Source organism: Sciurus vulgaris, assembly GCF_902686455.1.
Source record: "Sciurus vulgaris genome assembly, chromosome: 15".
NCBI classification, from domain to species: domain Eukaryota; kingdom Metazoa; phylum Chordata; class Mammalia; order Rodentia; family Sciuridae; genus Sciurus; species Sciurus vulgaris.
The window spans coordinates 87,239,211-87,374,999 of NC_136476.1; the positions used below are offsets into that span (position 1 = coordinate 87,239,211).

Consider the following 135,789-nt stretch of genomic DNA (forward strand, 5'->3'; position numbering starts at 1 on the left):
CGAATTCTCTTTCACCCTCTCTGATCCCCACACCAAGAGTTTTTTTTGTTTGCTTGTTTTGTTTGTTTGTTTGTACCAGTGACTGAACTCCGGGGCACTTAACCACTGGGCCACATCCCCAGCCCTTCTATTTTATTTTTTGAGACAGGAGCTCGCTAAGTTTGCTGAGGCTGGCTCTGAACTTGTGCTCCTCCTGCCTCAGGCCTCCCGAGCCTGTGGGATTACAGGCGTGCGCCACGCAAGAGGTCTTTTAAATGCGAAAGCTCATTAGTGTTCCCGACAGAAAGCCCTTCACGGGCTCCGGGTCGCACTCAGGCCGAGCCGCCACGCACGTCCTCTCCGGGCCCGCCTCCGCTGGGGCTCCGCGGCTCCGCGCCAGCCGTGGACCCTCGCCTGCCGTCCTCGCCGCATCCTGAGCGTGCCAGCCAGCACACAGCAGGCGCTTAGCCGCCTAACAGGCGGACGCCGGCGCCCGGTCCCGCGCTCTGGTTCCGCGTGCCGGAGGTGGGGCGAGCGCCGCTCCATAACCGCCCGGCGGCCTCAGGGTCTGCACAGACGCCGGCCAGCGGCGGCGGAGGCACCGCGCGGCTGGGACGCCTCCCCACGCCGGAGGAGCGCCGGACGCCCAAGGCCCGCCCCCAAGCCCTTATTGGGTGGGATCTGCGGAAAAGGGCAAGTCCAGGTTCCGTATTGGCTAGTGCGGAGGAGTGAGGGAAGGGGTGGAACCTGGCTTCTCCCGGACTCCTCATTGGCTAAGAGCTCGGTTCGGCCCCCGGCTTCTCATTGGCTAAAGTCGAGGGCCGGTGGTGGTGTCTTAAAATCCTCCGGGTCCCTGCTGGCTGCTGGTAGAGACAAGCCTTTGCCCCGCCCCTCGGAACAACCCTCTTCGTTTTAAACAAAAAGTCCAAGGCGCTGCTGTGGTTCACTCCGAATTCCCCGTGGCCAACCCTGAGGCATTTGCTCTTCGAGGCCTGGGAGTCTTGCTGAACCTGAGGATTTAGGAGACGCGAGCGGTGAGAGAGGCCGGAACGATTCCTTCACGGAATATTGAGGAGAGGCCTGTGGGAGTACTTTGAGAGACGGACCGTGACGGGCCCGGCCAGGCGTGCAGGGATGGCGGCAGAGACGGCCGACGCGGGGCCGAGGGCTGCGGTCCCTGTGGAGCTGCGGCGCGAGCGGCGCTTGGTGTGCGTGGAGTACCCGGGAGTGGTGCGCGACGTGGCCAAGATGCTGTCGACTCTGGGCGGCGAGGAGGGCGTCTCCCGAGTAAGGAGCGGGGACTCGCCTGGACAGCGGGGGAGGGACCGAGTCGAGGGTCTGTGGCCGAGGGGGCGGGGCCTCGCGGGGAAGTGTGGTTTCCCTGGCAACGGAGGTGGTGCTGCACCCAGTGGGCGGGGCTTCGCTACTCGCGCCCAGGGCGCTCCCTGCACCCAGAAAACGCAGCGGGGAGGGGGCTGTCTAGTGGAGACCCTGGGCCTTCTTCTGTCCTGTCCCTGGGGATGAGTGGCACCCTCAGCATCCGCACCGCGAATGCGGCCAAGTTGCAGCCTGGAGGGTGTGCTGTGCCGCTTGGTCCTCTTGGCTCCGAGTAGAGAGCAAGCACCCGGAGATTGAGAACTGCCGACCTGCCTGCTCTGGGGCTCAGAGGTGCATTAGTTGACTTCTTATTTTGTGGCAGGCATGTTCTACTACTTTGCTTACATTCCACCCTCCTTAGAGCCCACTAGGGTCAGACCTGCGCTATGTAATGTATTTATTTTGTTTTGTTTTGGTGATAATTGGGGATTGAACCCAGGACCTCAAGCATGGTAGGCAAGCACTCTACCACTGAGTTACATCCCTGGCCCTTTAAAATTTTTATTTTCAGCGAGGGTTTCTGCCCAGGCTGGCCTTACCTTTCCCTCCTCCTACCTTTGCCTTCCACGCAGCAAACTTATATACCTAGTAGCTTCCAGGTATAGCCATACTGCGCTGTGCATGGCTAGTGTCTGCATTTTACAAGAGAACACACACAACTTATTCAGGGTCATAAGCAGGGGAGCTGAGCTGAGGGGAGGCTTTCTGTATACTTTACATGTACCATATCTTGAAATGACTCTTCTTTAGAGAGGTTTTCTCTGAACACTGTAACCAAGTGTCTTCCTCATCCTTTAATTCCAATCTGAAATTTTATATTGACATTTATTGTCTGTCTCAGTTCCTTGGCTGTGAGGTGGTGAACTTCCTAAGAGCAGGAATCTCTCTTCTTGGCTTCTGTACTTCTAATATTTATAAGTATGCCTGATTCTTCTTAATCTATGACTGAATCTTCACAACAATCTTATGAGTTAGATACTATTTTTAAAATTCTCGTTTCTTAAAGATAGGCAAGAAAGGTTAGGTCCAGTATCTCTTACATGATACAACAGGGACTTAACTCCTGCATGCCTTACTCTAGAGCCCAAGTTCTGCTTCCTCATCTTTTGTGAACACTGAAAAGTCTTGAACTCATCATTGAGCACAGGGTGCTAGTAGGTTCTATGCTGATTTACTCAAGTGCCTGTGGCCTTGATCGAACCCTTAATCTCACACTCCCAGGGATGATCTCTACCCAACTGTAGTGTGAGCCCTTTGGGAAGGAACCTTTACTAGTCATTCATTCTACTTTTGTTTCTTGATCACCTCCTGTGTCCAGGCCCATGTCTGGATGATCGAGGCTCCTTGTAACCTTCATTCTTTCCTTAGATAGTTCCTGAGCATTTCCTGAGGGTCACATCCTATCTGGAGTGCTGGACAGCCAGCAGACCAGCTTGCAGATGGTCTCATCTCAGGGCGTGTTGTGGGTGCTTCCAAATTCACCTGAATCCCTCTTACCCAGCATGGGGCAAGCTCTCATTCATATGTAACTGACAGTCGTTTATCCTGAGGGCAGCAGGACAAGTGCTTTACACCTACATTCACTTAATTATTGCAATAGTTCTAGGAGGTGGGTACTGGCCTTATGTTTGAGGAGAAGGAACTGTGACTTTGAAAGCTGAAGGTGACAGCTCCTCAGAGCCAAGTGCTAATTTAATCTCCTTTGGACCTAGAAACATCTACATATGAGACTGAAAACCATAATCAGTCCTGGCATGGTGTATGATTCCTGGAGTAGGTAGCCCTAGACAGATCGCTCCACCCCACTAGCCTCAGTTACCTCAAAGGCAAACCCAGGGTGGTTATGTTGCTAGGAGAGTCACATCATGCCTCTCAGTGAACAGGCACTTGATGGATGGCAGCTTTTATTAATTGGAAGTTGTCTTCAACTTTATAAGGCCTTAGAAGGAAGGACACCATTCACCCTCCTTTTCTCCACTAGATAAAACATTGAGACGCTTGGGTTTAGAACATGAGCCTGTGGGGAACTAAGAGCTCAGCTTGGAACACAGCCTCCTGGTCTTCCTGGGTTACCAGCAGGCTTGGGAGGAGCAGCTTCCTGCTGGCTGCTCAGCGGCCCTCTGCTTCCCTGACTCCCTCACCTTGCTGCAGATCTATACAGACCCCACCAAGAGACTGGAGCTGTACTACCGACCCAAGGACCCGTACTGCCACCCAGTGTGTGCCAATCGCTTCAGTACCAGCAGCCTGCTGCTCCGGATCAGGAAGAGGACGAGGTGGCAGAGAGGAGTGCCTGGAGTTGAGGCCCACTCCAAGGTTGAGTTTGACATGGAGATCCTTGGCATCGTCTCCACCATTTACAAATTTCAGGGTAACTGAAGTCTCTTGTGGCATTGGGTTATCTGGACCTGCTGTGGAGCCATGTGGGTCATCTGCCCAGTGAAATGCACAAGGCAAATTACCGATTAGCCTTAGACTTGTCCGTAGTTATAGCTTCCAGCATGTGTCTGACCGGGGCTGTGTTGTGTGGAACAGCAGAGCACAGGCACCGTCCTGAAGGCAGTCCTTCCTTCCTCCAGCCAGCCCTGCCTTGGGGGTGGGGGCATGTCACTGCCCAGCCCTCTGTGTTCTCAAGAGAAACCAGGACTCTGGAGTCCTGTGAGTGTTGGTGAAGCCACCGTGTGGGCCAGGTCAGGCTGGCGGGCAGGCCTCCAGTCTGCGCCCCAGTGTTGTGGATCAGCGTCTTGGTCTTGATGGTATTGCTCTTGTCTCCCCTCTGGAGTCAGGCTGGTAATCACAGGGAGCCCCTGGAGGGTCTCTGAGGTGGGTCTGGGGAGGTGGGGTAAGAAAGAGCACAGGTCTTGGAGTTGGGCCTGCCTGGGCTCTTCTGTGTTCTTTGGGCAGGTGGCTTGCTTCCCTCAGCCTCCACCTCCTTGCCTGTCCAACGGGGGCTGTGGCACCCTGAGTTCCTTAGGCCTTGAGAAGATTCTGGAGATGGTACTTGTTGAAGGACTGGGCCAGGCACACAAGAGGCATGTGGCAGATTACCACCAGGCCTTATAAATGCCAGTAATTACAACTGCTGTTCTAAGGCAGAATTTAATGAGGTTAAATATTAAGGAGGGAAAAGGGAAATCAAAGGAGAAAACGGGGAAGAGGAGAGAAGTCAGGAGGAGAGCAGGAGGAGTTGCAGTCTGTTGGCTCTACTGGGATGCCAGTCACCCTGTGGGCCGTGTTCCCCAGAGGGGGCTGTCCTCCTTGGGACAAGGTGCTCCTGGTGGTCCCTGAGATACCACACTTGACATTTCTCTAATCGAGCCAGCCTGTGCTACTTGTGGCCCTGGACTGGCAGTATCAGCCCCCAGAGCTTGGTAGAAGGTGGGTCCCAAATGCTCCATCTGCATGTTGTGTTAGGAGGCACCGCCCTGGGCTTTACCCCCAACACCTGCACCGTCTCCATCATAGATGTGATTTAGTTGCACAGAAGCAGCGGGAGGATGCAGCTTTATCTCCCACCTCCGTCCTCACAGGACTTGCCTAGTACTTCCCTGGGGCATATGGGTGATGCTGTGGCAGCTACCAGGTCAGGGTGAGTGTCCCTAGCCATGGTATCTGCCATCTGTCCCCATCTTTCTAGGAATGTCTGACTTCCAGTACTTGGCGGTGCACACGAAAGCCGGTGGCAGGCACATGTCAATGTATGACAAAGTGCTCATGCTCAGGCCGGAGAAGGAGGCCTTCTTCCACCAGGAGCTGCCGCTCTACATCCCGCCACCCATCTTCTCCCGCCTGGACACCCCAGTGGACTACTTCTATCGACCAGAGACCCAGCACCGGTAAGGACCCTTCCCCACTGCGGGGCTGGGATCAGAGCCAGGGCCCTGCGGCCAGAGGGTGTGGGTCCAGGACTGGATGCCGCACTCATGGCAGGAGGCCTCAGGCGTGCCTCTCAGCCTCAGATCCCATCGCCGGTGGTATTGCTCAGTAGAGCTGTTGGGTTCAATTCCTTCCTTTGTTTCTTGTTTCTTTTTTCTATTTTGCAGTATTGGGGATGGAACCCAAGGTCTCGTGTGTTAGGCAAGTGCTCTGCCACTGAGCTACATCCATAGCCCTTATTATATGTTGGGATAGGGTCTCACTAAGTTGCCCAGGCTGGCCTTGAACTTTTGATCCTCCTTCCTCAACCTCTGCAGTTGCTGGGATTTTCCGTGTGTCCTCCATTCCAGGAGGAGGATTAAATTTTAAAAGCATGTTTTCTTAGCTCGGTGCTGAATATAGCACAAGCCTGGTGATTGCTTAGCTGGCTTCATTCCTGAGGACCTCTGAAGTACAGAGAACTTGGCTGTGGGAATTGAGGGTTCCTGCTGAGAAATGTTCTTTGTGGTCCTGCCCCGATCATAGCTGACTAGCTACTCTGGACTCATGGTCAGCAGCAGTAACACTACCTGTGATATGCCACCTGTGAGCCCTGACTCCGACCCAGCCCGTTGTGCCTCTTCTGCCCTCCCCATGGCCTTGACCACTTCCATCCTGGGCAGACTTCACTGCTGTTCTTGTGACCGATCCTGCCTCTGTCACTTCCCTTTGCCACGTTCTTCCTGCAGGACCTCGGCCCCGTTCACCCTTGATGTTGGCCACTCCAGGTCCACCCCCGAGGCCAGAGATTGCTTCTGAGCCTGCCCAGCCCACCCATCTCCTTGTGCTGTCCCAAGTTGGCTGTGCCTGTGCTGTATGTGGCTCACTGTGCACTTGACTGTGGTCTGTGTCCTGTCCCCCCGTGGAGTGTGAGCTCCTGAGTACAGGTGCTGGGTGGGCTTCTGCACTGAGGAAAGCCCAGGTGGGATGACTCCCAACCCTCCCCCAGGTGCACATCCCTAACTGATGAACCACAAGCCACTCAAACAGTGAGCTCAGTGAGCTCTCTGACTGAGACGGTCTTGACATAATTAGAGACCCAGGCGTTAGAAAGGCAGGCCTGGGCATTTTCAAAGGCTGGTTTTTCCCTAGAGTCCAGCCACATACTGACAGGAAGAAGTAGAATTTGCTTTGTAGAAAAGCCAGAGCTGAATAGAGTAGGAAAAAGAAAAAACAAAGAAAATGCATTTGAAAATACCCAGCTTGAGATTAATGACATTCGCCTGTTCTGCTGTGGTCCCTAGTATCCCTGTGGGGGTGCTGGGTCTGTGTGACTCACCAGGATGTCACCCTGTTTTGCTAATGAGGAGGCTGAGACCCAGGATCCCTGGGCTGTGTGGGAAGCACCCAGTCCTGGTCTTGCCCCGACTCAGGCTCAGCACCACACTCTATTTTTGTGAACTTTCCTTTTAAAATTACACATGGACAAATTTTTTAAAAAAATTTTTGCTTATAATGTGAGCTCCCCAAAGGAACAATTTGTCCTGCTTTGTTCTCTGCTGCGACTTTGGTGCCTGGACAGAGCCTGGCCTGAGCGAGGCACTCCCTGAGTGTCTGTGGGCCTTGCAGGGGAGTAAGATGGGTGCCAGCAGATGAGCAAAGGAGAAGCACAGTGTGCACGGTGGCCTCTGGTGGTGCTGTCTGCCACCCACGCAGCCTCTGGAGAGCGGACTGTGGGTAACGTGGCACCTTGCTCACAAACAGGGCAGGTACCAGAATGTGTCCTGTGGCATGAAAAGAAATCGTGGTTGTTGAAGCCTAGAAAGTAGAGAAGTCTGAAAGGTGGGCCCAGAAAGGTCATCTCTGGAGGGTGGAGGAAGGGAGCTTCCCCTTCCTAATTAAACATGTCCTTCAACAAGTCCTGGGCAGGCGCTTGCTGCGGACGCCCTGGGGCCCCGTGGCAGTGAGGCTCCATTCTGGGTGGGGACTGTGGAACTCGAGCAAATGAATGGGTACCTTCCGGGGGTAACGGGTGGGTGGGTTGAGGACTCAGGAGGAGCTGGTGTTGGGAACCAAAGCCTGGGTACCAGCCAGGTAGCTGAAGATCCCGGAGAACATTCCAGATCAGGGAGTCGCATGTGCAGAGGAAGGACCAGGGGCTTGTGCTCCCAGAGCCAAGGGCTTGTGGGGCAGGGTCTCCTAGACTGTGGCAGTGGCTTTGATGATGACTCAGAGGGGCATTATTCTCTGCCTGTAAGGAAATAGGAGCCAGGCGCAGTGGTGCATGCCGGAGGTCCCAGCTACTCATAAGGCTGAGGTGGGAGGATTGCTTGAGTCCAGGAGTTCAGGGCAGCCTGGGCAACATTGAAAGAGAGAGAGAAAGGAATGATGGGTGGGAGGGAGGGAGGAGGGAGAGAGAGAGAGAAAGAGATTAAAAAGTACCGTGGAAAGTTAGCGGAGTTGTTTAGCTGGAGCTACATCCTGCTGCCCTCATTCCCTTGCTTCTGGTCCCCATCCCTGCCGGTGGCCAGCCCGCCTGAAGAAACAACGGTGTGCACCTCTAAACACCTGCACCAGAGCCTCCCACCATGCAGATTTCGGGTGCTCCTGCAACAAACGCCCCACGTCAGGCCTCCTTCAGCTTCCCCAGTTGTCGCTGAAGAGACTCAGGAGCCAGAGGAGGGCTCCACACGCCCTTTCGATTGCTGACTCCCAGGTCTATTTACTCTCTCAGTCCCCTGTCCCCTCCCCAGCTGTTTTTCTGATTGTGACAGTAAACCATGCTCATTAGGGGAAATTACAGAAACATACAACCAAAAAGACAGGCGACCCCAGCTCCCTGCTGAAGACCCAGTCTGGAGTGATAAGTGTCCTGCACGCATCGTGAGCCCAGCGGGGGTTAAGTGTTGGGGGGTGGTACAGTGAGCACCTTTTTAAAGTAACACATTTCTGAAATGTTTTGTTCCCCCCACCAACCCAGGCTATTTACTCTTATAGTCAGAAACAAACAAATGTACAAAAGAAGGAGGTGAACAACTTCCGTGCAGCACTCGTAGGCACTGGGTACAGCCCAAGTTCCAGTCCTGCCCTGGAAGGCCAAGGGTGGGGGCCAGTGCCCTTGGGCCAACAGGCCTGTGTTCTCTCCCGTGTGATTTATTAGTTTTCCACCTATGGAAAGAACCTGCTCATATTCCCAGGCTGCTATTGATTATTCTGCACTGTTGGCCTTCCTGGGTACACAGGGCCTGGCCACTGCCTTACAGGCCCCTAACAGTTCTGTGGAGGCTGGAGGGCTAGCCTGACAGGCCCCTCCATCTCAGGGATGTTGAACCCCTCCTGCTTCTCTGGGGAGCCTTCCAGGCTAGCTAGTCCTGCTGATTTTGCAGTCAACAACCCATGACCCCTAACCCAATTAGAATCACGGTGACCCATGGCCCCAGCTGGAAGCCACCATAGGAGGCAGGGGGTGGATAGCAGAAGTAGCAATGGGGCCTTGCCTGCCTGACAGGCCTGCGCCAGGACAGTCCTAAGGGCTTCTGCCCTCAACTGCTCTCTGCCCCTAGGGAAGGCTACAACAACCCCCCACTCTCGGGTGAGAACCTGATCGGCCTGAGCAGGGCCCGGCGCCCCCACAATGCCATCTTTGTCAACTTCGAGGATGCGGAGGTGCCCATGCAGCCGCTGGAGGCCGCGGCACAGACGTGGAGGAAGAACTGCACTAACCCTGCAGACCGGGAGGTGGAGGAGGCACTGAGGAAGGTGGGCTGTGCCCTGCCCAGCCCGCGGGCCGCCTGGCCTTGACAGTTTACCAGCTACTTCTGTCCCGTGGTGCTGTGGGCTGGGCTACGCTCTTCGTTAGTACATGGGAGCTTTTCTCCGCCAGACGTAGCATCTCCAAGCCTCCCATAAGTCCTGCAGTCCCTAGGTTGGACGTACTCGGTGTTCTCTAGCGGTCCCTGGGGTAGTTGGGAGCTGGTGCCATGCTGGTGTGAGACTCACACGTGGACCTGGCTCCGGTGGCCTTCATGTAGCCCCATGTGTGTTGCAGCAAACCAAATGGAGCTAGCCCCATGCCAGGCCTGGGGCCTCTGCCCCAGATGGAGCTGGAGCCATCACTGGCCATTGTACCTGTCCTCTGGCTGTGGTGCTGTGGGGACAGGGGCCTCCCAGCCAGCCAGCTTCCTTGGTTAAGCTGAAGTCACCTGTCAGGGCGCAGTCTTAGAGACAGGGTGGCTCCCTAGCACTTCTGGGTGACACAGGGTGGCCTCCTCCCCACAGCAGCCTTCTGCAGGAATCACTGGGTCACTCCCGTGGTCCTCGTGGCGCTACAGCTCAGCACCCACCCTCCAGGTCAGGGCTGGGTGGAGTCCAGTTTGCCAGCGCAGCCCTGCGCCCGCTGCAGTGTGGACTGTGTAAGGACAGGGACTGCGTCTCTCTGTCCTTCCGGGATCCAGGCCACATAGTTGCACCTGGCTCGTGCTGTGCTAGGCTACGATCTGCCTCTGAGGGCGGGATGGACAGAGGAGGGAGGGGTGAGTGACTGGGCCCCATGGCCTCCCCCCTGGAAGGGTCTGCTTGAGCTGGGCAGGAGGGTGGGGCCCCTGGTACTTATTTGAAGGCTCTGCCATTGACCCCCTCAGCTATTCGACATCCGGCCCATCTGGTCACGAAATGCTGTCAAGGCCAACATCAGCGTCCACCCTGACAAGCTCAAGGTCTTGCTTCCCTTCGTGGCCTACTACATGGTGAGTGCCAGCACCCACCCCCTACTGTGGTTCCCACCGGTGTGGTCCTTGATCCCTGACACGATGTCCTAGAGCCACAGCCAGACCAGGGACCCTGTCTCCTGGGACCCTTTCCCCATCCTGCACCCCAGACGGCCTGTCAAAGCCAGCCAGAGAGGTTTCTAGCTCCCGCGTCCACATTCACTCCACAGTCCCTAGTAACGTTTGGCCCTGTTGGGGTGACTTAGGACAGAGTGACTGCCTGCCTCACGGGTGAAGATCATGTGCTGTCAGATGGCCATACAGTCAACTTGTAGGGACCAGGTGCTGCATGAGACTGGGTGCACATCATATCCTTTATCATCCCTGAGGAAAAGCCCAGGCTCAAAGAGGTGATATGACACATCAAGATTCTGGAGCCAGAGGGTGGCAGAGCCACCTGGGGCCCCAGCCTATCTAGCCACAGAACCTGGCCCCTAACTACAGTGCCATCTACCTCAAATCCTTGCTCCAGAGTGGGGCAGATTCATCCCAGGAAGGGGATGGAGATAGGGTGGCATTACTGAGGTTCCCAAAGGTGCCAGAAGGAGAGGGATCTTACCTTCCAGGGGTCCCATGTTTGGAGGAGCCACACAAGATGTGACCAGGAGCTTTGCAGCAGGTGTGAGAGCAGGAGAAAGGCCTGTCCTCTTGTTCTGTTGGAGGTTCTGGAGAGCCACCTTCTGTCACTTAGCATTGGTGTCTTAGGCACAAGTCCTTCGGGAGTACCACTCAGGGGCAGAAGATGACCTGTGTGCCAGGACAGTGCTAACACATGGCACTGTGCCAGTCTGTGGTAGGGGCTCCTGATCTCAGGTGACTCCCAGAATCCGGAGAAGGTGCTCTTGTGACCTCCATCTGGTGGGCAGACTGAGGCTTTGGGGGCCAGGTGGCCTGTCGAGGGGGCAGAGCAGAGTGAGTGTTCAGAGTCCTGTTCCCAGCTCTCAGGGTCTGCTGCCTCAGCATGGGGCTTGGCCCACCTCATGGGGCTTGGCCTTTCCTGTCTCCAGATAACCGGCCCCTGGAGGAGCCTGTGGATTAGATTTGGATATGACCCCCGTAAACACCCAGAGGCCAAGATTTACCAAGTCCTTGACTTCCGAATCCGCTGTGGGATGAAGTACGGTAAGCTGTGAAGAGCTCTGCTCTCTGCCTGCGAGCCTTCTCCTTTTGTAACGAGCCTGTTGGTGTGGAGAGGATAGACCCTCCCTGGGGAGAGTCTGTGGGACACAGAAGCAGAAGCACAGGTCCTAGCTTGTCCTTGTCCACCACTGACCCTCATTTTTGAGCCATTGTCCCTTGTTTGCAATTCCACAGTGCCCTGTGGTCATGTGACACGAGGCTGGCCCTGCTAAGTGTCTAACCTGGGACCACAGCAAGAGCACACAGGACATCAGTGCCCATTCCCCCGTGGTGTGGCAGCTTGGGTCTGCTTTCCCAGGAGCTGGCCCTGTGAGCCATAAAGTTGCAGCTGCCAGCCGGCTGACGGGGGGGCCCTGCCAGCTCCCAGCATGCCCACCCTCCTCTGCAGGGTATGGCTCCAGTGACATGCCTGTCAAAGCAAAACGCAGCACCTACAACTATAGCCTCCCCATCACCGTCAAGAAGACGCGTGAGTGCCTGGGCCCGTGCCACGCAGCCAGCAGGAGGGATGTGGGGGCGGCGGGCACCTGGATGGCGAGATGGGAAGTGCCACTGTGGGCTCACTCCAGGGCACTGCTGGCCCTTCTCTTGGTGGCACAGGAGGGTGCAGGAGGGTGCGGCTGGGTGGTCTCCACTTGTTTGCCTCAGCCCTGTCCTTGCCCTGTACAGCCACCCAGCTTGTCACCATGCATGACCTGAAGCAGGGCCTGGGCCCGTCAGGGGTAGCCGGCCCCCGGAAGTTGGCCTCCAACAAGTACAAACTCAAGGTAGGTGCCCCAAAGCCCAAGGAGGGTGGCCCTTAGCCTGGCTGGGGTGGAGGGTGCGGGTGGGGCTGGCGTCCTGGGTTACACTGGGAAGGGCTTGATTGAGGCCTTGGAACTTTCCAGAAACTGAGAGTGAGAACTCAGGGTATGAACCACCCAGGGCCATGGGGGTTGAGGGCCCCTCAGCAGAGAGGCATTGACAAGTCTCAGAGGGAAATCTGATCCAGCAGCTGTGTGGCTGGGTCTCGTGAGCCTGGGCCCCACGGAGGCTGGAGCTGCCGCCTGGGTGGTGCATCAGGCACGTGCTGTAGAGCCAAACCAGAGCATCTGGAGCCCTGCTGAGGCTGGCTGGGTGTTGGGAGGGGTGGGCCCACAGGCACACACTCTCACTGGTGTCACCCAGCAGCCCTTGGCACTTGCTGAGCCTTCCACACCGACTGTAGTGCTGCTGAGTGGCTTAGGGGAGCCAGCAGATGCCCCACCCTGGAAGCTTTGCCTGGGGGATGCCAAGTGAGAGACAGCAGGAGCTGTGCCCGGGCCCCTGCACCTGCCTGCTGTGTTTTCCAGACCTTGGCACTGTGCCAGGTGAGGGTGGCTTGTGCTAGCTGAGTGAGCCTCCTTCCCCCAAGGACTCTCAGGTGGCCGTCCCTGCCTCCAGAACCCATGAAGCCCTGCCTTCCTCCTGGGATGTCAGGCCAGTGTGCAGGGCACATGAGGTGACCAGCTAGCAGCCGTTGGTGAGGAATGGGTGGCCAGGTCCTGCAGGAAGGCACAGAGAGCAGAATCCAGCACAGGCTGGTGCCAGCCCCATGGCCTCCTCACTGCCCTCCCAGGACCTCCTGGGGAGTCAGAGCTGGCTTTGCTCCCCAGCTCTGCCTGTTTGCCCCCCTGGTCCTGGTGACCAGCCAGCCTCTTAGAGAGACCCGCCCCCCCGGGATCCTGCCACATGGTCCTAACACTGCCCACCCCCAGGGCTCTGGCTAACGTCCATTCTGTCCTTCTCCCCAGGACTCGGTCTACATTTTCCGGGAGGGGGCCCTGCCACCCTATCGACAGATGTTCTACCAGTTGTGTGATTTGAACGTGGAAGAGTACGTACCCGAGGGGCCTGCAGGGCTCTGGGCAGTGCTGGGCGCTGCTTGGGACAGCGTCTCTGCAGCTCTTTGACTTCATGCAGCATGCAGCTCTCAGGAGGAGACGCTGCCCTGGAGTTGGGTGCTGCTGAGGGTCCTGCTACAGGCTTGGGCTGTGCCACCCTTGGCGACCACGTGTGATGCCAGGGCTGGGCACTGGTGGTCGGATGCTCTGGCTGTGCACTCTTTGTCATTCCCCCACTGTTGCCCACCTAGGGTCCTGACATGGTTCCTAACCCTGAGGCCAAGCAGAATTCCAGGAACCTCTGGTCCACATACTCTTAGTAACGTCCAAAACGTCTGAGGAGTGGGGCCCTGGGATAGAGGTGACTGGCAGCAGTGGGGAACAGCTCCCACTCTGGGGAAACGGACTCCTGCCAGAAGGGCGTGTGACATCCACCCAGCTGGCCTGCAGCTGATGCCGGGGACTCTCCGGTGGGAGCCTGGCTGGAGCACACAGCCCACACCTCTCTGCCCATCACTCTGCAGACCATATGAGGGCTGTGCTTCCCAGCACAGTGCCACCTCTGCCAAGACCACCCATGGGCACCCTGACGGAGGCCCTGCCCAGGAGCCTCGTGTTCCACTCCTGCTTCTGCCTACAGGTTGCAGAAGATCATTCACCGCAACGACGGGGCGGAGGACTTGTGCACAGAACGGGATGGGTGGTGCCTTCCCAAGACCAGCGATGACCTGAGGGACACCATGTCCATCATGATCCGGCAGACCATCCGCTCCAAGAGGCCTGGTGAGAGCCTGTGGGGAGAGGGGAGGCCAGGGGAACCAGGACCCAGTCCCAGAGCCAGCATCCCAGCTGAAGCACCTGGGATGGGAATCATGGTGCTGGCCCGGGGGTCTGAGACAGGCAGGCAGAGGGTGGGGCTTTGATCCAAGGCCTCTGCTGGATGCCCTCACCCCTCCTCCGTCCTCCAGCCACAGATGGGCTGGCTCTGCCCTATCTTCTTCCACCGTGGGGAGCAGGGACAGGAGGAACCTGGGCCCATTGCTCTGCTCTGCCTTCCTGGGCTCCTTCCCCAGCCAGGGCCAGGACTGGCCACTGGGAAGCAGGACCAGCACTTGCTGGGCTGTGCTCTAAGGAGGTCGAGGAGACTGATGGGGGCCCTGTGGGTCTTCTCCTGGGATGGGGCCTGAGCAGAGGCTCATGGCCCTGCTTAGTCACACATGCAGCCCCTTTGCAAACCTTTCCCAGGGATAAAGGTGGGCCCTTGAGGCCACCTGGGGCTCTGCTGGGAGAGTGGTTTCAGACCTGCCTGCCTCCATGTCTCCTGGGGTGCTTGTTAGACCTCAGCTTCCTGGGCCACCATACTTCCCACAGTAGCCCAGTGGCCCCATCGAGGGCCACCTGCGAAGCCCATATGGGACACTGTCTGATTTCCTCTGGGCCCAGCACTCTTCTCTAGCCCAGCCAAAGCTGACCGTGCAAAAGGGCAGCTGATGTTTGAGTCTGGGGAGGATGAAGAGGAGGAAGAGGAAGAGGAGGAAGAGGAAGAAGACTTCAAGCCCTCAGATGGGAGTGAGAATGAGATGGAGACGGAGATTCTGGACTACGTGTGACAAGACCCTCATCCCCAAGCTGACCAGGTGACCCGTGTCCAGCCTGGTGTGGGTGCCATGGCAAGCTGTGGTCCCCATTGCCATCCACAGTAGCAAGACTGGCCCCAGAGGCCCCTGAGGAAAGCTGGAGTCCCAGAAGGACAGGCCCTGGCCCTGGTTGTGCCTGCTGCTCAGTGTCGCCCTTTTCCCTGGGCTTTTGGGGACCTTCCTGGCTTCACCCACCATAACCCAGCTCAGAGTCTGGCAGGCTGAACTGGCGCTCACAACCTGTGGTGGAAAGAAAGCCAGAGGTGGAGTTGGCGCAGTGCAGCTGGGTCCTAGCCCGTCCCAGCTGGGGCCTCGTGACTGGGGGCAGAGATAACTGCCACAGTCTCTGGTCACAGATGGACGAAAAAGGCCCTTGGTTTTGGATCCCATCCATTTGGGGTGGCTTTGCAAAGGCCAGGCCCAGGCAGAATCGTCCTGGTCAGTCAATTTCCTGAGAAGTCTGGGTGTCAGTGCAGGGGTTGGAGCCACAGGGAAGTTTTCTGGCCTTGGGGCCCCTGTAGCACATCTCTAGTTCCTTCACTCACTGGTGACATGCGGGTAGTGCTGGGACAGTTGACACAGGCCTGTGCCCCTCATTGGGGTGAGATGAGGACACTGGGAGTAGCCCAAGTCCGGACTTGTTCCTGACTTTCCCAAATGGATATGATCTTCAGAAGTTCCCAGAAACAGTTCTTTTTGTCTCACAGCTTCCCAGCGTGGACTCGTGTCCGGCAAAGCCCACTTCCCTGGAGTGCACTCCCACGTAGTGCTCTCCTGTGCCCACAGGGCGTCACCACCTCTTCCCTCAGGGCACCTGGGACAAATGGGCCATTGGCCTGCTTCTCTGTGTGACTGTAAGTCCCTTCAGCATACAAAATAAAGACACATTAATCTCAAAGCCAAAGGCCTCAGGCCAGCCACATCCTGCTGACCAAGTTCCTGGGAAATCCCGTCCCTTGGCAACATCAGGAACCCAGTGGCTCAGTCAGCCCAAAGTGGCTAGGCCTGGGCCAGGTGGCCTGCTCCCTCCTGCTGGGGAGAAGCTCAGCCCCGAGGCAGAGACAACTCTTGCCTAAAGACAGGCTGCCTGGGCCTGGCCGGGCTCCCCTCTGCACCGTCTCCCTTAGGAGCAGCACCTCTGCCAGGTCTCAACTTGGACTCTGTGCAAATCTGGGGAGGTGCTAGGTCAGGGACCCTCAACACAAGTAAGCCTTACCCTCCTCCCCCAGAGCCTAGGACAGTGCTGGTCTGGCCTTAGGTCTGCCGAACTGGAAGGACTTCCCAAGGTCTACTCAAATTGTAAAAGGCGTGGTGATTTCTCTCCCAGAATTCCCCCTTTTAAATAAAAGCTTTTATTACAAAAAATGTCAAACATACAGAGAAGTACTGAGTGACTCCAGAGCCTCATGATGCAGCAGCGACCGTCACACCAGCCTTGCTGTTGATTCCCCAGGGTCCGTCTTGTCTGTGTGTTTCTCGTTGTCTCCAGGAGCCCTGTGCTTCCTGTCTCCGGCACAGAACTCTCGGTTCTCTGAACAGCAGCACTTGTTCCATGTGTGCTGCTCAGGCTTTGCCAGGAGAGCAGACCTGTCCAGCCTTATGTGGACACAGATTTATATCAAGGAACTGGCTCATATGATGGCAGAGGTGCAAGTCCCACATCTGTATGGCGGCAGTGGATGGGGACCCAGGGGGCAGCCCAGTCCAGAGGCCATGTGCTGGCAGACGTGTGAGCCTTGCTCAGAGAGCCAGTTCTGTGCAGGTGAACTCTGCCTGGGTGAGGCCCACCCTTCACCTGCTGGGAGGGTAATCTGCTAAAGTCCCTGATTTAAATATCAATTTCATCCAAAAAACACCTTCACAGAAGCATCCAGAATAATATTTGACACCGTTATCTGGACACTGTAGTCCAACCAGGTTGACACATAAAGTTGACCATCATAGTACCTAACAAAAATTACAAAAAGTAATTTCTTAGTGTCTAATCCTATTCCATATTCCCATTTCCCTGAATGCCTTGAAAATGGCTTTTTGCTTTTGGGTCATGACTCAAACAAGTCTCCCAGTCCTATCTGCCGTCTGCCTTCACCACAAGGTGACAGCCCACGGCCCTGCCACAAGCTGAGGTATGCTGGCACTGTGCTCTGGGGCCTCCGGGCCACAGCCCATTCAGCTCTTTATGGACAGTGCAGTCCAGGCCTCCTGTTATTCCAGTGGAGAGCACAGGGCCATTGTCCTATGGAGAAGCCCTGCTCTGGCTTTGCCTAGCTGCTTTCTCATTGTGGTATTTGTCATGCTCTGCCATCCCTTTATGTCCTGAGTCCCGAGGGGAAATTGCCCAGGCGGTGCACCCATTTGGGAGACATGGGACGCCTTGTCCAGGTGTCAGCCTGAGCCATTGGTCTTTCACCTGGTGTTTTTTATCAGTCATTGATAAAATGGTCACCTGAATTGGATACCTTTTTTTTTTTTTCTTTTTGGTACCAGGGATTGAACCCAGTTGCCCTCAATCACTGAGCCACATCCCCAGTCCTATTTTTTATTTTTTATTTTGAGATAAGGTCTTGCTAAGCTGTTAATGGCCTCGCTAAGTTGCTGAGGCTGGCTTTGAACTCACAATCCTCCTGCCTCAGCCTCTGAGTCCCTGAGATTTCAGGTGTGTACCACCACACCTGGCTCGAATACTTCTTCAGGGGTTGCAAAATAGTTATTTTAAGAATCAGTTCCCTCTGCATTTACTAGCTGGAATGCCCTAAAGGATTCTTCCTCCTCATCCATTTGATTACCTTGAAATACTATTTGGGCAGGAAAGAGGTAAATACCTGGCTGTTTTCCCCTGGATCAGTTTCCAGAATCAGTGGCCTCTTGACTGATGACGTGGTCACACCTCTGTGACTAAGTCAGGGTTGAAATGCCTTAAGTGGGAAATGCCTCTTCCCAGCCTGCTCTCAGCACTGCAGCACACACCAGGGTAGCCTGTGGTCGGGCAGCCTGTTTGACAACCAAGCGGGACTGTGTAAGTGGCTGAACACCACACTGAGAGGGGAGAACGCTGGCTGGCTGGGCACTCTTCCCACCAGGGTGAAGTCACACCAGGCGAAGCCGGGTTGTCTAACGGTGCTGTAGCAACGCCAGTGGTCACGGGTCTGTTTCTCCTCGCCAAGCTTAGTGATGGACTCTCAGACTTTCAGGCAATTGCAGGTGCTTTTCAAGGCCCACCTTGTCTGTGGCCGAGGGGCTCAGAACTACTCCTGTAGGCCTGACGTCCACTTCAGGTCCTCGTTTTTTCTTGCCTTCTGGCCCGTGGGGCCCAGGCTCCTGCTGTGCACTTCCTTCCGAGGAAGGAGAGCAACTGGGGAGGAAGTGCACACAGCTTCAGAGGCTTAGTCTGGTCACTTGGCTCACTGGTCACCTTGTGCCTGTGGCACATGTGGCTGAGGAGGGCTGCCTGTGGCTTATGTCCAGGAAGCAAAGTGACAGGAAGGGGCTGGGGCCCCAGTGCCCTAACTTCCCTCCACTAGGGCCCGCCTCCTAAAGTTCCACCACCTCCCAGTGGCTCCACAGCTGGGGACCAAGCCTTCAACACTGGGGCCCTGGGGGACATTCAGAGTCAGATCATAACACTCGGTGTGAAGATGGTGTCAGAGACCACAGTGGGCTGTCGCTCCTGGATTTCTTTCCTGTCAAGACTTTGAATAGGGCAAGCAAAAACAAGAGTACAGGCATTCCCAATTGAAGTGTGAGATTGTAAGGTTTTGCCTCATTTTATAGCTGTGCCGAAGAATCTTGATTCCTGGCAATACCAGGGTTGCTTATTATTGTCCTCCTTTTCTAACGTACATGAATTAATTTTAAAATATAAAACATGAATCATATAATGATAAATCACATTTAGAGTATCAAAGTTTAATAAATGATCAGTTATATAAAGTAATGTGATTAAAAGTAAGAAGACTACTAAGGATTATTAAGATTGCTTTGCTCTTTTGACTTCAAGTGAGTTCTGGCACAGATACACAATTGTGTCTCCAGATTGCCTGAAGTAAAAGGAGCCCTCCTCAGGCTACCTGCTGATACACCTGGGTCTCCTGCAACTTTGGAACTGATGCTTCTCTACCTGAAAGCAAGCTTTAAGTTTCCTACCTGATCATTGAGAACCTAATATTTGCCGTGCCCAGAACTTCTCATTGTAGTCTCCCTGAGGGAAAGTACTGGTGGGGACATGTAGTCCAGAGAGACCAAACGGCCAGGCCACACAGCAGCAGTGGCAGCGGAGGACTGGTCCTGGTCTGATTTGTGCTTCTGTTTTGCATGACACCAACACGTGCATTTGCCCTTGTGGAGAAAGTTTCCCCAGTCCCTCCAAAAACTCTTTAAAAATTATGTGCAGGGGCTGGGGTCATGGCTCAGTGGTAGAGCACTTGCCTCACATGTGTGAGGCACTGGGTTCGATCCTCAGCACCACATAAAAATAAAATATTGTGTCCATCTACAACAAAAAAACATTTTTAAAAAATTATTTGCATAAGTTCTATGTGCCATTAAACCAACTGGGTTAGTTTTCTACTTTGTCAACTAGACCAGTCTAACACTTTGTTACTTCTAGCCTGGCTTTTCTGGGAGGCCAGAGACCCTCTGAGCATCTGAGGATGGCTGTGGAATCTTTCCATAGAAAAATATGCATGCCACAAACATGCAGGTCCAAGTTCAGCAGCAGCAGCTCTCTACAGCCTATGCTCGAGCTTCCCGACAGGGCTAGCGACAAGGATTTGGAGCTCCAAGCCCAAGCTTGGATTAGAGTTTATAGCCCAAATCACCACAGTGCAGCTGGTGGGGAGCCGCCCCACTGCCTCTGGTTTTGCCTGATTTTCCCATCCTGGCCTTTTGTGAGAACTGGGGAGTCGGAGGACAGCCTTAAGGAGGGAAAGCAGCAGTTGAGGCTGAGGTGGGCATCTCCTACAATTCCCCCGGGGCAGAGGGCTGCAGCTGATGGCAGCCCCAAGGAGGGGGCCCCAGGGATCCGGTGGCCCCAGACCTCACACACAGACCAGGTCTTCTTGCCTGTTCTCCAAGGCAGGCTTGGCTCATGGACACGTCCGACTGACATAGCCAGGAAGCCTACTGGTGAGTTTATTTTTGGATGGACAATGTTAGTCTCTTCTGGGCGTTTCTGGAAAGGCTCATTCGTTCTTCACTGGGTTTTGTGGATCACTACTCTGTGCGGGACCATGTGGGTCCTTGATGAATAAGTAAATGACCCCCCTTTTTGTTAAATATAGATCTCAATGGTCCTGGAACAACTGGACATCCACATGCAGAAAAATGAATCTAGACACAGAAAAATTAGCTCAGCATGGTCACAGACCTAAGTGTAAAACTATAGAGCACCTCGAAGATAACGGGAAAGATTCCCATGACCCTGGGTTTGGCAATAACTTTTTCGATGGAACACCAAAGTCAGGATACGTGAAAGAAATAATTGATAATTAGAATTAAACATTTCTGCTCTTTGAAAGAAACACTGAATTTAAAAACAAGCCATAGATTGGGAAAATATTTGCCAAAGACGTAGGTACATAAAGGAGCGCTGCCCTACACACGCAGAGTGCTTGAAACTCAGCAGTGAGGAAACGACCCAGTTACCACATGGGACACACCTCAGCACACACCTCTCCAGAGAAGATACACAGTCCCCTGAGGAGATGCTCCGTGTCGTATGTCACCAAGGAAGTGTCAACCAACCACGGCGACGTCACTGCACTCCTGCCAGAATGACCACGCTCGGTCACTGCTGCTGGGGCGCATATGGTGGAGCCGCCTCCGGAGGTGGCGTGGTAGCTCTGTGGAAGCACCGACCCACGTCAGGGTTTGCAGAGGCCGAAAGCTCGGGTTCACGCAGAGGCTCGCACGTGAGCATTCGAAGCAGCTTTGTCACGACTCCCTAAACCTGAGGCAACCATGGTGTCCACAAGCAGGCGAGTGGGTGAACAGACGGTGGCGCATCCAGACAATGAGTGCCATCCAGGGACACCAGGAAGAGAGGGCCACGCCCATGAAGGACGCGGAGGACCCAACGGCAGGAAGCCAACCCAGCGAGCGAAGCTACTCTGAAAAGGCGGTGCCGCCCGATTCCAACTGCCCCACATCCTGGAGAAGGCAAAACCAAGGCGGTCGCAGATCAGCATCGCAAGGGGGCGAGTTGGGGGACCCCCGGGGGCACGGAGGGGCTTAGGGAGGGCTGCGATTCTGGAAGATCCCGTGATGATGGAGACACGGCCTCACACGTTTGTCCAATCCCAGGGAACGTCCAACGCCAAGAATGCCCTCCCGTACAACGTGGACCTGATGTGACGACGTGTCCATATGCCCCACTCCGGCAGCTGTGGATTGTATGGAGGGCTATGGGTGTGTAGCAGGCAGGGGGATGTGGGAACTCTGTCCTTTTTGCTCAAATTTGCTAAACCGATAACTGCTCTAAAAAAGTAGGTATGAACCAGGTGAGGGGGTGCATGCTTGTAATCTCAGCTACGCTGGAGGCTGAGGCAGGAGGATCATAAGTTTGAGGCCAACCTGGGAAGTTAACAAGACCCTGTTTCAAAATAAGGGGTTGGAGCTGGGGATGTAGTTCAGTGCAGAGCGCTAGGGCCAAGAACTAGTTGGGTTCCACCCCCAAGCCCACAAAATGAATAAATGAAGACCCCTTTCCCTCCTCCCTGCCTCTCCTCTGCAGTCCTCCTTCCACCTTATGAATGACACCGCAGAAATATCCTTGAGTGTAACTGCCCCCCTGGGAGGTTACTTCCTTGAGCTTCTTGTTTCTCCGAATTAGAGTAGCAGGCAGATGACCTAGGTAACAAACCGTTTCCTGCTGGCTCCCTCCCAGGCCTCTTCCCAAAACCCCCACCCCTGCTTGCTGTCCTCCCCACCTCTGCCCACTGGCATCGCAAAGACCAGATGCACAGGCCTGGATTTGCAGATCCCTGCCAGGCCTGGCATCTGGCCACGGAGAGGCAGTGTGGCTGTGGCCAGAGTCGGAGGCACAGCTCCTGGGGGGGCTCTGGCCAGCCACGGTCCCCAATGCTGACTGAAGAGGGCTGTGCAGTACCCCAACGTCTTCAGGGCGAGGTGACCTCAGGTGCAGGCACACTCCTCAAAAGCGCCCTCTTGGGACTTGGCTCATGGCCATCTGTCACTTTGATAACCTTTTCTGGTTTCAGAGTGACATGTGTTCCCAGAAAAGCTAGCGGCTTCCTTGGTGATAAGTACCGCTGACCCTTCTTCTGTATTCAACTCCCCAACACCCGCCTTTCCCCTCCTGGCTCTGTCTCTCTCTGTTCGTGTGCCCAGGGTCCTGGCATGGACCATTTCCATGCCAGTTCTTCCTCAGGGATGCCTCCAGGCTGGGCTGGAGCCCCTGTCCCTGCCTCCCATCTACCCAGAGCCCCTTCTCATGCCCCCAGTACTCCTTGTCTTGTACTGCTCTGGTCCCTGCACCTAGCCCAGGCTGTGTGCCCAGAGGCCTTCAGTAAAAGCTTTTTGAGCCAACAAGGGTCAGCCATCTGATGCCCAGCAGCACATAGCCACCTCTACCCAGAAGTCATAAGCTAATCCCAGTCTACTTCTGCTGAGCTAGGGAGCAGGCCAGGCGTGTCTCTGTAGGGGACACCACATTCTGGTAGATGAACAGGAGTGCAGGGCAGCCAGCACCCTGCCTGGCCCTGGAAGCCCCCACTGTGTCACCTGCCTTTGCTCCCAGGAAGGCAGTAACTTACACAGGTGTACTATGGGCACCAGCCAGGCACGTGGGAGCTGCCTGCCCTGGGAGAGAGGGCCACCTCCTGCACCCGTGTCTCTGTTGTGCGTGTGCATTGGCGAGTGTGTGCGCATGCACCGACCTTGGCTCCAGTTCCATAAATACCCAAGGCGTGGAGGGAGGGCCACTCAGAGGCAGACACTCACCATGGGGCGCCTGGAGCTGGTCATCTTGGGCCTCACCTGTTGCTTGGCAGTGGTGGGTGCGGCAAAGGTAAGCAAGAGCCCAGCAGAGGGGCCAGGGCATGCAGGGAGCCCTCTCCTCTGCTGACCCAGATCAGGAAACCATGGGGACAGGGCCTATAGAATGGAGGACAGACAGAGTAGCCAGAACAAGAGACCCGGTGGTAACGCACCAGTTCCCCTGGGGCTGCGCCTGCTCAGGCCCGCCCTGCTCAGCTTGTCACGTGAAATGGAGCACAGGACACCGTGGGACACTGGGATTTCAGATCAGCCATGAGCAACTGTCGGGGAGGTGCATCGGTGTGACGGGTCCACTCCATCTGAGGTTCAGCGGCACCTGGGCCTCTGGAAGGTTACTAACCAAGTGGGGCGATTCTCCCTGTGGCCCTGCTGATGTCAGCCTCTCCCCATTTTATGGAAGGGAAGGCAGGGGCCCTGGGCAGAAGGCCACATGCCCAACATCAGACAGTGACCCCTTCTGTTCTCACACAGGACTGAATTCTGGGTTAGCTCAAGCCAGGGGTGGCTCCCAGTGCCACCTCCAGGTCCTCCTCCTCCTGAGGGGACTGAGCCCAGGTCACCGCGTGCAGGGCTCCCTTCTGAGGTCAGGGCTGCACCAGCCTTCTGGAGCATCTGCAAAATCTGCCCTCATACTGCCCTTCCCGAGGCCTGGGGAACAAGCCAGGAACCCCAACAGGCACAAAAGGTCAGAGGAGCCAGGCCTGTCCCTGTCCCCAGCAGGACTCACATAGGGGCCCCAGGCCCTACCACACTGCTCCCCTGTTCTCTCTCCACCCATCATCCTGCCCTCTCAGCCCTGGGACCCCTCTCCCAGGCTACCCCTTTCTCTACCTACTGCTGCCCTGGGGCCTGTCCTGGAACCTGGCAGTTGGGGAGCTGGCGCTGGGTTCCTCCTGCCGTTCTTTTTCTTGGGAGGGTTTTTGGGGTTCCTGTCACTGCTCCAGCCCCCCGCTGACAGTCATCGCCTCCCACACTGCCACTTTTCCCAGGGTCGCCGCACCTCAAAGCCCATGCCCTGAAGCCCTCAGACCAGTCTCAGCCACACACAGACACTTCTGAGAGGTGACTTCCCAGTCCCTGGAGTGCTGACTTGGCCCTCTGCCCCCTCCCAGTGGCCTGGGGGGCCGGAACGAGGAAGCTCAGAGGCCTGTGCTGCACTAGTGCCCAGCAGGTGTCAAGAGGCTCCTTCGGTCTCCAGTTCCTGCCCACCGCACCCTCCCACCCAGCGTGCAGGGGTCCAGCAGCCTAGACTTCAGTCTGGGCACAGGTCACCCTGCTCTTTGCCCCCTAGAATCTGGCTCAGGAGAGCCACTCCCCACACAGGGCAGCTGCTTCTGCCCAGGGGATGCTCCTGGATGGACAGGAGGGAGCAGGGAGAGGGTGCTGGCTGGACAGTCACTTCCCAGCAGGGTAACTGCAAGCAGGAAGGCCCCTGAGCCTTAGCTCCTCAGGGACGGTGGGCAGCAGAGCACCTGCCTCCAGGACCCTCGAGGATAGACATGTTAGCCCCTGGGACAGCTCAGCACTGACACCCAACAGCAGTTCTGCTGACTTGGGGGGGATGCAGAGCTCCCTGGTGGGGTCTTTCCCCCATCTGATGGCCAGCTGGCCCTGAGGGAGGCTCTGTGGTGTCCCATCTTACAGATAGGGAAACTGAGGCTCCAGGTTCAAATAGGCAGCCATGGCCCGAACCCAGACTCCATGCTGGTTGAGGAGCAACTCTAGATCTCCGTGGGTGGGGTGAAGGAACAGGAAGCCAGGCCCTCCAGCACCCTGGGCTGGGACCTGCTTGATTGGCCACTCTGGATTCAGGCAGCCAGGCCTGAGTCCGCCTGCCCCTGCTGTATCTCGCCCCCAGCTGGGTGCCGTGTACACAGAGGGAGGCTTCGTGGAAGGTGTCAACAAGAAGCTCAGCCTCCTGGGTGGCGACTCCGTAGACATCTTCAAAGGCATCCCCTATGCCACTGCCAAGACCTTGGAGAACCCCCAGCGTCACCCTGGCTGGCAAGGTGGGCACCATGGGTGCTGGGCCAGCCTCAGTGGGTGGTGAGGGTGGCTGCCCTCCTCACACCAGCCCCTCCCACTGCCTGCAGGGACCCTGAAGGCCACGAACTTCAAGAAGCGATGCCTGCAGGCCACCATCACCCAGGACGACAGCTACGGCGATGAGGACTGCCTCTACCTCAACATTTGGGTCCCCCAGGGCAAGAAGCAAGGTCTGGCTCCCACGATCCCCGAAGGAAACCCCAAATCAGAGTCCTGGCCCCACCCTGGGCTGTGTCTGGGCTGTGTCTGGGCTGTGTCTGGAGGGCTGAACTCCCTGGAAATCAACACAGAGGTGGGGACGGGGGCTTCCACCTCTGGTCCCCAGCCTGGGAACAGGTGCCTGCTGCACAAGGGCAGAGGGCTGGCTGAGGAGAGGGCAGGAGCAGCATCTGGGTCACCTGGCCTGTTCCTGCATCCCAGTCTCCCAGAACCTGCCCGTGATGATCTGGATCTACGGAGGCGCATTCCTCATGGGTGCTGGCCACGGGGCCAACTTCCTCAGCAACTACCTGTATGACGGGCAGGAGATAGCCACGCGTGGGAACGTCATCGTGGTCACCTTCAACTACCGCGTCGGCCCCCTGGGCTTCCTCAGCACAGGGGACGCCAACCTCCCAGGTCTGTGGGAGGCTCTGGGGTGGGTCCCGTGAGCTCTGAGGCCAGGAGGAGGATGCTCCTCACACCCCTGGACCCAGACGGTGAGAACCACACAGGAAGGCCTGGGATCCCATGCACAGAGGCTGAATCATGAGGCCCGGGAGCCCCTCTGCGTCTGTAGGGAAATAAGAGGATGCAGGGCAGACAGCGAAGCCGAGAGGCCATGGGCAGTGGGGCAGGGAGTCTAGTAAGACAGAATGATACACTAGAGCAGAGTCAGGAATGGACAGGCCACAGGACAGACGGACAACAGGAGGGACTGTGGCGGGGAGGGGGAGAGAGGAGCAGGCCTGGTGAATCGGCTGCCCTTTCCTGTCCCAAGCTCCACACTTCTTCGCCCAGTCTCCCAGGGGCCCTATTTGCCCCCAGGGTCTCCATGCCACTGAGGACAATTCCCCCCAACCCCCGCCACTGATTCTACCTGTTGTGGGCCAGCCCTGGGCACAGGCAGCACCCGCCAGCCCCAGTTCGGGTCTGGATGAAGACTCCTCCCCTCGCCCTGTCCCAGGTAACTATGGCCTTCGGGATCAGCACATGGCCATCGCCTGGGTGAAGAGGAACATCGCGGCCTTTGGGGGAGACCCCGACAACATCACCATCTTTGGAGAATCAGCGGGAGGGGCCAGCGTCTCTCTGCAGGTGGGCAGGCCCCTAAGAGGAGGCTTCCTGAGGGTGTGAAGGGTGGAAGGAGAGAGGTCTGCAGTGGTGCCCCCAGCCAGAGTGTGCCAGGTGACAGGGCTTCCGGTCTTGCAGACTCTCTCCCCCTACAACAAGGGCCTCATCCGGCGAGCCATTAGCCAAAGTGGAGTGGCCCTCAGCCCCTGGGTCATCCAGAACGATCCACTCTTCTGGGCCAAGAAGGTAAGCGGAGGCGGCCAGGGGATGTGCAGGGCTCAGGGTCCTGTTAGAGGCACCCTGGGGGCCTTCCTCATGTCCTCTGTCTGTCCTGGATCCTATCCTTGTCCCCAAACTGCTCCCTGCCCAATCACCAGCCTCCCCCACCTGCCTGCCTTGTCTCTGCTCCCAGGTTGCCAAAAAAGTGGGCTGCCCCTTGGACGATACCGCCAGGCTGGCCAGGTGTCTGAAGGTTACTGACCCCCGTGCCCTGACGATGGCCTTTAAGGTGCCCCTGGCAGACCTGGAGTGTGAGTGGGTGCTGCTGGGGAAAATGGGGGATCCAGGTGGCAGGAGGTCACTGCTGGGCAAGGCCAAGCTCCCGGAGAGGAGAGGAAGGTGCCGGGCCTGGGGCCAGGCCTGTCACTAACTGGCTAGTGTCCCTAGACAGCTCAGTGCCCCGAGGCGCCCCCTGCAGGCCTCAGGGGCTCCAGGAGGGGCTCCTCCTACTGTCTGTGAGTCACGGGTGCCCCCTTTGAGAAGCCGATGGTGTGGCCCATGCCCCTAGCCATGTGTGCGTCCAGACTCCGCACGTTTTAGGAGGTGCACAGGCCCACATCTCTGTGCGCTCGCCCACTTGCTTCCGTCCCCGCTCCTTCAGCAAACACTGGCTGAGCACCTAGGGCAGCGCTTGGCCCTTCAGAGGTCCCACCGGCAACTCCTACACTTGCCAGCTCCACAGTTGGAATCCCTTGCTCTCCCCCAAAGCAAATCTGTGAAGCCCTACATTTGCATCTTTTACTACTGTGAAAGAATATCACAGGGCTCAGATGCAAACCAACTCTATTTCTTTTTTGTTTTGGGTGCTGGGTTTCAAACCCAGGGCCTGTGCTTGCTAAGCATGTCTCTGCCACTGAGCTACACACTCAGGCCAATAAAACAACTATCTTATTTGGAGCTCAACCGAAGGAATGAAATGAAAGCCAAGGCCTCCCCTGCCCTGAGCCAGGTCCTCTAGGCATGGTCCGGGTTCTGGAAGGCTGCAGACCAACAGGCTAGAACCCAGCCCTGTCGTGGGCGCCTCCTCCCGCACTCCTCTCAGCTAACTCCAGATCTTCCTTTCCTGATTACGGTTGAGAGAGAAGAGATGGTGGGGAGGGAGGGGACTTGCTGCTGGAGCAGGAGGACAGACCTGGCCCCTAGAGCAGTGGGTTCTAAGGTGGGAACCTGTGGCAGCTGGCAGACATTTTGATTGACATGGCTGGAGAGGGGTGTCACTGGCATCGAGTGGTTGAGGCCGGGCATGCTGCTCCACCTCCCACCCTGCACAGGACAGTGCTACCCACCATGCAGGCTTGTCCAGTTAGTTCCAAACGTTCCTGGTCCTGGGGTTGAGAATCTCCAGTCTAGACCAGAGAAGGAAGGAGATGGACTCAAGCTGTACAAGGCCAAGGGGGGCAGGGGGACATTGTGAGGTCCAAGAGCCCCTTGTTTCTCCACCTAGACCCTGTGCTTCACTATCTGGCCTTTGTCCCGGTCATCGATGGAGACTTCATCCCCGATGACCCTGTCCACCTGTTCGCCAATGCTGCTGACATCGACTACTTAGCAGGCACCAACAACATGGACGGACACCTCTTTGCAGGTGTGGACTTGCCAGCTATCAACAAGGACAATCAGGACATCACAGAGTGAGCAGGGGCACAGGTCCCGGGGGTCATGTGCTGGAGGACAGCTGGGAAGGAAACTCCTCGGGAAGGCTGGCCAAGGCCTCAGCAGAGGTCGAGAGCAGGAAGTCGGCGCCAGGCTGGGGTGGTCCTAGGGGAAGGCGGTGCTAGGCGGAGAGTCCAGTGCCTGTTCATTCCCTTCAGGGAGGACTTCTACAGGCTGGTCAGCGGGCTCACTGTCACCAAGGGGCTCAGGGGTGCCCAGGCCACCTTCAACGTCTACACTGAGCCCTGGGCCCAGGACTCCTCCCAGGAGACCAGGAAAAAGACTGTGGTGGACCTGGAGACTGACATTCTTTTCCTGATGCCCACAGAGATCGCCCTGGCACAGCACAGAGCCAATGCCAGGTGAGGGTCTGGGAAGTGGGTGGCTCCCTGAGGGGAGGGGACATCTAAGATGCCTCACCTTGCTGCTGAGGCCTCTTGGCCAACTAAACAAATTCAGCTGAGCTTCCTGCCAATCAAGGCAAAAAGGGAGACACATGTGGACACATGCCCTACCTAGTCCAGTCAAGTGAGGAGTGCAAATTCCCATGCAGAGGAAGAAGTCCTTCATGGACAGTCACAGGAGGAAGGTGCCTCCAAACCTCTTATGGAGGCGAGGCACGAACACGATGGAACTGTAGACTCCATGAATTTGGGCTGCAGGTTTTCCTTCCCCAGGTGTGAACACCCCACTTTCTTCATGAGTTTGGGAGGGAAGTCCCCAGATCCTTCTCTGCTCCCCAATGACCGCCCCCCAGGGCCCACCCGCAGGGCCCCTTCCAACCCAGCTTTCTGTCCACCCCTCAGGAGCGCCCACACCTACTCCTACCTGTTCTCCCATCCCTCTCGGATGCCCATCTACCCCAAATGGGTGGGGGCGGACCACGCTGATGACCTGCAGTATATCTTTGGAAAGCCCTTTGCCACCCCACTGGGCTACCGGCCCCAAGACAGGACTGTCTCCAAGGCCATGATCGCCTACTGGACCAACTTTGCCAGAAGTGGGTAAGGTGTGGGGTTGAGCCCTGCAGGCCTGGGCTCTGTTCCTCCCTTGCTTGCCAGCGGGGAGACCTGGGGCAAGTCATTTAACCTGAGCCTCTGTGTCCCCTTCTGTACATGAGGTCAGTTCGGAGGGCAGAGGGCTGTGCAGGGTAGTGGACACGGACCTGCTGGAGTCCAGAGCTGCAGCTCCTAGGAGCCCTTGGCCCCTGCCCAGCCTCTTCTCACTCCGCAGGGACCCCAACATGGGCCACTCGGCTGTGCCCACACACTGGTACCCCTACACCCTGGAGGATGGCAACTACCTGGAGATCACCAAGAAAATGGACAGCAGTTCCATGAAGCAGCACCTGAGGACCCGCTACCTGAAGTACTGGACACAGACCTACCAGGCACTGCCCACTGTAGTGGGTGAGGGGACTGCTCCAGAGTCCCCTGCCAACGGGTCCCTGCCACCGCTAGCGCCCCCGGTCAACGGCTCCCTGCCACCGCTTGCGCCCCCGGTCAACGGCTCCCTGCCACCGCTAGCGCCCCCCGGTCAACGGGTCCCTGCCCCCCCTAGCGCCCCCGGTCAACGGGTCCCGGCCCCCGCTAGCGCCCCCGGTCAACGGCTCCCTGCCACCCCTAGCGCCCCCGGTCAACGGGTCCCGGCCCCCGCTAGCGCCCCCGGTCAACGGCTCCCTGCCACCGCTTGCGCCCCCGGTCAACGGCTCCCTGCCCCCCCTAGCGCCCCCGGTCAACGGGTCCCGGCCCCCGCTAGCGCCCCCGGTCAACGGCTCCCTGCCACCGCTTGCGCCCCCGGTCAACGGGTCCCTGCCACCCCTAGCGCCCCCGGTCAACGGGTCCCGGCCCCCCCTAGCGCCCCCGGTCAACGGCTCCCTGCCACCCCTAGCGCCCCCGGTCAACGGGTCCCGGCCCCCGCTAGCGCCCCGGTCAACGGCTCCCTGCCACCGCTTGCGCCCCGGTCAACGGCTCCCTGCCCCCCCCTAGCGCCCCCGGTCAACGGGTCCCGGCCCCCGCTTGCGCCCCCGGTCAACGGCTCCCTGCCACCGCTTGCGCCCCCGGTCAACGGCTCCCTGCCACCCCTAGCGCCCCCGGTCAACGGGTCCCGGCCCCCGCTAGCGCCCCCGGTCAACGGCTCCCTGCCACCGCTTGCGCCCCCGGTCAACGGGTCCCTGCCACCCCTAGCGCCCCCCGGTCAACGGGTCCCGGCCCCCGCTAGCGCCCCCGGTCAACGGGTCCCGGCCCCCGCTAGCGCCCCCGGTCAACGGCTCCCTGCCACCCCTAGCGCCCCCGGTCAACGGGTCCCGGCCCCCGCTAGCGCCCCCGGTCAACGGCTCCCTGCCACCGCTTGCGCCCCCGGTCAACGGCTCCCTGCCCCCCCTAGCGCCCCCGGTCAACGGCTCCCTGCCACCCCTAGGGCCCCCGGTCAACGGCTCCCTGCCACCCCTAGGGCCCCCGGTCAACGGCTCCCTGCCACCCCTAGCGCCCCCGGTCAACGGCTCCCTGCCACCGCTAGCGCCCCTCAGTAACCCCCACCAATGACTCTGCCCCCTCCTGCACTCCCTGCCAATGATTCCCTGGCCCCCCCAGTGACTCTCTGGTTCCCCCAGTGGCCCCTGCCAACAAGTCCCTGGACCCCCCACCCTGTGGACCAATCCCAGGGTCCCCGCACTCCCTGTGGATGACTCCCAGACTGTGCCGGTGCCTCAAGGGCAGTTCTGAGGTGCCCCTGGGCCTGTAGTCATTGACTTCTACTGTTTCAGGAGGGCACAAGGCGGGACCCCAGGGTCCACTTCCTCTCAAGCTCCTCTGAATAAAACCGCATCTCTCTCGGTCTGCAGTCTGTCTTCACTCCCAGGTCAGAGGAAGGAGGGCTGCCAGCCATCCTCAACAGCAGCAGGCCCGTGGCCTCATGCTGCCAGGTCGTCTCGGTCAGTCCCCAGGCTGCAGGATATTTAAAGTCCAGTCTTCATTTTAGAAAAGGGACGGGGCAGGGGGGTGAGTGTGGGGTCTTTTGCCGGCAGGAATCAGCACCCAGACCTGGCAAACCAGCACTCAGCATCTATGAGGCCCCAGCCAGCATAAGTGGCTGGAGGCACCTGGCAGAGGGCTCAGCTGTCTGGGGCCCTTTGGGTAGTCAGTGGTACATGGGGCAGCCAGGATGCGGGGCTGGCTCATGGGTGGCAGGGGTGCCTATGGAAGGGCACTATGGCCTTAGGCAGCGCATCACAAGGCTCCCCAAACACAAAACCAACAGGGATAGGAGATTGGGGGCCTGGAGCAAGGATTCCAGGAGGACTACAGTGAGGGAGAAGTGCCAGGGTCCTGAGGGCATCGAGGAGGCAAAGCCCCTCCACGGCTGACCCTCTTCCTCAGGGCTTTCCTCGACACCTTGCACGCCCGGTCGGTGCCGTTTCCCAACCTAGGGTTGAGTTCTGCAAGTTCCTAATTGGTGGTCAAAGAAACCCAACAGGACAAGTGTCAAATGTCCCGCTTCCTCCTGGCTGTAGAAAGGCAACCAGCATCCCGGGTCAGGAATGGTCCTTGCAAAGGTTGTTATTATTACTTTTTGAGCTGGGGTCTCACTACATTGCTCAGCCTGGTCTCAAAGTCCTGGGCTCCATAATCCTCCTACCTTAGCCTCCAGAGGGACTGAGGTGCATGCCATCACAACCTGCCTCAAACTTTATATTTTAAAAATTGTGAAAAAATACATTTAAAATAACTGAAGGCTAATTTTACTACTTTTAGGAGAAAGGTTACATGCATTAATTCTATTCTGTCAGCAACTGTTACCACTACTATCTTCAGAAATTATCATCCCCCCAATAGAAACTCTGCGGCCACTGAACACGAGCTCCCTGCAGCCTGGTAACTCTACGGCTTTCTGTCCCTATGGACTTGCCTGTTTGAGATGTTTCTTGCAGGGAAGTCCTGATGGTCCCAGGTTTGTCCTCGCTGTAGCACGTGGCCTGTGGGGCACTCTGTTCTGGGTGTGGCTGGGTCAGCATGCAAACATGCCCCAGCTCCCACGGGCCTTCCCATTTCTGCAAAGTTGGTAGTTACATTCCCACATTCCCGTTCAAGTTGAGTAATGTGAACCCTCTGTTTTACTTCTTCTTTTTTTTTTTTTTACCTAGTTAAAGGTTAGTCAATTGTATTGATCCTTTCAAAGAACCAACTTTTGGCTTTAGTGATGTTCTCTATGGCTCTTTCTTTTCTGTCTCTGCATTAATTTTTATTATTTCCCTCCTTTTGCTAGCTTTGGATTTAGGGTTCTTTGTTTTTGTTCCAAAGCACACTGTTTCACTGTTGGTTTGAGGTTACTGTTCTTTTTTTTTTTTTTTGTACCAAGGATTGAACCCAAGGGCGCTAGCCACTGAGCCACATCCCCAGCACCACCCCATCTTTTTTTGATAGTCTCAATTAAGTTGCTTAGGGTGGCCTCAAATTTTTGGTCCTCCTGCCTCAGCCTCCTGAGCTGCTTGGATTATAGGTGTGCACCCCTGCACCCAGCTTTTCTTTTCTTTTTTTTTTTGGTACCAGGGGTTGAACCCAAGATCACTTAACCACTGAGCCACATCCATAGCCCGCCCCCCTTTTTTTTTTGTATTTTATTTAGAGACAGGGTCTCACTAAGCTGCTGAGGCTGGCCTTGAATTTGAATTTGTAGTCCTCCTGTCTCAGCCTCCCAGGTCACTGGGATTACAGGTGTGTGCCTCTGCTCCCACTGTAGATGCTTTCCTTTTTTAATGTGGGTGTTTACCACTCTCCATTTCCCTATGAGCAATGCTTTTGTTTTCACTATGTCCTAAGTCTTGGTATGCTTTGTTTTCATTCTTACCGGACATCGTCTAATTCCCTATGCCCTCTTCTTTGACCCACTTGGCTTGTTTAGAAGTGCACTGTTTAATTTATATGTATTTATGAGCAGAACTGGCTTCCTTCTGCCCTTGACTTCCGGTTTCATTCCACTGTACTTGGAAAGATACTCTGGTATGCTTTCAGTCTCTTAAATGTACTGATTATCTCTGGCCTAACACACCGCAACTGTTCCACATGCAGTTGAGAGACACGCATATTCTGACGCTGTGTATGTGTGCTGCAGCTGAGGCTTACCGTCTTTCTCCAGCCCTCTGTTTCCTCGTCCATCTTCTTGCTGATGGTTCTAGTCAATATTGGGTTCAAAGTCTCCCACTTTTTTCCCTTCAATTCTGTCAATTTTTGTCTCATACATTTTGGGGATGTTATTAGATGTGCATCTTTCAACTTTATCTTCTCGTTGAAACTTCTTTCAATATATACAGAGCTTTCATGCCTACTGCTACCTTTTTGACATAAAATTTTGCCTGCTATTATAGTTGTTATTACACTAAACTATTTTCATGGAATATCTTTTCCTATCTTTCTGTATCTTTGTGTTTCAAATGAGTTTCTGTGAATACAGCATATTTTCAGGTTTTTTTCTTCAAACCAATCCTGCCCATCTCTGCCTTTTAGAGAATTTAACCCATTTATATTTATAGCAATTCTTGAGAGGGAAGGTCTTACTTCTGCCATTTAACTATTTTTTTCTGTATGTCTAATATGCTCTTTGCTCAAGTTCCTTAAGTATTGTTTTTTATGGGCCTAGTTTTTTTTTTTTTTTTTTTTTTTTTTGTGGTGCTAGGAATTGAACCCAGGGTCTCCCATGTACCAGGCTGAGTGCTCTACCACTGAACTACATCCCCAGTCCCTTTAGTTTTGGTTTTTGTAGTTAACATGCACAGTCTTTTAATGCATATGTATTTTGAATAGTTGAGTTTTCGGTAGTGTACCATTTTGATTCTCCTTTCTTTTAGTCCTTTTATCATTTTCTTAGTGGTTATCTTCAATTAATTAATTTCTAACCATCTTGTTGAATGCCAACTTAGTTTTGGTAGTATACAAATACTCTTATCTATTTCCATTCCTCCCCTTATATTGTTATTGTCACAGACTATAGATTTATACTCAGTAGTATGGATTTATAATTAGTTTGATGATTCTTACTTTTAAATCACATGTAAAAAAGAGGAGTGAAGCCCAAGTGCAACTCCACTCTCTTTTCTGATTACCTACTGGTTGCCTCTACCAGCTCTTTACGTCTTTACATGGCTTTGAGTCACATTCTAAGCCTTTCATTTCAGCCTGAAGGACTAAAAGCACTTCTTGTAGGGCATGTCTTCTAACAACAATCCCCTTACCTTTTTTTCATCTGGGAATGTCTTAATTTCTCTTTTACTCTTAAAGGAAGTTTTGCTTTTTCTTTCAGCACATCTTTGTTATGTTCTTCCACTGCCTCTAGACTCTATTTTTTAAAAAGAAAAATCAGTTGCTGACCTTACTGAGGATCCTTTGTATATGACAGATTGCTTTTTCCCGCGTTTTCAAGATTTTCTCTTTGTCTTTTGACAATCTGTCTGTAGTGTGTTTTGGTGTGGACCTCTTTGAAATTGAAGTTTGAGACTTATTGAACTTCTTAGGTATGTCTCTTTACATTCTTCATCAAAATTGTGATGTTTTTGACCATTATTTCTTCAAATAACTTCTCTACCCTTTTTCTTTTGGAATTTTCATTGTATATATGTTGGTACATTTGGTCATATCTGAACAGAACCTTGGACTTGTTTTTCTTCACTCTTTCCTTTCTGCTCTTCATACAGAATAATTTCAATGGTCTCATCTTCAAGTACACTGATTATTTCTTCTACCTCCTCAGATCTGCTGTTGAACCCCTCCAGCCAATTTTTTATTTTAGTTATTATTTAATGTTTGCAGTTCCAAACTGTTTTTTTAAAATCATTTCTAACTACTCATTGAATTGCCCATTGTTTATACATAATTTATATGGTTTTCTGTATTTCTTGGTCCATGATTTCATTGAGTTCATTGAATGTATTTAAGTCCAGTGATGAGCTATCTTTGGTTACTAATTCCAAGGTCTGGGCATCCTCAGGAATAGTTTCTATCAAAGCCTTTTTTCTTTCTGCAAGTGAACCATATTTTCATTTTCTTTGTATGTTTTGTGATTTGGGGATAACTGAACATTGAGCATTACCATGTGATCACTCTGAAAAGCAGATTTTCCCTCCCCAGGAATTGCTTTTGTTGCTTGTAGAAGGCTTGTCTTCTGTCTTTACTGTGACTTTTCTAAATTATGCTTGTGTAGACTGTATTCCTTGCTGTGTGCAGTCACTAAATTTCCTGTTCCCTTGTCTTGGGGATCACCTGTGATGGAGACTGAACTTCAGCAGCATCTTCCATGGTCAAGTGCTCCACAGGTTACTGTGTATGATCGTGTTCCAAAGTGGGTGATTTCAATAGTTCCCTCCCATCCCCAACTTGATGGCTGTTTCCCTGGAGAGACTGAACCCTGGAGCTTCCTACTCTGTCATTTTATGTTGTAAATATTATTTGTAAAAACACCGAAATTTCAGGGGTTGATTCATGCTCTGTGAAAGCACCTCCAATCTCGAGTTCCAGGAGTTCTGAGGGGCCCTCAGCACATTTCCCAGCTCACTGATGCTGAGGTCGACGTGTGCACGTGAGGTAGATGTTTCCTTTGGCATGCCCGAGAAGAGCGGCTGGCCCTTCTTACGTCTACAGAAAATAAAGTGAGAGTCCTGTGGGATGTCCTATTTCAACATGAAATGTGGAAGTCCGTCCCATTTATGCTACTACAGGCAATGAAAGAACAAAACCATAATGACCAGGCTATAGTAGAAACAGGATTTTAATATAATATTCAAGTCTAGCATTTTCTATTTACAACAAATAAATATTGCCCCAACCCAATCAGTAAACTTTTTTTTGTTTTGTTTTTTTATACAAATATTCAATCCCCTCCCCTCCCCCCAAGCCCTCCTTCCCTCAAGCCCCGTCTCGTGTGGTCTCGTAGAGCCCAGGATGCAGTGTGAATGGCACTTCCGGTGGCACAAGATCCGACACCGATGGGAATGTCCTCGCTTGCCAGGTGAAGAGCGTGGTTGACGCGGAGGCTTCTCTCTCCGCTCCCGAGGCGGCTGGGTGCGAGGCAGGTGACACCCTTACTCTCAGCTGGCCCTAGAGATGGACTCTTTGGTGCAGCCTGAGAAAGGCCAGAGTGGTGGGAGCAGGGGCTGGGACCCCAGGAGGGTCACAGGCTAATGCCCGTGGGCACCAGGAGAGAACTGCAGTGGTCAGACCCACTGGGCCAGGGGTGCCCTGGGGTCCCTGCGGGCACAGGTGGTGGTGACTTGCACCTGAGGTGTCAGGAACTGTACAGAGGGCAGTGTCCAGGGGCAGGCAGAGAGCCATGCCCGCTGGCAGAGCTTCTTAGCTAAGGTCAGCTAGTCCTCTGGTTGTAGAGAGCAGAAGGCACCGAAGGCAGCGAGTGGTCCACGGAGGCCAGGTCAGCCTGTCCAACGACAGGTGTCAATCCCGGCAGCAGAAGAGGTGCAGGTGACTGGAGTCTGGGGGTGGCCTGGGCTGGCAGTGGGGTGGAAGGGGGCTGCTTGGCCTGGGCCACTCCAGTCTCTAAGTGCTCAGCCACTGGCCAGGCTGGTCCTTAGAAGATGCCCTTGGCAATCCTGAGCCCTTTCTGCTTCATGCGAGGGAGGGTGGAGCTGGCTCCATGCTTGACCTTTGCCCCCTTGGAGAAGGTCCGCTTCTTCAGGACAAAGTCATAGTTGGCAGTAGAGTTCATGGCGTAGAACACATTGGCGTTTTCAGGGATCTTTAGTTCTGGTGGGAGAGGGGCAGGGGGTGGCCATGGTGTTTACAGGTCCCCACAGGATCAATACCTGAGACTCCTCTAGGACAGGCCTAAGCCACAGGCCTGAGATCCCTCCAGTCCGGCTCAGGACCACCAAGGACCCCGTGCTGCTTCCTGTCTGAAGACAGATAGACTGCAGAGGCCCTTATCAGATCTTGTGTAACAAGGGTCTTGATCTCCAGTGTCCCAGTTCAGCCTAGAGCTGGCCAGGGATCACCCCATGCTGCCCACATAGCTACATTTGCTGGTCCTGACTCTAACCGGAGCAGGCTTTGCAGAATCTGGACCACCTCCCCTGAATACTGCCCTACTAATGACAACGGCTCTGAGGACCCAAAATAGGCAGGCCTCACCCCAGGCCTCCTGTGCTGGGGTCAAGGATGCCTCTGCACCCCATGGGTCCCAGGTCACCAGCAAGTCCTTACTCTGGGTCAGTCTTGCATCTCCTCTGGCCTACAGCCTGCTGTCAACCCAAGCTGGCTGGGCTCCGGGGACTCTGATTGCACTTCCTCTGCCTCCCTGGCCTCAGTCTTTTCTGTAAGGCGGGGGTGCCACCAATCCTGCCCACCAAACCAAAGTGGTGCCAGATGCTGGGGGAGGGTCTAGAATGTGAACCGTAGGGCTGATGGGCGCCCTGGTCAGCGGGGCTAAGGCTGGCAGGATGTGTCCAGGGCCGCCTTGCGGCAGAGCTACCAGTCCCTCCGCCCTCACCCTGGCCACCCGACTCCCACTCACTGCGATCCCCGGAGATGATCTGCAGCAGCTCGTAGTCCTCGGGCTCATCCTCATCCAGGTTGTGTTTGTCCAGGGCCTTGCGGATGACGGTGGGAGCCTTATCCTGGCTGGTTACCTGGATAAAGCAGGGGACAGTCCTTTAGGCCCCAGAGTGGCTCCCCAGAGTGCAGTGGCCAGGGACCCTCCAGAGCCACCTGCGCTCTGAGCACAGGAGTGCACGCGTTCAGTGGCCTTCACTCCTTCTCTTGTTCCCTGAGGGGAGCCTCCGTGGAATGAAGGGGGGCTTTCCCCACTGTTCCTAGTCCCCTTCTCCCACAACAGAGCCCACCTCCTCCCATGTCACCCTGGGGAGCAGTGTGTTCCTCAGGGACAGCAGGATTGACGAGTCTAGGGAACAGACAGCCTCTAGTCCAAGCCTGGAGGCCGGGGGTGGGTGGCACAGGTCAGAGGCCTTGACCCTGAGGGCCAGAGCACAGGCAGGGTCTAGACACAGGGTCATGCAGCTGAGTGCTTGGTGGCAGCAGGAGGCTGGGTGCAGGCTGGTATGCAATGGAGCACCCGACCCGGTGGGGAAGGGGTGGCAAATGGCTCCCTGCAGCCAGAGACCTGGAGGATCTCTCCAGTCTTGCCCTCCATGTCTGTATGCATCCTGTGACCAGACCCCATTGGCTCTGTGTTCAAATGACATCCAGGCTCGCCCTGCTGGCTCCTCCATGGCTGCCATTATGGGGGAGAATGGGTGAGAGTGGCCCCACTCTCTTGGCCTGGATCACCACAGTGGCCTCCCTGCTCTCCAGCAGCCAATGCTCCGTGGAGGTACCGAAAGTCATTGCTGCCTCCTCTGCTCCAACCTCTGGAGCTGCATCTCCTTCCTTAGGAAAGTCAAAGTCAGACCCTGCTCCTGCGCCTCGGCCTCCTTGCTGCCCCCACCTCCCTGAGGTGAAGCCCTTGGCACTGACCACTGTCTTCTCTGTTCCTGCCTGCCCTTCCTGACCCACTAGAAAGTCAACTCCAGGAGGGCTTGGGATGGACCTTGGCGCTCAACGATCTCTGCCTCCTGGCTAAGCGAGGGCGCAAGGGGCTGCCCCGGCCACCGGGCTCACCAGGATGCTCTTGTACATGTTGCCGTTGTCCACGTCCAGGCTGACGCGGACGATGCAGCAGTCGCCCACCTGCTGGTTGTAGAGCGGCAGGGAGGAGCTGTAGCTGCAGACCCCTGAGACGGAGCGCTTGTGGGTACGGGTGGTGGCCACAGGCATGGTGCAGGCAGAGGATGAGGAGGTGCTGCTGGAGGCTGAGCTGATGCCGGAGGTCTCTGGGGAGGACTGGGAGGCCGACTCCCAGAACTGGGGGGGATGGCGACATCAGCAGAGGCCCAGACCCTCTGGAGCACCCCGCTGGCAGCCATCAGGGGGCTGCTAGAAGCGGGGTTTGTCAGATGGGGCTTCCCTGTGTGGAACGCTGGCACCAGGAGGGAGGGCTGGGGGGAGGGCAGGTGGTCACCTTCTTCTCCTGGCCATCAGGGGACTCTGGGACAAAGCTCATGTTGACCTCCTCCACGTCGGAGCTGGAGGAGCCAGCTGAGTGCACGCTGAGCGCGTCCGTGATGTCGCCGCTGCTGAGGTAGGAGCCACACCGGAGTTGGTCACAGGACTTGGAGTGGGAGCTGCTGCTGGTGCTGAGCTCTGTGCTGGGGGCCTGGCGGCTAGACGGCAGGGCCAGTTGACCGGAGGCCCCTCTGGAAGGACACACCCCACCCTGTCCCCGACCCTGCTGCCCTCTGTACCGGGCACTAGGCTGGAGGCCTGGTCAACACCAGGACCCGCCCCTCCCACCCCACAGCCGTCTGAGCTCATTTAGTAGTACTGGTCTCACGGGGGAGGAAACCGAGGCCCCGTTGCAGGGGCGGCTCGCGGGGGTGGCTGCCCAGCGCCAGCCTGAGAGGCTCCCCAGGCCCGCCCTGAGCCCTGCAGCTCCTCTGGGCCCTGCCCACTGGGGTCCAGGCACCTACTCGCTCCAGCGCTTCACAATGGCGGTGCTCTTCTTGGTCTTGAGGGTGTTGCTGGCAGACTCAGAGGGGGGCTCCAGCTCACAGGACAGGCTGTAGCTACGGGCAGGGGTGCCATGAGGCTAGCAGGAGCGGCAGGCAGGACTGCCAGGGCCTACCCTGTGGCTGCGCCAGGGTGCCCTGGCCCTCCTGGTCACCAGGCCACAGGTCTGACCCTGACCAGAGGCTCAGGTCCCAAGCTCTTTGGAGCCAGTCCAGGTACAGGCCACCCTCGATGTCCCCAACTCCTGCCCAGCCTCACCTCTCGGCCTCGCTGAGCCGCTCCAGGGCCCGGAACCAGGACCCGAAGTGCTCGGCAGGCGCGATGCTGTAGTTGTTGCAGGCGGACTGCAGCAGCTTGATCTGCGCGATGACTTCGAACTCCTGCAGAGTGGGGCGGGAGGGTGAGGCCTGGCCAGCCAGGGAGGGCTGCCCTCTGGGGCTTTGCTGGGCCCCCGTCGCCCCCGGGCTCCTCCACGTCCCACAGCCAGTCCAGAAGCCAGCTCAGCCCGACGCCTCCCGGCCCGCTCAGGCCACCAAGTGTGCAGCTGCTCACCTTCCTCCTCTTCTCGAAGTTGATCAGCCTCCCCTGCAAGACAGCAGCCATGTCCCTCACAGTGCCCTTCCTCCCTCAAGCCCCCACCTCCTCTGCACTACCACGAGAGCCGCCGGTCAGGGTACCCCACGGACAAGGCTCTGGGGCTTCCAGCTCAAGCCCCGCTGGGGACAAGAGAGAGACAGGCTTTGGTAAGGCGGCCCTGTGTGGCCACCACCTGTGGTCTGACCTGATTCAGGGCCTGCTTCACTCTCCTGCCCTGGCCACCACCTGAGGGCTCTCTGTCCTGCCTGCAAACTGGCCTCCAGCTCTCACCAGCACCGAGGGCTCAGGGTCAGCAGCTCTCGAATCCGGCCCCTAAGCCCAGTTCCCTGCCCCAGCCCCGGCCCCGGCCCCGGCCCTGGGCTCACTCACATACAGATAGTCCTTCATGGCAGTGTCCAGCATCACCAGGTCAGTGAGGAACGTGCCCAGGTAGGGGACGGTGCCCTGGATGACACCCTGTGGCGGGGGTGGGGTGATAAGCAAGGCCCAGGCCCTGCCCTGAAGGCTTCCTAGCCTGACCCTGACCGCACTTGGCCTCCCACTGGGAGCAGCCTGGGAACCTTCAGCCACCTCTGCCCAAGTTCCCCCTCCTGGACTCCATGGACCCCAATCTGCCTCTGGTCATGTCCCTCAGATCCCCAAGGTCATGTGATCCCTGATCACCCCCACCCCTAAGGACTCTGCCAGACCCTGGGTCTGGGGGCTTTAGCTCATCCTCCCACGATGCCCTGCCTGGGTCCAGAGGAGATCAGGTCTGAGGGGCATTTCAGGCTCTGGGGCAATGGGAAGGGCTGTGGGAGCCCCTTCCTCTGCAGCTCCCCCTGCACCCACATCCCGCCCTGGCGTGGGCATGGTCACTCACAGACTCCTTTGGCCGCCTCTGGGTTCTCTTGGGATTCATCTCCAGGGTGGCAAACTTGGAGGTGCCCTCCTGCCAGGGTGGAGGACGGGGTCAGAAGCCCCCCTCACCCTCCACCAGCGCCCGACCCTGGGCCCACCGGCTGGTGCCAGGGCTTCTGCTGCCGCTGGCCTTCGGCTGCACACCAGGCCCTGCTCCGGCAGTCACTGGTGGGGACCCTGGGCTGGCGGCCTGGCCTCCCTGTGCCAGTTTCCTCGACTACAAAGTAGGGACAGGACTGCACTGTGGGGGCAGAGGGGGCTCGGGACACGTTCCCGGCACTGTCGCTGTCCTGACTCGCCCTCTGCCACAGCTTGCCCAAGCTTCGTAGGTTCCTTTCCCACTGGAGCCTCATCACCTCGCAAATTGGCATGGATATTCTTCCATTTGCCAGATGAGAAAACTGAGGCCCACAGAGGCCTCCAGCCTCTCCCGGCTTCTAGAACCCTGACCAGGCTCCCACATGCTATAGGCATGGACTTCTAACGTGGGATACTTCTGCTCTCGGCAAGGCGGGTTCTTTCTGGAACCGAGCTAGAAAGCGTCCCTTCCAGTGGGCCCTGGGCCACCCTGTCCCACTGAACAAGCCTTTCTCTCCACTCGTCACTGACGTCAGCCTGTAAGCCCAGGGTCCCCAGCTGAGCTGAACCTCAGGGGGAGAGGGACAAGGTGTCTGGGCTCCTGCCTGCCCCAGCCCTGAGAAGGCTCCACCCGTGAGGTGGGTCCCAAGGTTGAGGCAAAGGCCCCCTTCTCCGTGGGGCCCTGGAAGTACCCCCTGCAGAGAACTCTGACTTCCTCCGCTCAGGTGTCCCTGGGGCCATCTCTAACCAGTCAGTGGGGGACTGAGGTGGAGACGCTGCTTGCTCCTTCACAGGAAGGCTTCTGAGGGGGGTCACCTAGCACCTGCCACTGTTCCAAGGAGCGTGTGGCCTCCTGAGGGTTCTGTGACCCGCCAGCAGCCTCTGCTCTAGGGGCAGAGCCCATTGCCACAAAGGGCAGTCAGATCTGCCTCCCCAGCCTGGAGGTCTGGACCCAAGCCTGGTGGCCCCTTTGGTTGGCTGGCCCCTGGACACCCCATGCAGCTCCCAATTCTTGGCAGGCGTCTCCCCTGGGATGTGCAGTTGCACAGAACTGGGGTCAGGGGCCTGGGTTCAGGCACAGGCTGGGTGGCTAGGGGGAGGCAGCCACACCCTCAGACCACCCTACAGACTGCAGGTTACATCCCAGTAGAGAGCTGCAGGTCGGCTGGCCCTGCCTACTCCTCTGTCCTCCGAACAGTGGTGTCCTCCTGTCCCAAAACAGATCCCTCTTCCCTTCATCCAGAGGAGACAGGACTGGAAGTTTTCAAGGAAACTTTCAACAAGGATCTGACACCCTGGCCTGTCTCCCTCTCCATCTACCCCAGGACCCTTCTGACCTTGATGAGCAGCTCTCTGCTCAGGGAGTAGTTGTTCTCATCAGAGAAGATCTCAGATAGCTTCTGGAATATTCGGAAGCTGTCCCTGTAGGAAGAGAGAACAGAAGGTGACACTTGGGAAGGGCGGGGAGGGACGTGAGGGCAAACCCGTTTTCTTTTAGAGCACAGCCTTCTCACTGCCTGGGAAATGGGCTGCAGACGGGTTCCAGAGCCTCGGGGCGTGGCCTGCGAAGGGGAGCTCTGTCTGGCGCAAGGGGGACCCCGTCCCTATTTCTTCTGAGAACTGTGTTCACCAGTTCTGACTCTGGTGGGACACAATCCTGGTCACAGGGGGAAGCATGAGAACTGCCCCGCTGGCTCCACCCAGGGCCTGGCAGGGAGGAAGCGGAGGCCGACTCAGACCTGCAGAGCAGCCCCACCAACACACCTCCAGGGGCCGGGCCTCAGGGCAGAGGCTCCCTGGGGGCGACGCCTGCCCTGGTTCACCCATACTCTTGGAGGGAGCACCCACCTGGAGACCTCTTCCCACGTCTTCTTCAGGCGGTGGATGGCGTTGCTCTGCAGGGCGGAGAGGATGGCATACAGAGAGGAGAAATTCTTCAGGACTCGGCACTCCTGGGGACAAGCACTCTGTGAGCCACCGCTGGGGCTCCTGCCGGCTCCTGCCTGGACCCCTGGGCCACCTCCTGAGATGGTGGCATGCCAGAGCCCTGGGGGAGTGAGTGTAGACTCGAGGCCAGCATGGTCTTGGGGAGGAGCAGCCTGGGGTCCGTGCAGGGGCTCAGACCACACACCACACATCACTGAGAACAAGCGAAGGTGAGGGGGGTCCTTGGGCTCCCCCCACAGCATACCCTGGCCACCTCAACCCAGTGCTCCACCACCCGGGCCCTGTCTGAGGCCTTCATGCTCCGGTCCCCGAGGCAGGTGGTGATGACGCAGTTGGCCACATTGTTGAACTGGGTGACGGTGGCACGGATGGTGGGCGCCAGGTGCTCCTTGCCCTTCTTGTCCCGCTGGGACCAGATGGAACCCAGGCAGTGGTAGGGCACCACCTTCTTGAACAGCTCCTGGGGAGGAGGTCAGTGTCATCCAGCCCTGCTATAAACCACTGTCCCCCAGGCCTACACTGGAGCCCTGAGGTCAGGGCTGGAGCTCAGGAAGCCGAGGATGTCGCTTGACCTTGTGGGAATCTCTGGGTTTTGTTCCCTGACCACCCAGGACACCCTGTACATGAGGGACCCAGGGTGAAATCACGGCAGGAAAGCAAGCGAGGCATTTTCTCTGCCAATCTCTGTCCAAGTACCAGGAAGCGGCTCCTGCCTGAGGCCCGGGGCACCTTCTGCCTTCTATGTGCATGTGCACACTCTCTACAACTCTGCCTGGAGTCTGCCAGGACGGTACACGGGGGGTGCCTAATAAGTGCTGAGGCTGCTGAGGCCTCCTGGGCAGATGCTGGGGGCCTGTAGGCCTGAGTGCACCTTGGTGAGCACCTGTCCTCCCTGGGTCAGGCCTGCCAAGCTGCGTCTGCACGGTCACTCTGTGGTGAAGCAGGGGTATCCCACATCCACGGGTTAAGGAATGTGCCCGGGGCATGTGTGCTGCACAGGTGGAGCTCGAAGTTGGATGGCAACATGGCTCTGGAGCAGGGAATGGCAGGTCTGCGTGGCTGACAGAGGGAGGCCACTCCCTCCTGCCCAAGCCCCACATAGCCACTCACCGCATCCATCAGCGTGAACTGCTCTGCCACCAGGTCGGGAGGGAACGCTAAGAGATGAGGCTTCTCCTCGCTCAGCCCGTCCTCCGTGGACACGGGGGAAGGCCAGCAAGGCTCTGCCGACAGAACCGGTGCTGAGGTGGGCTCTGATTCTAGAGTCTGTGGCAGAGCTGGGTCGGGCTCCAGAGCAGGTGCCGCAATGGGCTCAAGCTCTGGAGCAGGTGCTGGTGCTGGCTCTTGATCCAGAATGGGTGCTGGAGCCGGCTCTGGCTCTGAGGCTGGTGCTGCCACTGGACTGGGTGCCAGGGCTGGTGCTGGAGCTGGCTCTGGCTCTGAGGCTGGTGCTGCCACTGGACTGGGTGCCAGGGCTGGTGCTGGAGCCGGTTCTGGCTGCAGCTCTGCAGTTGGCTTCAGAGCCAGCACTGGAGATGGTGCCAGAGCTGCAGGGGCACAGACCCAATGTGACTGCCCTGCCCTAAGCCCACCCAGGATGCCTCCCAGACCACTGCATCCCGACCAGCAGGGCTCATCTCTGCTCCTGGCCAGCGCCAGTCCTGGCGCTTCTTCCCTACGGGCCCCAACTGACGCTCCCTCACGTGCCTCTAGACACTCACCCCAGGCCTCCTCGCCCTCGGGCTCAGCCTCGCTGGGCTCCAGGTCTTCCAGCTGGGCCAGAAGAAGGTGGGCACGGCGCTCCAGGTCCGAGCCAGGCATGTTGAGTTGCACATAAGCCACCAGCTGCTTGAGGCAGGGGAAGTCTGGAGGCTGGCAGAAATCCTCTGAGTACTGGTCCAGCCAGGTGCCCAGGATGGAGGAGATGGCACTGGGGACAGGAGGGTGGGCAGCAGTCAGAGGTCTGGCCTCTCCTACCCTACAGCCTCCCACAGCCCCCTGTGGGGATGGGCTCTTGTGCCTCCCCTATCCCTCTAGAGGCTAGTCCAACCCAGTCTAAGGCCCTCTGGCTGTTCAGGTCACCAGGCAGGGCTGCAAAGAACCTCCACTGGAGGGCGCCCTGGAGCAATGATGCGACAGCATGTGCCTTCTGCAGGGAGGCCTCCGCTCCTGCCTGCCTCCTAGGCCCCCTCTCCCTGGAGTGCAAACTCCACCAAGGTTTGTCTTCCTGTCTAGCATTCACAGGGCTGAGTACACCTCAACCTGGCTCATGCTGCCATGTGACCTCGTTTTCTGTGAGCTGGGCATGGCCTGTCCCCTGCATCACTGAGTTCCCCTGGGAACCAGCTGGGTACCCATGACCAAGGAGCTGAGCAGGAACTGCTGCTCCCACCCCTCCAGTCCAGCCTGGACACAGGACAGGTTGGTGGGCCCGGATGGTCACAGGCTGGCTCTGGGCCCTAGCCTCTCCTCTGGTCCCCAAAAGGCCTGGGGCCTCACACACAGCTCTGTCCTCCTCCTGCAGGTGAAGCCCCAGACCTGCCAGAGAGAACTGAAGGCCAGTGTCTGCCCACCCCTCCCTAAGCACAGCCCGATGTCCTCCTTTGGGGACAGAAGCCCGCCCTCAGCCCAAGGCTCACTTACTTTTTAAGTTGCTCCTGAGGCCCGCCGTTCTCACTGGAGTAGGGCAGGACGCAGCCGTATCTAGGGGAGGCCGTGAGGGCGTCACATCTACCGTACCTGCTTATGACGTCTAGGGTTACTGGCTGACCCCTGGCAGGAATGGGGCCCAGGACCGCAGGGAGCTTCCTGCCTTTTTCATCAAATCATGCTAGGTGCCTGGAATGTACCTGCACAAAGCAGGTGCTGCATACGTGCTGACTGAACGAATGAGCCCAATCGGCTGCTTCCCAGTACCTCAGTGGGCCTGGGGCCCTCGCTCACCTCAGGGGTCCCTGCTCTGGCTACGTCAGTCCCCCCACCAAATGGACTCTGCACCCTCCTTTACAGATGGGGAAACTGCTTTGCCTCAGGCAGCCCTGGGCAGCTCCTCCACAGCCCCAGGCTGGGCAGGCACCTCAGGACCCTGCCACCTGGTCCTTGCTGCTCATGAGGCTGGTGCTCTGAGCACCTGAATTTCCGAGTGAACTGGGGCTCAGAAGGGTACGGCACTCCCTGACCCTGCTGGAGGGGCGCGGCCTGGCTTGGGGGCGGGGCTCACCTTTTGAAGAGCAGGTCGAGCACCTGCTGGGTGGTGGTGAAGGCTCTGTAGGTGCACAGGAAGACGGTGACGTAGGAAAGGTCGCTGCTCTGGAAGGCGGGCACCAGGTGCTCCACCAGCTTCTCCAGCGTGCCTGCCTTGACGGTGCGCACCTTGCAGGTCTCGTAGAGGTTCGGGGCCGACTCATTCTCACACTGGGGCAGACAAGGGAGGGACAGGCTGCAGCAGCAGCAAGAGCCTCCCCAGGGCGCAGAGGCTGGAGCTTAGGCCAAACTCCAAGGCGAGTTGGGACAGAAGGGTCTCCAGTGGAAAAGGGTCTCAGCTTCGGGAGTAGAATTTGAAGCATGGGAGTGGTCACAACCAGACTCCTCTGGCCAGTGCACTGAAGCCATCATGGCCTCGGACTACTGCAGACCTCTCGGAGGGTCCTAAGGAGCCCCATCCAGAGGCGAGCAGACAGGGCTTGTCCTGGGGAGGGCGGGAGCAGCAACCAGGACGCACAGGCGGGTGGCCCCTGGGTGGACAGGACGAAGAGGGAGGTCGCCTCCCAGCACAGCAGCAGGGGGCTGAACAGCTGCAGGTCCTCTGCGGATGGCGACTTGCGCAGAAGCGTCCGTGATAGGGAGTTAACCCCAGGCAACCCGACGCGAAATGTGCAAATGCGGCCTGACGAGAAGCGAAGGCTTCCCCCACACTCAGCCGTGGGCAGCAGGGCCTCTGCACTTGACCTGGGGCTGCGGGACCACGGGGAGGGGGCGGGAGCACAGGCCCAGTCTTCTCAGGTAGGCATGGGACCCCGGTGCAGGGCAGCTCTGGGAAGGAGCCTGCCACAGTTGCCATTCGATCTCTGTGTCCTGGGCTTGAATGGAGACCCCTGCCCACACTCACCCCGAGCCAGCGCTGGCCCTTGCTGGCCCCGTGGTGCAGCTGCACCTTGCGCAGGGAGATGGAGTAGATGACCCCGTTGACCAGCTCCTCACCGATCTCCTGCGTAGAGCTCTACAAGACAGTGCCCGGCAGTGGGCCCAGACGTCAGGGGCCTTCCTGGCTGCTGCCACAGGGAGATGGCTGTGCAGCCTTCTGTCCCCAAGATGAGGTACAGATGGATGGCCACATAGACCTCAAGTCCCGGGTAAAAAGAGAACATTAGGGCAGGGGCTGCCGCTCTGCATTCTACTTCCCACTCAGTAACACCCTGCGGTGCAGATGCAATGGGCCCCTGGGCTCCCCAACTCCCAACCAGCTGCTCCTGCTCAGGACTGGCCCACCCCTCGCGCCATCCTCTCTCCAGGACGGGCACTGTGATCGGCCTCTTCACAGATGGGCAGTGCCACTGAGGGGCAGCTGATCCATCACCAAGCCACCAGGTGAATGGTGGCTAGGACCCCAGGACCCGCTTATCCCGCTCCCACGCGGCACCTCAGGACACGGGGCCTGCAGCCATCCCGCCCCACCTCTCCTCTGCCCCCAGGGTCTCCAGCGGACCCAGCTCAGGGGAAAGCTGCTCCTGGGTCAGCATCACGGGGCTGGGCAGGTGTGTGGTGCCTGAGCGCTACGTCAGGGCCACTTCCTTCCTTCTGCTCATTCATGCCCTTGTGCCCGCTTGGGCAACAGAGCTGTCCTACCTGTTCCTCCGCATGGGAGAGCAGCGGATATGAGTGGTGCCGCAGATGCGAAGAGCGGGTGCCGGGGTCCACAGAACCCCTTAAACACAAGGTGAGACTGTGGCAGAAAGGGGGCCCTCTGGCTGCTCCCAGACCCGGGGTAAGAAGGAAATGGGCTCCACCCACTGGGCAGGCTAGCTTGGGGGCTGCATCCTGATTAGCCATGGTCACCCTGGCTGCACAGTGAGCTCCCACCTCACTGTCCAGGGAAGGGATCTACTGCGGTGGGAACAGGGACCAGAGGCTGACCTCTGAGAGTTTAGGTAGGAGCTGGGAAGTGCAAGACTGGCACGTGGCCAGTGCGACCAAAGCCACTGCTCAGGTGGGTGTGGATCCCAGAAGGCCCAGGTGCAAGACGAGCTTAGCCTGGGCCTCTGTCGCCCTTCTCCAAGGTCCAGACAGGACTAGGCCCAGTGCTGCAGGCTGTAACCCAGGCCTGTGCCTCCTGCCTGCCCTCAGGGCCTCTGGAAGCCCAGGAGCCCCCTTCCAGAAGTCTACTTCCTCTGCCCTTCCCCTCTGGGCTCACTATCAATGGGACAGCTATCAATGTGGACATCACATGGGCTCCTGACCCTCTTCCCCCCTGGAGAGAGGGCCAGCATTGCTTCTTGGAAGACAGCTGGGAACCTGCGGGCGCACCCACACAGCCCAGGTGGCCGTGCCTGGGAGCTCCGGCCTCTGTGCTGGAGGCCTTCCTCTCAGTTTCAGGAAAATGAGACGGATGTTCTCCCTTCCCTGCACACAAAACGGCCTTGGAGGAGTTGAGTGTCAGAGGCCACGGAGACCTAGGCCCTGTCACCCTGTCTCCACAGGGTTCCTAAGAGTCCAAGGTTTGGCTGGGGAGTCTTCCTGGGCCAGAGTTTTGAGCTACACTGGGCCCGTCACGAGCAGCAGCTCGGGGATCTCGTGCAGGAGCCACGTGCCATGGTGCACTCAACTTGAACCCCTTGGGAGCCCAGCACAGTACCAGTCACAGCAGGGCTTCATCAGTGTCCAGTCAGGCCAACCCAGAGGAAGAGCCTGGGGCCAGGTGGCCTCGGCCATGCCGGAGCAAGTCTAAATAGCAGCTCCTCAGTGAGCCGCTGGCCTCGGCGGGCAGCCCAGCAGCTGGCCCTGGCCCTGTGCAGTGTCATGTGATCCTGAGCCCTTCCCCCACCCGAGGGCCCCTTCTGTCTGCTGGGTGTGGGTTGGGGGTGCAAACCAGCACCATGCATGCCTGCCATGGGGTGTCACCACCCGGGCCCACAGATGGGGAGCTGCTCCAGCTCCCTGGTTTCCTGGAGTAAGAGCAGCAGCAATAAAGCCGGATGCCCGAGCAGCGCTGGGCCCAGCACCCTCACCAGGGCAGAAGACAGCGGTGCGGGCCTACGTTCCTGTTCTGAGCCCCTTCCAGGGACAGAAAGAAAGCAGTCGACAGCCCTGAGATCTGTCCCCAGGACACTCTGGACCACCAGGCTCCCACAGGGCAGCCTCTGCTAGCAGATGCCCATGTGGGCAGCCCAGGCCCCCCGGGAGCTGGGAGCAGGCGGAGAGGAGTGGCCCGTAAACAGCTGAGGCAGAGAAAATGTCTCCCCAAGGGCAGCGACAGGCCGGCGACCAGGCGGCCGTGCTGAGCTCCTAGGAGGAAAGAATGCCACACGGCTGGCTGGCGTGTCCTCAGGGGAGGATCTTCCTGTCCTCCTCCCAGCACGCGCCAGGTCCTCAGGGCCCCAGGGCCCAGTCAGCAGCTGTGCCTCTGAATGGACTTGGGTCAGCAGACAGGGCAGCGGTGCCCTGGGGACCTAGAGACAGGGCCCCACACTTTCCTGTCTGCTGGGGCACAGACTAGGGCCCTCGGGACAGGGAGAAGTAAAAGGGTCTGGGTGTCAGTGTGTCACCTGACCAGCTACGTCTCCTCCAGCTGGAGCCATCACCGCTGAGCCCAGGTTCCCTTGAGGTGGAATAATGGCCACCACGGGCTACCTCAGCTCCGCCCTCTCCCCCACCAGTGGCTCCCACCCGCACACACCGAGGGCTGAGGCTCAGGGAGGAGGGCAGAGCCTGAACCACTGTCTCCTCCCTTCACATGGGTGGGGTGCCACTTGGGTGGGGTGCCACTAAACCCTCAGGGACCCCACTGCACCCCCTGAGCTGCTGCCCAGGGCTAGCGAGTCACCAGGGGCCATCATGGGGCCTTGGCCAGCCTCTTGTCAGCATCCTGAAGCTCTGGGCACCCAGGCCCTGCCCCAGGGCCCACCAGACCTGTGAACCATCCCTCACAAAGGGCCCTGAGTCCAACTGGCCTGGTGGGTGGAGAGGACAGCAGCTCTTCCACAGGTGTTGGTAGGGGGTGGAGTGTGCATGGCTGGGCAGCAGGGGGGCAGTACCTGACCGGCCAGAGCCCCAGGAGTGGCAATGAACCCTGGGCAGGAAAACCTCGAGGGAGCCTGTGTGAGGCCCATCGGAGGCTCTGAAAATCTGCAGGAGGGGCCTTGCCCACCTTGTGGTGGGGCAGCTCCCTGACTCAGCCTCTGACTGGAACGCAGAACCCAGAACCAGAACAGGGCAGGGGGGTCAGAACCCCAGGTTCTTCAGGTCCTTGGTGGCCAAGCACCCTCCCCATTTGATGGAGCTGGAGACTGAGGCCCAGGGGAGGGGACCAGTAGAGTATGTCCAGGGCCTGGTTCAGCTCTTAGGCCGTGAGCCCCAACAAGGGAGGGGGATGAAACACCAGCATCATGCCCCTCCACCCTGGCCTGCCCCCAACTCTGAGACCCAGGACATGGACAGGACCCCACCAGGAATGTGGGGCCAGCCCTGGGTGGGGTCACCTACACTTCTGGTCCCCAGCACAGCAGCCTCCACTGGGCTTGAAACAGGGTGCTTGGCTGTCACGGCAACGAGGCGAGCTGGGCCCATGACTGCAAAGGCACTGAGGAAGCTCCATGACCCCAGACAGTGAAGTGGGGTGACCAGCCTGCGCTGATTCCTAAAGAGACTCACCCACAGTCCCAGGACCCTCTTTGCCAGCCTGGGCCCTGTGACTTGTCATGTTAGCATCAAAGGAGGCGAAAGAGTGGGGAAAGGGAGACCTGGCCCTACAACTGGGTGGGCCACTGGCCTTGTCCACACTGTGCTTCTGTCTGCTCACAGCCAGCTCCTGACTGCCAGGCAAGCAAGCCACCAGAGCCAGAAGTGGGTAAGAAAGGGGACTGAAGGCCCAGACCCACCACCAGCACCACAGGCCACAGCGTGCGTGGGCACGTCTGGTGCCAGGTCCTTCCCCCACTCGTTGCATCTAATCCTCCCAGTACTCCACCTGACGGATGAGGAAACGGCTGGGCAGGGGTGCACCCAGGTCAGGAGCCAGGAAATGGCAGCCAGGACAGGGATTTGAACCCTGGCGTGTGTGGACACACCCAGGCCTGGCTGCTGTTCCTACCATGGTTACAACCTCAAAGCAGGGCCAGCCCCTGTCATGCCCTGGTAGAGGAGGGCAGAGACAGGAAGGGTTCCCTCAGGTCACTGCAGGTGGGTGTGGTTGGCCAGTGCTTGACACCTGCACCTCTGAGTGGAGAAGGGCTGATGGCACCACAGCCCCAGGCCGGCTCCAAGGACCAGGCCTGGGAGCCTCTTTGCTCACGGGCCAGATGGTGTGCCCCGGGAGTCCAGGGCACTTGGAAGGCTCGGGTGCTCGCCTGGCACCTGCTCAGAAAACCTAACTGTGGCCGCTGCTGCCTGTTCAGCTCCAGCACCACGCCAGGCCCATGCGGATGCCTGTCAGGCCTGCCAGCTCACTTGTCCACACCAAGACCCTAACGGGACGGACCAGCATCACGTCTGTAGACGAGGAAATCCTCCACCCAGACCCCAGGATCTTTGCCTTTCAGTTCAGAAGGACGAACATGCCTCTAGGCCAACTGCAAGGCAAGAGGCAAGACAGCAGAGGAGGAGGACCTCACTGACAACACCCCCAGTGCAGGGTCCCCCAGACCCCCACCCCCAGCCAGCCCTGCTCCATCCTCTCCCTCCTGAGAGGAACTGGGTCTGCTGGAGGCTCAGCTCCTTCCATGACAGCTGGCGGATTTCGACTTCTATCTCTTTAGAGTGGGGTTGGTGGGGTCGCCACCCTGGAGGTGCGTCTCCAGGAACACAGTGTTTCTGGGCCCGTGAGGCTGGAGGCCCAGCCCTGGGACAAGGTGGCCATGGCACAGGGGTGCCACGCTGTGGGAGCTGTCTGGGAAGCTGGCCAGGAGCCTCTGGGAGCCAGTCCTCGACTTCCTGGGTGAGCCTCCTGGACCTCCCCAGTGGCTCCTTCAGAGCCTGTCTGCCTGCGCCATTCATGGCAACACAGACAAGGCCTGTGAGCTGCTCAACCTCCGGGTTGGGGACCAGGCTCCGGCCTGCCTGCCTGCAGCCTGACACCTCCTGAGCTTGACAACCAGGCTGTCATCTCCAGGCTACCCTGAGCCTCCTGGGAAGAGCCTTGCATGCCTGAGTGTCCCCATCCTGGAGCGGGAAAGAGGATCCAGGCCAGCCAAACTGCTTCCCTCCTTCCTCTTTTCCTCAGTCCCCCAAGAAGCAAAGCAAAAGCCGGCAGGAGGGTCCTGGGGGCCTGAGGTCATGAACTTGCTGGGCGGCAAAGCTGGGCCTTTGGATCAGCTAAGAAGCCCTCTGGGAAGATCATGGTGCATGGGGCCCCTCAGGCTGTGCCCCTGGCTCTCCAGTGTCAAAGGTATTAAAGAGCCCTGGGGTTGAGCTGCAGAGCTGCCTGGTACCATCAGGAGCCCAGAGAGCAGGGGAAGGAGGCAGAGCGCTGGGGGAGAGGCCCCTGGGACGGGAGAAGCCTGGGCCTCTCAGGAAGGCTCCTGGGCCCGCCTGCCTCCACCAGCTTATTGCCTGCTGCAGTCTAATTAGTTGTTTCATCTGTCAAATGGGCTATTAATAGTCTTGACCCCACAGGACAAAATGCATGTAAATGACCTAGCACAGGGCCTCCCAGGAAGCATGCCTCCTGTCAGCTATTTTTTAAAAACTGGGTCTCCTGTGGCCTGCCTCCTCCTGGAAGCTGTCCCAGGGTCCTCTGGCCTGCAGCACCGCCACCTTCCTCTGGAATATGAACAACCCTCCCTGTCCCTCACTGCAGCCTTTGGGCTCGGTGCCCCCAGGTTGTGGTCCTCCAGCCAGCTGGCCCTACTGCGACCGGAGCCCCACCAGTGCCAGCACACGGCAGGCACCCACCGGAAGCACAGCCCACGTTCGAATCCTGGCCACCATCTTTGGCCGTGTGTGTCCAGGTCCAGGGCTTCACCTGTCTGCCTCTAGGCTCCTAGAAGTTGGGGTTGGCACCTCCTGAAGGCTGGTCTAGGCCAGGAGGACGAAGACAATGACCTCCCTTCTTTGAATCCTCCAAATCCCTACAGATTCAGGGTGTTGGCACATTTTCTAACCAGGCAGATGAATCCCATCCCTGGTCTGAAGGCCCTGTCCTCTCACTGCCTGGTCACCTGGCCCCATGTGCTGGAGACTGGCTATCCCACCTCCTCTGCTGCCCACAGATAGCAGGCACTGCAGACCCTCAAGCTCTGGGCCAGGCAGAGCAACCACTGACCCAAGGCAGGGGCTGGACCTGGTGGCCTTGGGAAAGCATGGAACAGCACAGGTCAGGCTGGGCTGGGCCACTGGTGGCTTGGCTAAAAGTCGAGGTGACAGGTGGGTGACCAGATGTGCAAGGACGTCTGGCACCCCAGAGAGGGAAACCCTAGCAGAGGCTTGGTGGGAAGAAGGATGGAGGTGGGGAGGCAGACTGCCTGATGGTTTCCAGAGAGGACAGTGACCTCAAGCAGGGCTACTTCAGCTCTGGCACACTGCAGCCACCAGGAAATCAGCCCCAGGATGGCGGCGGGGTGGAGGGTGGTGGTTGGCAGGAATGACAGGGACTTCCCCACCCCCTCGCTAAATGGTCATTGTGTTTGGTTTCCGGCAGTGGCCTCCTCTCCTGCCAGGACCCTGGCTTTCCTGCTCCAGCCAGAAGCTTCCCCTCTGACTTCTAAACAGCAGCTCTGAGCTGCACCTCGGTGCTGAGGCCCAGGGAGGGAGAGCGGAATGAGCCATAGACAGCCATGGCAGGGAGGGAGCTCAGCTCTGCCTCTCCCTGGGCTCCTCAGGGATGCAGATGGACAGAGCCAGAGAGAAGTGGCCCCACCCCAGCCAGGAACCTGCCCAGCCCCTGAGAGCACTCAGGCCAGACCCTCCCAGCACACAAAGCCCAAGGCGCTGCCAGACATAATGAAAGCCAGATGAGTGCTGGGCTGGTGTCAGGCCTCCCACCCCCATGCTCCCAGGGGTCCTGCTCCAGCCGCCATGAGGACTAAGCTGGGGGTGAGGGTCAGGCCTAGCCTGAACACTGGCCAAGCTTGGAGTGCTCCTGGGCCTGGGGTGCCCCCACAGAGCTCCCAAGCTGGGCAGAGAAACATGCTTTGTCCAGGCCTTATCTAGGCAGAGCGGGGTGAGGGGGCTGCTTCTGATTCCACTGCCTCTGCTGCGCATCAGGGGCAGTCAGCCTGGGGCAGAGGACATCACCCACCATCCCACTGCCCCTGCCCCTGTTCAGGACACAAAAGAAACAAGAGTCCCAGCCTTCACCTGCTATTCCTGCCTCCATTCATGATGGGTGAGCAATCCCCCTTCTCTGAATCCTCCCAAATCTTTGCGAATTAAGGATGTGGGCATGTTATCTAATCAGGCGCAAATGAATCACACTCTGCCAAGTGTCCTGTGCTCTCACTGCCTAGACACCTGGTCTCACATGTTGGAGGCCAGCTAACCACGCCTTGTTCCCCTGCCTGCTGAGCAGCGTTGCTGTGTTCTGGGAGGCCAGACCCATATCTGCTCCAGAAGGCCCCTGCAGTCTCAGTCACCTGGGGAGTCCAGGATTCAGCCACCCCAATCCCCTTGTGGACACCTGCACCGTGAAGTCTCACGATGTGGTGCAGGCCCTGGCAGGCAAGGGGATAAAATAAGGCCAGGCCGCTGTGGTTGGCAAGTTCATAGGCCACAAAGAAGGTGACAGTGTTCAGGGAAAAGGTTTACTTACCCTGCGGGAGCTCGGGTCGCCATACCTGGGCTTGGGGAAAGCAGGCACTAGCACGAACTGAGGGGGCGCGCAAACTCAGCTCTAGACCCCAAACAGTTGGACAGGCGTGCTGGCAGCCGCCATGCCCACCTTGCTGCTGCCGTGGGGCTGGAGACAGGAGGGGGATTACTGCAGAAGGAACCCCCAACCCATGCATCTGCTGGAGGGAGGTGGCCAGCTAAGGACGCTGGGCCGCCGTCCGGTCCTCCCTGGGGAGGTACAGCTCACTCACCTCGAGGCGCGGCAGATCGGGGTCCAGCTGCGTGAAGCTGTGCAGCACTACCGGGCAGCTGTCGGGGACGCCCACCTCCAGGCGCACCGCGTCCCACACGCTGCGGCTCCGCCGGGAGCCCGGGAACAGCGGCTCGGCGCCGCCCGCGGGCTCGGCCGCCTCGGCCCACATGCGCTGCACCATGGACTGCTCGCCGCGGCGCGAGCGGCCGGCGGGCCGCGGGACACCGGGCGGCGCGGGCGCGGGGCCGGCCCGGCGCGGCTCCGCGCTGCCTGCGCTCTGCGCCCGCGGCCCGGCCCCGCGGACGTCAGGCGGGGGGCGGAGCCAGGAGGGAGGCGGGACCGGAACGGGCGAGGGGCGGGACCGGAACGGGCGAGGGGCGGGACCGGCCCGACCATGCGCAAGTGCGAGTGGAGCCGGCCGGCGTTGCGTGCCGTAGGCGTGAGGCGCGCCTTGCCGATGCGCGCTGAAGTCAGACCACTTCCCCCTCCCTGCTGCGGCCTTCCCTGAGTCGCCTAACCTCGCGGAGCGTGGAGCCTCAGTTTCTTCATCTGGAAAATCTGGGTAATGAGAACGACTTCCTCAAAGAGTGGCTGGGAGGGTGACATCGGGCACTGATGTGCCGCACTGATGCCTGCGCGTGGTGTGGGCTCACAGCAGAGCACTGAAAACGTGCTGGTGGCCTCGGGCACAGCAGGGTTGGGGTGCGGTGTGGAGCTGAGGGAGGGCGGTGCCTTACCCTTTCCAGGAAAAGACCTGGCCCCTTTGGGTATTGTGGCCCCCACAGAAGGGGTCCAGGTGGAAGGGCAGCCAGGGAGCTGGGGGAGAACCACAGAGTGGGCTGAGGCCTGGGAATGCCAAGGAGGCAGGGATCAAGAGCCACAGATGCCTGGCAGAGCCCCTGGCCCCAAGCCAGGTCAGCTGGAGCTGCTGGTGGCTTGAGAATTCATGGAACTGGGGCAGCAGTCAGGGTGGAAAGGAGGCTGCTGAGGCCAGGGAGCCTCAGCTACTCTTTCTGGCAGGCAGGGAGGAGGGAAGCAGGAGCCTGGAGGTTAGCAGCAGGGTCAGGACGAGGGTTTGGAGGGCATGTGTAAATTGGTGAATGAAAGGGACCCTTTCTCACATATAACCTCTGGCTCATGCCTGAGTCTTCACAGAGGCTGGGGATCACTGTCAGCAGCCCTTGCAATGCCACCAACCTCTCCATGACTGTCCCAAACCACTGTGCCTGTTTCCCCATGTGTAAAAGTAGAAAACAGGCCCAGAGCACACCCTCCCAGCATGCCTTGCACAATTACTGTGTGCCAAGCCCCACACTTCTGTTGGAGCTGTGAGGTAAGGAAGTCTCCACACACTGGCTGGCTATTTCCAGGTGGCGCTGTTTTTACATTTTCTCTGAATTTTCTAATTTTTCTTCAGTACCTTTGTAACTACACATGTGTAATAAATGATGTTTTAAAAAGATGGGGCTAAGATCCCCAGAGGTTTGCTAAGGAGGCATCCCGGTCCTGCCTCCAGGAGGGTGATGTGGGTGGGTGCATCAGAGGAGGGACTGGGGCACATGGCCCTGAGCACTGGGCATGCCACCTGCTCCTACAGCCAGGTTCTCAGAGCCCTGCAGGAGTTCAGACTCCAGCACCTACAGCTGGCTTGACGACCTGCCCCTGCTCTTACCTCCTTCTCCCGGGCTGAGGCCCTGCCCACTCCAGCGAGTTCTGACACACACGGCCTTGCCACCCTTCCAACCTTGAAGGTCCAGGTGGGGACCTTCAACATCCCCCAACACAGCTGGCCTGACTGCCTCCTGTTCCACCCACCTGCGGGTCATGGACGTGGGGGTCCCCATCACCTCCCTACCAGCCCCTCTGGTTGCCTGTTTTTAAGAAGCTCCCCTCCTGGCGAGCCTGTTTGGTTCTCAGTGCACACATGGACACACCCTAAGATCCAGGGAAGCCCAGTCCCTCCCTACTCTGTGACTCCCCTCTCCCTTGGCAAGTCACCTCACCTCCCAGGCAGTTTTCTTCTTCATTAAGGGGGAAAAGCTGACAAGGCAGCACGTGGAAGCCCCCGCGCAGTGTGGGTGCTCAGTGCCTCACCCTGCAGCCTAGATGTGGCCCACACCATGAGGGGCTGACTCCCTGGGTGCCTCTCCCGAGGCTCACGTGAACGTGGCTTCCCTCAGAATTCTCCCCACAGGTAGATCCCTTACCAAGGGTGGGACCATCCAAAAGAGGAGACAAGGGCAGCACATGCCACGATGGAAGAACAGCACCGTGGCACATGTGCTTGCCAGAACCCAAAGCTGCATCCAGAAAGGCCTCTGCATGGAGCCAACACCTGAAGGACTCATGGGGAAAAGGGCCATGTTAGATGCACACCAGCATGCAGCCTACAGAGGCCAGGCTCTGCGAACCTCACAGGACAGACAATCAGTTTCTTCCACAAATACCCCTCAGGGAAAATAAAGGGGAAACTATACATTAACAGAAGGGAAGAGACACCAACCAAAGGCAATGCCTGGATTCCGGATCATGATTTGAACAAGGCAACAATTAACAAAAAAAAAAAAAAAAAAAGAGAGAACTGTGATTACAACGGATCCTCCTTATCCAAGGGGATATCTTCCAACCAAGACTCCCAGTGGATAACTGAAATTGAGGACAATACTGAACCCAAGCACTACAATACCACACATCTATCTGATACTCCAGGGGCTCAGTGACTAATAGGCAGGTAGTGTACACAGTGTGGACACACTGGGCGAAGGGATGATTTCACGTTCCAGTGGGCAGAAGGGACAGTGTGAGACTTCATCATGCTGATTAGAACAGCATGAAATATAAAACTCTTCAATTTGTGCTTCTAAAGTTTTCCATTTAATATTTTTGGATCATGGTTGGGTTGACCTTGGGACACTGAAACCATGGAAAACAAAAATTGCTGATAAGGAGGGACCACTGCATTTGAACTCTACTGGACATCTGAAGTCATCAGACACAATCTTTTTTAGTGATGAAGCACTGAGGTCACTTTGGAGTCACACACTACAGTCTCTGTGGATGAATGGTGCCTGGGATCTGTGTAAATGTTGTCCCCTGGGGGATGGTGGGAAACGGGGACCGCAAGCTGTTAAAGCTGAGTGACTGTTAAAGCAAAGTGTCTTTACACCATTTTTCTACTTTTATGTCAACTTGGAATTATCCACAATAAAAACAACAAGGGCTCAATTTGAGACTTTCCCTCATATGCCCCTGAAACTCCCAGCAGTCTTAGACAGGGCCACAAACTTCAGACCCCAGCCAAGGCAGTGACACCTCACTCCATGCCCAGGACAAAGGGGCTGGGGGCCCCACTTTGGGGTGCAGGCAGTGGGCATCTGGAAGAATGAGTCCCACTGTCCGGATGGGGCTGCCAAAGGGAGGTGGGGGCCATGGGCAGCCTGTGGCCTTGGGGGAACCTGGCACACAGGCTAATGCTGTCCCCCTTGTACTTGGGTACCTCCTAGAAGGTCCAGGGAGAGCACGAGTCCCCCTCAGGAAGTGGGGGTTCTGGAGCCCTGTCTCTCCTTTCCTCCCTCATCCTGCTCCCAGCCCCCCACCCCTAGGAGTGTATCTGCCCTTCCTGGGGGGTGGAGCACAACAGCCCCCGAGAACAAAGCTGTATAGATCTCGTGCGGCTGAGATGTTCCTCGAAGGGAAATTCTCAAGGCTGTGAACTGACAGCTGGAGACGAGAGGCAGGCCAAGTCTAGCCACACGTGTGTTTTGTTTGGCTTGCAAAGTGTTTTTAAATTTCTCAGCCAACAGTAAAAGGTCAGGTGATTTCATATAAAAATCCACATTTCCGGCTCCTCCTGTGACTTCAGATGACCTGACCACACTAGCTCTGTGCTCCCGCATGCCACAAGAGGCTGGGTGGAAGCTGACTGACCCTGCTGCTTTTAGCTGGGACATGGGCTTGGAGTGTGTTACAGACCCCTGGGCACTGTCCATCACTCCCTGGCCCCAGAAGGTCCACCTCCGACTCACAGGAAAGGTGGACTGAGGCCCAGCAGCTGTGTCTGTCTCCTGCCCCTACACCATCAATGGATTCCCAGACACACAGCTGCCAGAGAGGTCCTGATCTTTCAAAGTCCCCACCCAGCAAGGCTCATACCACTGCTGCAGGTCCCCAGAGGGTTCTCTGGCCGCTGCTGGAAGCCTGCCACCCCCCGTGGTGAGCACCTGACAACTGGTGCCCACATCTGGTGCCTGGTGGATGTTCCAGCCAGGACCCAGGCCTGCCTTTGCACTGGGTCCCAGGGAGGGGCGTTCCAGTCCCAGGGTGCAGGCAGCAGCTGGAAGTGAGAACTGGGTACAGGCAACGTGGGGGCGACCACAGCCTTGGCATCAGCCCTTCCAGCCTGTACTGGGCCAAAGCCAGTAAGGGCAGCAGCCAGGTTCCCAGACATCGCCTGGGCGCGGGTGGAAAACATTTCTCCTTTTGCCGGGCAGGTGGAGGTCACCCCCATGTGCCTCTCCGGAATTCTACATTTAGAGCCCAGGGAGGACACAGAGAGGGTGTGGCCAGGCCAAGCCCGTGTCATTTCCAGGCAGGGACATCACCATTCCTGGCCTGCCTGGGTCCTGGGATGGCCCTGTGTGGGTGGGTGAGCACACACCTTGGCAGGAGGTGATGCACTTGGGTGAGCGTGGGTGGGCCCAGCACGACTGGCGGACCTCGCTGGGCCCCGCCTCCTCTAGCCTGAGCTCCTGCTGCCCAGAGGCCTCCTTCTACCCCCACGATTGGCAGGCGTGTCTCCAGGGGCTGCCGGCTGAACTCAGCTGGTGGGGAGTACGAACTGAAGCATCAAGACCCCCAGGAGGCCACACAGGGCGGAAGGATGTGACATCATCATCACCCCAGGCTCGAGCTCACAGGGTTACTGTCAAGGGCGACCAGAGCAAGTTCCCCCAAAGCCTGGAGCTGCTGGGCTGGCTGGAGGTGGAAGACACAGAAGAAGGGGGAAGAGAGGCAGAGGGGACAGACAGAAAGGAGACGGACTTGAAACTGGGACCAAAATAGAGGGAGAAAGAGGAAGGCCACGGAGAGATCGAGACAGTACTCGGTCCTCCCAGAGCCCGCCACGGTGGGCGTGGAGCAGCCGGGGCAGCGCTGGGCACACGTGGCCGAGGAAGACACCAGCGGTGGGCCCCACAGTCTCAGCCCCGAACCTATGCCCCAGCCTGGGACCGGGCAGTCGTGACGCTGGTCCCAAGTTGTGCAGGGCAGCAGACGACACTGCCTGAAAAGCCCCCATCACACCCAGCAGGGACCCCAACACTCTGCATCCTGTCATCTGCCCTTCCCTGGAGAGTGGGCAGCCATCTGCCAGTCTCCAGGTCATCCTGTGCTGGCTGGACTCTGTCACAGCACAACAGGACCTAGAGGACCAGCCCCCAGGGGCCAGACTCTGACTTGGGAGTCCAGATTCAAGTTCAAGCTCCTGCTCTTTCTTCCTCCAATCCTCCGCCTCACCTCCCTAAACCCCAGTTCTCGTCAGGAAAATGGGAAGGATAGTGATGATAGCCACCTGGCTACCACACTCTCAGGAGAGCAGACCATGACACAAGGCGGAGCCTGGGAAACAAAGCGCTGCAGAAGACCCGGAGCTGGGGCAGCCACACCACCCTGTACTGACCCACCGGGTGGGAAAGGCGGCACACGGGACCAGGGGCGATGTCCCCAGCCTCCTCACTGCACTAAGGACGACTTGGAGACTCCCAGCAGCCTCTAGTCAAACTCCTTCGACCTGTTCCAACAGGAAAGGACGGGGAGCCCAGGAAGCCGACTCCTGAGCCCAGCCCTGTGACCCACCCGGCCTCCCCTCAGACTCACCTCAGTCACGGGTGCCAGCAGGAGTGTTGGCGAAGGCATGGGGGTTTGGACAATGGCATGGCGGGCAGCGGCCCACCGCCTGGCAGTCACCACTGAGATGCAGGCAAAGAACACGGAGCCTTTCCTCCCCCTGGGCAGGGCAGACCTGGCAGGGGCCTGGCCTGCTTCCCGGGCCATGGCAGGGCAGGAGCCCAGCGGGGAGTGGGCTCTCAGGAGGCCTGCGGCCAGTGTGCCTGTTGCCTGCCTGCCCCAGTGGAGTCAAGGACTCAAGTGCCCAGGCCTGGTGTCACCGCATGGCTGTCATACCTGCTCCTGTGACAGGCAGGGCTAGGAATTCCCGCTCGTACCAGGCCACAGGGCAGCCACCCATGAGTGGCTCTGGCTAGCTCTTCCCCCCGGGCTCTCTCTCCCCTCTGCTGTGCCCACTGCTCTGCCCTGGGAGCCTACGAAGGGACACACAGAGCACAGGGTGTGCGTGTCCAAGGCTCTGGGATCAGGACAGGGCTTGGCAGGGCAGAGCCACCTGAGTCCGTGGCGGGGGCCTGTGGGAGGAGGCAGAAGAGCTCCCCCTTACTTTTCCTGGAAGTTGGCCCTGCCCACGAGATCTCGGGGTTCTGCTGTCCGTGGCATCCAAGGTGGGATTTGATTTTAAACTGGGGGGGCCAAGCTAGGGTTGCCAGCTGCTCATATCACTGAGTACTGTACTAAAACTGCGATCTCACCACCATCACCAGCACTTGAGAAAAGACACCAGCAAACACCTGGGAGGCTGGAACACAGGGAGAAAGGGTGGCTGGCTGCGACAGGGATGTCTTCCTCGGGCCACCCTGCCCTTCTCTTGCTTTCTCATCTGGCTGCAAACCAGGCATCGCAAGGTCTCCAAGGAGTTCAGTGCACCTGCCTGACAGAAAACTGAGGCCCAGAGAGCCGGGGCTTGCCCACGACCTCCAGGGAGAACCCTCTGCAGGTGCAAGGACCAGACTGCTTCCAACAGTGTTCAGAGACCCGGTTCCAAGCCCAGAGGTCCCAGGTGAAGGCAGGCTGAGAAGCCAGGCTACTTCCCCCCGCCACCAAGACCCTGGCTAGGAGGTTCACAGACCCCAGGGTGAGTGCAGGGCCCTGGGCTGGGTGCGCAGAGCCATGGAGGCAGGGACTCTGGAGCCTTCCGGAAGGCACCTTGGGGCCCAGGACTTGGCAGGGATGGCTGGGACCTGGCATCACCTCCAGATGCAGCTGCCAGCACCCTCACCCTGTTCTTCTTGTCTCACATCCTCTTTAGGTGGCTTTGTGGGGTGCCAGGGCCTGGCTGAGCAGGCAGCTCGGGCCTGGGAGCAAGACCCAGTTCCTGTCCCTGTGCGGTGCTGCCTCCTCTGCTCCCTGGGCCTCGGTTTCCTGATATGTGGGGGTGGGCTGGGATGTGCAGGGGTTTCAAACTCAAATCTAAACTTGAGCCTCCTCCCTTCCCCTTTCCCAGAGGGTGTTACTGGAGCTCTCTTCCTTGAACTCTCGCCCTAGAGGGCTCCTGCAGAACTTCCTCCACAGAAGAGAGGACTTCAGGGATACCCCTGGGGTGGGGACTCTCGGGGGGTATGGACGGGCAGGGGTAGGGAGCTGGGCAGGGCTGGGCGGTATCAGAGACATGGAGCCTAGGGTCTCAGGTGGGCCCTGAAGCAGCCTTGCAGCCAGAGCAGCCCCAGCCCCCACAACCCTTCCACTGGTTCCTGCCCCACCTAGAAGCTCCGCATCCTCACCTGCCCCAGGCAGCCACTTATGCCAGCTCTGATCTTGGCCTCTATGCAGGCCCTGCTTGGAACCAGGCTGTTCCCTGTATTCTCAGCATTTGTTGCTCAGAGCAGCTTTCTTGGACCCCTGTGACACATGACACCAGCCCTGCCAGTCTGCCCCCTTCCCCCTGTTCACTGACAAGTGTCCTGTTCCTTGCCAGGCCTGAGGCCCTGTCTCCTGTTTTCTCATCTGTAAAATGGGCACAAGAGCATGGGGTGCACTGACTATGCCCTGCAGTCACTGGAGCCCTGCCCTGGTGTCCCGCACAGGACAGACCAACGTCGGCAGGGCTGCAGCCTGGGGTCTCCCCTGTGCTCAGAGTGGCCTCCAGCCTTGTGGGGAACTCAGAGGTGTCTGATGATGTAAAAGCAAACACAAGGGGTGCTTCCATCCTGGGACAGGGGAGAGGCTGAGGGTGGGCAGGCCAGGCAGGCATGGCCCACTCCCCATGGGCTGAGCTCCCCACACCTCCCCCAGCACCTGAACCCTCCCTGCTCTCAGCCTCGGGCCGGCCCCTGCATTACCCACTGTCTGGCATGTGACAGTGGGCGTGGCTTGGTGTAGTGGGGCTGCAGCGGCAGGCTTATCTATCAGGGGCTTCTGGATGAAATGCGGGGGCCCGGCAGGGAGGGCCTTCCCTCCGCCTCAGTTTCTTTGTCTATGAGGTGTGACTTCGGGGCCCAGTGTGTGGAAGGGGTGAGGGGATGGGAAAGGGGTTCCTGCTGGGGCACCGTGTTTGGGCTTAAGAGAGGCCTGCGGAGGAAGCAGCCAGCTGCATGAGCAGAGGAGGGGCAGGGGCCCAGGAGGGCCAGGCTGCTTTCGCGTGCTGTGTGTTGGTGCGTCTGCCGGACGGCCTTACTGGGCACATCCGGGTGCCTGGCCCAGCGCAGGCACCATCTCTCCAACACCCGCTGCCTGTCCTTCTCTAACACCCACCTGGCCAGCTTCCCAAGTCCATGACCCTCGGGTTCTCCCGGTCTCAACCGGCTCGCAGCCTGGCCTGGGGCCCCGTGTCAGGGCGACTCCTTCCCAACAAGGCAGGGTGCCTTGGGGCGGCGGACATTGAGCTTCGGGAAGGGCTGGGACGGCCCAAGGGCCTGAGTCACAGCAAAGTCGCAGAGGCAGCACCAGCTGCTGCTCAGAAATGCGGAGCCCGGGAGGTGGGGAGGTGGCGCCGGCTGGAGGGGAGGAGCCGCGGGGTGCCTCCCCCGCTCGGCCCCCGCCAGGGAGAGAGCAGGCCCTTTGTTTCCTGCCGGCCTGGTGCCACATGATGCGCCACATCACTGTCACTGCCTGGAACGAGGGGGCTGGGGCCGGGGCCAGCCAGGGGGGCTGCGCCTGCGCTCCCGCCACTCTGGTGGCCTGAGAGGCGGAGACACCCAGCTCGACAGCACCCCACTCGCCGAGTGCTCTGCACCCAGCCCGGGGCGGGACCGCCCTGGCCACGCCCACAGGGGCCCGCACCAGGGACACGCGCCCGCAGGTGTGCCAGGCGCAAGCCTTTCCCGCCGGCGGGCGGCGCCTGGGCGCTCTCCTCACCCTCTGCGGCGGGGGCAGGCCTGGCCCGGAGAGCCTTTGTTTGTAAACACGCTGCGGCTGTCGCTAGGAGCAGCGACTCAGAGCGGAATGGGGACTCCGGGAAGCAGACGGGTGGCTGGGGCTTTCTGCTCCTCTTTCCTGCTGACCTGACTTGGGTCCTGCAGGGAGACAAGTCCAGCTCCCCTTTCCTGGTCTCTGGGAACTGGGTCCACCACGAAGTCACTCACACACACTCATGGCCAGGCTGGCTCTGCTACGGAGGGATGTGCTGCCCGTGCAGGAGACACACCTAGCACCCAAGACTCCCAGGACCAGGGCTCTGCCCAAAGGCAAATGCTTGCCCCCAGTAAGAAGTTTTGGAGGCATAGTAGCTCCTGATGCCCTTTGTTCTGTAGAGCCCTGCCTTTGGCACCCCACAGTGAGGACAAAGCACTTCTCTCCACAGTCATCTGCCACATAGATGAAATCACAGTCACTGAGGCCCAGAGAGGGCAAACAACTTGTCTGAGGTCACACAGCATATCTGCCAAGTTTGGATGTATGCCCAGGCCTCTCTGGCCCCAGGTTGCTCATTTTCCTTTATTCTTTTCTCCACTGTGCACTGAGTTAAAGACCACAAACAGATTTGTAAGCTGGATAAGATGGCGCTTGCCTGCAATCTCAGCCACTTGGAAGGCTGAGGCAGGAGGATGGCAAGTTCAAGGCCAGCTTGGCAAACAGTGAGACCTTGTCTAAAAACCAAGTAAAAAGGGCTGGAAGTGCAGTTCAGTGCTTACCTAGTGTGTGTGAAGTCCTGGGTTCAACTCCCAGAACCACAGAAACAAAACAACAAACCAAAAACCCCAGACTTGTGCCCCACAGCATAGGCAGATGCAGGGCTGCTGGATGCTGACCCCGGGAAGTGGTCTGTCTCACCGCAGGCCCAGGCTTGGCACTCTGACTTCCACATCCCCAATCACTGCCACCTCCACTGGTGCCTCACTGAATCACAGCCACACAGCATTCCTACTAGTCACTGCTGGAGGGAATGACATATATCATCACGAGGTGGGTTTGGCAGATGGGCCTGAGGGCAGAAGCTCAGAGATGGAACAAAACTCACCCAGAGTCACACAGCAGAGCAGTGCTCCTGGTCTCGCCTGGCCTTGCGACGGGCATTCCCATTGGCCCTGCCTATGGTTTTACGTGTCTGGGGAGGGGGAGGTCTCAGGGTTCTGGTTTACAGGAGGGCCAATGGATGGGGCACAGAGCCTCAGAGTGAGCTGTGGAAGGCCCTTTCCCTTGCTCCAGGCGGGGGAGGACAGGGGACCCCTGGGATGTTGAGACTGCAGGGCACACCTGCTGAGCCTGCGAGAGGCAGTGCCGGGAGCTGGGAAAGGCCACGCGGGGCTGGCTTACTCTGGCAGCTGAGGGTTGGCCCTGCCCGGGGCAGAACAGCAATCCCCAGGCTGACTCACCCACCGCAGGGCTCTCCTGCCCTGCTGCCTGCAGCCCTCCACCAGCCACTAGTCACGTGGCTTGCCAAGAAGCCACGGAGCTGAGGATCCAGGCCCAGCCCAGGCGCTGCTGGCTTCCAGCCCAGCAGGATCCAGCAGCACCAAGGACATGGCAGCTCCTCTACCCCACCCTGGGCCTGCCCCTCAGGAAGCCCCTGAGGATCCCAACAACCAACGGGAAGGGTCCCAGCAGCAGCTGTGAGCTAGGGGTTCAAGACTGAATCCCAGCTGCTCACCTATTGGTTGGGTGAGGCTGGGAGAGGCTGCACAGGTTCCTGTCCCTGGCCCACAAAAAGGACTAAAATGTGCCTCAAAAAAGATTACACAGTGAAATGAATGCTGATGGGAAGCACCTAGGACAGGGCCTGTGGGAAGGGCCAGGGATACTCACTTTTTATTTTTTTGGCACTGGGGATTGGACCCAGGGATTTTACTGAGCCACACACCCAGCCCTTTTTTATTTTGAAACAGGGTCTCACTAAGTTGCCCAGGCTGGCTTCAAATTTGGCATCCTCCTGCCTCAGTCCACTGTCTTTGGGATTAGAGGTGCGCCACGCACAGGGCTGGGTTCTCACTTTTAATTCGGAGCCAGACGAGGCTTCTGCACACTGCGGCTGACGTACCGCAGCAATGTCAGGTGCCACATTAGTCTCTAAACACCATCAACTCATTTGTGTAGACAAGGCCTGGCAAGAGAATTTATAGCTTGTACCACCTAAAGACAACGGAGTGCCCCGGGGCACCATGACCATTCACAGGGCTGTGGCACGAATTTACAGAGCACCCACCAGGTGTCAGGCACTGTTCCAAGGCTGGAGATATCCCAGGGGACACAATCAATGAACACCACTGCTGACCCTGGGGTGTAAATGTCAAACACAGGCTTGAGGTGAGACTGCGGTGGAACGGGGCAGGGGCGCTGGCACAGCGGAGGGGGACTGCTCAACCTTCAAACAGGCCAAGTGAGCCTGGCAGGGCTCCTAGGAGGGCACAGAACCCAAACTCATCTTCTGTGGGGTCATTTCCTTCCTCAGTGCTAGGCTCCCTGGGCAGCCACATAAGTGCTGTTCACCTGTCTATGCCCAAGTGCCCAGATGATGCCCGGCCTAGAGAGGGCTTGGCAACCACGAGCAGGCCAACGGATGAGTCTGCACACACCCGCACACCAGAGGAAGTGGCACTGGTCCAGCCCCGGTGTCCCTTCCCTCTTCAAAATGCACAGGGTGGGGACTTGGAACAGAAGCTCCTGGAGAGCAGGGGACTCTGTTCCCCTGCATACAGCTGCCTGGCATGGTCCCTGCACACAGTGGTCTCTGACCAAATGCCCACATTGGCAAGTGGACTCGATGGCCCAGAGGGCTCTTGCAGCTTCAAAATGCCTAGACTCTAGAATACCCAGAATTCCTCAGGGAGATGTCCAGGGAAGCTTGGAGGCTGGGAGGGGAGCTGGTGTGAAGGCAGAAGGGCCCGGCCGTGCCTGCCTGCCCAGCCCGCCGCAGGGCCTTCTAGAGCCAGGCTGAGCTCTGAGGCAGGAGAGGCCGGCAGGGGAGGTGGGAGGAGTGCAGCCAGGCCCGCTGGGAAACAGGAGCCCTTTTCTCAGAAGCCGGGCCTCCAGGTTCCCAGAAGCCAGCCTACCCTGGATGTCAGTGGGGGAGGAGGGTGGTCAGGTCAGCCCTGGCTCAGTGCAGGGGATGCCCCCTTCTTAGGCTCCTGGCCAGCAGCCACTCTTGGGGAGTATGTCTCTGTCATGTGGCTTGGCCTGGAGAGGCGGGGGTGTGGGGCTGAGCCCACAATCAGGCACCGGTGCCCAGCAGGCCTGGTCGCCCTGCTGTGGGGCCAGGGAAGTCAGGACAAACCGGCCCTTGTGGTGCAGGAGCTGCCTGTGGCGCCAGGGACACTGTGTGCCCAGGGCTGCCACCAGCCTGCTGCCCGGGCCTGGGAAGGAGGGCTACCCTTTCAGAAGGGGACCTCCTGAGTGGCCCTGGCTGCTGGAGAGGGCTCGGGCCTCCGGCTGGCTGCTGGGAGGTGGTGGGCTGGTGCCCAATGCCCTCTTTCCCACAGTCCTTTTAAAGCAGGACATCCCCAGGCCAGGAAGGGGCCACGGCTGGCCCTGGGATTCTGCTCTTTGCTTGGCTTCTTCCTGGGAGGCAAGCTCTCCCCTCTGTGCCCACAGCTGGAATGCCTGCCAGGGGTTCGGGTGCACCAGGTGCCCCTGCCTGCCCGGCACCCTGCAGGAGCTGCTCCATCTCTGTGCCACTGGCTGGCGATAGAGTGGCCGCATGTCCCAGGCACTGTGCCGAGCACTTTCTTTCCACCACAACCCAGGAGCAGGGCACCCGTACTGAGCCATTAGCAGATGGTGAAACCGACCTCAGGGGCTAAGGGGCAGCGCTGGATGTCAGGACTCCCCACGCCAAGCTTGGTGCTTTGCAGGAGCACAGTAACGCAGGGACACGCAACGCTGGGGAGCACGTGTGCTCCTCCCCCGGCCCCAGCCAGGTGTCCCCTCACAGATGTGTTCTCAGCCACCTGCAGTCTGTGGAGCCCAGGCACGCGCCCACCACCAGCACACAGCTCTCAAACGTGCGCATGGCCACCCAAAGGCAGGGAGATGCTCCCAGGACAGACGCTGGCACCCCCAGTGCACACCCTTCATGTCCATCAGAGACGGGGGCACGGTCCGCCCCTGCAGGCCCAGAGGCCCCATGTGCAACCCTGCCCTGCACACCTGCCAGACAGGGGTGAGTGTGGCCCAGAACACACGCCCCAGTGCCTGCAGTTGGCTTCTGTGCCTACTGCTGGGCCCTGGCAGGCCGTCGAGGGGCAGGAGGCACATCCTCCAGGCAGGGCTCTCCTGGCCCAGCTGCTGGGGAGGAACTCCTCGTGGAATCCCCAAGATCTCTGAGGAGCAGGGTTGGTGCTGCCAGCCTGCCCGCGCCCCCAGCCTCGGCGCTCACCTCTGCCCTCACAGGGCCTCAGGCCAGGTGGGCTGCCTCACCCCTGAACTCCAATCCTGAGCAACGAGAGGGTCGGGGGCTTGGACTTGGCCTCAGAGAAGCAGGGACCTAGGTGGGGCTCCCCAGAGGGCCCGAGCCTTCACTCAGCATCTGTCTGTCTGAAAACACTTGTGGATTATGCTCAGGGTCGGCAAGTGCCCGGTTTCTTGCCTGTACCCAGGTCCCCAAGAGGGGGCAGCGCTGGAAGGCTACATGGTCACCTGCCTTGGGCGGGGGGACAGACATCCCCCATACCTGTGGAGGGCCTGCAGGTGCCTTAGGAACACCTTACACACTCCACATCTGAGTCTACGGGCCTACCAGCCCCTCTTCTCCCTTGACCTCTGGACAGCCCAGACCTCCTGGGGCTGCCACTCCTTCCAGACAGGTGACAGATGATTGAGATAGTCAGGGCTGGGCCGCAGTTCCACATGGGTGGGGTGGGAGCAAGAATCCCTGGGAGGGACTCAGTTCAGGTGGTGGCAGCCCCAGGGGCCGACGCCCACCCTTCCAGTTTGAGCTCGACTTTTACGGGAAAGGGTCTGACCCCACCACCCCATCCCCGAGTCTCCTGGACTAGGAGGTGGGGTCAGGGTGGAGTCCTAAGTGGGAGGGGTGGAGGGGGAGCTTCTGGACTCAGGGCCACACTGACCACGGGTCCTCTTAACTGGACAGACCTCCCCTTCCCATGGTGTGTGGTACACAGAGGTCAGAGGGGCACACCTGGGACCTCAGGTGATGCCTGGAGGGGCCTGTCACCTAGGGCAAGCAAAGGACAAAAGCTGTCAAAGGGGCCTGAAGCCGTGTCTGGTTACTCCAAGTGTTTCCAGGTTTTAAAACACGGCTTATGTTCCAACACTTCTCATGAACGCGGAAGGGAGAGTGAGAAAACGACTGCCCTGGGTTTTCCTGCTCCCTCCTATGCTGAAGCTCAGACGCACCCTGGCTGGGCCGGCACGGCACGCGTCCCGGTGGGGAGTGCCCGTGCTCACGGTCCTCTACTGCGCGGCGAGTTCACTACCGACTGCATGGCAGCGACTGAGGAAGCCAGAGGAGAGCTGCCTCCCCAGGGGAGCTGACTCCGGTCCCAACCCAGAGACAGAAGGAGGGCGGAGGAAGCGACACCAGGCAGGCCAGGGAGCAGGGTGATGGTGGCCCAGGAGGCTGAGCGCCCCATGTTCAGCCTCCACCCGGGGCTCACCCCGCACTGGCAAGAGCAGAAGAGATGGGGACACCAGAGTCTCCAACTTGAGCTGCGCAGGCCCCTCCTGTCCAGTGAGGCTCAGAGGTGAGGTTGCAGGCCAAGGTCACACAGACCCGTTAGGTCAGGCTAGAATCCTGGCTCTCCAGGGCACCGGGAGACCCCACTTGGTGCAACGGTCACCAACAGTCCCATCCCTCACTGCCATCCCCAGCGAGAGGGTCTGAGGGCTTACGTTTCCCTCTCTGGGGCAGGGGCTGCATGCCTTGCTCCCTCCCAGGTGACACCACACCCGCGCCCTCAGGCAGCTCTCCAGCACAGGGTGGGAGCCCGCAGGGCCAGGCCTCCTGACCCCTCAGGCAGGCAGGAGCGGCCTTTTCCTCATGGGGAGGGAGGGGAAAGACAGGCGCTGGGACGGGAGGCATACCAGGCGCAGAGCACTCTAGGTCGTCCAAGAAGAAGCCCAAGCTGGCATTCACACCCAGAGGTCCTGCTCCACAGCCAGCATGGGTAACTGGTACAGGCTCTGGATCCCCTCGCACCCCAAGGCCCCAGGAGAGGGGTAGATGGGACATAGATGGGGAAACTGAGGCCAGGGAGATGGAAACGCTAAGGTCAGTCTCGAAGCTGGGCCAGAACCACAGCCCCTACTCCGGGGCCGCACCTGAGCCACGCCTGCCATGCCATCCTGTGCCATGTCCTAGGAGCCCAGGGCTGGGGTGGGGGGGGGGGTAGGTAAAGCATCATGCCTGTCCCCACTCTGGCCGAATGGGTCCCAATCATTGTGTCTGCTGACACCAACTCTATCAACTGTCACTCAGGTATCCAGGAAGTGGCCTCCATTGCTAGGGGACTGGCCCAATGCCAGGAGGCTGGTAGGAGGGGCGATGGGGAGCGGAGAGAGCAGGGGTTTCCCTCAGGAAGGACCCGGGGCGGAGGTGGATCAGCTATGAGCAACACCAAGCAAACTCAGTACTGCGGGCCTCACAGACCACAGAAAAGCCCTAGGACTGAGCCTTAGTGAAGGCACGTATTTTGGGGGCCTGAAGTTGTCTAGCAACTGTACCAGGTTGCCAAGGGAACTCTTCTTCTGGGGCTTGTCATTTTTAGGGGGTGCCACGATGCTTCCCACACCTTTCCTCTCTACCTCCTCAGCCCAGCTTAGCTATCCGGGGAAGAGAGACACAGAGCCAGAGCTGACCCCTACTCCTTGGAGGGCCCCTCCCAGCCCTGGCCCTAGAAGACTCTGAAGCTCAAAACCCAAGAACCCTGAGAAAATGCAAAGAGCAGAGCCCAAGGCCTTCATTAGGGCAGGAAGGGATGAAAGGCTCCCAGGGCTGTCTGTCTCCATCCACTGCTAACCACCACCGTGGGGGCCTCCCGGGCCCTCCACCCTGCCTGCCTGCCCAGCCTGCCCATGGGAAGCCCACTGTAATTGGAAGGAAAGTGGTCCCAGCCCTGGCACCCGGCCCGGGTGGGGCTTGTCTGTAAACAGACTCCCACTTTGCTGCGGGAGTCCCGTCCCCTTCTGGTACCTGGGTGTCCCCACCCAGAGCAAGGACTCCAGCTTATTTCTCAGAGTGCCAGGCAGATACAAGCGATCACTGCAGCACGGGTCCAGGTGCAGGGACAGGGTGAGGGCTATCATGACAGGCACCTCCAGAGCCCAGGTCGGAGGCACAGGTGGGGCCTGGGAAGGACTCTGCAGAACACAGCTCCTTGCTGGTGTGCGACCCCGACCGCCACACTGCTGATGGCAGAGCCGCAGGACCGTGCTGAGGCTCCCAGTCCACGCCCAGCTTCTGCATTCCTCTAGGCTGATGCAGCCACTGGCCAGGTAGCCCACCTGAGGCTGCTGGGGAACCAATCAAGGACCAGCACCCCGGGGCTGAGATGGTGCAAGGGGCAAGGGGGATGGTGACAAGAAATGGCCTCCACTTCCGGGGGGCACTCTGCCCCAGCTCACTGATGTCCATGGGAACCCTGGCCATGATGGGGTGGCCAGGCTGCTCCTCAGCTCATGCTGAGCCCCACCAGGCCCTGCAGGGACAGCCTGCTGATGGCAGCAGGCCCATGCTTGCCTTCCATGGCCCCACACCCGGGACCTGTGGCTGCTCTGCTGAAACAGAGGAGCTGCTGGGAAACTGTCGGTGTGATGCAGCTGTGGCGCCCCTGGGAAGCCGAGAAGGGCCGTCGCAGCTTGCAGGTGCAGAGGAACGGAACGCAAACTCCCAGCCCTGGGTCTGGCCCCTCCCTGCTTCCCTTCTGTTCCTTCCTCTGATTCTGGCTCAGCAATAAGTGGTCCTCTGTGCCACAGGAGCCACCTCCTCAACAAGCACCCTTGCCCACCCCAGGCTCCCTCCCGTGGCTTCCCAGCCACCACCCCATGGCCCCTCCTGGCTTGGATGTCCTTCAGCATGCGTCACCGAGAAATGACTGTGCTCCTGGCCTGGTCACAGCTAGGTGCTGCCTCCTGGATGCTACCAGCCCGACCTTTGTCTGCAGCAGCCCAGTGCCGGGCTGGGGAGTCCACACAGGTCACAGCGCCACCTGCTGGTGCTGCTGCTGGAACGGCCCAAGCAGGCGCCAGTCACGCCCCCACACACCCTAGAGGGGCAGATTCTGCCACTCCTCAGACCCTCACTGCTTCCCCATCCCATGGACACCCAGCCTTCGGGAGGTAAATCATTCCTAATACCTGTTACACATTGAACTGTTTCCCCCGCAAAGACCCTTGGTACCCACGAGAGACCTCTTTTAGAAACAGGGTCCTTGCAGATAGCACGAACGTGAATTCATATTGCATTAGGGTGGGCCACTAAATGGTGTCCTTATAATAACAGAAAACTCGAACGGAGGCAGCCACACAGAGCCACACCTGGACAAGGATCTAGAGCTAGGGACTGAGGTTGGAAGAGGTAGGCAGGAAGGAGCCTCTCCGGGAGCCCTCAGAGAGAGCACGGCCCTGCTCAGACTGGCCTCCAGGACTGAGGGAGGCCTTCCTGCTGTGTGAAGTCAGCTCCTTTGTCACAGTAGCTCCAGGACACTAACAGACACCAGGCCCCACCATCCAGGAGTCAACCCTGACCACAGGACGCCTCCTTCTAGAAACTCTCTGTGCCCACCCAGATGCACACCACCTGTCCCTGCCCTGCCATCTTTCAGGATGATCCTCATTGCCTCCTCTGGTGTAGCCTGGACCAGGAAACCTGGACCACCTGAATAAATGAATGAACCCCTTTGTGACTTTGTCATTTTGAGATGTCCATAAAAATCAAGGAACTGAGGCTGGGGATTTAGCTCAGTTTGTAGAGTGCTTGCCTTGTGAGCACGAGGCCCTGGGTTCAATCCCCAGCACCGCAAAAAAAAAAAAATCAAGGGACGGTGGTCATGGGGATGGCATGATGGGAAAGAGGACGGTGACAGCAGGTGAGGAGGGGTTGCCCAAGGTGGTGCTTCTGGACCCCACAGCCACCTGGCACACTGGCACACCCAGCCAGCACTGGGTCTCCACATTCCCAGCCCCAAGCCTCAGGAGGCAGTCATTCAGGTTACCTGTCCTCCCTGTGGCCAGTTCTGTGACCTTGGACTGGTCATTGTGCCTCTCAGGGCCTGCTCAGCCCCCGCCCCACACACAGTGGGAGTCACTGTAACATCGGCTTCCCTGGGGAATGGTGGTGTGTGTGAGATGACACGTGTAAACCCTGTAGGTTGTTGTCCCCTGTGGCAAAGCACAAACTCAGAGGTGGAGTCACAAGAAGGGCAGGACCCAGCACAGAATGCAACTCACCACAGGGATGGCTGTGGGCTGTGCTCCAGGGAAAGTCATTTCCTGGTCTGCACCACAAAGGGGTGAGAAGTAAGCAAAACCCAGGTGCAGCTGAGCCTCCCAGGGGCCCCGGTGTGTTCGGACCCGAGTCTTCGTCTTAGACCCCACCATGGCTCCAAGTGACAGCAGCCTCCTGGTACACAAGTCCTGAGTGATCTGCTCTCCTGGGGTGGCCTGGATTTAGTGCCAGGCTTCCTGAGCACCATTCGGTAAGTGACATGAGGCTGCTACCAAGATGAATAAAAAACTGTCTTGTTTCCCTCATTCTGGGGAAGCAAGTATGGACATCATGCCCACTGCAGAGGTTGTAACCCCCACAGAGGGTCCCAGCCAATGGACACAGGGGATCCAGCCTAAACTGGATCCTGCCAACATGGGATGAGCTCAGAGGTGGATCTTCCAGGCCAGCCTTGGTGGAGGCTGCAGTTCAGCCTCCTGAGAGGCCTGGAGGAGATACACTGGGCTGAGACATCACCTAATCACACACCCCTGGTACATGGTTAGAGGTGAGTTAGGGGGATGCTGCCACACAGCCAGGCAAAACTAGGGCTTTTGTGCCTCTTCATCCACATACTGGCAGGTCCTGGAGGGCAGGCCCATGGTGGTCACTTAAAGAGTCACATCCAAGACCAACGTGGCCCCTGCCTGGAGGGAGTGCTCAGACACGGAGCTCAGTAAAAAGATGGCAGGAGGTCTGAGCCCCTCCCCACCACTGAGCGGCTCACACTGTGGCAGGGATGCTACTGATGGAGGTCCCCTTGGTGGCAGGTGGGGCACACAGGCCATGACCCTGAGGACTCCCTCCTGGCTCCACTGGCTTCATTGGCACTGCTTCCCCCTGGTGGCCAGCACCAGCACTGCAGCCCCAGGCAAGAAACCCAGAAAACAAAACACACACCTTTGTTTAGATGTTGTCAAGGTAGCAGCTCTACCAGGCCCCAGGGGGCAAAGGAGCAGGACCTGCAGGCTCCAAGAGTAACAGGAAGGACCTCAGAAGCCTCGCCTGCTCCCCGTGTCCCTCTGCTGGCCCAGGGTGTCACTCTCACTCAGGAGGCCTCATCACCCAGCCAGGGCAATGACCCTGGTCCACTTCCAAAGGAGGACCCCGGGCTTCAACAGGGACAGCCTCTCCCCTGGACCTGAGGTGCTGGTCCAGTGTCAGGTCACACGATGCATGACCCCACCGTCAGTCCCTCACGTCCCCAGGCTCAGAAGGACCTCCAAGGAGGACAAATCATTTTCCAAGGGACTGGGTGGATAGTGGTCACTGGTGGGGAAGTAAGGCCACCAGAAACTTCAGGAGTCTGTGGGACCCTTGGAGTCACAAAGGCCAACACCCCAATATTTTCAAGAGGAAACTAAGACCTCTTCTGTGGCTACCTCCACACCAGGGAAGGACAGCTTAGTCTAATTCTAGGTGTCCAGAGGGGAACACTGGACCCTGGCCCTGTCCTCCTCAGGCTGTCTAGAGAATGTCCTTTGCCAGCACACTGGGGAATCTTGAGTACCCAGCTCAGCCGGGTTTGCCCCCACCTCCCAAGCAATGGGCCCACGGCATGTTGCTAGGAGACTGGACGCCCCTGCCCCTAGCAGTAGTCTCCAATATCTTCCTTCTTTTCCCGTGTCACCTCCCCAGTGTCCCGCACTTCTGATACTTAGGAAGTCTGGGTGGATGGGCGTGCGCGCATGCGATGGGGCATTGGCGTGGATGTCCAGAGTGAAGGGCCCGCACGGAGGGGGTGGGCAGGGGATTCCTGGGGCCCCAGGATTTCAGGGGCTCTCATTCCCAACGCAAACCCCAAGGGAGGGCTCAGCCGTGGCCCAGGAAGCAGGAACCCTCCCTTCGCGGCTGGACTCGGCCACCTACTGTGCCCGGCCGATCCCTCCAGCCTCTGCCTCTTTCCTGGCTCAGTTTCCCAATAGTACCAGGAGCCGGTGGACGCGGAACTGCGTAAGCGCGCGCTCTGCGTGGACGCGGCGCCGGCTCCCTCCCCCGGGCGGGTGGGCGGGGGCTGCGGGCCGCCTCCACCCGCGAGCGGCCGGGCCGGGCCTGGCGCGGACTCACCTGGCAATCTACCATCATCCTCAGCCTCGGCAGCTCATCGCCGGCCCCAGGGCGGGGCCCGGGGCTCGCAGAGGCCGCTCGCCTCGGCCCGCGCGCGGCGCAGGGGGGCGTCCGGCTGCGGGGCTCATGGCGCGGCCTCGCGTCCCCGCCGGGTCCGGGGCTCCGCGGCCGTCTCCGCCGCCGCCAGCGCCGCTCCCATTGTCTGCGCCTGCCGCGCCGCCGGCCGCTCGGGCCCCGCGCTCGGTTCCGCCCGGGCTCCTGGGGCGCGGGCCGGGTGGGCGGGGACAGCGCGGCCCCGCCCCGGCCCCGCCCCGGCCGCCGCAGGTGCGAGGCGCGGGCCCGCCTCGCGAGCTCGGGGGCGCGCGCGGCCTCCCTGCCTCGGGCGCCGGCGGCAGGACCCCGCGCTGCGCGGCCGGCCTCACGTCCACCGCCCGGCGCGCACACGGGGCCTGCGCGGGACCGCGGGCAGCGCGCGCACGTGACCCCGCCTCGCGGCGCGCACGCGTCACGCACCGAGTGCTCTGCCTGGCGGTCTCACGTGTCCTTCCGCCTAGGCCGCCTGCCCTGTGTTCCCCAACCCTCTTCGACTTATGACCACTGTCACCATTGCCAGGTGGGGACTGCTGGGCTGGGTGCACCTGGAGAGCCTGGAGTCACCAATTATACACCCTCACCCGTCAGGCAGGTACCCAGTACCACCTGCAGGATTCGGCTGGGTAGATGGCTGGAGTCAGGTAGCTCCTCTCCTCCGCCTGTCCCCCATCCTTTCCCTTCCGCGACACGAGTGGGTCCTGCCTGAGCTCGTAGGAGTAAGAGGGACGAGAGGGAACCTGAGAGGAGGGGGTCCTACAGCTGGTGCTGGGCTGGCATAGGGCTCACTGTTACTAGGAAGCCCTGGGGACACGTAGGGATGGAGCCTCATTGTATACATGGGCAGTGCACCAGCACTCAAGGCCACTCAGCTCTAAGTGACCACACCAGCGGGGCCTGGGAAACAGTGCTGTTCTTCATCACTCAACCTGCGGACAGAGGCCTGGTCTGGTCAGGAGACCTCCTGGGTCCAGCCTCTTGGGCACCTTTATCTTCCTGCTTTACTCCCAACACACCCTCATGGGGAGCAGTCACTGACTCATTTTGATCAAAGGAACTGAAACTCTGAGGGCCACTCAGAAGCCTGCCTGTCACAGGCTGTGCAGGCCCAGCGTGGGTTTGAACCCAGGGCAACAGACCTCAAGCTGAGCTTTGCATAGGAGCTGAGAAGGTGGCCTGTGCCCAGTGTGAGTCCATTGTTGATGAGGACCTGAGGGGCAAGGGCTTGGGGAGCCCCCCTGTGCCCCCAGTGAGGAAAGCTCCAGGAAGGATGGAGTTGGGGTGTGTGTGCCACTGGGAACAATGCCTGGACCAGATCCACAGGGCTGTGATATTAGGGCTCACTGCAGCATAGGGGGCAGGGGCCCCCATCCAGGCATCCTGGGAACTATGGCACATCACCCACCCACGCATGGACCCAGAGCTGGCAACGCATCAAGGCAGCTGCCCAAGAAGGGTGGGTGCTCAGAGGTGTCCCAGCCGTCATCTTATTTAATCCTCCCTCTTGGCTCAGAGAGGTGGAGTGACCTGCCCAACATCCCACAGGCACTAGGCCAGCGTCCTAGTGTGTGGCTGCCTCCCCTTCGTGCATTCAGCAGATGGTCATGGAGTGCTTCCTGGGTGTTGGGTTCCCGGGGAAACCCAGCTGGCCATGGCTAATCAACACCCTCTCAGAGTTTACTGCCTGGGAAACAGGGTGACTGAGGGGGGGTGCATAATATCACTGAAAATAATGACACAGGATGAGGAGAGTGTATAGAACCGAAAGGCGCCCACTCTGCAGGGGAGCACCAAGCCAGGCAGGCTCCCTGAGGAGGTGGTGTCAGGAGTGAGTCCCAGGGGATTGGTCCAGCGGTGGGATGTGCAGGCCTGACCTGTGGGCAGTGTGACCACAGGGTGTGGGACAGGCTCTGTGGGGCAAATATCATGTTGGACTGCAAGGTGGGATGCAGGGGGCTGCTGGCCCTGATGGGGCAGGAAGCTGGAGCTGTGGAGCCTGTGGCAGAGGTCCTCAGAGACTTGCAGCGTCTACCCCAAGTGCTTCTTCTGCGATTCAGCTTCAGAGCCCACAGAACTCTGTGCTGTCCTGCAAACCTGGCACCTGTAGTTAAACGAAGCTTAGATCTGATCCTGCCAGGCAGGGCTGAGGACTCCCGACTGGGACGCTGTCCCTGGCCTTCCTATGCTGGACCAGGCTCCTGCCCATTTCTGGAAGGCAACCAGGTCTGCAGCTTGGTTCCAGGAGTTAGGTTCTGTCACTTACTCAGGTTGTGTCTGAGGGCCATGCTCAGGACTAGGGTTAGCCACTGTGTCCAGGGGCTTAGGCCCTGGTTGAGAAGGCCCATAGCTAGGTCTAAATGGGCAACACCCTGGCTTGGCATGGACCCAGAGCAAGGCTGGATGAGCTGGGAGCGGCCTCTCCCCTGGGAGGCTGAGGTTGCCCGGCCCCAGGGTCCCCTCCTCTTGAGGTCCTCCTTGGTCTTCACATCCAGGAGCCACGGCCTCCTCCTTTGACCCAGCCCCTGTCACAGAGCTCTCCTGTCCCAGGCAGCCCTCGGCAGAGCTCCCTATCGGGATGGAGAGGCCACGGGCCATTCTTGGCCGAATCTGTCCTCTCCAGCCCATGCTGTGTTCTCACGCTGGTGGCTCCACGTGCCCACACTTTTGCATCTGTCCCCGCTGCTGGCTAAACTGCAGGTCATACGTGGAAGAGTGGGCTACGGGGCGAGGTTGCAGAGCATTGGACTGTTCTGGCGGGACCACAGTGTACCCCAAACCGACTCCATGTCTCCTCCCAGGAGAAGATGCTGCTGCTCCCAGGGAGGTGGGCATCACCAAGCCCTTAACCCACCCCCAGCCCATCTCTGCCTGGCAGGGCACACAGATTGCTGTGGGCCTCAGGCCCCTCTGGGTCCATGCTGGAACAGTCCCGACAGGTCCTCTGATCCTGGCCTGCACCACTGCTCACCGGTGGCCTCCTGGGGCTGAGGGGACCCTGGATACAGGAGGGCTGACGGACACACCCCTTTTGTACCCAGGGACAGAGCCCATGGGGTTCTGCTGATGGACTCTGCGAGCCCCACGCATGGGGGGCAGCAAACCTCTGCAGGCTCCCACTTCTGCCTGGCTTCCTAGGGAAGAATGAACCGTCTGTGGCAGCAGCCAGCTTTAGTCCCGGTTTCCTGGAGTAACTGTACCCGGTGGTGGTATTTGAGATCCAGTCTGCGGTGTCCCCAGGGTCTGGCAGAACAGTGTGCAGGTAAAGACTCTAGCAATATGCCACCTTTATTGAACACTATTACAAAGGAGGCGGCTAGTCCAGGAGAGTGTGGCTCCCCAGTGTCTGCGGGAACCCAGACCAGGTCCATTTCTGAGGCTGACTTTGGGTCCAGAATGAGGAGCTGGCTGCATATGGCTGAGGGGACATCAGAGTACCCAGGACCCAGGCAGCCAGAGAAATGGGTCCAGGGTGCTTTTCACACAAAGGTGTTAAATTACATCTTCGAAGGCAATATGCAACACAGGGGACATGGCAGGACTTCAGGCACCTTGAGGGAGCGGAGACTCAGGGCCTGCCTGCCTGAGGCGCATCCCCGGGTGAGGCAAGGCCTGCCAGGCCCCACCTTTCTAACCTCTGGTCTTTCTGTCCAAAAAGTTCTGTGCCAGATCATCGCAAGACCATGGGTGCACTGCCCTGGGATGTGGACAGCACCTCTCCTCACCCACTTCCCCCCTGGATTCTCCTGGTAGCCTGGAAGGTAGGCGGGACAGGCCCGCTTCCCACCTAAGGCGTGGCTGCGGGGCTTTCGGTTCCCATTCATGGTAGCCCCAGCTCTGCCTTTAGCTCCTCAACCAGCTGGTATCCTTGTTCACTGTAGAAAATCGAATCAGCTTCAGGTTGGGCGGCTGGGGCTTCCTGTCATCCCAGATGTACTCTGGGGACAGCACCTTAGACGGCTTGTGTGAGATAAAGCGGCGGTTCAGGTGGCTCTCCTCTTGCCAGGTTGCCATGATGCCATTGGCTTTGTCTGCCAGGATGGCCATGTGGCAGCCCCTGGTAAACTCATATACACTGGCCACTCGCCCACCAAAGACTGCCCCACCATAATAGAAGTCCCCCTCGCTATCGGCCACAAAGGCAGTGGAAACTCTCCTACGCTCATAGGGGAACTGCTGGCGGGATGCAGTGAAGTAGCCTGGGTGAATGGCAGCCACGAGGTCCCCCAGGGTCTCGGGGCCCCACGGGTTCCGGAACACCATGTCCACATCGAGGCAGAAGAGGTAGTCCACCTCCTGGTGCGCCCTCTTGGCTATGTGCCGGCTGATGGTCTCCATCCGGCGCATGGAAATCTCCTCCCAGTGCGAGTGAGCCTGGATGGGGATGATGCTGAGGAGCCGGCCGTGGCCCAGTGGGACCCTGGGAATGGCCGCAGGGTCGTGGGTGAAGATGTAGTAGTGCACACGGAGGCCACGCATGAAGAACTCCTCAGCCGAGCGCAGGAAGTGCTGGACAAAGCGCGTGTACCTGACGGGGAGAGCCCTGCCATCCACTGCTGCCCCGCAGCGCCACCACCTGGTTCCCACCATGTGCCGGCATCAAGCGGGCCACAGGGCATGGGCTGCCAGGCTGGGGTTTACTCCCCACGCTCTACCTGCTTTATCTGCAGCAGCGGCTCAGGCCTGGCTCTGGGTTCTTGTCTGCCAACTTCCCACTGAGCCGCATCCCCAGCTCTTTTTATTTTTATTTTGAAACAGGGTCTCATTAAGTTGCTTAGGACCTTGCTCAGTTGCTGAGGCTGGCTTTGAACTCCTGATCCTCCTGCCTCAGCCTCCTGAGTCACTGGGATCACAGGCATGTGCCACTGTGTCCGGCTAAACACACTAACTTTTATTGAGCTCTGACTGTCAAGAAAGGTTTTCTCTTGATGTTCTTTTAGATGCCTACAAAAATGCCCATTTTATAGGTGGAAATACTGAGGAGCAACTGGAAGAAAGTAGCTGAGAAGCAAGTGGGTGGCAGAAGGAGGGATGTGGGCAATGGATGCTGGGTGCAAGGAGCAGAAGTGGATGGCCTGAACCATGTGGCCATTCATTGGTCAAAGCCTTAGGCCTTGAGGCCCCATAGTGGTCCCAGGTGGTAGCTCCTGAAGGAAAGGCCAGGTAGGGTCAAGAAGGCAGGGCCAGGGGCTGGGGCACAGGCACAGCGAGGGCCAGGGCCTCCTGCCAGGGGTCCTGCTCCTCCTCGCCTGGGCTGCTTCCACCTGGCCTTCCACGCCAGGACCCCACCTTGCCCAGCGAGCCCACCCGGCACGCTCCGCACTGCCCCTCCCGTGGCCTGGCACCTGTGGGGCCTCTGCAGAGCTGGTGTCCACTGACTGAGCTTCCCTGGCTTGCAGGACCCCTGCCGCCCACTCACCCCCACTCACTTCCCCACGGCAAACACCGTGACTCCGATGGTCAGGTTCAGCGGCTGGTAGATGTGCTGCAGCAGCTCCGGGTCGAAGGTCCCCTCAGAGACGACAGGCGCCAGCCAGGGCGTGAGTGTCAGCAGCCCTGTGGGCCTGGCAGTGGGGAGGCGCCAGTGCTGACCTCCCTGTGGAAGCCTGGGTCACGCCCTGACCCACCATGTGCACCACGTGACACGGGCAACCTGGTACCTGTCGCTGGGCCTCAGTTTCCCCATGTGGAAAGTGGGGATGACAACAGCTGCCTCGCAGCAGGGTGGGGAGGACCAGGAGCTGGCACCAGCTTGCCGTCCAGAGGAGCCAGCATTACGCTGTGGGCTGGGTCCACAGCAGGGCCGTACCTGTACCATTGGCAGTGACGGGCACCTTCTGCCGGCAAGCCCGAGGCGCGTGCCACAGTACACTTCCTCTGCACCTCCAGCCTCCTGCGGGCGGGTGCTGCTGTGATCCCCCGCACAGGCAACGCTCTGGGCGGTGGGCTGACCTGCCCAAGGCCATGCAGCTAGTGACAGGACTGGGGCCCAGGTCCCTGACTGCCTGGGTCCCAAGGCCACCCAGACATTGGTCACCCACTGCCACCCACCCACAGTGATGCCAGGTCTCTCTGTGCCTCCTACCTCTGCTCCAGCAGCTTGGGCTGAGGGTACAGGGGTCTGCAACCAAGAAAGGCCAGCGTGAGGGGAGGCGGCCCCACCCCTGGGGCCAGGAAGGGGGAAATGGCGATCTTACTGTGTGGCAGGCTGGCGTGGCTCCTCCCCCTTGTACGGCAGCTTCAGGTTGCTGTGCAGAGGCCAGAGAGCTGTTAGTGGCGGGAAGGGGAGGACACACACCTGGGCTGGGGTCCCGCAGCACGGCCTGTCCAGGGCCGGGGAGGAAGCACCGGGTAGGTGGATCCTGGTGCCACTTGCCCAGCACTGACCGAGCTGCTCCCTGCAGTCCCAGCGTGGGGCAGGACTGACCTGAGGGAACTGAAATCTGTTGGGAGTTGGGTCTGGCCTCAGGTGGCTTGGCCGTTTGGTGGCAGAGTGCCCCCTGCATATGCCCAGGGGTCTGGCCCTGCAGCCCTACCGCCCCCTGTTCACCTCCCCACTCTGTGACTTTGTTGAAGCTAGTGGACACTGTTCATGTGGACTGCTGCCAGGCAGCAGCCAGGACTGGGCAGGGCTGAGAAGCCACAAAGGCCCAGGGGCAGGGGAGCTTGGGTGAGCTGCACAATCCCAGCCACGAGTGTAGCTTGGTAGGGCGCGATTCCCCGTTTCTCAGAAGTGTCATGCTGAAGGCATTTTGTAGGTGTGGCCAGCATCGGGGTTGCTTGGCAGTTTTTTAAGACTAGGGATTAAGCCCAGGGGTGCTCTGCCCCTGAGCTACACCCTCAGCCCTTTTTATTTTGAGACAGGGTCTCACTACATTGCCTAGTGTGGCCTCCAGCTTTCTATCCTTCTGCTCCAGCCTCCCCAGTAGTTGGATTACGGATGTGCACACTGCACCCAGCTTGGTTGGTTGTATATGAAGGAATTTATCCTGGGCAACCTGGTGGCCTGATCCCGGCAGGTGAAAGACCTTAAGGATAGAACCAAGGAAAAAGACGTGTCGTCTGTAGACTGCAGTGTTGGCTCCCGCTGGTGAGTCCCAGCCTGCCCTGTGGGTTGCCAACCTGTCTGGCAGCCCGCCATCACAGGTGCCAGTACTGCGTCTCCATGGCTGGCTGCCTACCCGTCTCTGACTGGCCTACTGGAACTCTGAGACTCACACCTCTCCACATCCTGAAACAGGCCGCCATCCTTGACCCACAAGGCTGTGAGCGTCAAACAAGAGGAAGAGCACGTGCCCAGCCCTTGGCCAGTGCTCAGAGAGGCCAGGGTTCTGGCCACTTCTTGGCAGCAGCCCAGGCTGTCAGTGTCCACGAGCTTCAACAAAGGTCACACTGAGTGGAGAAGTAAAAGGAGGTGGCAGGGCTGCAGGGCCAGGCCCCTGAGGCCATTGACTTCCAGTCCCTCATCTACCTACCACAGGGGGTAGGAGTGAGGCTCAGAGAGAGTAGAGGCCTGCCCAAGGCTGCCCAGCAAGCAGCATGGTGGCAGAGCCAGCCCTGGAGAGGCGGGAGGCGGATGGTCAGAAGGCAGTCCTAAGGGTCGGCACCTGAGACATGTCCTATAAGCAGATGGCTGCAGGTCCTTGAGCTCTCCCACCTCTGGTCTGTGGCCGCCGTTGGTGCGGCAAAACGTGCGAAGGTGGGATTCACCCCTCTAGCCGTGTCTAAGCATCCATACAGTTTGCGACATTAAGCACACCTGCGTCGCTGTGTGACCCAAAGGCTCGTGTGTCGAGGGCTTGGTCCCCAGAGGTGGGGCTCTCGGGAGGGGGTGCATCCTGTGGGCTCTGACCTCATCCATGGATGGGTCTGTTGGTGGGTTCACGGCTCATGGCATTATGGGCAGGTGTGGAAACTGTGGGAGGTGGGCCCAGTGGAGGAAGCAGTCACTGGGGGTCTCTGGAAGGCATTTCTTGTCCCCCACCATCCCTGCTCTCTCTCTGCTTACTGGCCCCCACCAGCCAGTAAGCACCTTTGCTCTGCATGCCCTTCTGCCATGATGTTCTGCTGCACCACAAGCCCAGAGAGAGTGGAGCCATGTGACACGGACTGGAACCTCTGAAACTGTGAGCCAAAATAAAGTCTTTCCTCCTTTAAGTTGATTTTCTCAGGTATTTTGTTTCAGCAATGAAAAGCTGACTGATACAACCACCTTCTGTGTCTAGAATGTTTTCATCACCCAGAACAGAAACGTGGTACTTGTTGAACAGTAGCTCCCTATGACCCTGTCCCCTGAGAAGAAGGACCACCACTCCACAGGTGACCATTGTTCTAACTCTGCTTCATGAATCTGACTACTGCAGGGACCTCTTATAAGTGGAACCACAGCCTGTTCTTTTTGGTGATTAGTCTCTACTTTTTTCCTTTTTTTGTAGTGAGGATTGAGCCCAGGAGCACTCTACCATTGAGTTACGACCCCAGCCCATTTTAAATTTTATTTTGAGATAGGGTCTCACTAAGGTGCCCAGGTTGGCCTCACACTTGGGATCCTCCTGCCTCCGTTTCCTGAGTAGCTGGTGTTATAGGCATGTGCCACTACACCCAGCTGAACCTCTACTCTTGAACTGATGAATTTTCAAACTCAGTTCATCAATTTGGACCTCTGCTTAGTTCCTTACAAACAAGCACATTTCCGGTCTCTTCTCTCCACAAGTACAGACAGGCGCCAGCCACATTGTGGCCTCAGACACAGGGGCACAAAGCTGGGGCTGGGGTGCAGCTCAGTGGCAGGGCACTTGCCTGGCATGAGTGAGGCCCTGGATTCCACCATCCCCACACTGACAAAGAAAAAAAAAAAAAACATATTTCTAAACCTCTGAAGGTAATAAATGAAAAGTAAAAGGAGAAATCTAATTGGAAAAAGAACTAAAATAGACACATTTTCTACTTCAATCTATTACAAAAACAATTCAACAGAACCAAAAGCCACACGTGAAGAAAAAAGGTGTAGCCGCCCCGCCTGGCTAAGGGTGAGGTCGGAGCCCACCAATGGACCAGAGAAGTCAGCGAGCAGCGCACGCTTCACAGAAGAGGAAATTCAAGTAACGGGAAGACGTTGGGGGTGGGGGGATAAAATGATGGTGAGGGTATCAAGTGCAGAAATGACCGCCGCTGCGTTCAATAGCAGGCCTTTGCCTTCAGAGCCAGGTGTGGCCTAGAACCTGCTCAGACAGACTGCGAGCAGCAGGGAGAGGCAGGGCATGCTGGGCAGGACCCCAGAGGCCAGCCTTTCCTCTCTCTTTTCTGTTTCCCAGCTTCCTAGCTGCTAGGGTTGGATGCTGCTTGAGTGTTGAAGTGTGATCCCTGATGTGAGGCAGGAAGAGGCTGGACGCTGAGTCCACTGTGGCATTCAGTGGTGGGCCTTAGGGAGGCCACTGGGGTGGGCCCTGGGAGTGCATCCTGATGGCGCACACTAGGAGGTACACACACAGGCACTCCCTGTCTCCTGCCACCAGTCAGCCCCTGCTGTCTGGGAAGGCCATCACCAGATGCAGCCCCTTGCCCTTGGACTAGAACCGTGAGCCAAAATAAACCTCTTCTTTATAACTTGCCAGTCTGTGGAGGTGGAGTATTAGCAACAGAATTGGACGGAGGACTGTGTTTCTAACAGTGAAGCGGGACTTGCTGCTAACTAGTCAGTAATCCAGCTGTGAGACTTGCCCCTTTGACATTGTCCCAACCCCTTTGTTTGCTCTTAGCTGTCAAACAGCCAGATTCACCAAATGGGGAAGTTGTTAGAGTTAATTTGTTCCTTAAATCTACATGGAGCACACGATTGAGTCCTACGAGCAGTGTCTATGGCCACCTACTCTGCATAGGGCAATACCAGGCTATGTCCTCACACTCCATGTTCCCGGTGGCCCAGGAGGGACACCTTGCCCATCCCATTTTATAGATGCCATCAGTAAGACTCTGAGTTCTGCAGCCTGCCAAGGCCAAACCACGCAGGGGCACAAAGAAGCGCCGACTCAAGTAGCAATTTCATGCCACGTCTGTGGCAGCTGGTACAATACCTGAACACCACAGTGGCTCAGCAGAACCCAGGAACCCGCAGGCAACATGCCCCTAAAAACCCTTGAGTCTCTCCAAATGTGAGCAGCCCACAGAGGCCCAGTTCTCCCAGCCCCATACTTACAAGATCTCTGGGCAGGGAAGATAATAGGGGACATAGGAGACTGGCAGCCAGGTCTTGACATACACCCTGGGAAGGAAAAACACCTGTTGACTCTGCTCTGCCTCTCAGGCTGACACCCATACGGTGCACATTATTGGAAGTGAAGAACTTCAATGGTGCATTTGGGGGGGGGGGGGTCCCCTGTCATTCTAGAGTCTCAGGACAAAGCCTCCCAGAGTTCCCTGTGGCTATCAAAGGCCCTGTAGCCATTCGTTCCTGGGTGTGCATGGGCTTGACTAGTGGCCCACACAAGCAGCAGGGTGAGGCGCAGCCCCAGGAGCTTCTCAGAAGGGTACTGGGGATGAACTTGGGAGCATGAACAGGAGTTCCTCACCAACACAAGTAGAAGGGTGGTCTAGACAGAGCAGACTTCAGGTCAAAGCCCAGGAGGCCAGTACAAGGCACAACTCAGAAACTGAAATTAATTAGGTCTGGCTGGGGCTGAGCCTGGGGGAGAGGTGGGCCAGGAGAGGTTGGTGGAACCTGGAAGACCTCAAGTTTTGGGGGGCTGGCATGCAGAGGCAGGGAGGGTGGGTTCCATGGGGCAACTTACCACAGGGCCCAGAGGCTTGAGCCGGTCAGCAGGCAGAGCCCCAGGGCCAGGGCCAGTCTCTGGCGGGGCATGACGGGCTGCTGCACCTGAGCCTGGGCGCCTGCAGAGACCCTTGGCTCCTTGACCAAACAGGCCCTTTCCTCCCAGGGCTGTCAAGCTCTGCTCCTGCCTCCTGGAGACCCTGAGACGCTGAGGTCCCAGAAACACCTGCAAAGGAATTCTGTTTATTCCAACGGGAGGCCCACTCTGCACCTCTCTCTTCTCATCCCAAGCAAGGCGGGTCCTAGATACTCCTACTTCAGCGAACCCTCAGCCTAGCTTCGGAGGTGCAGGTGGTTGGGTGGCAGGGGCTCAGCGCTCAGCTGGAGCTGTCGTTGGGGCAGCTCAGGAGTCTGGCTCCCTCCCTCCATCCTAGGACAGAGGCTCGCCCTCCCGGGGGCTGGGACGCCGAGGCGGGGCTTAGAGGATTCCCCTGGGTAATCCCGAGCCAGGGCAACCGGCACCAAGCCCAGCGCCCCATAGCAGGGGCACACCTAGTCTCCCGGGGTGCGCAGACAGCAGCGGCCGGGATTCCCCTAGGGAAGGAGGTGGCAGCAGGGTATCCTCCGGGAGGGGCGGGGGGACTTGGTTTTCCTGGGAACGACTGGAAGGCGCTTCCGCTCTCACTCGTTCGCTGACCTTGGAAAGCCTCAGGGTTCTCCTCGGCAAAAGGGGTTCGGGAAACAGCACGCTCCACCCGTGGGTATGACCCGCAGGGATGGTTGTAAAGCGCTCCGCAGCTCTGCTGCCACAGGCCGCGGGGTCGGGGTTCTGGGATTTAGGCCTCTGTTCACTCAAGGCCTCTGGTAACCTCGCTCCTCCTCTTTCGCTCTGGGGCCTCCGTTTCCCCACCTAGACTTCGGTGCCCACATCCTCCAAGCCCTGGCCTCCACTGCCCGGCCCAGGTCTCAGGGCTGCTCCGCTCGCCCCGGCCTGGAGTGCAGACCCAGGAGCTGGGCCGAGGTGCGCACTTCCCGGTGTGCCCTCCGAAGGGCTCTCCGCCGCGCGGCGCTGGGCTGGGTCAGGATAGGGTAGGGCGGGACGGAGCGCGACCGTCCCCGAGGGGCGCGGACTCCTCCTTGAGGCCGGACCAGTTTTACGATGGACGCAGGGACGTACCTCTGTCCAGAAACCAAGGATTCGGCTCCGGGCACCTAGCCGCGCAAGCCGGGGACGCCGCAGTTTCCGGGCTGGGGCTGTAAGTCCGCAGGGGCTGGAAGCGCGCGCCCCGCCCTCCGGCCGCAGCCCTGACTCCACCCCGCGCCCCGCCCACCGGCTGCACTCGGCTCGGCACCCAGTGCCCAGTGCGGGGCTCTGAGCCCCCTGGACCTGGGCTGTGGCATCATCTCGGAGTGCGGGACTCCTCCTGGGACGAGGCTGCAGGCCGCAAGCTCACGGCTGAGAGGCCGGGACGGACAGGGCATGAGGTAGAAAGGAAGAAATAAGCGCGGGTAAAAAGAAGGCCATCGGGGAAGGGAGAGAGAAAGGGAGCTTTAAGGGAGCTCCTGGAGCACCCTCACCCCTACTCCCGAGCCTGGTGTCCTCCGGACGTAAGTTCGAAGCCCACGGCTCCTGGTGTTGAGCGTCCAGATGATGATTGCATACACGCTGCTGACGTGCACAGCATGTTTTCTTCAGGGTAAATTAACCCACGGCGGGAAAGTACTTATGGGCATATTCCGAAAGTTATCTGTTAGCTAGATATCAGCTTACAGATTCCCAGAAGACGCTGATCACGTGACGCGCCCGGTGCTCCAGGGTTAAGAGAATGGAGCTCACTGGCAGCTGTAAACCCGCGCTTCTCGGGCTCACTGTTTACGAAGTTTCCTGTAAAAGAACGGTCGGCAGGTTGGTGCAAGCCCCTGCTACTCCGGAGTACGAGGCAGCAATGCAAGCTTGAGGCCAGCTCAGCAACCTAGTGAAACCCTGTCTCAAAAAGGGGCGGGGCAGCGATGTGGCTCAGTGGTAAAGTGCCCCTGGGTTCAACCCCAGAACCCCCTGAAATGCTCCTGACCCAAGCAGGGCATCTTGCTCTGGAGCACCCCACTTTCTCTCTTTGAGCACCTCTCCTGCTCTGTTGCTTGCTTTCCTGAATAAATCTCTGCTCTCCTAAATAAATCTGTGTGCCTCTTTTGAAGCATCCTGAATTTCTTTTCTGTGGTGTACGTCAAGAACCCAACAGAACTGAATTGAATTTTCCTTCTCCCTTCTGGGGAACCTTCTTGGACCCCTATCCAGTGGCAGGCAGGGTGTGGACAGAGCAATGAGACACGCTTTTTGTGGAAAACTTTCACTGTTAAGCAGAATCTCCAGGTAGTCATGGAAAGGGGGAGTTCACTGTGTGGTTTGGGATTGGCCTTCCTTTGATCAGGGCCTCCGAGCCTGGCTTCTTTCCTGGTTGGAGAACCACCAGTAGCTCCCAGCATCTCCTGGAGCCTCTTCCTCCTCTGCCGAAGGGTATGGCCATGCTTCTCTCCTGTGGCCTGGCCAGTACCAAGGGCCCTCCTGGGAAGGACTGTTGCAGGTCACCCAGGCGCTCTGAGAAGGGCCCTCTGACATCATGCCCAGGCACAACAAGCAGGGACTGTGGGCTTGGGAGGTAGCCTGAAGTATCCAAGAGAACTGGTAGGACAAAGAAGAAGGAGACCAACCCAGCACGGAGTCACAGGAGCCGCTGGAGATGGCCCAGTATGTCCGCCAGTTCTGTCTCTCTCTCTCTCTACCTTTATAAAAACTCTTATTGAATATTACTTAAGTGGCTTTGGAGGAGGAGGTAGGCACTGAAGCTGGGGTCCAAATCAAGACCCCCACCGTGGCTGTGGTGCCATGCTGTCCCACCTGGTGGGCGGTGAGCTCCGGGGCAGGGGAAGCATGAGGGGCTCGCCATTGCAGCCCAGGCCCTGCACACACAGGTGCCTAATGTATGCATGCATGCCCGAATGAGTGACCCAAGACCTCTTCCTGTCTCAGGCTTCTCATCTGTAAGACAACAGCACCCTCCTCAAGGGCTCTTGGGAAGGTACATGATGCCTTTGCCTATCTATTCAGCAGATGTGGGGGTCCCTGTGTGCAGGCGCTGCTCTGCAGCCTGGGAATTCAGCCCAGAGCAGGCACAGCCCCTGTCCCTCTGGACTGACTGCAGGGAATGCAGGTGAGAGGCGGGTCCTGAGCTCCGCTGGGAGCAGCTGCTTGGATGGGCAGGTCACGCACAAGGCCAAGTCCAACAGCTCAGGGCCAGCCCAGGCGGGGCCTGTGGAGGAGGGCACGCGGGATCCATGATCTTTATAAGTGTCCTCAAAGGTCCATGTGTTAAAGGCTTGTCCCCCAGTGTAGAGCAAGTGGGGTGGAAACTTTAAGAGGTGGGACCTGGGGGGAAGTCTTCTGGTTGTTTGGTGTATGCCCTTGAAGGGGACTGTGGGACCCCATCCCTTCTTCTCTCCTTGGTCTCTCTTTTGAATCCAGTCATGAGGTGAATTAACTTCCTCCACCATGAAGTGCTTTCTTGCCACATGCCTGAAAGAAACAGGGCCACTCAACCATGTACAAAAATCTTCAAAAGTGTGACTGTGAGCCAGAAGAAAACTTTCCTCTTTATAAGTTGATTATTTCAGGTATTTGTTATAGTAACAGAAAGCTGACTCACACACTTGGTGTGACCAATTGTGGCCCCCAATAACCCTATGTGGCTATTCCTCTCCCTGGTCCTCAGATTTTCACTTGATAATGGACATCGAATGGAATTCATCCCTCAGTTCCATAATGAAGTTGGTCTTGATCCTGAGATGGAGTGGTCTGTTTTCTCAGTAGCAATCTCAGAGGGCTGAGTTATGGGTTTAGAGAGAGAAGTGGGCAACAACATTTCAGGGGACTGGTTAAGGTCTGCCTTCTGGTTAGTGGCAGAGCAAGACTTGGAGCCCTTGACTCCAAGGCCAGTTCTTGGCTTCCCTACCACACACAGACGCTTCACAATTAGTCCCCAACTGTGACCCATCTCTGGGATGCCAGAGCACTTCCTAGAAGCAAGGGACTCCATGACTGAGTCTAGACACCCTAGGGTGAGCTTGGCAGCAGGATCCCCAGGACTTTACCTCCAGGGGAGTTGGGAGAGCATGCAGAACTTCCCCAGCCATGGAACTTGGCAGAGGAGGCTTGGCAGGAGTTCACCAAATGGGCCTCACCACCCTCTCCTTGAGGAGGTACTTCTGTTTGGAGCAAGAGCCAGAGTCTTCCTGGGTGTCAAGCAGGTGTCTCTGCAAATCTCAACTGAGACTTAGACATTGATTTTTGCCCCAAGGGTGGGAAGCAACAACAGACCTCAGGTCTCTACCCATGTGCCCAGGGCTCTGCCTCCAATTTGCTGAGTGACCTTGGGAAAACCTCAGCTTCCCTGCTATGGAAGGAGGTGATAGGGGCCTTCAGTGCTGGCCGAGCACTTACTCCTGGAGCCCTGGTTGTGGGCAGGGAGTTCGCACAGGTTCACAGCCCACATGCCCGTCACACAGAACCCAGCAGCATCCAGGGATCACTTAGTCTGAGACCATCGTCCTTCAATAGCCAAGGTCTGGCTGGGCACAAGCAGAACCCTCTGTGTCCCTGAACCAGCAAATCTGGGGTCCCTGCATCAGACTGGTCTGTCAGATCCAGCAGAGGTGGGAGCCCCTCTGCTGGGGCCTGATCCCCCAACACCAGGGAGAGGAACTCAGCACTAGTCTGTGATCCAGGTCTGCCTGGAGAGACGGGTTCCCCAGGCTCACAGAGCTGGAGGGGCCACATCCTGAAATGGCTGAAAGATGAGAATCCAGACTCCCTCCTCCTTAGGACAAGGAAATAGAGGCGATTCAGATGTCATCTCTCACCTCCAAACTGCAGCAACTTTCCCACCCCCTGAAATCAGAATCCCTTGGGCTGGCCAAGGGGGATGGACACTCCCCAGCAGCAGAAGCAGCAGCAGGTCTGGACTGTCTGCCTGGGTGGTGACTCAGTAATAGGACCCTGTGTCCTTTGATTCAGTTTGTCTGCCTCTAGAAACCAGAGGAAAGGACTGGAGATGTGAACAAAGCTCAGGGGTCCGGGCTCACCTGCCTGAGAGCCCTGCGTGGGACGCCTCCAGTGTCCAGCAGGGGGACCTCTCGTCCCTGGTAGAGCCAGCATGCTGAAGCCATTTAAAATGATGGTGTCAGATGAAGCTCCCAGATAGAGGGTCACTAACCGTGTTAGTGGGGTAGGCTGGGATTTTAAGTAAAATAAATCTTAGAGAGAGGCTTTCCAGGCAGGGCCAGCGTCGAGTGAACTGCTCTGTGTTTGTGTGTGTGTGTGTGTGTGTGTGTGTGTGTGTGCGCGCGCGCGCGCGTTTGAGGACACTATCGCATGTGAACGATGTCCCAGAGGGGCAAGAGAAGGGGCTGAAAGAAAGGCCAGGTTCAGGCCAGCTGACAGGTGACACTGGCCAGGTGTTTCTTGTATGGCCGGCATCAGAGACAGAGGCTGAGATAGCCGACACCTGTGCAGTTGCCTCTTGACCTCTGACACTCCTGCTTAGCACTCCAGGTTCTTGGGGAGGGAGTTTAGGCAAGGGAGCCTTACACCTCAGGGCCGGAAGGACCTGGCCTAAACCCCAGGGCTTGTTACTACTTACTGTCCAGGAGCCATCTTTGTGCTCCCACTTCCCACCCAGAGCCTGGGGGAGCTGTAGAGCACCTCAGAGCCCCTGTGCAGACGACTTACCCCAGTACACACTGGTACATCTGGTGGACGGCTGCACCCTGTCCCCAGGCTGGCTGTGCCAGGCAATGACCTCACCCGGCCAGCTGCTCTGTGCTTGGCCAGGCTCTAGGGTTGCCTCTCAGGCCTAGCGCCCTCCTGGATGAGCTGGCAGGGTAGGCAGCTCCTGATTGAGCTCCTGGAAAGTTCCCCAGGCCCTGTCCTCCACAGAGGTGGAGGCAGAGGTGGAGGTGGAGGCAGAGCCGGGCAGGAAGTCAGCTGCACCACTCTGGCTGAGCGACTCTGGGATGTCTCTCCCTTCCCTTTGGGTTCCTCATTCACACAGGGGGCCCAGTCGTGGCCACCTCCTCCCAAGCAGGATGGGGTCTCCTGCATGGAGAGCAGGCTGTAAGCTGAAGGGGCTGTGCATGTGGTTTCAGAAGAGAGAGTGGCAAGCAAAGTCCAGCAAAGGGGCCTGACCTCTATCAGGGACGCCTGGGCGACCATGCTGCTGCTGATGGGCACGTCTCCTTGGCCCACCCGAGCCCACTGGAAGCTGGGGGAGCCTGTTCCCTTCCTCTCTCCCTGAGCTCTCCTGACCCCTGGGAGCTGCTTCTCCTGCAGGCCAGCCTCAGCCACCAGTGTGAGGGTGTTAAAACCCTGGGACCACTCTCCGCCTGTGGGGGCCGAGCTCATCCAGCTGATGAAGTCCCCAGAGAGGCTGAGGCTGGGGGTCCTCCCAGGACTTGCTCACCTGGGCCCCTCATCGTGGTTCCCCCTCCTGCCTCCCCTTCCCACAGCCTGGTTCAGGCTTCCCGGGATCATCAGCCACACACGACTTGTCACTGAGTTCTCTGCTGGCTGGGTGACTGGAGCAGGTTTTCTGGATTTTCTGGGCTTGGGTGTCCTCACATGCAAAATGGGGGCCACGGGCTGACCGGATGCAGTCCTTAAGGAGTCTTTTTCATCTGACCACACAAGGTCATGCAAGGTCAAAGTGCAGATTGTTCTCAGGCGAGAGGCAAACCGTGGGAGGAAACAGGAGGGGGTGAAGCTGAGGACGGGTGGAGAGCTGCCTGTCTGAATGACAAGCAGAGCCACCAACAGGGGAGACCCAGCAATCAAAGAGAGGCAAGGGACAAAGACGGAGGGTGGAGGTTCCCTGGGAGAATGATTTAGCATCAAAGGGTTCCAGAGCCCTCGGGAACGTTAACGAGGCCCAAGAGGAATTTTGCTGAAAAGCTATCAATTTGATCATAAAAATTGTGTCACAAATACCCAGCTCTAGCTGGATCTATTCTTTGCTGTTTCTTGGAATTTGTGTATGCCTGGGATTATACCCACATTTTGGTGTGGGTTCTCTGCGGGCTGGGGACTGAGACGCTCCAGGCCCAGAGGAGTTCTGGTCAAGGCGACCCCTTCCATCAGCAGCAGGCAGAGCCAGGCAGGCTGGGGCAAGGGCCCTGGAGGGCGACACACTCCTGGGAGGGCCTCTAACCTGGGGCCATGCACAGTCCACCCAGAGGGGCTGAGAAAGTCACCTGAAGGACCAGGTGGAGCTTCATTATTAGGGAGATGAGATAGGAGGACAGGGCGGGGGATGGAGCGGATGGAGCTCAGGAGAGTCACACGGCACAGAGTGACCCTGCACCAACTAAGCGTGGCTGCTCTGATGGCCGCGATCACTCCTGCGGGTGACCAGCCCACGGTGCTGGTCCCTGCCTCCTTCCCCTGAGGGTGCCCACTTCTGCAAGGACTGACTTACCCAAGTTCTCCAGAGACCACAGGTCAGCCTACCCTGGTCCCCAGGCACCCAAGGGACCGTCCTTGAGCCCTCGGCCCCCAGCGGGCCCTTTTCTTCCTGAGTTTATTTCAGATACAAGCCTGTTCTAAGAAAGCGGTTGGTTCCTGGTGCCCATCGTCCCCACGAACTCGAGGGCCAGCCCTCTTGCGCCACACATGGGTGCGAGCTCCATGTGGCAGCTCAGGGTGAGGCAGGCTGGCCGAGGAAGCCACAGTGCTGGACACAGAGTGGGGGCCAGAGAGCGTTGCAACCAGGTGACCAGCCAGGGGGAGCCACTGGCAGCGGGATCCACACCACAGGAGCTGCTCTCGGGGCAGCAGGTGTCCGGGCGCACAGGTCCTACAGGGGCGCACGAGCATCACCTGTGCTTCCTGCGCTGACCCCTTCACCTGCCTCGTGCTGTTGTCCTGGACCTTCCTCGCTTCTCCTCAGGTTATGCCAAGCACCCGGGACCAAGCAGCAGCAGGGACCACCTGAGGAAGGACCTGCTGGCAGGTGGCTTCGTGTGGGTGCCATACAGGGCAAGGGTCCCACAGGTCATCCTACAGGTCATTCACTCGACAGCCTGTTGGGCTGACCCACCTATTTCTCACTTAACAGATGGGAAAACTGATGTGGGGTCCTTCTGAATGCCATCCCTTACAGAGGCATCCCTGGATCCCAGGAGTCCTGGGGGCCAAGACTTCCCAGGCTGAAAACCTTTACTGAACTTTGTGTGGAAGGCAGAGCCACCCCCAGTGCTTAGGCCCTGGGTCCCCAGTCCTCCCGGGACATGAAATAGCCTACCTGCTGGCTGGCCCCAAAGCCTCTCTCTTGGCATCATGGAAGTACAGAGCCCAGAAGTCCCTCCTGTGGTGGTGGGGTGCAGCCTCCTGGCTATGTAGGCCCCACGGTGTCTCATGGACTCTGGGTTCAAATTCTGCCTCTGCAGATTCTCAAAACCTCAGTTCCCCCATCAGTGCAATGGGGTGTCCATTCCACCTCCCTAATGGGATGGGCAGAGCACTCAGTGTGATGACCCACATGGGGGACAAAGACCCCTGGCAGAGAAAGTGACCCTCAGCTTTCCTGGTGACCTCATCTTTCTTGCTGCCCATTATTGGCCTTGGCTCTGGTCTCTGCCTGCTCTGTCCCTTCTAGTGGTCAGGCCTGGCTTGCTCTGACCCCATGTTCCTCTGAGGCATTCTTGGCTGGGTTCTGCAGCACGGGGACTCCTGCTGTCAGACCCCTTGTCCTTGTGCCTGTGACATCAGGTCCTGAGTATGGACACCTGCCTATCAGTCGTTCTGACCAGGGTCTTCTCTTCCAGCTAAGCATCAGGGTGATGAGTGGCAGGGATTCCCTCCCTCCCCAGGCAGCCACTCTGAGCCACACTGTGACCCACCCCACTCTCCCTCACCAGGAAGATGGCAACTGAGGCTCTGGGCTGAGAGGGCCCAGTCCATTTGGTGTGGAGGGGCCAATGGCACTGTCCTGGGAGCGTCTCGTGTGCATGTGTCTTCCGTGGACTGTGTCTGGGACGCTCACAGGTATAAGGGTCTCGCTCCATGGCTCCTGGCCCACCCTACCTTGCATGAAGGCTGGCAGTCCTTTAAGAGATCCGTCACCGTCTCAACCACCTTGAAGAAACAAATCCCTCTGTGCCCTGCTTTCTGCCCCGGATCTCTGGCCTGTGTGTCTGCATGAGGCCTCGCGGGGACTCTCAGGGCCCTGGCTCATGGCGGAGGGACCCCCACCTCTGCAGTAGCCAGAGCTGGGCCCCAGCCACGACCTCTCTTCCCAGGGCTGTTTGCTGCTCTGTGAGATGGGAGGGCCGGCAGGTTCCTCCCAGAGAAGCCGTGCAGGGGCCTGGGCAGCAGGCTGGCACGCAGTAGCTCAGTGAGGGGACTTGGCTCCACCTGGGTCATCTGCAGGTCTCCGTTTCCAGCTAAGCCAGCCCCTTCCAGCTGGGGTTCAGGGCAGCCCCCGGCCAGGGCTGGGCCAGGGACCAGCCAGCAATCCTGCACTGTGGGCACCATTGTCTGCTTCTTCTACCACAGTCCCGTTCTTGGGGCCCAAGGACAGGCCCTTCAAGGTTCTTGCATGCTGAGGGCAGCTCCAGTGCTTCACCTGTCACCAGGACTGAGCAGCCTCCTGCTGGGAAGAGGCCGCCTCTGTGCTGGCCCCTCTTGGGGCTCCAGGAGCAGCTGGGCTCTGGCGTGGGTGGGGAGCCCTGCGCCCTCTGGCGTCATCTGTTCTCCCTTGGGAGGGGCTGCTGGTCGCACAGGCAAGGGGCCGTGCTCAAACAGCAGCCCCTCTCCAAGGACACGGTCTGTCTGAACACAGAGCCCATGCCCCTCACCTTCAGGGCATTTCCCCGTCCTCTGGACCCTCCCATCTCCTCACTGTCTCCCCCGGACCCCAAGAAGGGCTCCTCTCTCACTGCCTCCAGGACGGCCTGCAAGTGTCCGCCCCCAGGTCCCCTGTGCTCTGCTTGGGGCTCCAGCCTGTAGCTGGACAGTACTGGTGGCTGCCCAGCAGGAAGAGTGGACTCTGAGATCCTGAGTTGAGCAATTGAGACAAGCAAAAAGTTACATTGTAACTTAACTTTTAAGCACTACAGTGCTTAAAATGACGTACTGAACATTAGGAAAATTTTTAAAAAGAGAAAAGAAGAAATAAAAAGAACTGCTTTCCCAGGAGGTAGGCAGGACAGCGCTGAGGCTGGTGCTGGGTGGAGTCAGGAACTGAGAGGTGCTGGGCGGGCTGCGGCGGGGGGCTAACGGGAAGCCTGCTGTGGAGGCGCAGGTGGATCTGGCTGGGCTGGGGCTGGCAGGGCCGCTGCAGCTCCCAGGGACAGAAGCCCCCGGGGCTCTGCTGCTCCCTCTGGAGGGTGCAGGAGCTGGCCTCTGCCCCGGTTTTATCATGAGGGCTCCTTTGCCTTTTTTTAGATGTATGAGGCTTGAGCCTTCAGAGTCGGGAGACAGCTGCTCTCTCTGGGGTCCTGGGACATGTGGACCAGCTGAGCTGGCTCTGGGGTGCAGGGGCCTGGCTGCCAGGGTCCAGGTTCTCTCTGGTATTGTGTACACAACTGGACAGAGTAACACCAACAACACCCACCTCACCATCCCCAGGTGGGTTCATCCTTGTCCCTCCCCCTCGTCAAGTGTGCGACCCTGGACAAGTCTGTACCTCTCTGGGCCTCCCCACTCTCCTCACCTGCTCCTTGGGGATCACAGGCATCCGCTTCCCAGGGTGTCATCAGATGGACGTGTCCATAAATACCTTTTTTTACTGTGAAACCCGAGGGCTGTTGCTAAGGCACAAACTTAGGGATAGGACAATCACAAGAAGAGAAGGAAAAAAAAAAAAAAAAAAAAAAAAAAAGAAAGAACAGGACACGACAAAACCCACACCAGGGTCCCAAAGGATAATCTAGGAAAAGGCAGAAGTGCCCACATGGACATACAGACAGACACACAGTGCCTATGTGACATCACACACAGAGGCACATACGTGCACATGCATGCAGAGGCATAGACAGGTGTGCTCAGACGTACATGTGCACACCCATGCACACACTCACACGCAGACACACAAGCACACCCATACACAGGCACAGGAGCAAGACCTTGCAGGAGCACTTTGGTGCCGGGCAAATGAGAGGCGCGCAGCAGAGAGCAGGCAGGACGTGGCAGTGGCCTGTCTCCTGAGCCTGGCGCAGGGAACCTGCGTCTGGGAGGAGGGGGCTTGGGAGCTTCCAGAGGCCGAGCTGGCAGCTGATGGGACAGGAGCAGGGGGAGAGAGCCAGCGAGGTCTCCAGGGCGCTCGGGGTGCAGGTGGAAGACAGGGCGTGGTGGGGAAAGAGCAGCTCGGCTCCTGGGGCCGGGGCTGCGGGGTGTCATCGCCCAGCCAGGGCAGGCGTGTGGGGAGGGGCTGGATGCCGAGCTGGAGCTCAGGGTTGGGGACAGACGGGGAGGTACAGAACCTGCTGTTGGTGGGAACTGGGCCTGGCCTGGGCCAGAGACCCTGCGGAGTGCATCGGGACCGGGGTGGGCAGGCGCCCAGGGAGGGAGGCACAGGGGCCTTGCTGCTATCCCCGGCTCCAATTCCCAGCGGTCACTTCCCCTCTGATAACATTCTCCCTCTGGATGGCTTCCTCAGAATGGCTCAAGTGACGTCAGTCACGCTGGCTAATTACACAAATTAGCTCCGTACTGTCCTTTCACCTCCGTCCAAACAAAACAGCGCCATCGGCCCTGTGGCTCTGGAGCCTCAGAGCAGGTGAGGCGGGCGGGTCCTGCCTCCTGGGCAGCCCAGCACGGGATAAAAGGTGGCTGGCAGCAGGAGCGCAGAGGACACCTGGAGACCATGTGGCTGCTCCTGCTGACCGTGGGGCTGAGCCTGCTCTCTGCGGTGCGAGCCCAGAAGTTTCTGCTGACTCCTGCCAGCTCACGGGAGGTGATAGCTCTGGGGAGGGCTGGGGTGGGATCTGGGTGTCCCAGGTGCACCTCTGCAAGGTGCCCTGACCCGTGTCCTTGGTGACCTCTGCTGGCACAAGAGGGGTGCTGAGGATAGCAGCGTGCCTTCCTGCCTTCTGTGAGGTTTCCCAGAGGCTGAGGGGCCGGCCGCATGGTGAGGCCTCCCCAGACTGTCCCTGGGCTGGTTCTTGCCAGCACCACTGCCCAGAGACCTACTTCCTCCCTCTCTCAGCTTCGGGGCTTCTGAGAAGCTCCTGGTTCTGCAGCTAGGATTCCATTCAGGGTTTTTGTTTCCAGAGAAAGGCTCAGGTGACCCTCTGCATCACCATGATTGTCTAGGAACTTCTGACTTTAAAAAATTCCGGTTTGTCTTATGATAAGAGATGCCGGACACCATCCCAGGCCCAGGGACAAAGGTGCTGAGTGACAACCTCCCTTATCCCAGTGTCCTTGACCTGGGAACTAAACTGACTGGGTCCCAAATAGGTCCTGGGGTCAAGGCTGGTGTCCAGGGATCTCTGCTCACTCTAGAGAGCAGTCAGACTCCTGAGCCCACTCAATTGGCCCCCAGGGCCTCCTCATGGTTCCCTCAAGTCCTCCTGTCCCCTCTTAGGGACTGAACAGCTGCTGGTCATGCTGTCCACCCCAGCTCCCTTTCACACCCTTTCCACACCCAACCCCTGGTCTGGATTCTCTCTGCCCGCCCCCACCCCCAGCAAAGGGGCCTGGCTCAGCAGCCCTCCCCTTCGCCCCGAGGCCTTGGGTGCAGGAGACTGACGAGGTCAAGGGCGTGTGGGACCCAAAGCCTGAAGGAGGCGGGAGCTGGGGGCTGAGGGCTCAAGGACAGTCCCTTGGGTGCCTGGGGCCCAGGGTAGGCTGACCTGTGGTCTGTGGAGAAGTTTGGGTAAGTCAGTCCTTGCAGAAGTGGGCACCCTCAGGGGAAGGAGGCAGGGACCAGCACCGTGGGCTGGTCACCCGCAGGAGTGATCGCGGCCATCAGAGCAGCCACGCTTAGTTGGTGCAGGGTCACTCTGTGCCGTGTGACTCTCCTGAGCTCCATCCGCTCCATCCCCCGCCCTGTCCTCCTATCTCATCTCCCTAATAATGAAGCTCCACCTGGTCCTTCGGGTGACTTTCTCAGCCCCTCTGGGTGGACTGTGCATGGCCCTAGGTCAAAGGCCCTCCCAGGAGTGTGTCGCCCTCCAGGGCCCTTGCCCCATCCTGCCTGGCTCTGCCTGCTGGTGATGGAAGGGGTCGCCTTGACCAGGACTCCTTTGGGCCTGGAGTGTCTCAGTCCCCAGCCCGCAGAGAACCCACACCACCCCTCCTGCCCTGCCCCCCGTCAGCTCCACCTGGTCCCCTCTCCCTGGCTCCCTTGTCCCACACCTGCTCAGGGCTGCGCCCCCTGCCCCCAGCTTCTAGGTGACTGGCACATAGTGCGCTGGGCAGGAGACATGCCTATTCCTGAAGAGAAGAAGACCCACCCGTTGCCTCCCTTCAGTTTTGTCAGAAACCAGCTAAGAAAGCTGGAGTTCAGGATGAACCTCAGGTGAGTGCCTGTGGGGCCCCCATCACCCCGCCCCTGCCCCCGGGCCCTGATCTCAGCTGGCCCCCAAGCTGGCAAAACAGCATCCTCTTGGCTTGTCTCGGGAACCTGCCAGGCGCCCTCTGTAACCAGGGCAACGAAGCTTCTGGGGACCCTGGGCAAGCACAGGACTCCACCCTCCTACCTGTGTGTCTCTGAGGTGCTCCTGTGACCCCAGCTCTCCAGCACAGTGGGCCTCCGCCTACAGAAACCAGGTGTGGGCACTGAGCTCTCATCTGCCCAGAGAGGTCCTCCGCCTCCTTCAGGATCTGCTCTGGGTTGCACGGTCCCCACGGAGCCAAGGCTGGTGTCCAGGCCGGGACCCTGTCACCTGGGAGATGCATTTGGAGGAGCATCTGGGGACCCGGGGCAGGACCTGGCCTCCTTGGTGGGCAGATGCCTGGGTGGGCAGCTCCCAGGCTGCCCTGACTGCAGCGTGGGTTGCTCACTGCTCTGCAGCTTCCAGGCTTCTCCCTGCTGGTGCCACCTGGCACACACAGGGAGGGGATGTGGGTCCATGGCGAGCCATGTTCTGGGGACTGTGACCTGCTGTGGTAGAAATGACTGGCTGCGACCTCCTAACCTTGTCCCCTGGACTAGGATAGGAGCTTCCCATGGCTTCAGAGAACCCAGCCTGGACTGGGTGGGGTCTTGCTGGGGTCCCTGTTCCTTCTGGGTGCCTGACCCTGAGCAGCACATCCAATCCACCCAAGGAGACCTGTTTGCCTGTAGAAGGGACACTCCAGGCACCCTTGGCAGTGCAGGCTCCAGGGTCCTGGGACCTAATGATGGGACCTCTGGCCACAGTCCGGTCTGACTGTGCAGTGTCAAGATGAGGAGGAGATGGGGGCTGGCCTCACTGCTGGGACCCTGTGGGTGGCAGCAGGGAAGGAGGGGGCAGGTGTCCAGGGGGAGAACTGTGCTTGGACCCTGTGTTCCAGGAAACCCATTGGATGCATTCAGTTCCGGTTGCCCCTGGATGTCAGTTCCCCGGGTACCTTCCAAACCTGTAAGTGACCAAATATGCATTCTTTCTTTCAGTAGTGTCTACAGAAAGAGACTTGGTGGCCAAGTGGCTTGTGTTGCCCACAGGGTGGAAGCACACCATCTCTGTCCACTTCTTGCCAGGGAAGGATCACGCCATCGCCTACTTCAAGAGCAAGACACAACAAACCTACCAGATGATGATGCTCATGGGTGCGCTCCAGCCTCCGGACTGTGCGGAGTTGGGTTGGGCCTCCAGGGCTCTGGCATCAGGGTGCGCTGCCTTCCTGCCCAGCTCCCTGCAGTTCCCACCTGGGCAGCCATTCCTGCGACTCCTGCACTCTTGGTGGGCGAGGGTTTGTAGGATCTTGGCCTCTCATCCTCAGCTCTCATGTCACAAATCCATGTGCCCATGTCTGCTCTCGGGCCACTTGGCCCTGATCCCTTCCTTCCCTGCTCAGTCAGGCATTGGTGTGGTTGTGCTGTGGCCAGGGGACCTGGTTGGGACCTGCTGGCCCCCAGGGACATTGAGCAACTTCTGGAGGTGCGTTACAGTCATGATGGCAGAGCTGGGGTCCTGGCATCCTGGGGTGGAGGCTGGAGCCCTGCTCCACACCCTGCTGTGCAAGGATGCCCCACAGCGAGACCCCTCCCTGCAGATCAGTTGTGCCCTGGTAGAGACCCTGTCCCTGGCCACTGACCTGTTGGAGTCATCTCTACCCTGAGACTCACTGTTCTCAGCAACCTTTCTCATCTCCACTAGAGTCCTCCAGATCTTCGCCCCCAGGATTGGTCCCCACGCAGAGCTTCAGTGGGCCCCTCCGCCACCCTTGTCCATCATTCCCTGCCTGTCCTCCCTGTCCTGTGCATGCTGCACCCACTGTCTGTCCTACCCTGCCTGCAGCCTCCTGGGAGGCTCTGGACCTGCAGGTCCCAGTGATGGCTGTGTGGGGGCTCTGGCAGCAGCAGGGAGACATGGACAGGCAGACCTGCCAACTGGTCCAACCCTCTGATCATAAGCACGGACCTCAGGGCCCTTGGTGCTGCCCAGACCCTCCAGGTGCCCCCAGGTCACTCCCCACCTCTCTCTCCTAGATTGAATTTCACATGTCCCTCCTCTCCTGGGTCCAGTGCAGGACAAACCTCCACACCCAACTGGTTGCATATGGGGTGTGGTCATGGGCAGGAACTGAGCTGAGAACTGGAGAGGCTAAGAGCTCACAAATGCCTCTCTGTGGAGAGTCCTGGAGTCCCAGGAATGGCTCCCTGGGTGGAAGCTGGAGGGAGCTGGGCAGGAAGGCAGTGTGCACTGTCCATGCCCAGTGCCCTTGTGAGTGCAGGGTGCCTGGACAGGACTGGGGGTGGTATGCACATTGCTAGTCTAGAGGGTCCAGGGTGCAGCCTCTGAGGCCAGGTCTGCAAGGAGAGGCTTGGGGGGAGACTGTGGGTGGGGAGGGGGTGACAGGGTCTGGAGGAGCTGAGGGCACACAGGAGGACAATTCTCAAGGACGAGCATCTTTGTGGGGCAGGAATGGGCTTTTATGGGTCAGGCTCGAAGATGGGGTCCTGCTCAGGATGGCTGGCGTGCTAATTCATGGGGATGTGTCACTGACAGGTAGGCCCCTCCCCTTCCCTCCTCCTGCTCCCCCTTTGGTCAAACTCAGGGCTGTTTCTCCTGGAGGGGCCAAGGTTTGGAGGGACAGGTGTCCCTGAGCCTGGGATGTGCCTGTGCCGGGAATTCTGCATTGGTCCTGTGCTTGCCAGTGTCGAGGCAGTGGAACCTCTTTCTTGTGGAGCCTTCGGAGACAGGAATCCCCCATGGGACTCTGAGCTTTGCCAGAGTTCAGATGCACAAGTGTCTAGTCCCGGAGAAGATGCAGAAGTGGTTCTTGCCTGGAGACTTCCACTGACTGGCTCTTTCTCAGGAGGTTTGGGCTGGGAGATTCCATCCCAGTCCCTGGAGCCCCTGGCACAGCAGATTTGAGTCCTCGCAGTGACTGGAAGCCCCTGGGGGGATGTCAGTGTCTAGACTGGAGAGAGAAGCCCTACCTGGTTCTCAAGCCCCCTCTGCTCCTGCTCCAGTGGACGGGGCCCACCTTCCATACACACCCTCACTCCATCTGCCCTGCAGGTCGCACCCTGGAGGAAGACCCAGAGGCCCTGAGGATCTTTGAGAAGTTTGTGAAAGACAAAGGGCTGAACAAGATCATTGCCCCTTCCCACCTTGGTAATGAGGGCTCTTCTCTCTCCTCCCTTTACCGCGATCTCTGCTCACTGGGGATGGGCCTTTGGGTCTCCTTCCTCCTGTGAGGTGGTGACCACCCCCCCACCCCTTGTCTCTTTCTGGGTCTGCAGAAGCCTGTGAGTTGCCCAGAGAGTCCTAGACAGGGAGGGGCTGCAGACCACCCGGGAAGGGGAGCTGGGGACCCTGGCCACCCTCCTCCTGCAAGCAACTCCTGTTGGCAAGAGATAGCAGGGCATGGCCCATGTCTCCTCACACCTCTGCCTTAATAAAGCTGGACAACGGCCCCTGGCCACACGAGAAACCACCAGAGCTTGGTCAGCATGAATGAGATTAGACTGACTGCACCTGCCTGTGGCGATTATCCAGCTCAGGACCTCAGGCTCTCCCACAGAGACTGGGAGGCAGTCTCCGGCCTCCTGATGGTCACAGTTCAAAGGAAAGCCTTTCAGGCCCTTGGCAGAGACCCTTCTGAGCTGGAGACTAGTCACAGTCTAAGCCCTTTGCAGTAAATGCTCTGAGAAAGGAGGCTGGGGGTTGGCCAGAGAAAAGAGCAGGCTCTCCTGGCAGCAGGAGCCTCTCGGGCGGGCATGTGAAGAGGCCGTCCCCAGGGTGTGGCCTCAGGCCTCTGGGAACCCTGCTGCAGCCAGCTCGAACAGCACCGTGTTTGCGGAGAGTCAGGTGTCGAGGGTCCTGGGGTTCTCACCGCACACGTGTTGACAAACAGCCTGAGTGGACACCGAGAGGAAGTTCTGTGGGTGCGACACCCTAGGACCTATTCCTACCCACCTGCCTCGGCAGCAGGTGTCCACAGATGAGCAGTCTGGTCTCAGGCAAGGCAGGCGACATCAGGGGCATTGGTGGGGTGGGGGGTCAAGATTCTCTGTGTTAGTCAGTTTTTGTTTTTGTTTTCTGTGACCAAAATGCCTGACAAGAACAGTTTAGAGGAGGAAGCGTTTATTTGGGGCTTATGGTTTCAGAGGTCTCAGTCCATAGATGGCTGACTCCATGGCTCCAGGTCCAAGATGAGGCAGCTCTATCATGGGGAAAGGGCCCAGCGAAGGAAAGCTGCTCAGCTCATAACAGCCAGGAAGCAAGAGAGAGCAAGCCAGGAATCAGAGGCAAGATGTGATTTCTGAGGTCATGCCCCCCATGACCTACCTCCTCCAATCATGCCCCAACTTCCTAGTTAATACCCTGTTATTCCATTCAAACTAGGATGGACTGATTAGGTTATGATTCTTACAATCCAATCATTTCATCTCTGAACACTCCTGCATAAACACAGGAACTTTCTGGGGACACTTCATATCCAAACCATAACACCCTCACTATCACCTGACCTTGAATAAATGTCCCACATCCATGTGTCAGCTCTTCCTCTTCATTGACCCAGCTTACGCTCAAAAGCCTTGGTCAGTTTTGAATACAAGTCACCAAGTAATTCTGTAGCCCCCACTATTAAACATGGGGTCTGATCTTCAGCCATTGCTGTCCTGTGGCTACAAGAGTCACATACAACTTTAAGGACATGGTATAGTCTTTCTGCCTGCCTCCCATATTTTTTTAATTAATGCTTTACAGTTTTTTTTCTCTCTCTCCTCTTTCTAAATTTTACCTGAGCTCAAACTTGACATTTCCTTTCTGAAACCCCAGTACAGTCATGTTTTAGCCAGCCTTTTGCTGCTATGACCAAAAGATGCGTCAAGAACAATTTTAGAGGAAGAAGAGTTTATTTGGGTCTCATGGTTTCAGAAGTCTCAATTCATAGATGGCCGACTCCACTCCCCAGGGTCTGAGGTGAGGCAGGACATCACACCAGGAAGCAGAGAGAGACTTCTCCTCTTACCAAGGACAAATATAAATTTCAAAGGCATACCCCAGGAACCCACCTCTTCCAGTCAAACTCCACCTGCCTACAGACACCACCTAGTCAATCCCTATCAGGGGATTAACACACTGATTAAGGTTCTCACAACCCAGTCATTTCACCTCTAAACACTCTTGCAGTCTCACACATGAGCTTTTGGGGGACACATCATATCTAAGCCAAAGTCAGAGGCAGTGTCTCCACCCTGATCCTCACGGTCATTGTCTCTGCTGCGGCCACATGTTGGTTGCTGTCCCAAAGCCTGGCTTCCCACAGCTCTGTCCCCGTGAGCAAGCTCAGCTAACCCCTGGAGGCCACTTGGTGCCCTGCACCTCCCTCCTCCCATTTTCCATTGGCGAGATGCCCCTGCCCTCTGCAAGTTCAGGCAACGTCACCCAGGCACTGTGGCTGGCAAGAGAGGGGACGGCCTTTCCACTCTCACGTACTGAGGAGCTAGAAGACAAAGGACCCGACTGCTCTGCGGCCTGAGTGGGTGGACAGGGCCGTGGGGAAAGGTGACCTCTGGTGGGCGTGGGGCAGGGTAGACGCCTGCCCTGCCCTGCCTTGCCTCCTGTGCACTGGGAGCCTTGGAGGGCTCCTGCCTGACCAATAAAGGTGCAAACCAAGCTGAATGTTTAGCTTGTTGTTGTTTTTTTTTTTTACTATTTATTTATTTATGTGGTGCTGAGGATGGAACCCAGTGCCTCACACATGCTAGGCAAGTGCACTACCACTGAGCTACACCCCAGCCCTCAACGTTAAGTTTTTGATGAGACAGGTTCTTTTCACTGGTTCATGGGCTGAAGTCAAGGGCTCGAGCGGAGCTGGCAGGGGAGAATGTTTCCTGCTGTTTCTAGCTTCCACTGGGCTCATGGCTCCTCCTCTACCTCCCAAGCCAGCAGTGCAGCATCTGCTCTCCTTCTGCCCTGTCCTTCTGTCCTTACATAATCCCTCCCTCCCTCCCTCTCCCTCCCTCCCCTGCCCCCCTCACGAGGATCCCCGTGGCTCCATGGGACGCACCTAGATAATCCAGGATAATGGCTCATCTCAAGACACTTAACTGAATCACGACTGAAGTCTCTTTTGGTCTTGCATTCAAGGCGCTGGGGATGAGGAAGGACAGCTTTGGGGCCATCATGCACCCTACCTACCACACAGGGGAGATTGACAAGCAGTGGGGTAAAGGAGCAGGAGAGCCCCAGGAGAGATGGGTCCTACAGAGTCCAGCAGGGGGTCCTGGGAGGGGCAGCGTCTTTCCACAGAGGTCTGGAGGCCTCTCTGAGGAGGCCATGGAAACACAGAGGTCATTGGCATGCTGTAAGGGTGGCCCTTCAAAACGTATCATCCTCTGCTTTCCAGTGTGTTCCCTAGGCTGGGAAACTGCAGCGCTGTCTGGGTCTGGGCAGCTCACCCGGTCACCACCCCTTCCACCCTGGCCCTGGCAGCCCCTCAGCTGCCTTCTGTCTCCAGGGATTTGTGGGTCAGGACGTTCCACGCACCTGCAATCACACAGATGTGGTCCTTGAGACTGGCTCCTCTCCCTTGGCCATGTTGGAAGTTCACCTGTGTTGTCGCAGGAACCGCAACTCTGTTCCTTTCCATGACTGAACACTGTTCCATTGTGCGGATGAGGTAGCACACTTTGTCCACCAAGTCTTCCATTGTGGACATCAAGGCCCCTTGTACCTTTGGGGTATCACCGTGGACATTCATGTGCGAGTGTTTGTGTGAACATACCTTCTATTTCCCTTGGGTGTGGACCCAGGCTGGAACTGCTGGTCACGTGGTAATTCTGTTCCCTGCTGGGTGAATGCCAACTGTTCTCTTTTCCTGAGCAACTGCACCATTTTCTATTCCCACTGAGTATGCGAGGCTGTCACTTCTCCACGCGCCCCTGTGGCCAGCCCTTGTTATCCTCTGACTTGATTCTAGCCATCTGAGTGGGTGGGAATGGGTATTTCAAGTGGCTTTGATTTGTATTTCCCTAATGACTGAAGATGTGCAGCATCTTTTCATGACCTGTTTGGTCATTTAAAATCTTTTCTGGAGAAACATCTATTCAAAGCAGTTGTCCATTTCTCACTGGGCTCTTGTTCTAAGAACCTGAGGTATGAGAGCACTGCCTATGTCATTGTCACAGACGCTGCTCAGATACGGGATCCGTGAACACATTCTCACATTCTGTGTCTTGCCATTTCCTTTCCCGTGCAGATCCTTCGATGGACCAAAGTCCTAAATTTGGAGGAAGTCCATGTTGTGTTTTCCTTGGGTAGTTAGCGAGAGGACGGCAGGAATGAGACGGACGGAGACGAGAGTGGGACGCTGGAAAAGGGCCTGACGAGCCGCTGACCCAGAGGACTCGATACCCATCATGCAGTGCTGTGAGGACATCATCCGCTCCCCTTGCGGGTGGGCTGTGGAAGAACCAGACTCAGGTCCACCAAGGGGCACCGCTGCTTGCCCCCACCTTCCACATGGGGGCCTGCACACTCCTCTCTAGATGAAGGGCACACGTCGTGGCCCAAGGCTGTGCATGTGTCCACAGCTACTCTGAGGGTCAGTTGACCATTACATGACCTACTGCCTGTAGTGTTTGGACAGGAAGAGCAAAGTGACCCTGCACCAGGCATGTGCCCTCAATTCTCGCACAGTGCAGGCATAGGGCTTGCCCGCAACGGCCAGTAGCTACTCGAGTGCCCGGCCCAGGAGCAAGACCACTCTACACCCACCCACCTAAACGAGAGCCCACTGCTGAATCACCTGGGGCAGGTTGGTCCCTATGATCTGCCTGCGACCTCTGGAGGTGTGCCTCGTTTCTCTGGCTTTCCCTGGGTCTTGCAATGAACCTGCTTTCATGACCTTATCCTCCTCGCTGGTCTTCTGCTCCTGAGTGGGATGATTGCCCTAAACTCACGCATCACACCCAAGGCCGAGGGTCACTCCACAGTCAGCTCTCAACACCGGGGAGCACTCCCCTGCTCTGCGGGTGTCGTATGTAAGCATGCCTGGTCAAGCCAAGGTCACTAGGTTTCCACGTCCCTAACAGCTTTAGGTGTTAACTCCCACATTTGGGTCTTGGATCCATTTTGAGTAAATTTTTGCTCATGGCCAACCTCACTCTTTTAAAGGTGGATGCATAGAAAAACTGCCTGTTTATATTCTGACTGGCCCAAAATGATTACTGTTACATCTCCCGGGTCCAATCAGAGGCCTGGGATAAAGGTTGGAATCCCTTTGTATATTTATAGGGGTCATCAGAAAACTTTCCCAAACCCTATTTGGTTTGTTTTAGATATTGCATAGATCTAAATTGTACCCCGACTGGTCCAAATTCTCCTGTCTCTTGTGATGGGCGTAACCTGGTCATGGGCTCAGTGGGGAGAGGCTTGTGAAGAGGCAGGCAGGACAGCAGGGAGCGGAATGGGGTGTGGAGGAGCAGCAGGGAATTAGATTGACAGATCAGACCGAGAAGCACACTGAGGAGGGGAGGAAGGGGTGGCGCGGGTCCCCTGGGCCAGCGATGTCTTGACTCATCATTGCTAGAAAGGCGTCATGAGGCCTCATGTAGCACTCAAGGCTTTTGTATCCCTTGGGAGAAAGCAAGCCTGTACATAGGGACCTCTGACCATTCGCCTTCCTTTCTGCAGAAGGAATCTAACTGGGAGGCAGGATTATACTTAAGGTTCCCATTGATGAGCCATTTTCTTTGTCCCCATGGGAAATGTCAAAAGAACATTCATCTCTCCTCACTCAGGATCTGTGGGTGGAAAGGCCCCAAGTTCTCAGGATGCTCCCAAGTGGGGTGGTAGCCAACAGAGACGGTGGATTCCCATCTGTAAAACATGAAGCCAGAGTCTGTCCACGCCCCAGCAGCACTGAGGTCCAGAGAGATGGACATCTGAGGGGGGTCCCTCCCATGCATTCCATTCTAAACCCAGAGCCAGGAGGCGGCCCTGCCTGGCTCCTGGGAACAAGACCTGGCATGCCTGTCCAAGTTCCCCAAGTAATACCTTCTCTGCTGAACCCTCAGTCACTCAAGCCGGTAACCTAATTTAAGAAACACCTGGAATAACTTTATGCCAGCAACTGATAGAACGTGGGACGTGACCCTTGAGCCTTTAGTGTGGAATTTCAAGGGCAGCGCAGGCCTGATGCTGAAGAGTGGAGGGAGCAGAGGTTTTGGTGTCACCGTGTTGGAAACACAGCAAGTCTGAAAAAGACAATGGGATGAACACTGTAAGAAAAGAACAAGGCATAGAAGAGCACCATGGCGACTTCCGCGCCCTGCAGACCCTGGGTACACCTCTGAAAGGCGGTGTCTGGCGCCCCCTGCTGAAGAGAGTCGGGAGCACACCACAGAGCCACAGCCACAGCCCAGGAGATGCTCTGGCTGCCTCTGCAGGGGCCCTGCTCATGGAGAAGCCACCAAGCAGGAGAGGCAAGCCTGCCTGCCAGCCAGGAAAGAGAGGTGTCACTGTGGGGATGGACGCCGGGGGAAGCTGAACAGAGGTGACAAGAGGACATCAGGCAGAGCACGGGCGAGGCCCACAGGGAGTTTTGGTAGAGGGAAGCAGACACGGAGGAGCCCAAGGCCAAGGCGGAGTGTCCCAGGCCAAGCAGACAACATGCACCAAAGCTGGGAGGTGGACGGGGGCAGGTAGAGGCCCGGCACCAGGTTGGAGGACAGGACACGGGCGCTGAAACTGCGACCTTGGTTCTGCTGTTCTGAGGAGAGTGGAGAGCCGCACGGGAAAGCGGCCAGCGGCTGGGCTACTCTGCAAGTGAAGCAAGGCGCCTGCGAAGACCGCTCTCAGGAGAGACCGTGGTCTCCCAGCAGAGTTGGCGGCATCTGGGGAGCCCTGTCCTCGCGGTGGCCGGCACTTCCCTGCCTCGCTGCTCACAGGACCCTCTGCAGAAGGCAGGGGCTCGTCCTCCTCCTGGGCCCTCCACCTGGGCAGGTTCTGGTCATCGTGCTGCCCACGACCCACCTTCCACTCCTACCTCAGGGCGGCCGCCTTGCCCGAGTCCTCTCTGCGAGGAGCTGGAATTCCCTCCAGGCTCAGAGCGGCCTTGACCATGGCTGACGTCAGTCCTTCTTGGCCTCACAGGTCAGGGCCAGCATTACTGGGGCCCAAGCTCCAAAATCAATCGTTTCAAAGGTTCTGACTAATTTTCCAATTACTCATGGTGGACCCAGATGTCCATGCCCTGTCACTTCCTGCTTCACTGACAGATGTTGGGGCCTGTCAATCTGGCCTAGGTGTGGCAGTGTCTCTCCAAGTGGTCATTCCAAGTGCCCACCTGAAGTGACCCTTTAAAATTACAAGTCATGCCCGACTCTGCCAAGGCCCCCCGGGTCTCCTGTGTCCCTCAGTGAGAGCTAAGTCCTTGTGAGGGTCCACGCTCAGCCTGTCCGTCCTGCCTCTCCCTCACCTGCTCTCTGGCCAGTCTACCCCGTGTCCTCAGCTCCAGCTGCTCTGCCCTCCAGGCTGCTCCTGGCACATGCCCGGCACCCCCTCCCCTGGCCTGCACTGGACGCTTCCCCCTCTGGAGTCACCTGACTCCTTCCTGGCTCATTCCTGCACTGGCCTCAGTTCTGTGTGCAAATGTCACCTGGTGAGGCCAGCACGTACCCTTCCATTTAGAACACAGACGCCCCTTGTCCCCATCGCCTGTCTGGCTCGTCCATGTGCTTCTCCCCATAGCACTCCCCTCCCCTTAAAGTGACATATAATTACAGGAGCCACGATCAACCAGGAGCCAGGCCTGGCAGTAGGCAGAACAGGGTGGTTTGCACAATGGACAATTAACAAGGAGGAGTCCAGTGAAGTGTGAAGGACAGCACTGGCCACAGGACAGTGGAGGAAGAAATCAGCGGGTGGGGTACCTCCACGCGGCTGCTTGGACCTCTGGGGATGGGGCGTCTGCAGCCAAGGGGTGGGGGACCTCTGCCGGGTGGCCTGGGGTCAGCGTGGTCATGGTCAGTGCAGAGGTGAGCAGGTAGGCCGAGGCAGGATGGCCAGGCAGGCAGGAAGCCGCCCTCCCTCCCAGGGGCAGGCACTCTGGCTGCAAGGCCTCCAGCATGGGCTGCACTCCACTCGGGGGTCCCCCCAAACCTCAGTAGGAAGCCGTCCACGGGGCCCACTGAGGCCAGTGGGAGGGAGGGCCCCGCGAGGCCCCTGCTTGGGCCACTGCCTGTCCCACAGCAGGAGGGAGAAATGAGAGAAATGGAAGCGTCTGGAAGCAGAAGGAGGCCCATCCTCCCAGCCTGCAGTCAGAGGAGCCAGCGTGGTGCCAGGTGCACAAGAGAAGGCCGGCTGGGTCCAGCTCCACCATGCCCTGCAGGCGATGCAGGGTGTGCCCTCAGCGGGAGACGAGGCATTGGAGGCTGGCACCTCCGTCCCTCCTCTGCTCTGTGTTTCTGTCCCAGGACCTGGACTTGGGCCGCAGAGCTGCCTTGGCTCCTCTCCTTCGCTGAGTCACGCCCTGGCCCTGCACAGAGCGTCCACAGGCGCGGGTCGTGGAGAGGCGGGTCCGACCTTCCTGCCCCGTTTAGCGCATCGCTCGTGGGGATGCCATGGTTACTGTGATGCCCTCGGGGGTGTGTCCACGACTTGGAATTGAAACGGAGTCCTCACGGGTCACATCTGCTCTGTTCCCGGCACTGTCCCTGCTGGAAGGGCGCACCGGAGTGCAGCTGCTGAGTCCTGACCACAGGCGGTGTCAGCGCACGTCCGTGCTCACGTGATGCTGAAGGACGCCTTGGGCTTAGGGAATCGAGGATGCGCACGCAGCTGTCAGACACGACACAGAGAAGACCCTCGTGCTCTGGAGGTGCCAGTCCCTGGTCTCCTGACCCCGTGGTCAGCAGGCTGCCCCTGCTGTGCGTCACAGTGGAGCGAGTGGCAGAAGAGGCCAAAGGCCAGGAAGCGGAGAGGGAGCAAAAGGGGCTGGGGTCCCAGGTTCCCCTTCACGGCACCACCAGTGACCTGCCTGCCTTCCCCGCCCACCTCCCACATGTGGCTCAGGCCAACCTCAAACTCAAAGTCCTCCTGCCTCAGCCTCCCAGAGGCTGGGCGGATGGCACGTGCATCTGCACCTGGCTTCTGAGAAAGCTGTTCCCGACTGGGGGGAAATCGCACCTCTTTATGTGCCGCCTCTAGTGCACGACTACGCTCCTCTGCATGGGTGCGGTCGTTGGCTCATTTTGTGGTCGCTGTGTGGTTTGTAGGACACTATTCTGCATTGGTTTGCCTCATGACACCAGGTGCTTGATCTTTCTAAGTGACTGTCGATGCCAGTGTGTGTCTCACTGTTTTTAGGGAGCACTGGGGACTGAGCCCAGGGCTGCTCTCCCACTGAGCCACACCCCAGCCCTTATTATTTGGAGTCAGGGCCTCCCTGAGGCTGGCCTGGAACTTGAGATCCTCCTCGCTCAGCCTCTGGGGCGCTGGGGTCACACCTGGCTACTGTTGAGTTTTAACTTTACACGTGGAGGCTGGAACGTAGGCACAGCACTGCGGTTTGTGTAGTTCAACCTGCTTAGCGGACCTTCAGTTCTAGGAGTGAGGGGTTCTATATTGCTTGACTTTACAGAAACAAACATGGAATCTGAACAGTTTTCTTTCTTCGCTTCCCCTCGGATGTATTTTCTTCTCCACCCTTATTGCCCTGCTAAAAGCTTGTGCACCCTGGTGGATACACGTGGTGACAGCGAGCACCCTTGTGTCATGCTGCATGTTGGAGAAGACGTCAGGCTTCCACCTTTGGGAATCATGCCGACTCTCGGGGTTCAAGAGGCGCTTTACAGGTTGAGGAATCTCACCTCTATGACTGTCCTTCTTACAGTCGTTGGGCTAAGTAGGTGTTGGATAGTCTGTTGCCATTTCTGCATTTGTTTCAGTCGGCTTTTCCGTGGTGGCCGGGACCACGAGACGTGACAAGAACAGGGTTAGGCGGGGAGAAGCTTATTTGGGGTCAGAGGTCTGGTCCATGGTGGGCCGGCTCCACGCTCTGGGCCTGAGAGGAGGCAGACATGGCAGAAGGCGTGGCAGAGGAAGGCAGCTCCGGACACGGAAGCAGGGAGCAGAGGCTGAGCTCTCCTCTCCACTGACAGAAGAAGTAGCCCGCAGGATCGCCCCCAGGCCAGCCCCTCCGCCACACCCCACCTGACTACAGTGGCCTGCCAGGCTCCCCACAGGGGTTAGTGCCGGCTTAGCGCAGGCTCACCACCCACCTGGACGCTCTCCCGCACTGGCTCCCCCGTGAGCTTGTGGGGACCTCCCAGCGGAGCCCGAATAGCAGTGCCTGACAGGAACACGGGGCGCCTCGGCCTCGCCTGGTAAAGTGGTGTGTGATTGAACGGCTTCCACCCTGAAGTGCACTCCCTTCCTCATGGTCCATGACTATGGTCACACAGGTGTCTGCAGCCACACGTGCTGACACTGGCCGAGGCTCCCTGTGCGGGGCTGTTGCTCGGCAGCTTTCTCCTTCGCCTTGTCTGCTGGTTGGGCTGGGGGGAGTCCCGTCCCCGTGTTTTCTGAACGAGGTCGTACACAGCACTATGTCTCCCTTAAGGGCCTGGAAGACCTCCCAGCCGGCCGTTGCACGTGGAGAGTTCTGCCGGATCTTCCCTATGTGCAGGCTGGCTGCCCCACGCTCACGGGGCCTTACAGGGCCCTGCTTGGTGGTGGGCCTGGGTCTTGGCACTGGTGCCTGTCACCCTGCTGCCAGGGGTCTGACAGCTCTGCCTTGTGCTCACTCGTCATCGACCTCTGAGCCTGCAGGGGTGGGAGGTCACCGCGTTGCTCAGAGGCTGTGATCTGCTCTTCCTTCTTCAGGGTCTTGTCAGCCTTTAGACGTCTCCCGGCTTGACTGGTGTTTGCAGACTCTCAGCCTAGGCGCTCCTTTCTCTCTACTGGCTGTTCGCTCTGCAGTTTGACTCTTTCTCCACCTCAGCTTTCTTCCTTTTCTCTTGCTCTGGTTTGTTTTCGCTGGGCTTATTCCTGTCCTTGCAGCGTGAAGATGACAGACTTCCGCTCTTCTCTCCAGCTTGCATTTGGAGCTACAAACGTGCAGTTCACACTGGTGCAGACTGTCCACCGGTTCTGACGTGCTGCATTTCACTTTCATTCCACTGAGCATACTTTAAAACCTACCTCAAGACTTCCTCTTGACCCCAGGATCGTCTAGAATTCTGTACTTCAGTTTCCAATGCTCTGGAGAACGACTTCCCGTTACCTTTCTGGTGTTGACTTGTGCTTTGTGACCATGTGCAGGGGACACGTCCCAGGTGATTTCCATTCTTTAAAGTGTGGAGGTCACTGTGTGCTCTGGCATGTGGGCTCCCTTGGCACAGGTCCCAGGCTGTCTGGAAGCGGTGTGTGTGTGGGGCTGCTTGTGAGTGTTGCGCATGTGCCGGGGACCTCATGCTGCTTGGTGCTGGGGCTGAGTTCCCCGGTGTCCTCCTGGGTTCTGTCCAGCTGATCTCTCAGTTGCTGAGAGGTTGTGTTCACGTCTCCAACCAGCACACATTCAGGGCTTCTATGCCTTCTCTGTGCAACGGCCCGGAACCTTATATCGTCCTCTCCATCTGTTAATTTTTCATGATTCTGAAGTCTGTTTTATCTGATCTTGAGTATCTGCTTTAATTCGTTAATGTTTACATATTATACCTTTGCCCATGATTTTACTCTCACCTGCCTCTGGGGTAACTTTTGAAGTAGGCTTCTTGTAGACAGCATAGTTTATCAGTTTTCAATCCTGTCTACCAGTCAGTCTTTTAATGGGGATATTTTGTCCGTTTACATTTAATATAATTATTACCTTGTCAGGGATTGCATTACTTCTCTAGGGCTTCTGCAACAGAACACACAAACTGGGTTTCTTAATGCACAGAAACTTCTCTCACTGCTGTGGAGGCCAGGAGCCTATGAGCAAGTGAGATGTGGAAATGAGAAAACAGAGAACAAGGAGGTGAAGCCGTCCACTAAAGAGGTTGCTGTGGTGGGAAGCTTTGGCTCAGACCCCCTGAGGGCCCTCCAGGAAATAAAGCGGAATCATGTCCAGTCTTCCCACAGGAAAGGAGGCACACAAGGCGTCTATGGAAATAGCTACCGCCCCGCTAACTGAGCACGGCAACTGCTCTGCACATCTGCTTCAACAGCGTGTGTCAGGGGCATCTCAGAAGAAGCGAAGCCACAGGGCCTCGAGCTGGGAGGCCGAGTCTCTCAGTGCCCAGGGACTGTGTGCGTCCACTGCAGGTGGGCTGAGAGGGTTGGCCATCAACACTTTCGCCCACAGCCCACCCTGGCACTGCACTGACCCATTCATGCGATGACCCAAAGCCATTCAGCACCTGAGGCTTCAGGGTCCTGGGGCCACAGCTCTAAAATAGGCGGTTAGTGAGACAAGCCCCAGTCCCCACCGTCCTTTGGTCTTTCAGCCATACTGATGTTTTCCTGAGTCCTCCTCCGTCCCCTCTAGATGCGCCTCAGTTCCAGCAGCTCGCCCTCTGGCCTGGTGCTTTTCATGGTGTCAGCAAAATCTTCTTATGACAAAATGTTGGGTGAGGTCCAGACGCTGGCCACTTCAGTGAGGCACCTAGGATTTGGCAGCCCTGGGAAGCTGTGACCACCCTGGGGTTCAAAGGCCAGGCTAGTGAGGGATGTCACAGACGTGGTGGGAGCTGGGAGTGGCAGCCCAACAGGATGTGACAGCCGAGGGCACACAGGCAGCAGAGAAATGCCTCAGCCACGGAGAACGGAGCACAGCCCTCCCCTGCCCTGCTGACTCCCGGTTCTGCCTCCGTGCATGACCCCACCCCCTGCCCTACTCTCCTGGCAGCACCTACCCTGAGCTGACCTCCACCTCCTGCCCCACCTGCTGTCTGTGACCATTGAACTCAGCCAGCAGCTCAGAACAGTGGGGTTGGAGAACTCGGTAGAGTTCAGCTTGCTGGGAGATGGGGCACGGTGGGTGACTGGTGGGAGGCCCATGGAGGGTTCCAATGGCATGAAGCCCAGGATGGGAGGTGTTGACGTGTTCTGCCAATCATCTGTGCATGGTGTAGACCCTGTTCTGTCAATCATCTGTGCAGCGTAATGACCCTGTGCAGTCAGTCATCTGTGCATGTCAAAGACCCTGTGCTGTGAATCATCTGTGCATGGTGATGACCCTGTGCTGTCAGTCATCTGTGCATGTTGTCCTCTGGTGTCCACCATGAGTTGATCCCAACCTCCTGCCATCCCATCTCATGACAGTATTTATCATCAATAAACCTTGATCTCCTGCCTTATCTCCTGTCTGGCATGGGTTGACCCCAATGCTCTGTCCTACCTTCTGTCCACCAAAGGATGACCTCAACTTCCTGCCTGCCACTGTCCACAACCAGTTGAATGTAACTGTGTGTAAGAAGAACGCTCTGGAAGAGAATGCAGTAGAATCCAGCCCCCGGGACACGGCAGGCCTCGGCAGGAGGCCCATGGGAGCTCCAGTGGCACTAGCACAGGATTTGTAGCGGCTGCCCTGTGCTGTCAATCATCTGAGCATGTCCTTCCCTGACTTTTCAAAGACTGAAAATACAAGCCCACGTCACACGTTGATCCAAGAGTCACACACAAGGTGTCGAGGGTGTGGTCGAAAGAACAAGGGACAGAGAAACCCCCCCCCCTCACCCCGGTCTGGGGTGGCCAGCTGCTCACTGGTCTCTGGTCCTAAAGGGCACGGGCCCCGCCCTCCCCAGCCCTGGGAGGACAGGCTTCCTGCTCAGCAGCACCTTCTGAGCTGGGGTCAATCCTGGCTCATGCCAACACTCAGGACACCCCAGGGGTTATTAGAGAGTGCTTATTAGTATTGTTTAGCCAGTACCCGGGCCAGAGGGGCACAAAGATGCCATTGTGGGTCCAGCACCTGATTCCAGAGTTGAGGCCAGCTGGGACCTGGGACAGGTACCCAGGCCTAGGAATGGTGGGGTCTGGAGGGGAAGGTGAAGCTCTAGCTCCAGGGTGGGGGACAAGCTGGGCAGAGGCAGCAGAGCAGCATCCAGAGGGGCTCAGGACAAATACTGAGCAAGGTGGGCACCTGGCCTCCTTGTGCCTCTCCCAAGATTAATCCAGAGGGAACCAGGCTGTCCTGGGGGCCTGGGGTGGTAGAAGGTGACAGGGAGGGGAGAGCCTTCAGGAGCCGGGGGCTCTGAGGACTGAGGTGGAGGGGACGCTGCAGGGTGGGCTCCCCCAGGCCGTGAGGGCAGCTGGCCCTGAAGCCCACTCCAGGGCGAGGCAGCGAGGATCCAACCTCCAGGGAGCCTCGCTGTGCCAGGGAGCAGGGTGCCCATGTCCTCTCAGGGGTCCTCAGACGACCAGAGCAATAGCGGCGAGCGTCCCCTTGTTGGAGAAGAGTCCATGAGCCTCGCAGAGGGCAAACCACGCGGGAGACACGTCTTCATGACCCTGACACGGGCCGGGCTCCTCGTGTGCCCTGAGAAAGCAGTGACCACAGAGCCAAGCCCCTGTCCTGGGGACTCCGGCTGCCACACAGGAGGTGGGCGAGGGACAGAGAGGGGGGACGAACCAGAGGGTAAGAAGTGCCTGGAGACAGTAGAGCTGGCCTCCTGGGAGAATGAGAGGGGTCAGGAGGCCAGGTCACTCCCTAGGGTGGCCTGGAGCCCCTCCGAGGAGGTGAGGGCTAAGCTGACCCTGGTCATGCAATGGCGTCCACGTTCCTGGGCAGCTGCAGGGTGGGGCATCCCTGGCAGGGAAGGGCAAGGAGTGGGGCTCCCGGGTGGGGAGAGCTGGGGCTCTGGGGGCTGGCGGGACAGCCTCGGCTCTGGAGCGCAGCCCTGTCAGCAGCAGGTGGGACGCCAGTCCCTGGGGAAGACAGGGCCCTCCCTCCCTGGTCCCTGGCTTACCCGGGCCCCCAGCCCACACCCTGCGCTCCGGCCCCTCCAGGCTGGCTGGACCGGGAGCAGCACCTCGGGTGGGGCAGGCATTGAATGGCCTGTGTGTCTTTCCTCTCCAGGTGGCACCAAATTGTTAATCTTGGGATCCCAACAAATCCGACCTTTCCCTCCCTGATGGGTGAGGATTTGGCCCTGACAGACAGGCGGGTGCGTGTGGTCTGTGCCACGTACACACAGGACACTGGCCATGGGGTACATATAGGGCGTCCTGTGAGGAGCCACACAGCCGCGTCCTGACGTCCCAGGTGACCTGCCTTGGCCCTGAGCGAAACCTGGAGATGAAGACGCTGTTCCTGAGCATCGTGCTGCTGGGCCTGGTGGCTGCCCTGCAGGCCCAGGACCCCCTGTCCTTCCCCTCAGAGGAGCTAAACGTGAGGCTGGGTGGGCCGGTGGGCAGGGATGGGGGAAATGCCCTGACCCTGTCAGTGGGCAGCAGCTGGGAGCCTGTTGCAGTGGTCACTGAAGGCCAGCTGACCCTGCGCCCCTGCCCTGGGGCTGTCAGAGATGGGATTCCCTGTGCTGGCAAGAGACAGGGCCCTTCTTGGGGACAGGGCTGGCTCAGGGAGAAGGGTCAGGTTAGAGTCCTGCTGAAGTGACCGGGACCTGAGTTCCTGTAAGGACAGGGCCCTCGGGAGTGAGGCTCATCCGTTGCCAGATCCTGGTCCCTGAATAAAATGGCTACTGGGGGCAGAGCCTTCCACCTCTGTGGGTCCAGGAGCCCCGAGTGCATGTCTTCCTACTGAGCGCCGGGAGCAGACCTGTGGAGGCCAGCCTGTCTGGGGGCTCAGCCGGGCTCTGGGGGTCCCCTGGGCAGTAGGTACCTGGGCGGGGGGTCATGCAGAGTCTGGGGGGCCATGGTGTGCTCATGGCTTGACCTCCCCAGATCACAGGGACCTGGTACACAAAAGCCGTGGTGGTCAACATGACCCAGGTACCAGGGTGGAAGAGGCCCAGGAAGGTGATCCCCATGAGGGTGACGGCCCTGGAAGATGGGACCTGGGAGGCCAAGACCACCCTCCTGTGAGTGCAGCCCACTGCAGGGCCCTCCAGCCCCTTGTCCTCCCCTCCCCCTTCCACGTTTTGGGTGCAATCAACAGTAAGTCCCCTGACTTTGATGGGACCGAGTCCAGGCCGCATCCTAAGGCTCTGGCAGGGCTGGGGTGGGATGCTCAGTGTCACCTGGTCAGGGCTGGCCCAGCAGGGGAGCTGAGCTTGGCTCAGGAGCCGGTCCTGAGAGCAGCTGCCCGTGAACCTCCTGATTTCCAGGATTAATGGTCGGTGCCTAGAGAAGAAAATTACACTGCAGAAAACAGAGGAGCCGGGCAGATACAGAGCCTGTGAGTCCTCCTGCCCGGAAGCTCCCGGGTGGCGGGGTCCCTGACCACCTCCAAGGAGGGGCTGCCTCTCCTTCCCAGGGGCCTTGTGCCTCTAACCCCAGACACCTGGTGTCACACGCTGTCCGCAGCAGGGACTGACTGGGCAGTGGCTCCCTCTGGGTGGCCCTAGCTCTTGACCTTTGGGAAAATGAGGACTGGAGATCCTGGACATGGGGCAGGGCAGCTGCCCAGGCCAGGGCCAAGCTCCACCCTCCAGGTCCTCCAGCCTCCAGCATCTGGACTCCACAGCTGGCTGGCACCTTCCCTGGCTGGAGCAGCGGGGCTCCCGGGTGACAAGTGACAGTTGAGGCTCTTCCTCAACGTGGTCTCCAGGGTATTTAAAATAGGTGTGAGGACACTAAAGAGCTGCTTCCTCTGTCCAGCCTCAGTCCACCACAAGGGGTTCGTATTGGTAGAGGAGCTGCCTGAGCAGGAGCACTACATCTTCTACTGCCAAGACCAGGGCCCGGGGAAAACGCCCCGCGTGGCGAAGCTCATGGGTGAGTGTCCTCAGGAGAGCCCCGTCTCCTGCCCACGGTCCCCCTCCCAAAGCTGGAGGACACAGCCACACCCTGGAACCAGGTACTACTGCCCCTGGGCTGGCCTTGCGTGCTGGGCACTGTGTGCTGCCCGTGCAGACTGAGCTCTGAAGTGGGAAGGGGAGGGCTGGGGGGACCGACAGGGACAGGGGCAGGCAAGGCCCTCAGCTTCCTGACCACTCACAGGGGCTGCAGACACTACGGCTGCCATGTGCCCCGGCTCAGTGTTTAGGCCTCAGGAGAGTCAGCTTGAGGGGGAGTGTCCTGCAAAGAGCTTCATGGGCCCCTCCAGGGTCAGGGGACAGCCCTGTGCCTCTAGGACGTGGGGTGCTTCCAGGTCAGGGGCCTGCCTCTGAGGCCTGTCCACTCCAGGGCAAGGCCCTGGATGCCATCGATGGCCCTGTCCTCACAGCCTGTGTGCCCAGCACCCCTCAGCTCACCTGGTCCCTCCCCCAGGGAGGACCCCGGAGGAAAACCTGGAGGCCCTGGAAGAATTTAGGAAATTCACACAGCGCAAGGGACTGTTGGCCAAGGACATCTTCACACCTGAGCTGACAGGTGAGGGCTGGGCTCTGTCTGTGTCCCTGCAGTGCATCCTCTGTGACCCCCACGTCCCTGCACCTCCAATTCATCTCCATGTCCCTGTGTGCCTCTCTGTGTCCCCATGTGCCCAGCCCCTCCCAGGGACACGGGGGCCCTGCTGGTCTTGGTCATGGGAGGTTGGAGCTGTGGGCGGGACGGGTTCTGCACCCTGTCCTGGTGCCTCCTCACCCTGGGTTTTCCTGTTTTTTCAGAAACCTGTGTTCCCGAGCAAGAGTAGGGTAAGTGAGCTCCGGGAGGATGCTGGGAAAGCCCAGAGTCCTGGGCTCCATCTTCTCTGCCTCCTCCCATCCACCCAAGCAGGGGAGACCCCGCCTGGCCAGGCAGGGGTGATCCCTCAGGTATTGGACTGAGCACAGTCCCAGGACGCTTGGCAAGTCCTTTCTTCTACCAGCAAGGGTCAGTCCCATCGTCTCCCACACCCTGGCTCCCTGATCTACTCTCCACTCGGCCGTCCACCAAAGACCTGGACGGTCATGGAAGCCTGGGCTGGCTCTTGGCCAGGGGCTGCCCATCAGGTCTCCCCACAGCCTGGGGAAGGAAGGACTTGGACCTGAAATCTGCGCAGCCTGCAGCCCTGCCCCTGCTCCTCCCATGGAGGGCCCCTCCTCAGCTCCTCCTCTTGTCCAGGAGCCACCTGGGTCTGCACACCCTGAGCCCACCCTGCCACTGACAGAGCCTGCACCTGCCCAGAACGCCCTTCCTGCTGGACCATCCTCCTCCTGGACCGCCCTCCCATGCAGCCGTGGTCCCCATCCCTCCTGACTCCAAATAAAGATCTTCAGCACCACTCAGGGCTTGGCGTGTCTGAAGGGGCCTGGCGGTGGCTCCCTCTGGCTCTGCTAGGAGGGAGCCATGGGGAGCTGGGGAGAGGTTGGGCCCGGCAGGGGTCAGACCCCAAGGCCCACAGCATCTGATGGGCCTGTAGGGCCAGTGCTGTCCTGAGGTCCCCTCATGGGCCAGTGCCCAAGTGTCCTGGGAAGATGCTGGGCCCTGTGCAGGAGCATCTGGGAAGTCCCTGGGTGGGCAGGACTGGGGAGACATCATGTCAGGGCTGCAGATGGAGCACAGGTCCCTGGCTCCTGCATCAACATGGGCCTCAGGAATCCTGCAGGGTGGGACTTGAGCAGCCTCAGCTCAGGGCAGGTGAGGAGGGAAGGTGTCAGCACCTCCCTCGTCACCCCTCAGGCAGACAGAGCCAGGCACAGCCTCCCCTGGTCTGCTCCCTCACCCTGCCCTCCTGTGGTTGTCCAGGGCCTGGTCTGTGTGAGAGTATTTCACAGATATCAGGATGAAAGGATTCTCAATCATCTAGCAAAGGGGAAGCACAAAGACAGGAATTTGAACACAGGAAGCATTGAACTCAGTGCAGAAATCATTTGCAATGCAACTTTCCCTTGTGGGGTCAGTTTTCCCAGGCGCCCTGGCATGAACTTCACCCGTGTGACTGTCACCTCCACAGTCAGAACACAGCAACATTGTCACTCCAGGCCTTCCCTGAGGTTCCTATGGCCAGGTCACTCCCCGACCCTGACGGGTGCCCAACTCCTCCCCTGGGGATGTCCCAGGAACAGGGTGGCAGTGTAGGAGCCTCCTGGACTGGCTCTGCCCACTGGGTGGGACCTGGAGGTGCTCCCCGGGGGGCTCTCTCCTGCACTCAGCCCCTTGTCCCCAGGCCCTGGGGGAGGGGGACACTGTTCTGGGCTTGGTAGAGAGGTCTCAGGGCTCTGTCCTCCTGGGTGTTTTCACCAGGGCACTGGCCCCTTCTCTAGACAGCCTTGTGGGTTCTTGGCCAGGCTGGACCTGGGCTGGCCTGGGCCAGGGCTGCAATTCCACCCGGCCTCCTGCAGGCAGCGTGAGGGGGCGTGGTGTCCTCTCTGTGTCAGTGTGAGCTTGGACCTGTTAAGCCACCGCCCTGGCTCTCTGCCTGCTTCCCTTTCCCAGAGGCCTGCCGTCTGGTGGGTGTCCGTAGTCCCCAATGAAGCCACACTCAGGGACGGTCACTGCCCGGGGCGCTGGAGGGTGCTGTCCCCTGGGGTGTTGCTGGGCTGAGTCAGCTCAGGTGTGGGGCGGAGTAGGCCCTTCTCAGGCGGCTGCCCAGGGCTCTGGCCCACCCTGCTGATCTCTGTGGACCAGGGCTGCCCTCTCCTGGGAGCCCCACGTTCTCATCATCTCCTGGACCCTCCCTCGCTGTTGGCCCCTGGGCTGAGCCAGTCATTGTGGGTCTCATCCGCTGGGCCAGAGGTGGCTCCCCAGCCACCTGAGCAGGGCGTCAGGATGCAATGGGGCCGCAATTCCAGAGCCAGCCCAGGCTGCTGCGTTCTGTGAACCCCTGGACCCCCCTCAGCTCTGCCAGGGCAGGGCTGGTGTCTGCTCTGGGCCCCACGCCTGTGTCATACCAGGCAGGCTCCAGGGCAATGTGGGAGGACGTCCACATCTAGCCTCTCCCTTAAAGAGCCGCATGGGCCACTGCCTGTCCAGCCCATTGGGAACAAATATGCTCTGGGTGCTGTCCTGCAGATCACCCAGGTTCTGCTGGACTTGAGTGGACAGGTCCAGTCCTTGCCAGACAGCGTCCCCCAGGGGATAGTCACCAACTGGTCCATGGGTGGGCTTGTGAACCCCAGGAGGACAGTGTTTTGTCACTAGGTTTGGCCTCGGTGGAGACCTCTGCGAGGCTTCAGGCGAGGAGGCTGTTGTTACCCTGCACCAGGCACGTGGCCACCGGCTGAGGCCCAGGAGCTGGGGCTCAAGGCTCTCTGACACCTACCCAGACCACTCAGTCCAGGTCCCAGGGCCCACAGTCCTGGCTTGGTGTGTGTAGTCACTGGGGCTTCGCTAGACACAAACGTGTCCTCCTCTGAAATTCTGCCCATCTCCAATAGTTGCTGAGCCTGGTCCTCAGCCCTGACTACTTCTGGGGACAGAGATATGGCTCTACTTGAAGGCCACTTTGCCTGTCTCTGTGGGCTCAGGCTGTGGCCACAGAACACCCCTGGCCATGAACCGCTCTTGGTAGCTGGCCAGGTTGATGGAATCCATTCTCGCCATCTGCGTTGGGCTGGGGGTTGTCTTCTACTGACTCCTTCAGTTTCCTTTGTTTTTCCATTTTTCTTGTATGCTCCACTTCCTTGCTTAGTGACTTTTCCTTGGTGTATAGAAGAGCTTCTGAGCTTCTTCTCTGGCCTCTCTCCTGCTCCTTGCTGGGCTCATCAGGTCTCAGAGTCTTGGTGGAATCTTCAGGGTCCTGTTCCTCTAGGGTCTATCATCTGCCTCCTCCTTTCCTGTTTTTACCCTGTTTATTTCCCTCTCTTCCCTGATGGTTCTGGCTAAACTTTCGTGGACTGTATTGAGCGAGGGTGGTGAGCGGACATCCCTGTCTCAGTCCTGATTTGACAGGAGATGCCTACCTATTTTCCCCCGTTGATCTGATGTTGGCCACGGGTTTGTCCTCTCTGGTCCTCATTAGGCTGATGCATGATCCTTCTGCATCCATTTCTTCAGGACTTTTATGAAGAAGGACTGTTGACTTTTGTCAAGATATTTTTGTGCATCTCTGAAGGTCGCCGTGTGGTGTTGCCCTTGATCCTGTTTACGCGCTCTTCCGTTCATCCACTGGCAAATGCTGCACCTCCTTGCACCCCTGCATTGACGCCCACTTGGTCGTGGTGGATGACCTTTTGGATGTGCTGTCGGGTCTGATTTGTGAATATTTTATCCAGGATTCTGGCACCTCTGTTCACCAAGCGTAGTGGTCTACTCTTTCCTTTCTTGTTATGTCCCTACCAGGTTTTGGTAGCAGGGCAATACTGGCTTCAGAGGATGTGTTAGGAAGGGTTCCTTCCCGTGCATTTTATAAAATCCTCTGGGGAACTTTGGTGTTACTTTTTAAATGTCATGAAATTAAGTAGTGAAGCCAGAAGGTGCTGTCCTGTGTTTTTCTTTGTTGGGAAACTTTTTATTACTGCCTCAGTCTCATTGCTTGGCATTGATTTGCTCGGGTTTTTTGTTCGTTTGTTTATTTTGGTACTGGGGATTGAACCCAGGGTACTTAACCACTGAGCACTATCCCTAGCCCTTTTGCTGTTTATTTTGAGGCAGTGTCTCCCTATGTTGCTTAGCATCTCATTAAGTTTCTGAGGCTGGCCTAAAACTTTCCATCCTCCTGCCTAAGCCTCCTAATCTGTTTATGTTTTTATATCCTCTTGGGGCAATATTGGGAGGTCCTACATGCCTAAAATTTGTCCATTTTTTCTAGGTTTTCCATTTCATTGGAATATAAGTTTTCAAAGTATTCTCTAATGATTATCTAGATTTTGGTGGTATCTCTATAATATCCCCCTTTTCATCTCTAATTTTATTTATTTTAGTCTTTTTTCTTTTGTTTAGATTGGTTAAGGGTTTGACAATCTTGTTTATTCCTTCAGAGAAACAACTCTTTGTTTCATTGATCCTTTGTATTATTCTTTTTGTCTCTATTTCATTTAGTTCAGTTCTGATCTTTATTATTTCTTTCCTTCTACTGATTTTGTATTTACTTTGTTCTTGTTTTTCTAAGACCTTGGAATAAAACATTGGGTTATTTATGTGATATTGCTTCATTTTTTAATGTAGATATACAAAGCTTTAAACTTCTCTTTTTATACTGATTTTGCTGTATCACATAGATTTTGGTAGATTGATTTTCCATTTTAATTTGATTCTAGAAGTTTTTAAATTTCCTCTCTGATTTCTTTTATAACTTGTTTAAAAAGTCTTAATGTGTTTGTATAGATTCTGTAGTTTTTCTTGTTGATTTCTAGTTTCATTCCACTATGATCGCATAGAAGTCAAGAAATTTTTTGTTTGTTAAGACTTGCTTTGTGGCTTAAAATATGATCTGCTTTTGATAATGTTCCATGATCTGCTTAGAAGAATGTATATTCTTCAACTATTATGATATATTCTTTAGATGCCTGTTAGATCCAGTGGATCTTTAGTGTACTTTAACTCCAATGTTTCCTTGTTGATTTTTTTTTCTGAACTGCTTACCTGTTGGTGAGAGTAGGGTATTGAAATCACTCACTTTAATCAGTGGGGCCTACTTCTCCCTTTGTGTCCAATAGTGTTTATTTTATAAAATTGGGTGCTCTAAAATTTGGTGCATATATATCTATAGTTGCTATAACTTCTTGATGGTTTGTTACAACCAATATGTAGTGTACATTTTTGTCTCTTTTTACTAATTTTGACTTGAATTCCATTGTATTAGCTGAATATTGCTACTCCTGCTTGTTTTCAGATGCCTTTTGCTTGAGATATCATTTTCCATTTTTTCACTTTCGGTCTGTGTATATCTTTTCCAGCAAGTTCCTTGCAGATTGTTGGGTCTTTTTATAATCTAATCACCCAGTTTGTATAATGTAATTGGAAAGTTTCATCATTTTTGTGGATTTTCTTCTAATTGTTTCATATAATCCATGCTCATTTCTTTCTACCTTATGCATCTCAAAGATTTGATGGCTTACTGAATCAATAATGTTTGATTCTTTCCTAGTTCTCTTTTGCTCATTGGTTCTTATAGTGAGATTTATTATTTTTTATTTTTATTTTTATTTTTAATTAATTTATTTGTTCTAATTAGTTATACATGACAGTAGAATGCATTCATGCATTTTGATTAATCACATAAAAATGGAGTATAATTTCTCATTTTTCTGATCGTACGTGTTGTAGGATCACATCCGTCATGCAGTCATATATGTACGTGAGGTAATAATGTCTGTTTCACTCTACTTTCCTTTCTACCCTCATACCCTTTCACTCCTCTCTACCTAATCTATTCTTCCCTAGCAGCCCCCCTGCCTTATTTTGAACTAGCATTCACATATCAGAGAACATTTTGTCTTTGATTTTTTGGGTTTGACTTATTTAGCTTAGCATGATGTTATCCAATGTCATCCATTTACCAGCAAATGCCATAATTTCATTCTTCTTTAAAACTGAGTAATATGCCATCATTTGCACCTCAGATAAAGTGTTGATCTCTAGGACATATAAAGAACTCAAAAAGTGATCTCACTGATAAGCGGATGATGACACGTAATGGGGGATGGGAGGGGGGCAAGAATGGAAGAAGGAGGGATTTTATAGAGGGAAAAGAGAGGTGGGAGGGGTGGGGGAAGGAAAAAAATAACAGAATGAATCAAACATCAGTACTGTATGTAAATTTATGAATATGCAAATGGTATGCTGTTATTCCATGTACAAACAGAAACAACATGTATCCCATTTGTTTACAATAAAAAGAAAGAAAGAAAGAAAGAAAGAAAGAACTCAAAAAGCTTAACACCAAAAAGTAAATAACTTAAAAATAACTCAATCCATAAATGGGCTATGGAACTGAACAGATCCTTCACAGAAGAATACGATCACTTAACAAATATATGAAAAAATGTTCAACATATCTAGCAATTAGAGAAATGCAAATAAAAACTACCCTAAGATTTCATCTCACTCCAATCAGAATAGCAATTATCAAGAATACAAGCAACAATCAAGGCTGGCGAGGATGTGGGGAAAAAAGTTACACTCATACATTGCTAATGGGAATGCAAATTGATTCAACCACTATGGAAAGCAGTGTGGAGATTCCTAAGAACACTTGGAATGGAACCACCATTTGAGATTTATTCTTTCCCACGTTCTTGTGATTGTGTTTATCTTGCTTCCTCTTCTGTGTGTAGAATTCCTTTAATTGTTTTCTGAAATGCTAGTTTAGCAGTCAGGAATTCCTTTATGCTCATCTTTATTTCTTCTTTGATTGTGAAGAACAAAGAATCTGTCAGTTATTTTCTTTCAGGGCTTGAAATACATAATTTCATGCTCTGCTGGCCTTCAGAGTTTCTTCTAAGAAATCTGTTATTCTGATGGGTTTGCTTTTGTAAAAAGACTAGCTGCTCCTCTTCAGTTTTCAATATTCTTTCTTTGTTCTGTTTGGCAGCTTAATTATGTCATGGAGAATTTCTTTTCTGGTCATGTCTATTTGTACCTCTTGTACCTGGATGTCCATATCTTTTCTGAGATTTTTGGAAACTTTCTGCTGTTATTTTACTGAATGGATTTTCTATTCCTTTAGCCAGTACCTCTGCTCCTTCATGTATATCAAATATTTGTAAGTTTTGTCTTTTATTATGTCCTCCAGGTCTCATGTTTTGTTCATTCCTTATTTTTCCTTTATTACTGTTCACATGAAGTAATTTACCAACCTTGTTTTTAAGCCCTGATATACTTTCTTCTGCTTTATTTGGTCTATTGGTGAGGATTTCCATAGAATTTTTAATATTTGACTTACTGAGTTTTTCATTTGCAAGATTTGTTTGGTTCTTTTTCAGAATCTCTAACTCTCTACAGAATTTCTCTGTCATATTCTGCACTGTCTTTCTTAATTCATTCAGTTAATTATTTGTATCTAATTTTAATTCACTGATATGTTAAACTTCATCATTTTGAATTCTTTGTGGTTCTTCCATTTCAATATCTTTGGAGCCATTTACTAGAGAGTTATAAACCTTTGAAAGAACTGTGTTATTTTGCTTTTCTCATATTTCTTGTGTTTACAGGTTTAGATTTGTGCATCTGTTGGGATGAGTGTCTCTTCCACTTTATGTGGGGCCATTCTTAAGGAATAGCCTTCTCTATATGGTGTGCCCTGGGCTATCTGTTTGCTGTATAGTGTTGGATTTAATTCCAAATGGACTTAACATTATAGTTTTTCTTTCTGTGATTGGTGGATTTTGATACAGCATGTATTCTGTCAACCCTGAGGGACCTGCTCTCTCTGTAAGTCCCACAGGGCTAGGATCCCTCCAGTAGTTCAGGCAGGTGTGTAGCAGACAGCAGAGTATATGGGGTACATTCTCTGTGGTTACTCCTTCGGTCTTGTCAACAATGTGCTGTCTGCAAGGGCTTGGGGGTCACCTATGCTGAGGTCCCTTGCAGATGCAGGGCCCACGATCATTGGGTTCTTTCCCTCTGCTCTTGCTATGGGGTGAGTGTCCAGAGCAGGAATTTGAACCCTCCCTAAACATATCCACTTGGGGCCTGGTTATCAGTTGCAGGCTTTTCTCTCCCTCGTTCTTAAGGTTGAAATCTCTGCCAAGGTTTGAACAGGACTAGAAAATATCACTGTCGTAGAATGCAACTTCTCTCAACTGTTCTGTGGGTGTAGCTCAGTGGCAGAACATCCACCCCACCTGTGTGAGGTGCTGGACTGGATCCCCTGCTCCAAAAGGAGGAAAACAAACACCAGTAATACTCACAACATAAAAATATACCAGACTTAGAAATATAGTCATGATCAGTGAAAAACCACAGACTAGTATCCTCAACTCTCTGCTGTGTCCCCTCCTCTGTCACAGCCCCCCGCCAGCTCAAACTCTTCAGCAGGCTCATGTCCACCTCTTCTCTCAGCCACAAATGTCTTTTGTAGCCATCTCCCCCCACTCACTGAGGAAGGTGTTCACAGGGACCCTGACTTGTGACTTCTCTGAGTTTTCTCCTCCCCAGAGCAGTCTGGTGGCTAGAATAGGACCCCTCTCAAGATGGCTCCTGGGGCTGGGCTGTAGCTCAGAGGTGGAGCGCTTGCCTAGCATGTGTCAGGCCTGGGTTCAATCCTCAGCACCACATAAAAAAATAAAATAAAGATATTATGTCCACCTACAACTAAAAAAACCCAAAATATTAAAAGAGAGAGAGAGAGAGAGAGAGAGCGAGAGAGAGAGAGATGACTCCTGGCCACAGCACTCAGTTTGCGGAGCCGGGCATTGACTTTCTTCCCTAAAGCCACCTTGCTCGGGAGGAGACGCTCTCAGACAAATTCCTGACCTGGACTTGCATGAACCTCGGATTCTTCCTGCAATAGGGACGGCCAGTCTGCAGCCGTCACCAGGGCTGGTCACGAATCTCTGGGCGCTACCCTTCTGAGTCCCATGCCGCTTAGACTTATTGTCACTTCTCTACTGGTTCTGAGTGCTTTCTCCCTCCCTCGCACCAGAATGTGGTTTCCCTGACTCTATTTACTTGAGAAATCCCACAAAAGACAATTCTGTTCTGCCATCTTGCTTCTCTCTCAATGTTCAGCAGTATTCTAGGAGAGATGAGAAGATGATGACATTTTGAGGAGTAAAGCATGATAGCGCCGTACAGGTGAAGTGGTCAGTCGGGGAAGGAGAGGTGGATGTGCTGTGCGACCTTTCTGTAGGGCCTGTGCTGGGCACCCTGAGACCCCCACACTAAGGAGGGGCTCATGTCATGTGGTTCCTTGCCGCTCAGTTACATTCATTCCATTACTCATTCATTCTCTTGTTCCTTCACTCATTCACCAAATGTTCACAGGTCATTTCCATGTCTTCCTTACGTACAGGGTTACCTCATGGAGCTCAGTTCACAGTGTGACATGAATGGGTGTGACCTGGGCCCAGCAGGAATGACAGCACCAGGAATTCCTCATTTCAGTAACTGAGAGCTCACACTTCAACACAACAGCAAAGATGGACCACAGAGATCAACCCAGTCGCTATGAGAATCCCAGTGGATTTCGGATTCTCTTGCAGGCTTTGACAAGAGGATCGTAACGTTCACGTTGGTCCAACAGTGGGCAGTAGCATTGTGGTCAAGGACACGGAAGCTGAGACCCTCAGGCTGTGCTACAGGGAATGGAGGTGGAGTGGGAACCGCTCTGGTGGCCCCCAAGTGCAGCACCGCAGAGTCACCACACGACCCGCCAGCAAGTCCATGCCTGGGCGGGTCTCCAAGATGGCAGCAAGCGTGTGTCCACATGACACTGTGCTTCAGTGTTCACAGCAGGGTATTCACATTGGCCCCAAAGTGGAAATCCCCCAGGTGTCTGTCAACTGAGACGAGATGACAATGGATGGTCTCTCCACATGATGGAATTTTAGAGCCACAAAAAGGAATGGAGTTTGTGGCCCGTGCTCAACTCGGACCAGCCTGGGGACCCCGTGGGCACGGAAAGAAGCCAGTCACAAAGCCACGCACCACGTGATCCCACGGACACGCAATGTGCAGAACAGGAATCTACAGGGCTGGAAAGTGGATGGGGGTTCCAGCTGGGGTGGGACTGGGAACCAAGCGCTGATGTGCTCGAGGGACCTTGGGGTAGTGTTCTGAAGCTGGGTTGTGCTGACGGGGCTCAGCCCCGCAAAGGGACTGAACCCACAGACTGACACACTGAACGTGGACATGCATTGTGGGATGTCATCCCATGTGAACAGAACTGCTCAGGGAGCGATTCTGCCTCTAAGAGAGGCAAAGAGAAGAGAGAACTTAAAAACAGCCCAGGACAAAGGCAGCCTTGTCTGAAGAACAGCCGCGGCTGGGCTGGAGCGGGGTTCAAGCTCGAGTGCCACGCTGGGCACAGCTCAGCTCTGGTGCTGGGACACCGTCCCCTCCGGGCATCGTCTGCCCGTCCCCAAACAAACACCGGGAAGGAGGGAGACGGTCGCTGGGGCGGGCAGCAGGGTGGTGGGTGTCGAGCTGCCCCTGGAAGTTCCTGAGTCTGCCTGGACCCCTGTCTGGCAGCCTGCTGGGGGCTCTGAGCCAGCTCCCAGCCCACTTCCTCACAGAGGCCCAGCCAGCGGGAGCCAGCGTGACAGACACGCATGTGGGCTCTGCATGGGTCCAGGGAGCCGTGTGGCTGCCTGACCCCACTTCCCCCAAGAAGAGCCCAGCCAGCGGGAGCCAGCGTGACAGACACGCATGTGGCTCGCCACGGGTACGAGAGCCGTGCAGCTGTCTGAGTCCACTTCCTGAGAGGGGCCAAGCTGGCCAAAGCCAGCGTGACGCAGATTCCGAGGCTGGGCTTTCACGGGTCCAGAGCGCCACACAATTGTCTGGGGGCAGGGACTCACGCAGGGTGAGATAAGCACGCTTTGTCCCTGGGGTTTTAAAGGTCAGTTGCTGCAGTTTTCAGGACACATCCTGTTGCCCTTCCAGGTCCCTTGTTCCTCGTGGCTGGAAATTGGCAGTGGCGCTCCCTTTGAGGGGGGCTGGTGGCCCCTCCAAGCCCCCACATCCCCCCGGCTCCTCGCTGCCCAGCGACACCGCATCACTCTGTCCCTTGTCCACAGCAGAGCTGCCCCCAGCACCACGCAGGGCTCTGGCTTGCCCCAAATCACCCTGGCCTTGCAGCGGCTCCCAGGCTGGAGTCCAGGGGTTGGGCAGCTTGTGCGTTGTCAGGCGGGACTGGGACTTCCCGTCTCTCTTGGGGGGTCCTCCGCGTGGGCTCTTCCCAACGGAGCTGCTACTGTGCTTCTCAAAGGCGTTGTGCCTGACTATTTCACTTACCTGTCCCACTCTGGGCTGACCAAAAGTGGATCATTCCTCTCTGGGGACCAGCCTTCTGGCCCGAGGGTGTGGAGGAGCCCGTGCGGAGTCCCACGGGGGCCTGGACGTGAGGCTGGCAAAGCTTCCCCAGCGGTCACTTCCACATGCAGCAACCTGGCAGCCGGCATGGGAGGACACGGTCCAGGCTGCCCGCGAGCACGTTCCTGATGGGTGACCTTCACACGCGTCAGCCGTGCACAAAGCACCCCGTGTTCAGGTAAGCAGGGCCTTGGAGGAAACGGAGCAGAGAGTGTGTGAGTGCAAACCCAGCGTTGCCCTGGACGCAGCCCCTTCTGCAAACAAGTGTCCAGACCTCCAGAGCCCTGGAGCGCTCACGGCCAAGTGCAGATCCCCTGCTCAGCTCCTGCGACTCGCTGGCCAAGTCCAGCCGGCCTTTGCCAGCCCAGGCCTGGACGGACGAGGAGCCCGGGAAGTGCGGACCCCAGACCTGAGCAGCCCCTGGCTGTCACTCCTCGGGAGAGGTGCCAGGACCAGTGAGGGGGACATGCACAGACAGTGTGACAGGTCCTGGCCCAAGAGGCCCCTGTGGCCTGGACAGTGAGGCCCTTCCTGGCCCTGGCAAGTGACTGTGCTGGGCTTTGGAGGTGGCAGGGGTGGGGGAGAGACGTGCAGGGCCAGGCAGGCCAAACTGCACAAACTCAAGCAGCTCCTGGAGCCCGCTGGGGTCACTCAGGAAACAGGACCTCAGGGGGGCAAGGATGCCGACTGGACGGAGGAGCTGGGAACCTCGATGGACCTCGGGAAAGGAGCCCCAAGTTGGCTGAGGGGCTGCTGCTGCTCAACCTAGCTCCACTTGGTCCCTGGCTTGGCTCAACTGGGAGGTGGCGGGACAGACGTGGCAAGGCCCCAGAGTCACCGGAGGTCCCTGGTCACACACGGAGCAGGCACATCTACTGTTGCCACACCCAGGCAAGGCCCTGCTGGAGGGAGGGAAGGAAACATCCAGACTGTGGAGAGTCCATGGGGGACGCCTGTGCGTGGTGGTCTCCTGCTGCAGTATCTGAACTGCCAGCATGCGTGCCCGGCGCCCAAATGTCACACTAAGAAGCCACGGGACCAGGGCTTTGTGTCTGAGCAAGACACAATCATGAGTTCAAATTTGATATGAAAATAAATGTGTTTAGTTGTGTCTGTGCTAGCTCCATTTCACCACTTTGATGCGTTACCTTGAACGAGGTTCAACCTAACAGGCTTCTATATTTGATTGTAAAATTTATGTATTGTGCCTGCTTGAGTCCATTTCCCCACAGATCTCTCTTCTTCTGTAGTCAAAGTGCATTTTTAAATGCATGTGAACTCTAAATGCAAGTAACTATGATTTTGTTTTTTGCACAGCAGCTCTTGTAAATATTTATTACAATGGAACTTTCCTCACCTCCAAGTTTTAAAGTGTGAGCCATTTATGCTTTAATGGTCAAGAGTTTGTTGATAAACATAATTCATCACATCAATAGACTTAAAAACAAGAATCATATGATCATCTCAATAGATGCAGAAAAGCACCTGACAAAAAAACAGCACTCCTTCATGTTCAAAACACTAGAAAAACTAGGGATGGTCAGAACATAGCGCAACATTGTAAAAGCCATATATGCTAAACTCAAAGCCAACATCATTCTGAATGGAGAAAAATTGAAAGCATTCCCTTTAAAAACTGGAACAAGACAAGGATGCCCTCTTTCACCACTTTTATTCCGCATTGTCCTTGGAACTCTAGCCAGAGCAATTAAGCAGAAGAAAAAAATTAAAGATATACAAATAGGTAAAGAAAAACTCAAACTATCACTATTTGCCAATGATATGATTCTATATTTGGAAGTTTCAAAAAATTCCACCAAAATTCTTCTAGAATTCATAAATGAATTCAGCAAAGTAGCAGGATATAAAATCTATACCCACAAATTAAACACATTCCTATGCATCAGTAATGAATCCACTGAAAGAGAAATAAAGAAAACTACCCTATTCACAATTGCCTCAAAAAAAAAAAAACAAAAAAACTTGGAAATCAATCTAACAAAAGAGGTGAAAGATCTCTACAAGGAAAACTACAGAACACTAAAGAAAGAAATTGAAGACCTTAGAAGATGTAAAGAGCTCCCATGCTCCTGGATAGACAGAATTAATATTGTCAAAATGGCCAAACTACCAAAAGCGTTATACAAATTTAATGCAATTCCTATTAAAATTCCAGTGATGTTCTTCATAAAACTAGAAAAAGGAATCATGAAATTCATTTGGAAAAGTAAGAGACCCAGAATAGCCAAGGCAATCCTTAGCAAGAAAAGTGAAGCAGGAGGCATCACAATACCAGACCTTAAGCTATACTACAGAGCTATCATAATAAAAACAGCATGGTATTGGCACCAAAACAGACATGTAGGCCAATGGTACAGAAAAGAAGAATAGAAGACACAGAGACAAACCCATATAAATATAGTTATCTCATACTAGACAAAGGTACCAAAAACATACAATGGAGAAAAGACAGCTTATTCAACAAATGGTGCTGGGAAAACTGGAAAACCACATGTAACAAAATGAAATTAAACCCTTATCTCCCACCCTGCACAAAACTCAACTTACTGTGGATCGGAGACTTAGGCACGGGCTGGGGCTGTAGCTCAGTGGTATAATGCTTGCCACACACATGCGAGGCACTGGGTTTAATCCTCAGCACCACATGGAAGTAAATAAATAAAGACATTGTGTCCATATACAACTGAAAAATATTTTAAAATAAAAACTTTATTTGAAAAAAAAAAAAAAAGACTTAGGCACTAGAATAGAGACCCTATGAAGAAAAAGAAGGCCCAAATCTTCACCATGTTGGCCTAGGACCTGACTTCCTTAACAAGAGCCCTAAAATGCAAGAAGTGAAATAAAAAATCAATAAATAGGATGGACTCAAACTAAAAAGCTTCTTTTCAGCAAAAGAAACAATCAAAAATGTGAAGAGAGAGCCTACGGGTTGGGAGAAAATCTTTACCACATGTACCTCAGATAAAGCATTAATCTTTAGGATATATAAAAAACTCAAAAAATTAAACACCAACCCCCCCCCCCCAATAACCCCATCAATAAATGTGCTAAGGAACTGAGTAGATGCTTCATAGAAGAAGATATACAATCAATCAATAAGTACATGAAAAAATGTTCAACATCTCTAGCAATTAGAGAAATGCAAATCAAAACTACTCTAAGATTTCATCTCACTCCAGTCAGAACGGCAAATATTGTCATGACCAGTGCGACCAAACTCTTGTGTCTGGCGAGGGGCAGAGGGGAATTGGAATACAAAGATTCACAGGCACAGATCTTGAAGAGTAAGCTGGGATCAGGTGGAACCTGTCCTCTGATGGAGATGCAG

The 135,789-nt window shown here is 57.3% G+C and overlaps 6 protein-coding genes and 2 long non-coding RNA genes across 19 annotated transcripts; 6 read left to right on the forward strand and 2 right to left on the reverse strand.

The window, feature by feature from the left end:
- The first annotated feature begins 809 nt into the window (after positions 1 to 809).
- GTF3C5 (general transcription factor IIIC subunit 5) lies at positions 810 to 16,124 on the forward strand. Of its 2 annotated transcripts, none has more exons than XM_079113450.1 (11): positions 810 to 1,266; positions 3,508 to 3,727; positions 4,994 to 5,192; positions 8,775 to 8,970; positions 9,852 to 9,956; positions 10,985 to 11,099; positions 11,506 to 11,586; positions 11,787 to 11,884; positions 12,890 to 12,972; positions 13,620 to 13,762; positions 14,225 to 14,353. In XM_079113450.1, exons 1-11 carry the CDS (start codon positions 1,114 to 1,116, stop codon positions 14,242 to 14,244), a joined length of 1,413 nt encoding a protein of 470 aa, XP_078969576.1. In that variant the 5' UTR covers positions 810 to 1,113; the 3' UTR covers positions 14,245 to 14,353. The 2 variants fall into 2 exon arrangements, with proteins under 2 accessions (XP_078969576.1, XP_078969575.1); XM_079113449.1 differs by lacking the exon at positions 14,225 to 14,353 and adding an exon at positions 14,423 to 16,124 and having other exon boundaries at positions 812 to 1,266.
- Positions 16,125 to 22,302: 6,178 nt separating this feature from the next.
- CEL (carboxyl ester lipase) lies at positions 22,303 to 30,624 on the forward strand (the record flags this gene model as incomplete). The annotated part of the gene is given in 15 exon segments (XM_079113491.1): positions 22,303 to 22,642; positions 24,491 to 24,641; positions 24,726 to 24,848; positions 25,099 to 25,296; positions 25,844 to 25,974; positions 26,089 to 26,196; positions 26,363 to 26,480; positions 27,674 to 27,860; positions 28,041 to 28,244; positions 28,689 to 28,886; positions 29,116 to 29,410; positions 29,412 to 29,826; positions 29,871 to 30,010; positions 30,069 to 30,408; positions 30,494 to 30,624. Coding segments are annotated over 15 exon segments (2,982 nt in total). The 5' UTR covers positions 22,303 to 22,399.
- Positions 30,625 to 35,619: 4,995 nt separating this feature from the next.
- Positions 35,620 to 76,421, reverse strand: RALGDS (ral guanine nucleotide dissociation stimulator). Of its 6 annotated transcripts, none has more exons than XM_079111702.1 (18): positions 75,983 to 76,421; positions 47,074 to 47,184; positions 46,186 to 46,379; positions 45,609 to 45,704; positions 44,687 to 44,895; positions 44,076 to 44,512; positions 43,210 to 43,425; positions 42,867 to 42,970; positions 42,356 to 42,440; positions 40,903 to 40,971; positions 40,410 to 40,496; positions 39,996 to 40,028; positions 39,702 to 39,823; positions 39,404 to 39,499; positions 38,896 to 39,097; positions 38,496 to 38,738; positions 37,393 to 37,507; positions 35,620 to 36,626 (listed from the first exon to the last, which is right to left on the reverse strand). In XM_079111702.1, the coding sequence occupies exons 1-18, from the start codon at positions 75,998 to 76,000 to the stop codon at positions 36,451 to 36,453; spliced, it is 2,613 nt and encodes an 870-aa protein (XP_078967828.1). In that variant the 5' UTR covers positions 76,001 to 76,421; the 3' UTR covers positions 35,620 to 36,450. The 6 variants fall into 6 exon arrangements, with proteins under 6 accessions (XP_078967828.1, XP_078967823.1, XP_078967824.1 ...); XM_079111697.1 differs by lacking the exon at positions 75,983 to 76,421 and adding an exon at positions 63,793 to 64,295; XM_079111698.1 differs by lacking the exon at positions 75,983 to 76,421 and adding an exon at positions 63,793 to 64,294 and having other exon boundaries at positions 45,609 to 45,668.
- LOC306645656 lies at positions 55,621 to 57,778 on the forward strand. The gene is made up of 2 exons (XR_013759691.1): positions 55,621 to 55,759; positions 57,378 to 57,778. It is a non-coding gene; the product is annotated as an uncharacterized lncRNA (long non-coding RNA).
- Positions 76,422 to 79,339: 2,918 nt separating the features above from the next.
- Positions 79,340 to 88,147, reverse strand: GBGT1 (globoside alpha-1,3-N-acetylgalactosaminyltransferase 1 (FORS blood group)). 4 transcript variants are annotated; one of them, XM_079112490.1, is made up of 7 exons: positions 88,015 to 88,147; positions 86,857 to 87,063; positions 86,265 to 86,330; positions 82,267 to 82,317; positions 82,155 to 82,190; positions 81,499 to 81,633; positions 79,340 to 80,597 (listed from the first exon to the last, which is right to left on the reverse strand). In XM_079112490.1, the coding sequence occupies exons 2-7, from the start codon at positions 86,925 to 86,927 to the stop codon at positions 79,913 to 79,915; spliced, it is 1,044 nt and encodes a 347-aa protein (XP_078968616.1). In that variant the 5' UTR covers positions 86,928 to 87,063; positions 88,015 to 88,147; the 3' UTR covers positions 79,340 to 79,912. The 4 variants fall into 4 exon arrangements, with proteins under 4 accessions (XP_078968616.1, XP_078968615.1, XP_078968618.1 ...); XM_079112489.1 differs by having other exon boundaries at positions 86,857 to 87,021; positions 88,003 to 88,130; XM_079112492.1 differs by lacking the exon at positions 82,267 to 82,317 and having other exon boundaries at positions 86,857 to 87,021; positions 88,003 to 88,132.
- Positions 88,148 to 89,096: 949 nt separating this feature from the next.
- On the forward strand, positions 89,097 to 90,453 carry LOC306645148. The gene is made up of 2 exons (XR_013759553.1): positions 89,097 to 89,583; positions 90,358 to 90,453. It is a non-coding gene; the product is annotated as an uncharacterized lncRNA (long non-coding RNA).
- Positions 90,454 to 97,016: 6,563 nt separating this feature from the next.
- Positions 97,017 to 104,095, forward strand: LOC306645147 (lipocalin-1-like). Of its 3 annotated transcripts, XM_079112495.1 has the most exons (6): positions 98,410 to 98,839; positions 100,275 to 100,408; positions 101,386 to 101,453; positions 101,537 to 101,641; positions 103,560 to 103,655; positions 103,784 to 104,095. In XM_079112495.1, exons 1-6 carry the CDS (start codon positions 98,750 to 98,752, stop codon positions 103,810 to 103,812), a joined length of 522 nt encoding a protein of 173 aa, XP_078968621.1. In that variant the 5' UTR covers positions 98,410 to 98,749; the 3' UTR covers positions 103,813 to 104,095. The 3 variants fall into 3 exon arrangements, with proteins under 3 accessions (XP_078968619.1, XP_078968620.1, XP_078968621.1); XM_079112493.1 differs by lacking the exons at positions 98,410 to 98,839; positions 103,560 to 103,655; positions 103,784 to 104,095 and adding exons at positions 97,017 to 97,132; positions 97,330 to 97,512 and having other exon boundaries at positions 101,537 to 102,616; XM_079112494.1 differs by lacking the exons at positions 98,410 to 98,839; positions 103,560 to 103,655; positions 103,784 to 104,095 and adding an exon at positions 97,025 to 97,132 and having other exon boundaries at positions 101,537 to 102,616.
- Positions 104,096 to 117,974: 13,879 nt separating this feature from the next.
- LOC306644921 (odorant-binding protein 2b-like) lies at positions 117,975 to 121,233 on the forward strand (the record flags this gene model as incomplete). Its single annotated transcript, XM_079112168.1, has 7 exons — positions 117,975 to 118,080; positions 118,558 to 118,665; positions 119,382 to 119,518; positions 119,765 to 119,835; positions 120,258 to 120,374; positions 120,870 to 120,971; positions 121,208 to 121,233. Exons 3-7 carry the CDS (start codon positions 119,421 to 119,423, stop codon positions 121,231 to 121,233), a joined length of 414 nt encoding a protein of 137 aa, XP_078968294.1. The 5' UTR covers positions 117,975 to 118,080; positions 118,558 to 118,665; positions 119,382 to 119,420.
- Positions 121,234 to 135,789: the final 14,556 nt, after the last annotated feature.

What these genes read in the sequence shown, in the direction of transcription:
- GTF3C5 (XM_079113449.1), top strand. Translation starts at nt 1,114, where the DNA reads ATGGCGGCAGAGACGGCCGACGCGGGGCCGAGGGCTGCGGTCCCTGTG. An exon ending in CATCACCGTCAAGAAGACGC is followed by an intron (nt 11,587 to 11,786) that starts GTGAGTGCCTGG and finishes TGCCCTGTACAG; the next exon opens with CCACCCAGCTTGTCACCATG. An exon ending in CATCCGCTCCAAGAGGCCTG is followed by an intron (nt 13,763 to 14,422) that starts GTGAGAGCCTGT and finishes CTCTGGGCCCAG; the next exon opens with CACTCTTCTCTAGCCCAGCC.
- RALGDS (XM_079111697.1), bottom strand. Translation starts at nt 64,137, where the DNA reads ATGTGGCGCATCATGTGGCACCAGGCCGGCAGGAAACAAAGGGCCTGC. An exon ending in ACTTCGAGAAGAGGAGGAAG is followed by an intron (nt 39,824 to 39,995) that starts GTGAGCAGCTGC and finishes CCCACTCTGCAG; the next exon opens with GAGTTCGAAGTCATCGCGCA. An exon ending in GATCATCTCCGGGGATCGCA is followed by an intron (nt 36,627 to 37,392) that starts GTGAGTGGGAGT and finishes CTCTCCCACCAG; the next exon opens with AACTAAAGATCCCTGAAAAC.
- GBGT1 (XM_079112490.1), bottom strand. Translation starts at nt 86,927, where the DNA reads ATGCCCCGCCAGAGACTGGCCCTGGCCCTGGGGCTCTGCCTGCTGACC. An exon ending in CTTCCCTGCCCAGAGATCTT is followed by an intron (nt 82,318 to 86,264) that starts GTAAGTATGGGG and finishes GCCTCTGCACAG; the next exon opens with CAACCTGAAGCTGCCGTACA. An exon ending in ACGGTGTTTGCCGTGGGGAA is followed by an intron (nt 80,598 to 81,498) that starts GTGAGTGGGGGT and finishes TCTCCCCGTCAG; the next exon opens with GTACACGCGCTTTGTCCAGC.
- LOC306645147 (XM_079112493.1), top strand. Translation starts at nt 100,314, where the DNA reads ATGCCTATTCCTGAAGAGAAGAAGACCCACCCGTTGCCTCCCTTCAGT. An exon ending in GAGTTCAGGATGAACCTCAG is followed by an intron (nt 100,409 to 101,385) that starts GTGAGTGCCTGT and finishes CCTGTGTTCCAG; the next exon opens with GAAACCCATTGGATGCATTC. An exon ending in CCCGGGTACCTTCCAAACCT is followed by an intron (nt 101,454 to 101,536) that starts GTAAGTGACCAA and finishes TGTTGCCCACAG; the next exon opens with GGTGGAAGCACACCATCTCT.